This window comes from Marmota monax, unplaced genomic scaffold, assembly GCF_021218885.2.
Source record: "Marmota monax isolate L192 unplaced genomic scaffold, Marmota_monax_Labrador192_F-V1.1 WCK01_AAM20220418_F8-fsc00020, whole genome shotgun sequence".
In the NCBI taxonomy this organism is placed as follows: Eukaryota; Metazoa; Chordata; class Mammalia; order Rodentia; family Sciuridae; genus Marmota; species Marmota monax.
In genome coordinates, this window is record NW_026692912.1 from 6103966 (window position 1) to 6248144 (window position 144179).

Genomic DNA, 144179 nt, shown 5'->3' on the forward strand with positions numbered 1-144179 from the left:
AAATTCACCCCGCATGTTAATGCCTGAAGCAAGAAAGGCATTAAAAATTATTGAAACATATATGGAAAATATGCATTTGGATAGAATTGATATAAGTTTGCCTTTATTATTTATTGTACTACCAACAAAAAATATTCCTACAGGAGTATTTTGGCAAGAAGGTCCATTATTGTGGATACATTTATCTTATTCTCCTAACACTATTCTTACTAGGTATCCTGAGGCTGTAGGACAATTAATACTCAAAGGAATAAAAGCAGCAAAGGGAGTGTTTGGAATTTCTCCCAATAAAATTATTACTCCATATACTATGGATCAAATTGATAAGTTAGCTAATGAGTTAAATACTTGGGCAATAATCATGTGTAAATCTAATGTTTCATTTGATAATCACTTACTATCTAATCCTTTGTTGTCTTTTTGGTCTTCGCATCCTGTAGTTTTTCCAAAAATGACAAGAAAAACCCCTATCATGAATGCTCCAAATGTATTCACTGATGGGTCAAATAATGGTACAGCAGCAGTAGTTACCCCTGATCAAACTTTTACATTTTTAGTACCCAAACAATCAGCTCAAAAGGTAGAGCTTAATGCAGTTTTACAAGCTTTTGTGATGTTTAAAGATTCTGTATTTAATTTATTCTCTGATAGTCAGTATGTAGTTAATGCTATAGTATCCCTTGAAGATGCTGGTAGGATTTCCCCTTCCTCTACTGTTTTCTCTTTGTTTTCCACTATACAAAGTCTAATCTGGGACAGAAAAGATCCATTCTTTATAGGACATATCAGAGCACATACAGGATTGCCTGGAGCCCTTAGTTTGGGCAACGATTTAGCAGATAAAACTACACATGACATACATATTTTCTCTACACTAGAAGAAGCTACACATTTTCATAAAAGGTTCCATGTCAATGCTAATACTTTACAAAAGCGTTTTAAAATAACTAAGGAACAAGCTAGACAAATAATAAAACAATGTCAAAATTGTGTGACCTTTTTACCACAAGTTAATCTTGGAGTCAATCCTAGAGGACTGATACTATTTGGCAGATGGACGTCACACACTTGCCACAATTTGGAAAATTAAAATATTTGCATGTTACAGTTGATACTTCTTCCGGATTTTTGATGGGCTCCCTTCATTCCGGAGAAAAAACTAAAGATGTTATAGCTCATTGCTTACAAAATTTTGCCACTGTGGGCGTTCCAAAACAGTTAAAAACAGATAATGGTCCTGGTTATACTTCTACCTCTTTTAAACAATTTTGCTCATCATTTGGCATTACTCATATAACAGGAATTCCATACAATCCACAGGGACAAGGCATAGTTGAAAGAGCTCATCAAACTATTAAAATGTACTTACTAAAGCAAAAAGAGGGAATTGGAAAGGGGTATATGTCACCCAAAGATAAACTTAAAATAACGCTTTTTACTCTAAACTTTTTAAATTTGGATTCCTCAGGGCTTAGTGCTGCGGAAAGGCATATGTGTCCGAAAAATGTACATAAGCCTAAGGTACTTTGGAAGGATATTCTAACAGGACAATGGAAAGGTCCTGACCCAGTGATTGTCTGGAGTCGGGGTTCTGTTTGTGTTTTTCCACAGGGAGAACAGCAGCCGATTTGGATTCCAGAGAGATTAACTAAAACAATTTCTACAGGCCAAAAGGAAGATGATTTGACTCAAATCCATAACAGCTGATATCCAGAACTCCAGTTTGGCTATTCTTACATCTGCGACAATGATTAACCAGGATGCTTTTTTCAATATTTATTTTATTATTTGCCTTTTCCCACATCATAAAGTTCTATTTTATTTTTGAGCTCATACAGACCTAGGTTAATGTTTTTCTGATCAGTTTTATTTTTTGACTGTGGAGTTTTTAAGCATTGCAATGGAGATTTCACCTAGGTAAAGCTACAAGGCCTTTACTATTGTCTTATGTGTTGTATGTTATGTGTGCACACTTCTGTTTTGTGTTGTATGTCTGTATGTGCGTATGTCCATATATCATATATGAGGAGCGCTCATGAATAAATGGATCCGAATTTTTTTATTCATGTGATTTTAATGGTTTAATTTAGATTGGGTAAACAGCTGTTGAAAATTGTTTTAATATGTGAACAAATAAGGAGGTTAACAGATCTGTTTGTTTACTTTCACCTTTCCTTCTCATTATATTTAATAATTCTGTTCAGGATAATGTAAATTGTTCAAAAAATTGTTTTCTTAGTGCCTGTTGGAATGTTACATAATTTTTTTTTCTTAGCATCATTGCCAGAATTCCTATCTTCATCCCAGTGCCGGTGAAGACAAAGATAAAACCAAACTACAGCTTCTTCGATAGTTATCACAACAAACTGTAAAAACTGATGCATCAATGAATAATAACTCAACAAGTAATGCTCAATTAAGGAGTCGATTTACTTTGGGAGGAAATGGACATATTGACAGATTCCTCTGCTTTGAATTGCTTGCAGACCTTGCCTGGACTATGTATCACTTGCATGCATTGTGAACTATCTGTTGGTACAGCGAATTGTGGTAGTGCCGGAGTATTTTTGCTGATGGTGTCACCGGTGGTACAATTTTTCAAAGGAGCCCTCAATTGGCTTAGTGTCATGGCATTTTGCATCCTCCTCCCTTCTACTAGTGATGGTCTAAAATTTGGGGGCCAACAGAGGTGAGGCAAAGAACCTCACCCCCCCCACTGGTGCAAAGGCCTATCCACAAGTATGGCTGTATGCTGGACCGGTAGTCAGTGACGGGTATGATCCAATTGCAGTGGTACCAACCTAAGACAGGAGGCTGACGCCTAGAGGTCAGTTCATCCGATGAAGGGTAAGGACCATATGTTGAATTGGACTGCCTAACAGGCACGGTCCCTAAGCCACATTGCTTGTTGTTTAATTAAACAAAAAGGGGGAGATGCTGAGATCCACCGCGGAGTCTGTATGGCCCCTGGCATTTTGCCAACAGTATTGATTGATAGGCGAGGCATTACTATCCGCCTCTGCCTCAACTTTTGAGTTCTGGCACTATTTTGGAGTTCTCCGGGATTTCCGGGGATTCCCGGAGAGTTCCCATTGGTTGGGGAAGTGCAGGAGGAGGGATTTCCGGGAGAGATATTTCCAGCTGGGGGTTCCTGGACAAGCCTCCTGGCGCCTTAGGGAGGATTCCCCAGGAGCTGTATGAAGTGTTTTCCTGCAGTTTAAAAATAAAGTTTGTTCCTGCTTCAGTGGCTCGTGATTTGTGCCCAGCCAGACTGTGGCACAAAGCTGATTTTGAGATAGCTTTTTAAAAATATATGTTTTTAAATATATGTGCATTGAAACACTTCTCCACTTTGAAGGGAAAGTTTTTAATTGTAAAACTTCTTCCAGTGTATGTGAATTAATTGTGCCTGTACTTGCAAATTTGCAAATGTGACTATTAATAGAATTCTATTTTGGAATAAGTATTTGTGCTTGACCCATCTCAAATTAACATCAAATGAAATACTTAAGGTTAAGTTTATGTTTATGGAAATCTTGAGTCCACGTTGATACTAGAAAGTTTTATGTATTCCATATGAGTTTCTAACACTGTTTATCACAATTTACTAATGCCTGCACTGACCAATCCCAATTACTAGAATCCTAATATAGCTGTGATCAAGTTGCTAATCACAAGTTATTATTGTTATATAGTCCCATGCAATATTTGGGACATGTTTATACTAAAAATTATTTGCTGTTAATCTGAAATTAAAATTTAATGGAGCGTTCTGTGTTTTTTCTTGTAACCCTTCCCCCAGGATACGTTTGGCAAGATCTAGAGACATTTTAATTGTCATGACTGGGGTGGTGGTACTACTTACTGACATCTAGTGTCGAGAGGCCAGGGATGATGCTGAACATCTTACACTAACTAGGACAGCCCTCCCAAGGCGAAGAATTATTTGATCCAAAATGTCAATAATGGGAAGAGAACTAGAAGGTAATGGGGTTCCTGTTAGGCAGCGCCCAGGATTTTCTAAGTTCATCTTTTATTTTGGAAAGGGGTTAGAGAAAAAAAGGTGTCCGGAACTGGAGACCTGGCTTTAAAACGCAATGCACATTTCTTCTTCGTCCTCGTTCTCTTCCTCCTTTTCTTTCCTCCATGTACATTTCTTCTCTCTTCTTCTTTTTTTTAAAATTTTTTTCCCAATTTTTTAAAATTGGTGCACTATTTTGGGATTTGTTGTACATACTCGTACATGCACACATTATAGCAATATAAGTTGGCCAGTATCGCTCACGTATCTTCTTGACGCTAAGGCGATGCAAAGAACCCTAGCACCTACTGCAGCTTGTGAATCACGATGTGGAAAAGGTTGCACGTGAGGGCTGCTGAGCATCGTGAACTGCAGAGCGCTCCGCACCCACTAGCTAAGTGCGCCTGGGACACAGAGACGTCATCCAGGTTCGGCCGAGATCAGGCCCTCAGCCTGCAGAGGCTAGGAAGGGCGCTGGGTAACAGGCCCGAAGCGGCCTGGCGGCTGAGGCGTCCTCTCCCCTAGCAACCGGTCGTGAAGGAAGTGGAGGCAGCAGCCGCAGCGTGTGCGCCTGCGCAGAGGCACCGCCTGCAGACACGTCAGGGCCGGGGCGTCGGAGCGGCGCGTCTCAGAGTGCGGGAGCAGCTGGCGTGGCGGAGCCGCGAGCGAGTCCGGGATGGCAGCGCCGCAAGCTCGGCGCTGGGGAGCCGGGGCTGCCGGCCGGCGCCGGTTGGTGCTGCTGTCGCCCCTGCTGCTGGTGCCGCTTCTGGCGCGGCCCGCGGAGGCCCTGGTGGAGGGGCTCTACTGCGGCACGCGGGACTGCTACGCCGTGCTGGGCGTGAGCCGCTCTGCCAGCAAGGCGGAGATCGCGCGGGCCTACCGCCAGCTGGCCCGGCGCTACCACCCGGACCGCTACCGGCCAGAGCCCGGCGACGAGGACCAGAGCCCGCGGAGCGCCGAGGAGGCTTTCCTGCTGGTGGCGACCGCCTACGAGACTCTCAAGGTGAGACCTGTGAGGACCGGCCGCGGGGAGCCGGTGATCTGGCCCTTCCGCCCTCGTGGCGGTGTCCTGTGTGACCCCGGCATCGGGAGCGACCGCCACCTCGACCTTTAGGAGGCTCACATTTGCCACGTGGCCCTGTGAAAGTCAGCTTGGCCCACTGACCAGGGTGGGAAATGGGAAACTCCTCCGGCCCTGGGGAGGATAACCGGCCCCCTCCTCTTTTTAAACAGTCCTTGTTATGGAAAGCGCTGCTGGGCATTTTATCATTTCATGAAAACATGCTGATAATATGCTGCTCAGAAACCATATTGACACCGATCATGCCAACTTGATATGACAAAGCGACACTGCTCATGCCAATTTGATATGACAGAAGGTTGGTTTCTAGGGATGGTATTAATGATGACACTTAGGGGTTTAAGGAACTAAAAGAAGAACAATGAACAATCTGTCAGAGGCCAGATATTTGACTCCTGGCTCTGATACCCCTTCGTGACCTTGGATAGCTATTTCTTCATACCACAATAAAGGCCAGGCATGATAACTCCTCACAGAATTATTACGGGGATTTATTGACAAGCGCCAGAAATCCCCCAGGTAGGACCCCTAAATAGATGCTTAATGACTTGGGCTACAAGACTGAGAATTTCTAGCAAGAAATATTTTTCGTATATGTGTTTTTATTTGACAAAGGTTTTCTTGTGTACTATGGGAATGAGGGTGGGGGAGATTTACCCTGACACCATTTTTTTTTTTTTCTGTTACTGCAAAGATCAGACCATATGAGAAATCACCAAGTATAAGTCACATTTGATGGAGCTATTACTGCTTCAAGGGCCCATCGTGCTAATTCAACAGCAATTATAGTTGTGAGGTATTATTTTAAGACCGTCTTCAGTGTCCCTCCTTTAGTCTGCTTTTTTGGTGAGCAAGTACTGGGGATTGAACAAAGAGTCTCTCCTGTACTAGCCAAGCACTATGTCAATGAGCTACATCTTCACCCCTTTTTAAAAAATTTTATTTTGAGGCAGGGTCTGGCTGAATTGCCTAGTCTGTCCTCAAACTTGCTATCCTCCTTCCTTAGCCTCCCATGTAGCTGGTATTACTGGTGTGCTCGGCCATGCCTAGCTTACAGTCTGCATTTAATGACTATTTTGACTGGATATACTATAATGTAACCATGGATCATTTCTCCAGATTAGGTTTATGGAGTTGAAAATACTGAGAGTTAGAAACTCTGTACAGTACAGTTTGGGTAATTAGGAATTAAAAAAAAAAAAAGTGTGCTTGGTTCACTAAATTCTCGATAGCCTTGGTTTGTAATTTTTATTGGCAATTAACAGGAGTAGGTGAAGAGTTAGGAAAGTGCTTAGGTCAGAGGGCTTAGTTGCCCATTATTTAGGGTAAAAAGTGATTGATGACAGACTTCAGAAAAGAAAGGAAGTCTTTCCACTGGGGTAACCCAACATGTTGAAGCGTCATCCTGTTTTTATAGAGGAAAGACGTTAGTGCAGACAGACAGCCAGCCACTGGTGAAGCTCCAAAGCTCTGGTAGTGCATGGGGAGCTCTGGACAGATGGAGAATTTCCAAAAGAGAGGGCAACTGTTGCTGGGTTTTGAGGGGTTGGAGATGGGTAAGTTTGGCTTGAGAATGGTGAGCATATTGGTAAGACCATTGAAAACAAGTGCCATGGTTAGGGAGAAGTTTGTACCAGGAGGTCCCCCAGGACTCTTTTAATATTCTTGCCATTTTCTTAAAAAGCCAGTTTCAGAGGACTGATCTGGCGAATCTATGTGGTTGCTTTTATAGGGGAAGAAGCCTCTAAAGTGTTAGCTAATAAAATAATTTGTCCACTCAATAACAAGAAATGTTTAGGCAGTTAAAACTAGTATTTCTGGAGGAAAACACTTCTGGACTCTGACAGGATGTTTGTGGTAGTTACAAACCCTTCCAACAAAAATGAAGTTGTACTGCTGGAGGAGAGAAGCCTGGAGGTGTTCTGTAGCTCCCCAACTGTGGCACCACCCCCTCCACACACACAGTCTTATTGCAAGAAGATAGAAATTATTTGTGAAAGAAAGGGAGTATCTTGAGTAGTTTGGACCTTTGAAAGTCAGACCCAGCATAACTGTTAAAACTCCTGTTTAGAATTTGTAAAGATGAACATAGATTCAGCTTCCAAGTGGAGTCCCTCCCAAGATCTGTTTTCCTCATTGCAGATGAGGAGATAAGGAAAAGGACTTTGCTGTGTATGGGAGAAGCTATTGAAAACAAACAGGGTGGCCTGATTTAATTTCTGTCATAATGGAGACTTGTGAAAAAGTTGCCAGAGAATATAATTTCTGGGTCATGCAAAGATTTAATAAATTCGGGTCATCCAATTTGGAGGACCTCAGGTTTTAAGTTATCCCGTTGACGCTCAGGTGATGCAATCACTGTTTTGCTTGAAATGGTCTCCTCAAGCTGGCAAAAGGGTTTGTGAGGGATAGGAGTTCCTGATGACTTTTGCTAGGTGCAGGTTAGGGAGAATAGTGGGAGAAATTGAGCTCTACTGGCTCCAGAATAAAAATGGCATTTATAAGCCTGTCTCTGTTGATAATAAATGCTATCACTAAAATGGCAACTGTTTATATAAGGCTTGGTGGATTTATGACTCTGAACTTGTTTTGGTCAAATAAAAGCTCTTTTGAGAAAGAGACTTTTTCTCCCAGTACTAGAGATTGAACCCAGGGATGTTGTACCACTGAGACATAACCCCTTTTATTTTTTTTATTTTGAGACTGAGTCTTCTTAAGTTGCTGGGGCTGGTTCAAAATTGAGGTCCTCCTGCTTCAGTACCTGAGTTGCTGGCATTATAGGCATGCACCACTGTGCCTGGCTCTAGAGATTTTTTTAGATGGTGGTTATTGAATAATAAATATACTAACATGATTTAAGTGTAGTTACTAAGACAAGAAAATATGACACTCAGTTATTACTATATCAGCAATCAGGGAATTCATGGACAATTCAGGGAATTCATGGACTTTGGAAGTTAAGTAAACTCTCACTATGTCAACATTGAATCTTACCAGGTGGAACACTCTAGTCCCGCTTACTGCTTTCTTGTTCTTTTGCCACTATAGCACTTATCACACTGCACCGTGAATATTGAGTAGCCCTTCTCCTCTCCGCTAAACCTGGCCTCCTTGTTTTTTGTGTGTATATCCATAGAGTCTAGCACAGTGTCTGGCACATCAGATAATGAATATTATTCATTTAAACATATCTGGAAGCAGATTCAAATAGAATGGAAATTGAAAGTGAATTTTGGGCATTTGATATTGTTATGTGCAATCTATTTTGCAGTTCCACCCACATTAATTGTAATGTTAAAGAGCGGCATAGATGTTATGAATGAAAAATTTCCTGTATGAGAGAAAAATTGCATTTATTATTTTAATGCTCTGGGTGGTTTTTCAGTGAGAACTATAATCATTTTATAAAAATCTTTTTTTTGGAGGGGGGTTACTGGGGATTGAACTTAGGGGTACTTGACCACTAAGCCATATTCCTAGCCCTTTTTTGTGTTTTATTTAGAGACAGGGTTGCTTAGCACCTCACTAAATTGCTGTGGCTGACTTTGAACTAGTTATCCTCCTGCCTCAGCCTCCCCAGCCGCTGGGATTACAGACAGGTGAGTGTCCCCACTCCCGGCCTTAAAAATCATTTTTGAATGTAGTTAAAAATTGGATGAAATGGATGAAACATGAAAAATTGCATAAAAATTAGCAGATGCAGGAATAGCTAGAAAGGATACCTAGAAAAAACTGATAGGAAATGGGAAAGTAGTAGAATTGGACAGTAGTTTGCAAGATCACAAGAGGAGAATACAGAATAATTCTTGGGAGTATTGCTGGCATGAAGGTTATCTGTAAGTTGAAAGGATATGCAAAGCACCTTCTACTCCAGCCTTGACTTTGAAAGGAGGGAGATTTCACAAGGGCACTTCAGTTTCTTTTTATCAATCTGATGTGGCAGTGCTTTAACCCCTAAGAAGAATTTAGCAAAAAGGGGATTCTGAACTCCCTCCCCTGCTGTGTTATTGTTATACCTTAGTACATTCTTTTACTCAACCCTTTTCTCTAACCAGCACTGACATGGGTGCTGAGGAGGAGACCATAACAATGGATAAAAAAAGTGCAGTTCCTGACTTTAAGCTTTTAACCCACTTTGTCCCATTGCTCCAGATGTGGAACACCTAAAAAGACCTATATTGAGCAATAAATATACCACTTATGGTAACTTTTGAAATACTATTAAAGTATTTGTTATGTTCGCAGAATTGAAAACTTGGGACTTAATGGGTTAACCCCCTTAACAGAGGCAGATATACTTATTGTTTGGTTAATAAAAGTATGTGCAGATTATATTGTGCCATGGAGAGGAAGCAATTATTTATTCTTAGGGGATTAGAGAAGAATGTACTCTTAGAGCTGGATGAATCTAGAAAAAAGTTACCAAGATTGAAGGTTACCAAGATTTAAGGGACTTGAGCATGTGAGAATTTTGATATCCATGGTGGTCTTAGGACCAGTCCCCTGCAAATAACAAGAATGGCTATATTCATGAAAATATTATAATATGTAAATTCTAGTATAGTTTTGATGCTGGTAAACAACTAGATTGAGAATGTTTACAGATTATAGACTGCAGATAGTTTTTATTTTACATGTTTACTCTGATTGGGCATGACTATCTGGAACACTTGAGACCTTTCTGGGTTTAGCAGGAAGGAGTAATACATTTGATAGTGATTTCTCCCATGGCCCAGAATGCTGTGGTAGCATGTGTAACATTTACATTCAGCTGTGAAACCATAAGTGTTGTTTATTTTTTTTAATGACTCCTTAATTTCAGCTGTTATGTCCTACTTATGGCTGAGGTTGATTATGTATCAGATGTGTTGAATTCTGGTGTTGACTACCTGACATCTGATGTCATCTGCAACTAATCGACCAATCAGATCAACTTGAAAACTACTGAGTTTGTATGATTCTAGCCAAGAACTGAGTAGTTGGCATTTTAATTTAGCTTATATAGATTTACCATGGATAAATGGAACATTTCGAGATATACACAAGTGCATAACTTTATAGACTTCTTTTCATGCGTCTGCTGTTTCTAAGTTGGAAGCCTGTGAACTGTGTGGGAGACAGTTTTAGGAGATTGGAGCGTAGTTTGAGATCAGATATGATTGACCCATAATTTCTTTTCAGGAATTTGAATTATACGTTTTGAGTAGTTACCAGAGGTTTTAAAGTGACGAAATGACACAATCTTAAATTTGTTACAGAAAGAAAACTCTGAGAGCAATGTAGAGAATGGGCTGGGGAGAGCAAGAAGGTATTCTTGACTGAACTCATTTTATTTCTGTATTCTTCCTTTGGAATCTCATCTTTCCTCTTTTATAACTTGAGAATCTCTTAGTTGATTCATTTCTTACTCCATTCACTTAATTTTGTTTCTTGTAAAGCTACACGTGCATTTTTCTTCTTTCTTTACTATTCATTGTATTTACTTCATCTCTCTTTTATTTAAGCTATCAGACTAACATGTGTACCAGCACACATACTGGAACCATTCTTTTAACAAGTGGAAAATGGCACTCTGATTATCAGATCTGATGGCTGCTCTTCATTTCTTCTTCTTGCTGGAACTCTTTGTGGCATTTAGTGTTGTTGACAATTAAGTTCAAGGTGTCCTGTCTTGACTTTCTTGATGTAATTTACTATTATTTTTATTTTGTGATGCTGCAGATTGAATCCAGGGCTTTGCCCATGCTAGGCAAACACTCTACCTGAGAATTACATTCTCAGCTCTCTTTTCAGTCTTTAAAGTCTTTTTTTCTGCCTGATCCATAAACATTGCTTTTTCTTGGAGTTCTGTCCTCTGTGTATTTTCTATTTTCTAAGCTTTTCTTGACAAAACTCTACATCTTTGACTTTAGTCACTGCTCTTAAGCTGACCACTTTAAAACCTGCATGCTCTCCAGACTCATGTTTCCAGCTGCCTCTTATCTGTAGCACAGTTATCATATGTCTGAAATCAATCAATCATCAATCAATAAATGTAAACTTTAAAAAAAAATTTTTTAGTTGTAGATGTGCACAATATCTTTGCTTTATTTTTATTTATTTTTATGTGGTGCTGACGATCGAACCCAGTGCCTTACACATGCCAGGCAGGCACTTTAGCACTGAACTACAATGCCAGCCCCATGTTAAATGTAAACTTTAAAAGAGGTTATAGTCATGACTCTCATACAAAAACAAAATGAATAAATAGCAGAGATTTTTTTAACTCATTAATTAATGAGGAAACCAGTAAGGTATTAAAACTAGTTCAAAAGAAAAAGTGTTCCACATTTGTAGTCATAGGGAATTTTGGAATACCTGTAAAACTGACTAATAACTACAAGGCAGTAATCAGCTGCATTCTACTGGACAGAGTTTGCCTTCCTGAAAACAGGAGTTATTTGCATTATTTCCAGTTTTCTATAAGTTACTTCTTAACAGAATTAAAGTAGGTTAATCATAGACAGACAAAGATAATCTTTGGAGGCTCCAGAGATTGAAAGGGTATCTAGTCAGTTTTCACTCTCCCATTTCAAAATTTCCCCTCACATCTTCTCTACACTTGCTGTCCTCTTCCTTCATTGTTTATCTTAGCCAGTAACATGATCCATATGGTAATTGTAATTGGAAACTTCAGTATCATGCTCAACATCTCCTTTGAGTCTTGTGTGCCCCTTTAATCATCAAGTCTTATTTATTCTACTTCTTAACTATTAAAAACCATTTCTCCAACCAGAGATATGAAAAATTGTGCTCTATATGTGTAATATGAATTGTAATGCATTCTGTTGTCATATATAACAAAAAAATATTTCTCTCTTATTCCACTTTTTTTTTTTTTAGAGAGAGAATTTTTTTGAGGATTTGTGAAATATTTTTATTAAGTTTGATCTATTTTTACTTCTTTTTTTAAAATTTTTTTATTAGTTGCTCAAAACATTACAATGATCTTTTACATTTGATTCAATTGGGGTACGTAATCTTATTTTTCCACGTGTACAGATTGCAGGATCACATTGGTTATACAGCCGAGTGCAGCCGCGTTTATACATAGGCCCATACTAGTGTCTATTGTATTCTGCTACCCTTCCTATCCCCCCCTCCCCTCCCCTCCCCTCCCCTCCCCTCTTTCTACCCAATCTACTGTGACACATTTATTTTAATTTTTTTTAATATTTATTTTTTAGTTTTCGGTGGACACAACATCTCTATTTTTATTTTTATGTGGTTCTGAGGATCGAACCCGTGCCCTGGGCATGCCAGGCGAGCGCGCTACTGCTTGAGCCACATCCCCAGCCCTCCCTTATTCCACTTTTAATAATGATACTGGAATTGTCTTTCAAGAGTACATCCTTCTAGTCAATCCATTTGTTCTCATACTTTCAAACATTTCATTTTTGAATATCACAAATGACAACACCCTAACTCTGGCATACATATAAAATCCTCTATGGTAAGAACCATACTTACCTTTCTAGATAAGTGTACTAGTCTTTTCTGGATTTCCTTAGTGCTCAAGCTTCACTGAATACTTATGTTCCTTGATGCTCCAACACTTGCTGTTCCCTTTGCTTGTAACAAGTTTCATATCTTACTTGATTTAGGATCCAGCTCTCCTCTCATCTCTTCTGTCAATCCCATTGCCTGTGGTCCCAGGCAGTTGGTTGGTCCTTTATTCCATAGCAAATCAAATTATTGCTTGCTAGATTCTTCTTTTAGATGGGAAGGTTCTTAAGGCCAAGACCTTGTCTTTGTGTTTTTGTCTTTGTTTGTTTTTAACACAAGGCTGATAACTTGTGTCATTATTTGCTGAATTGAAATGACAAAGGTTTTTGAAAGTTCAGGTGACCAAGTAGTTGATGATATTATCGGAAACAGGGAAACAAATTTGATTTTTGAGCATGTTAAATTGTAGGTATTTATATTATATTTAGAAAATATTCAGGACATAGTTGAAAGGAGGCAGGACAATCAGATGCTCACTAGAATATTGGTAATGATCCAAATCATGGAAGTCATTGAGAATGAGAAGATAGTTGCGCTAGTGACTGTTGGCTAGGGAACAAGAAAGTAAATGAAACTGATAGTTAATTTTCTTCCTCTTCAGTAGGATGTAATGGCTTAAAAAAAAATTCAACATAGATTATATTTCCTAAATATCATGTGTGTGTTTGTGAAAGAGAGTGAGATTCTTTTAAGATTAATATATATTTTTAAGAGCTTGTAAAATGATTGTTTTTATATATTATCGATTCCTAGCATTTACCATCCCCACATGATTTCAACACTCTGTATAATAGAAAATTTTAATGTAAAACTGGCTGCAATAATTATATTATTGCAACTTATATTTATTGAAATCAAGCTACTCATTTCTTGGAAGGGCAGGAACATCTTGTTTTGCCTCTGGGGAAGGGATGATTGTTTTCATAAGAAAAGGAAGGATTCAGTGCTTTCTTTGCTTGTGGGTTTCCTCTTGTTCACTTTTGATCTAGATATTGGTGGTTATGTTCCAGTCCTCCTGCATATGCCCAAGAGGATTGGGAGTGGATGGACACCAGCAGAAGCACCATTTATTCCTGTAGAGATTAGAAACAAGGAGTTTATTACCCTGCTTATCAAGGCTCAGGACAGAGAGGAGGAAGATACAAGTATAAAGTTTTTGGTTTTGGAAAGAAGTTGGAATCTCCTGACTCTGGGACCTTAAGATCCACAAAATTGCTGAAAGAAAAAGTACTACCTTATTGAAAGGTAAGATATTAAACTGTTTTAAGGTTTAAGCTATTTTAGGCACATTAGCAAATTTTTGTAAGCAGTGAATTCAAGCAGTCATTTCTGCCAAGCTAAAGTTTTTGTGATATAATTACCCATCCAGCCTTGCTGGTGAGATGGAGAAAGACCTGTGTGGCTGGAGAGATGTATATAATGAAGGGGAACCTTTATAACATTTCACTCATTTTTGAAATGACAGTTACTGAATGCCAGGCACTGTGATAGGTCTTAGATATACAGAGATTAATGAATTACCCTATCTACTTCCTAGAAATTTTTATTCAAAGAACAGAAAAAACTGATGCTTACAATGTGATAAGTGCTATAATAAATAGATACTAAGTATAATGAGAGTGGTCCATGGGCTAGGGGGTAGCTTAGTGGTAGAGTGCTTGCCTAGCATGTGTAAGGCCCTGGGTTTGACTTCCAGCACTGCAAAAAGGGAAAAAAAAGAGGGGATATGTGGAAGGGGGAGGCCCTACTCTGTCTGAGGCATGTCCTAAATGATTAACAGGAACTCATGAAGTTGAAAGAAAGGATGGGCTTCAAGTTAGAGAGATTTATATGTTCCAAGACATAGGTCTGAGAAAGGAAGCGGTACTGGAAGAACATGCAAAATGACAGAAATTGCAATCTGAATGTTTGCTGTGGGTAAAAGAAGGGGAGAGTGATAAGAGATGTTTTCTAGGAGGTAAATTTGGGCCAATTGTGGAGTACTTCTTACATACCAAGGAAGTTTTAAACTATAACTGGTGGGAAGCATTGGAGATAAATAACAAAAAATGTGGGACTACCTTAGCTCTAAGATGGGTCGGAGAAAAAACTGTGGTGTTATAGTAAGACTGTACCTTAGCTCTCTAATTGGGTCCCAAAAAGAAAGATGTTCTTATTGTCTTTTTTTCTTTCTTCTATTCCTGGTATTCTTGTGTTCTAAATTTTGTAGGTTACTAAAGAATAGAATTTTGACTTAGGCTGTTGAGATCTACTAACTTTTACCAATTTGTGTCAACTTGGAATACCTTCTAAATTGTATGCATACCTCAGATTAAAGATCGTTTTCTTCATTTTGGAGAGAAAACTTTAAGTGAAAATTAAATAACTTTGAATAAATGCTATGACAAAGAGGTGGCCAACTTTCTAGTTTCTTAATCATGACCAAATAGGCTCATAAATTTATTTTCCTCCTACCTGAAGTAAAAAACTATTCTAAGAGAAGTCAGACTTGATCCTGAAAACCTTTATAGCAATTAGGTAGCTTGAGAACTGTGGGGCCTTGAATAGACCCCACAGACTCTGCTTGCAGTAGAAAGCTAGTCACAAGGTATAGATTTTGGAGTTGCTGGTCTGGAGCATTAGTTAACCTTCCTGTAGGAGGAGCTCGGGGCTTGGTGAAGTCACAAATCTGAAAACAGTGAGAAGATGGTGACCATGGGGGACAATCTGGGTGAAATGCTTGAAGAGGGATGGCATCTGCATACTATGGAATGTGACCTTCATGAAGAGAACAAAGAAGGGAGGACAGCCACAGGACACATGCCTTCCACTACTGGGTTTCAGTGACACTTGAAGTCCTTGCTGTGTGTATAATGGAGTAAGCCACCCAAGCTGGGCAAATGGCTTTGTGTAGACAGGGCTGCTGGAAACTCAGGAATTCTATCTCAAGTCTGGTGTTAAGTTTCAAGTACATGTGATCTAGTTGAAACAAGAAGAATCGTGCTTGAAGTAAAACATTTCAAAAGGCATCTGCTGGGATTGAAAGGCTGAATTGAAAATCAAGAATTTCAAGCAGGGCATTTCTATAAAGTTAGCCTAAAAAAGCAAAAACTGAAGGGAGAATGGAAAAATTCTGAAAGGACACTTTAAAGTACTCAAAAATGAGACACAACAAGACATGTGGGCTTTAGTTTTTAGGACTGTGTGACCTCTATGGATTGGCTCTTTGACCTTGGCGGCACATGCCTGTAATCCCAGTTATTCAGGAGGCTGAGGCAGGAGGATTGCAAGTTCAAAGCCAGTCTCAACAACTTAGTGAGACCTTAAGCAACTCAGCAAGACCCTGTCTCAAATAAAAAATACAAAGGGCTGGGAATGTGGCTCAGTGGTAAAGTGCCCCTGGGTTCCATTCCTTTTACTTAAATTATTTTTTTCATAGCTGGTTGATACAAATTCAAATCTCAAGTATAAAATGAAATTTAAAAATTTTAACTAGCATTCCTTTTTGTCTGCGTAGTATTTTAGGTGTATTTTAAAGTTGTCAACAGGAATTTACCTCCAGAGAATCTGTCTGCAGTGACAAGGCACTAGATTAATTGTTGAAATGCCTTTAGCTCAGAATGTGCAGCTTTATTAATGATGAATAGTTTAATCAATAAGGAAATCTAACTAAAAAAAGATTTTTGCTTTTGTAATGGTTTCTATTCTACTCATGTGTAGAGCTTAAAGAACTCATTTTGGTCTTAGTCCTTTGGCATTTTTCTTTTAAATGGGACAAGTTGAAAAACAGGTTTCTTGTGGGATACAAAGCAAATTGCAACCTACTTTAGTAGCTCCTTAACTTGGGTAGCTCAGTAAACACTGGCATTTATCTCTGTTAGAAATAGGTTAGAATTAGATATTTTAGGAAATGTTTTATTCGTGAATATTCAGGACAGCTTTTCAGAATGCCATAGTTCAGTGAGTTTGTTTGTGAACTGGGCTGTGACAATGTATTATAATAGTAAATCACTACATATTTGTAACATGTTTATGTACCATGTATGTCATTTGATATTTAAAACAATCATGTAAAAATATTAGGGCAGGCAGTATTATCTCCTTTTACAAATGAAGAATGAGGCTCACAGAGGCTTAATATTTTACCCAGGTTCACAAAGCTGAACTTTGACCCTTATACTACATTGATGTCTCACTGTTTTTTGAGATAAGCATAGTTTTGTAGACCCAGATTGGCTTCATCCATTTTTTGATCTTAATCCTTGCTTTCAACATAAGACTTTCTATACAAGGCTGGAATGTGAATATGAATATATGTAAGAGATAAACATTTTTTCTATGAACGGTAGTTGAATAGGTGTCAATCTTTTTTTTTTTTTTTTAAAGAGAGAGTGAGAGAGATAGAGGTAGAGAGAGAGAATTTTTTAATATTTATTTTTTAGTATTTGGCGGACACAACATCTTTGTTTGTATGTGGTGCTGAGGATCGAACCCGGGCCGCACGCATGCCAGGCGAGCGCGCCACCACTTGAGCCACATCCCCAGCCCTCAATATTCTCTTACATTATAGGAACATGGTGCTTATTAGCACCACAGCATTAGCTAAAAAGTCATGGTTAATTGTTGTTAAAGTGTGTGTATGTTTTCTAGGAATAAAAATTTGGAATATTTTTATATTACAGTTATTTTATAACTAATATTAAAGTTCTGGAAACAAATTTATTTATGCATTGGGAAGTTTTTTTTATTTTGACAATTTTAACTTTTGTTTGGAATAATCTTTCATAATTATAAACTTCTAGGTTTGACTTAAATTATAAACTTAGACCATTTAATGAAATGTCCTATGCAATTGGAAATCTTGTCATTTTTGCAGGATGAAGAAACACGAAAAGATTATGACTATATGCTGGATCATCCAGAAGAATACTACAGCCATTACTACCATTACTACAGCAGACGCTTAACCCCCAAAGTGGATGTTAGGATAGTGATTTTGGTCAGTGTGTGTGCTATTTCAGTGTTTCAGGTGTGTATCTGTGGATGTCTTTCAATGTGGGTGCACATTGCCTACTCTTTTACAGTTCAAGTACCTTTTTGTAATATTTGACTTCTAGTTGAGATTAAAATTTTTGAGATTAAGTTTTGAGTCTAGAAAACTACCATCCATTTGTTCTAGCAACCAACAGTGTTAGAATCTTTGTCAGTGGGAAATCTAAGTAACTGATGATAAATGTAGTTATGTAACTATAAAACCCCCACAGAATACAAATCTTTTCTCATGTATTTGCCACATAACAGCTACATTATATCATTTGCCTCTCTAGAACTATTCAGTGATTTCCCATGAACTTGGGAGAAATAAGAGCTTCTAATTATGGCATAGCAAGTCCTGGCTCCCATCCATCAATGCCAGTAGAACTCACCATTGTAATAGTTAGAAATGTCCTGCATCATTCCACATGCCCCCCTACAGGTGCTTCTGTTCAGGTTGAAAACCACTGACAGATTAAAATAGGTATAGTAACTTTTTATGTTGCTTTAAAATATCACAAAAATTTAACTGAGCCTATAGCAAGTTTTCCCTGTTGTTATTGTTACACTAACCACACCTGCCATGTGCTACTTTAATGGAAAAGAACAGTGAGACGACTAGAATAGAGCATTTTACTAGTTTGAAAATGACTTCTTCAGTTTGAAAATGACTTCTTCAGATTAATTCCCAGAAATGATTCTCAACTGCAATTCATGTAGTAAGAGAATTCCCTGTTACTCTTTGGTCAAGGGAAGAGGGGGCAGGAATATCCAGGAAAAGTGATAATTTTATTAAAATTGTGAAAGAAAAAACCAAAACAAAAATTAGAATTCCCTGTTGAAGATATATTTTAAATATATCATCTCCCCCCCCCCCTTTCGAGGGGGAAAGCAAGGATAATTTTACTTTTTTGTTTTAGACATTGTAATACCCTACTGATTTTTCTTTGCTATTTCTAATAGATTATTTGTATACTCTTTCAGAATATTAATAGTATCACTGCTATATGCATTTAGTAAAATGGAAACTTTGAAATGTATAGAGGTACTGAGGAACAAGCCTTTTTCTGACAATAAAACTCTTTGTGGTAGAATTTATTCACGAAATTAAATGTTTTCCTGTCCAAATACATGGAGTTAATATGTATTTGAATCTTTCAGTTCAGAATTGAATAAGTTTCACTCTGATATATGTAGATGGTGTAGGAAAGGGATAAAATGAACCTAGTTGCCTGTGTCTGCTATACTCCAGGAATTTTAGAAACTAATTTCTTACCATCTAGTTTTGGCCATTTAACTTTTCCTCTAGTAGGTGGATGCAGTTAAAGAAAAAGAGGGGGCAGGGAATGTAATTGAGGAGTAGACAGCTTGCCTAGCGTGCACAAGGCCCTAGGTTTAAACTTCAGTACTGCAAAAATACAAGAAAGAGAGAGCACATGCATGTCCACTTATGACATAAGATCTTTGAGATCCCTGATTTTAATCAGAATGGAATTTTTGGATGATGGTATTCACCAAGACTCTCTACTATTGCTTTAGTATACATGAATTTTATTAATAAAAGTGACTTATTTTTCTTTGTTAAATATTTTAGTTTTTCAGCTGGTGGAATAGCTACAATAAGGCAATTAGCTACCTCGCCACAGTGCCCAAGTACCGTATCCAAGCAACTGAGATTGCAAAGCAGCAGGGACTGCTCAAGAAAGCCAAAGAAAAAGGCAGAAATAAAAAGTCCAAAGAGGAAATTCGTGACGAGGAGGAGAACATCATAAAGAACATTATAAAAAGTAAAATAGATATAAAGGGAGGGTACCAGAAACCCCAAATACGTGATCTTCTCCTGTTTCAAATTATCTTAGCTCCTTTTCACTTGTGCTCATATATAGCCTGGTATTGCCGGTGGATTTATAATTTTAACATCAAAGGCAAAGAATATGGGGAGGAAGAGAGACTGTATATCATACGTAAATCTATGAAGATGTCAAAGTCTCAGTTTGATAGTCTAGAAGATCATCAGAAAGAAACCTTTCTTAAACGGGAGCTCTGGATAAAGGAGAACTATGAGGTGAGTAGTGACACTACTGTGGGTTTATTGTCGCCCCCTCACCAAATCTGGGTTATGGATACGGTGGGATACAGAAGTGTATGAAATCCAAGAGTTGAATAATGAAAAAGTTATTTTATTAGTAAAAGTGTGACTGTAATTGGCCAGTGGGTTTTTAGCCTGTAATTTGCCTTTTTATAAGGTAAATTTCAAATTCGGCTAACTCCGAGAAAAGGTCAGATTTGTTGTGTTAATCTGTAGAGTAATGATGTGTGTGTTCACAGGGGTGTTAAACAACTTTCTGTTAATTGCACTAAAATTTGGTCCTTCCCAAGTTTTCTTTGACAGAGATTTTAAAAAAAAGCAAAACAGAGAATAAGATGGAAATTTTGTTGAAATACTCTTTGAAAATTATTGACCCCAGAACCTTCTGCATAGTAACTAATCTATGTATGAAAAATTTTATTTTACTTTATTTTTGGTTCCAGGAATTGAGCCCAGGGGCCCTTAACCTCTGAGCCACGTCCCCAGCCCTTTTTTATATCTTATTCAGAGACAGGGTCTCGCTGAGTTTTTTAGGGCCTTGCTGAGTTGCTGAGGCTGGCTCTGAACTCGCAATCCTCCTGCCTCAGCCTCCCGAGCCACTGGGATTACAGATGTGCTTGTTTTATTTTACTTTTAAGTTGACTTACTGTAATGTCATTAAACTTCATTCATTTTATTAAATGTTTTTTATTCTATACTTCTCAGTTACAAAAGTTATTTTGAAGTCATCACCTTCATAGGGCAAAGGGACAAGCAGTTCTTGTTACTATAATTGTCCTCAAATTTTAAGTTCTGAATACAGTTAATTCATTAATATGTTAAATGTCAAATAGAACACACTGAAACTATCAAGAAATTTGAGAGAGATTAGTTTTTTGGTTTTTTTTTTTAGTTTTGAAACTATGTGAGGTTCTAAGTAGATTTTATTGAAAGTAAAGTTTTGGTCTAAATTATATGTGACCATTAACTTACTGGAAGTTTCCAGATAGACATCTGGAAACAAGTAAATATATTCAGCCTGTTTACAAATAAATGGAAGGTTAAGATACTATTTAGGGGGCTGGGGTTGTGGCTCAGTGGTAGAGCGCTTGTCTAGCATGTGTGAGGTACTGGGTTCGATTCTCAGCACTGTATATAAATAAGTAAATAAAGGTCCATGAATAACTAATAAAAATATTTTTTTAAAAAAGATACTATTTAGCTCTCAAACTATTTGAAAAGTTTTCTCTTTTAGACATAATACTGCCTTTCTTAGATTGCTGTACAGAGCTGAATTATCTTGTTATTATGTCAGGTTATTTTAGTCATTGCTTCCTAAAATATGGAAATAGTATTTATTTCTAAAATTTGATGTAGCTATGAAACTGGATATGGCAACTTGTCTATTTAGTTTCAATTAGCATCCATTTGTTCTTAACCTATATGGCTTATCTAGTTTTTAGAGACTTCAATAATTTTTTTTTAAAACCAGTGATTATCTTTGAAGATAAAAGTAGGTATAAGTTTAGTTTTGAGCAGATATATATTTAAAGTCAATTTGTTCCTTGGTTAAGGTCAACAAATCTGAAAGTCATCAGTTAAATTTACAACATACCATGTAAAAAAATATTGATGCTTTAATATTGGAACATTAGTTGTAGAGAGTAAATGTTAAGCCATTTAAACTCAGCTCATGTATGATTTAAATATGGAAAATAATGCATTTCTAAGTTGTAGAATTCAGTGACAAAAAAGGAAGTAGTTGTTCTTATACAGTTCTTTTTTTTATTTAACACTGATTGTTGTAATACTTAATTGCTTAGCATTTGTAGATGAATGGTCTTCAGAAATCAAATCAGTCAATATATTCTTTGGAATCGTTTACCTAAGTTATATTTGAAAAGTATAAAAATGCAATAAAGCTAATGGGAAATGTTTCTCTTTGCATTGTAAAGTCAGTTAGTGTTATTTATACTTATAGATTTACAAACAAGAACAAGAGGAAGAATTGAAGAAAAAATTGGCAAATGACCCAAGATGGAAGAGATACAGGAGATGGATGAAGAACGAAGGGCCTGGGCGGTTAACTTTTGTAGATGACTGAAGATTGATGGAATGCTACTGTGCCAAACCTTAATTGTGATATTATTTTCGTAACTATTTCAGAAATGTATCAACTGCTCCTCAACAGTGACTCAAATTCCTTCAGCATTTGATTAAACAGAATAATGTAGAAATTTCAACTTTTCCGTAAAACTTTATACATAAGACATGATTGTTCAATTTTTATAATCTATTTGTGGATTTTGTTAAAAGATTTGACATGGAAATTTATTAGTTGCCATTTAAAATTTTTATATGTTTAGTTAAAAGATTTGACATGAAAATTTATTAGATACCTGTGAAATATTTTTGTGTTAAGTGTTTATTCTTTAAGAGTGCTTCCTTATTCTTTGTCATAGTGCCACATTTTTCTGCTTTCATGGCCTCTGTATTTTCACTGAACATAAAAAAATTAATTGTAATATAATTATATCATTTAATTATATTACTGTGTCTTTATGGACACAAATTTCTTCAGCAGAATGACTCAACTGTCATGTTGTCTTCATTATAGTCATTATAGGATTGAGATATGTTCAGAATAATCTCTCTAGGAGAGTCTTCCAGCATGTCTTAATGATCTCCACTCCACCCCAGTCATAATAGTACTCTTAATAAGATCGGAAACTCTCCAGGAGAGTGGGTCTGCCTCATGTCCTTGTAGGATGATCTTTATTATAGTCTCATTGTAGGACTACAGTTACTCAAACATTTCTTCAGAAGGGGATCTTGTACAAAGATCTTTTGTACCACAGCATTGTTTGCTCGCTCACTTTCTTTTCAATTAAAACAAAATGGCTGGACAAATAGCGCTAAAAAGTTGTTCATAGTTTATGAAGTCCTTGAGCAGTGAGAAATCCATTGTACATGAGTGTTTACATGCATTTAAACTAGAAAGAAGATAAGCATGGCTGTATACTGTTTTCTCAACTACTGAAATATAAATGTTTTTATAATGTGAAAGCTAAAGTAAATGACACATAATTTTACTGAATCAAGCATGATACTATATCAGAGTATCAATACATATTTACAATAGTGAACCAATATTCCTGTTGAAGGATTTATGCCATTGCTTCATATTAATAAAATGGTTGCAATATATCATGTTTGTTCATATGACATTTAAAAGATTAATTCACTGGTTTTGTATTATGTAATTTTTAAAATATTAATGTAGCATAGGAGACTTAAAATTCCATAATTAGAACCTGCCTAATTCTCATAGGACTAAAGTAGATAGATTATCTGTGATCAAGAAATGTTATGAGTATTTAAGTAAAAAAGGCTACATAATTAGTTGAACACAATACCTTTATTTTGTTTGTTTATTTTTATGTGGTGTTGAGGATTGAACCCAGGGCCTCGCGCGTGCCAGGCGAGCGCTCTACCGCTGAGCTACAACCCCAGCCCAAAGATGTCTTAATTTTTAAAGGATTTGGGATATCTTCAGAAATTGTGTATGGAATGGATCATATGGTCTCAGATCACTGTCATACAGATTTCTAATTAGAGGTTCCTCTTTTAATAAGAGCAAGGTAGAGTAAAGTAACTCTGACTTTGTAATCAAATACACTAAGGTTGTCTATGGGGCCATTTTTCTGACCTCTGAATCTCCTTTTCTTTAGTATGAGGATCCTCACTATTTCACACAATTCTTGTGAGAATACTCTGGCATATATTAAGTGCTCAGTAAATGTTTGTTCCCTTGCCTTCATAGTGAGCAGGAAAGAGGAAGTCTCATTTGTTAAAATTCATGGTAAGCAGAGTGTTCTAATACAAACTTGTTTCTTTTTTCTTTTAATAAGTATTAGAATTTCTTACCTTGTGCAGGTTACAGAGCTAGAGTGAAAAAGTGAAGTCCTTAGCGTGGGAATTGGCTATTTTAAAAGCAGCTGCCTGCCCTTGTTGACTCTGGGGTACAACATGAAGCAGCTGACAACAGAGGAGAGGAAGGAGAACTTTCAGAGATGATGACAGTGAATCGCCCTGCCATAGTCTAAGTTCTGTATTTAGTGAAGGGACACTGGAGAAAATGAGCAGCAGGACAGTTGCTCAAGAAGATGTGGTAGCTGTAAGTTCCACCACCTCCCAAAGACCAAAATGCCTGTGGACATCTGCAGATTCTTTCAGCTCCTGATTCATTCATTCATTCTAAGGTTCTAAAAGTACAATAGGTAAAGGAAGTGAACTTTTTAAATTGTTTTGTTTTGAGGGAACAGGGCCTCAGTATGCCACCCAGGCTGGCCCTGGACTCGTGGGCTGAAGCGACCCTCTTGCCTCAGCCTCCTGAGTAGCTGGCACTACAGATGTGTGCCACTGGGCCCAGCTGAATATAGTCCACTATTATTACTTTAGGAAGCTACAGAAGGTATACATTATTGCAATTTTGGGATAACATTGGTAGAAGGAAGTACCTTCCCCCTGTATCATTTTTATGGAGAAGAATGATTCATAGACCTTTTCTGGAAAAATAAGTCACTATGAAGAGTGGAGAACTGCAGATCAGAGCAGAAACAAATGAAGCACTTGTCTTTATAAGGGCATTGACATTTCTGAAAAATACTGACATTCTTGGAAACGGGGGGTTTTAAAGTTTTTAGCTTAACCAAGGGGGAAAGAAAAAGTAACAACATTTAAAAAAATACTGGTGATCTGTGCATTTTAACTGCAGAGAGAAGGAACGTCCCCATGCCTCACCTCTGTTCAGAGTTCTGGAAGTCATTGTACATGTGGGAAGGGCCCCTCATCCTCCAGGTGGGTGGTGACTTCTCTTGAAAGTTAAGATGGAAATTCTTGTCCCCACTCCCATTTTCTGTGATAATGGATCGGTGACTTCACGTTCCTTGGAGGGTGTTACTTTCTTCCTCTGTAAAGTCGGAGATGTGCTGCACTATCTGACTGTTCCTCTCAGCTCAGAAGTTCCATGATGGAAAAGTCATGGATGGGAAGCAATTTTGGTAAAGTAAAAAACATCACACAGATGGCCAGTCCTCCTCAAGTATAAGTGGCACTTGGCCTGCTGGTCCATGGATCAGTCTAGGGGCTGTGTGCCCAAACCAGGCAATTTCACATCCAAGCATTCCTCTTGAAGAGTAGCACAAAGGAACACTGAGGTGGGCAAGGGCAGTAGGTGGGTGTGGGTATGAAGCAGAGAGATGGGCCACACCCCCCAGATTTTTTGCTACCTCACGGCTGACACAAGTATACTGTGTGTCCCTCTGGGCAGATCCAAAACCTTCATGTGTAATTATTTGAAGATAATCTTATAAGTCAGCTGTCATTACTGTGCAGACATCTCTCATTAACATCTTGACTACTGAGCATTTTTAAGAGCCTAGAGGACATGTTTAACTAAAGGGGCTTAGTTTCTCCTAAACCAAACTGCACATTATTGGCATCAGTTCTGGCCTACTCCACTTCAGAACCTTGTCCCCTTTTCCTTTGCATTTCATAACCACCTGGATGGAGTCTTTTGATGTGTCTCTCCACCTTCCTACCCTCGCAGTCCTAGCCAGGGCTGTTCTTCCCACCGAAAAGACAAAACTTGTCTTTTTGATTGTTTTTAAGTTTCCCATGACTCTCATTCTTAGCAGCTTTGTGAAGAGCCTTTCATTCCTCCAGTCTATATCTTTGTGCTGAGTTCTTTGCCAATGCCATGTTTTTAAAATACATTCTATTCTGTCCTATTCATCAGTCTAGTAATGCTTCCATCTCTACTGGAATGTTTTTTTGAGGCAAAGAAACGTGCCAAGAGAGAAGGCTTTCAAATGTGCAAATATGCTCCTGTTACTAGGTAGGATTTTATCACTCCAAAGATCATGGATAAAATTGGAAAATAAAACAAGAACAACAATAGACCATGAATACATAGCTCACAAAATGTATATAAGAAGTGTTCAGTCTTAATAGTGAAGGTATTTAAAAAGTTCTGATATATTTTTTTCACCTATTAGATTGGTTAAGAATTACAGTGTGGAGTTATTCAATATGATGGCACAGAAATAGGCAGTCTCATCATCTTCTAGTGGGAAAATTAGTTGTTATCACCTTCAAGAAGATAAAGTAGCAAAGTTTTAAGTATTTTCTTTGACCCATTGGTTCTTCCAGGAGTGCATCCTAAGGAAATATCTGAACAGAGATATATGTTTATGGTAATGGTATTAAATAATAGGGCAGTAATAAACTGTTGCAGTCTTTAAAAGTAGCTGTAGTTTTTTCTTCTCTCTATCCTTTCCCCTCTTCTGACATCAACAACCTGATTTTCCTTTGGGAAACTGCTCTTCCCCCATCTTGGTCCATGTGTTTGAGTTCCTAAGAGAAACACCCTGTGATGAAAATTTCCACATTGAAAGTTTATTGGGTGTGGGCTGGGGATGTGGCTTAAGGGGTAGCGCGCTTGCCTGGCATGCGTGCGGCCCAGGTTCTATCCTCAGCACCACATACAAACAAAGTTTATTGGAGAGTGCCTTAAAACCAACACTTGGCAGAGGGTTCAGAAAGTGAGGATTGGGCAGAAGGAGGAGTTGGCCCGTGCTTCATGAAGACTTGAAATGATCCCTTTAGGTGCTCCAGAGCTGGGATGATCTATCAGTGTAACTTGAGGCCAATGGTTGTGCTAGATATCCTATAGCAGATGGCAAATTATGAGATTCTTGCCTGAGCCCCTGTGCACACCTGCAAAGGCTTCCACAGGATTCTCACCTAGGAGTGGATCTTGGAGTTGCAGGGAAATCACATCTTCTACTCTAGACTACAGTGCCCTGGTTGGTTTCAAAAGAGCTTACTGATGACATATATTTATACACATATATATGTATGCATTACACATAAGTATACGTGTATACATATATATTTATAGTTATGTTTTTCTTTCCTATATAAAAATGCATATATATATATATATGTATATGTATATATGTGTTTGTGAGTGTATGTATATATAGATATCTTTCTTCCATCAACCAATGGAAGAGGGTTAACACTGGAAGGGTTGTGACCTTGGCCTAGGTGTTCTCTGGCCTACATGTTTTCTGCAGTTCACAGATCAGAATCAGATGAGAATCATCTACTGCCACCACTTCCAGCCACTGGAGGAATGAGTGCCTCAGTCCTGAAACAGGAACTGGGGTGGTGTACCTTGGCCCACTACATGTAAGGCTAACTCAGATCTTCATCCTGCTCTTGGCCCAGGCAGCAAATCTGACCATTCCAACAAATCCCTCCCTTCAAGTAGTAACTGGTTCAGGGTTTGAGCCCATCACTCACTACCAGCCAGTGAGATCCACTGTGAGAACTTTTGCTGAAACCAGTAGGAAGAGATATACTTGCTACTGCGCTCCTTAGGCTTGGCTAATGAAAGCATGAAGCTTGCCTTCACAGCCTATCTACCACTGAAGAAAATAAAGCCAAGGCTCAGAGAAGGCAAAGCCAAGAGATGGAGAAGAGTCTGAAGCTATTGTTTAGGTAATTAAATCCACCAGTTTAAAGTCCATGGACTTTTCAATTATAGAAGCCAAAATATTACATTTTGCATTACTCAATTTGTGGGTTCTGACAAGTGTAATTAATGTATACAAGAATAATGATATTCATAATACATTAAGTGAAAAAAAACCTCCAAATTTACATATAATAATGATCCCAGTCTTAGAACGTGCACATTAAAGAAAATGCAGGAAAACAGAAACTGGTCAGAAGCTAATCTAATTTTATTCAATATATTTCACAAAGACAGCGGGGGCTGAGATAGTTTTACCCTACTTCCTTGACCCTTAGACTGACTGGTAGGTTTTCATGAGGCAGGAACAGGTTTATAGGTTAGCCTGTTACTATTTCATGAAATCCTACAAATTGTCGTCCACTTCCCTCGGGATAGTCTTCTCATGGCCCCTTATTTCTCCAATTCATTTCACACCTTGGCTCCAGCCACGGGGAATCAGCTCACCAGGAACATTTGCCCGTTGAGGAGTGCACACCCCACGCGACTCTCGCTCCCTCCAGGAGCCCTAGCTTCGCTGCGGAGATGGGCGCTGCTCTGCGCGCCCCGCCACGGGCCTCTGGTCCCAGCCCAGGTCCCAGGCACAGACGAGACGCAGGTGCCATGTAGGTTTTCATTGCAGGAGGGGTTCAGAGCACCGCCAGCCCGCCGGCACCGCTAACTGCTCCTCGCCTGCGGCTGCGGGACCCCGGGCTGTCGAAGCCGGGCGGCGGGGCGGGCGCAGCTGCTTCCCCGCCCCGGGGCGGCGCCTGACTGGGGCCGGCGGCTCAGCCCAGCCTGGCTCAGCCGCCCTCGGAGTCAGCGCCGCCGCCGCCATGTCTTCCGGGGCCAGCGTGAGCGCCCTGCAGCGCCTGGTGGAGCAGCTCAAGCTGGAGGCCAGCGTGGAGAGGATCAAGGTGCGGCCCGCCCAGAGGCGCGCTCCCCTCCGCGCCCGGAGACCCGGGCTCCAGTCTCCACCGAGGGGCGTGAGAGGGGGCGGCCTGAGGCCGCGGCGGAAATGGCTGCTGACCCGGGCCCAGGGCGGGCGCTGGGGGCGGCGGAGGGCTCGGGAGACGCGGGGCTGCGGGCCGGGAGTGCGCGCAGGGCCCTGCGGGACCCAGCGACCTGGGGAGGAGGCCGGGTCCGTGGCGGCCCCGCGACACGGGCTTGGCCCCGCGGGCGTGGCACGGCTCTGGGGTTCCCCGTGGGCGCTTCCAATCTGGAAGGCTAGCCCTGGTCCGTGCAGCGTGGATAGCGACTTGGCGGGGACCCACGTTGCGGGCGACACGTTGGCGGCCTGGACTCGGCTGGTGAAGGAAGATGGAGTCTGGCGATGGGGAGGCGCGGAATGAATAGGACCTAGTGATGCTTGGATAGGATGAGAGCGAGAGGGAGGGGAAAGGGTGCTCAGGTTTCTGATGCGGTGACGGGATGGATGGATGGAGCTGCCGTGGCTGAGGTAGAGAGGAGGGGGAAGGAGTTTGGAAGAAACGAGTTCCGTTTTGGATAAGCGGACTTTGCGGGGATATCCAAGAGGTGTTCAGCTGTGGACTGAAGCTCAGAGCGCAAGGCTGAAAGAGGTCATTAAAATGTGTAGGAGTGAGAGGAAAAAAAATGCATTGCATGAAGAGCAGTGACCAGGGCGTGCGACCAAGGTCCAAACAGACAATTGAGGAAGAAGCAAGAGAAAGCAAGAAAGGGATTTTCAAACATGTGGCACTAGTTACTTGTGCAATGTTTCATTGGCTAAGAAGCGTTGTGTGTTTGGCAACCTTCTTCGTTAGACCTATGGATATGTTTGAACCAGCACTATTTTGATAGACTCAGTTCCCTGCACCTGGACATGGGCTATTCCAGGGAATAGAGTGATTTTAGTGGGGATGATAATAAACATTAGTATATAAAATGATTTCAGATAATAACGCTACTTGAAAATAAATCTGAGCTTGGTTCAGCCATATGGTTCTACTTATCTTGGCTGGACTCTCTCATGTATCTGCAATCAGATGGAGACTTGGCCGCTGTCTGCATGAACTTGGGTGGCCTTATTCACTTGTCCTGAGGTGGGCCGGTGGGGCAACCTGGTGGTTCTCTTCCCCAAGACTTCTAACAGGGCTAGGTTGGGCTCATTCAGGATGATGGTGGTCTCAGGGGCTTCAACTGTGGCAAAAGTGGTAGCTGCAAATATTCTTAAGGAGTTGATTTGGAACTTGCCAATTATTTCTGTTACATGCTGTTGGTCAAAGCAAGTCATAAGCCCAGCCCAGATTTAAGGGTAAGTAGATTCTTCCTGATTGTGGAAGGAGCTGTAAATTATTGTGAGCATGTTTGCTGTTTGCTACAAATGTATTACTAATTGTTTGCACTACTCTAAGTGCTTTACTTAACCATCACATCAACCTAAGGGAAGTGGGTTACTGTTGCTAAATATATTTCACAAATGAGAAAATTGGTACTGAGAAATTAAGTAACTTACCCAAGATCACATGTGTAGTGATAGAGCTGAATTTGAGTCCAGACATCTGGTTCTAGAGATTGAATTCTTAACCAATAACGTATATTTCCCCTAAAAGTCTGGTGGACAATTGAGGAGGAAGCAAGAGAAAGCAAGAAAGGGATTTTCAAACATGTGGCATTAGTACTTGTGCAATGTTTTGTTGGTTAAGAACATTTGTTGTGTGTTTGGCAACCTTCTTCATTAGACCTATGGATATGTTTGAACCAGCACTATTTTGATAGCCTCAGTAGAGACTCACTTTTCTGGAGTAGACTGGGTAAGAGTCCAGCTTTGCAAACATTGAAATAATTTGCTCTCATGGCAAACTTGAATATATCATATATATGCTTTACATAATGAAACTTCATACAAGGAACACTAGAGAGCTATTTCTTTGCCAATTCAGTCTCTGTTAAGAATAGAATTAGAGGCTGGGGTTGTGGCTCAGTGGTAGAGTGCTTGCCTAGCATGCACGAGGCACTGGGTTCGATCCTCAGCACCACATAAATGTAAAATAAAGATATTGTGTCCACCTAAAACAAAAATAAATAAATATTAAAAAAAAAAAGAATAGAATTAGATTTCTAAATGAACCTTCAGCTACAGCTTTTTCTTACCTTTGCTGGATAAGCAACTAAGTAAAAAATATCCTAAATTAAAGTTTATAGAAATTACGACCTTTCCTCTTTGGAATTGGGTTATTGGAATCAGCGAAAAAGACACCTGGAGATTGCAAAAAGCTTGACCTTTATCAGCTTTGGTGATCATATTCAGGATATCAGATGACATTGGACCGCGTCTGGCTGTGAGCAGTGCATCATGTTGCTGTGCCTTGGTTTCAGGTCTCTCAGGCTGCGGCAGAGCTTCAGCAGTACTGCATGCAGAATGCCTGTAAGGATGCTCTGCTGGTTGGAGTTCCAGCCGGAAGCAACCCCTTCCGAGAGCCCAGATCCTGCATTTTACTTTGAAGACTTGTAAGTAATGATACACCATGCCATCTTGGGGCTATGACATTATCACAAGGCTTCCCAAAGGATTTGGGCAACTGGGGTTTGAATATCTACTATTCTTGGGGGAATTAACATAAAAGACCAGGAGAATGTACAACTTTCCCTGAAGAGTGACTCTAGTTTGTAGACTAGACTGACTCTGCCTGTAGACTCTATCTAATTAAGACAAACTCAATTCTCTCTTTGGCACTAACTCATGAGATGCCAGTATCCTTATATAATTAAGTTCTTTAAATGAGTTGACTAGTAGTGATTTCTTGACCTTAATCCCCACCCTCTGTCCTTATATCATCCCCAGAGTTGTGATTGCTACTTTATAGACTTACAATTCTTGGAACTAAGGACTCCTCAGATGGAGAGACTTGTTCCTACCATGAGCTATGATCTCTTTCCTGAAAGCTCTCATATCTTTGTGTTTTAATGGAAGAAGAAATATAGTTACTGGGGGGAAGTGTGAATAGGGTTAAGAGAGCTTTAAAAATCGAGAGTGAAATGAAAACATCTCTCTGGTAGCACATTAGAGATTTCATGAGTTTAAATTCTTTGTATTGAGGTCTTATTCACATTTTCATTATTATTATTTTCTTTTAAATATTTTTTAGATGTTAATGGATTTTTTACTTTATTTATTTATTTATTTATATGTGGTGCTAAGGATTGAACCCAGGGCCTCACACATGCCAGGCAAGCACTCTACCACTGACCCGCAACTCCAGCTCCTTCATTATTATTTTTTAAGATGAAAAGGACCTAGATTTAGACTTTTTGGGCTAACATATTTCAAATGATATGTTCTACATGATATTTATACTGTAAGTAATGATATTAAGTTCTTTTTTGTAAATTTGTAAAAGGAATTGGTCACATGTAAAAGAAGGAAGTAGGGGCTGGGGTGGTAGAGCACTTGCCTAGCATATGTGAGGCACTGGGTTTGATCCTCAGCAGCACATATAAATAAAATAAATAAATAAAGTTATTGTGTCCATCTATGACTGAAAAAATATACATATATGTGTATATACATATATATAAAAGAAGGAAGTAATTCTATTATCAGGTACACTTGTACCTCTTAATGGAAAATATACATATTCAGGATATTAACATAGTTGTCTTGTGTTAGCATAGTAGTTTTCTTTTGACAAAGTACTTGTATAGCTATTATTCATCCAGTGATGTGGTTAGGATGTTGATTGTGTTTACCTGTTACTTTCTACTTTGTGAATACTAAATTGCCCTATGAAATAATGAATAGTTATGAATAAACCTTACTAAAGTGAAAACCAATCAAACTCTCTTTCTAATAGGGAAGAAGTTTGTTGAGAAATGCCTTCGAGCACAAAGTAATGAATGACTGACTCCAAGTCTCAAGAAAACACTTTTCTTTAGCCAAATGACTGAGATATTTCAGACCTTTCCAGTGTCCTGATCTTACAGCCAAAATTCTACAGAAATTAATGATTTTCTACTCAAATAAGGAAACTGAGTGAAGTAATAGAATTGTTTTAAGTAATAATGGCTTGGTTCTCCTGAAGAAGTGCTTTGTATTAAGATAAAAACCTTACCACCAATATACTAAAATACACCTCTTTAATAAGTGAGTTACTGGTGTTGCTATACCTAGAATATCATGTATGTTTTATTAACTGGATGTTTACATTTTAGGAAGGAAAACACTTTTGTTTATTAAAAAAAATGGAGTATTTGTAATTTGTTGTTCCTAAGATTTTTATACTATAATAAAATTTGTTCTATCATAAATTTATAATTACTAAATGAAGATAAGAAAGTATAAAATTGTGGGGGAAGAATAGACTTTACTAATCAAATGATGCCTTGATTTTTTCTAAATAAGAAGATTGTTTTATTTAACACAAGAGGTGTTGTTTAGAAAGATTCATGTTATGATATATATTAGGTTGTCTCATTTTATGTAAGAAGCAGATTTGAACTCTTTTTAAGTTCCTTTACTTTGTGGTTGCACTTTTAAAAAGATACTACATTATTTCATGCCTTTAAAAAAATGTTTAAAGTAGGACCTACATACAGAGCATTGCAAATGATTAAAAACAAAGTAATGTGAAAATATTATGACCTAAAAGAATTCTTCATGTCACAAGTGTTTGACTTTGATGATGTGCCTTTGATTTAATTTGGGATACTTTTAGAAGGATACTTCGTGTTTGGAATAATCTTTGAAGATCTTGGAAATAAATTCTGTTTAATTCATCATTTTCTATGACAGCAACATGTGTGTCTGATATTTTTCTTTTAGTCATGGATTTCTATTTGCTTGTGAGACTAGTGCTTTAAGTGGGAGGTAAAAATTTTATAAGTCCTTGTAGAATTTTATAAACATTCTGAAAAGTGTATATGTATAATATAAAAAAAAATCTTTTTTTTTTAACCAGCATTACTCTTTTTTAAAATTTTTTATTTGTTTTAATTAGTTATACGTGACAGTAGAATGCACTTATATACTTTGATATATCACACATAGATGGGGTATTATTTCTCATTTTTCTGAATATACATATTGTAGAATCATATTGGTCATACAGTCACATACATACATAAAGTAATAATGTCTGCTTCATTCTACTATCATTCTTATCCCCACATCCCCTGCCTTCCCCTCCTTTCACTTCCCTCTACCTAATCTAAGGTAATGCTATTCTTTTTTTTTTTTTTTTGCATTACAATACTTAATATACATATATACCACAATTTTTGTATCTCTCTTTGTATATAAAGTATGTTGACACCCAATTCGTGGCTTCATACATGTACTTTGGATAATGATGTCTATCATATTCCACCATCCTTGCTAATCCCCATATCTCAATAATAACCCTAAATGTTAATGGCTTAAACTCACCAATTAAGAGACACAGGTTAGTAGAATGGATCACAAAACAAGACCCAACAATATGCTGCCTACAGGAGACGCATTTGATAGGAAAAGACATACATAGGCTGAAGGTGAAAGGTTGGGAAAAATCATATCACTCATATGGACTTCGGAAACAAGCAGAAGTGTCCATACTCATATCAAATAAAATAGATTTCAAGCCAAAGTTAATCAAAAGGGATAAAGAGGGACACTACATACTGCTTAAGGGAACCATACACCAACAAGACATAACAATCATAAATATATATGCCCCAAACAATGGTGCAGCTATGTTCACCAAACAAACTCTTCTCAAGTTCAAGAGTCTAATAGACCACCATACAATAATCATGGGAGACTTCAACACACCTCTCTCGCCACTGGACAGATCTTCCAAACAAAAGTTGAATAAGGAAACTATAGAACTCAATAACACAATTAATAACCTAGACTTAATTGACATATATAGAATATACCACCCAACATCAAGCAGTTACACTTTTTTCTCAGCAGCACATGGATCCTTCTCAAAAATAGATCATATATTATGTCACAGGGCAACTCTTAGACAATATAAAGAAGTAGAGATAATACCATGCATCTTATCTGATCATAATGGAATGAAACTGAAAATCAACGATAAAAGAAGGAAGGAAAAAGCATACATCACTTGGAGAATGAACAATAGGTTACTGAATGATCAATGGGTTATAGAAGACATCAAGGAGGAAATTAAAAAATTCTTAGAGATAAATGAAAACACAGACACAACATATCGGAATCTATGGGACACATTGAAAGCAGTTCTAAGAGGAAAATTCATTGCTTGGAGTTCATTCCTTAAAAAAAGAAAAAACCAACAAATAAATGATCTCATACTTCATCTCAAAATCCTAGAAAAAGAAGAGCAAAACAACAGCAAAAGAAGTAGAAGGCAAGAAATATTAAAATCAGAGCTGAAATTAATGAAATCGAAACAAAAGAAACAATTGAAAAAATTGACAAAACTAAAAGTTGGTTCTTTGAAAAAATAAACAAAATCGACAGACCCTTAGCCATGCTAGCGAAGAGAAGAAGAGAGAGAACTCAAATTACTAGCATATGGGATGAAAAAGGCAATATCACAACAGACACTTCAGAAATACAGAAGATAATCAAAAATTATTTTGAATCCTTATACTCCAATAAATTAGAAGATAGTGAAGGCATCGATAAATTTCTTAAGTCATATGATCTGCCCAGATTGAGTCAGGAGGATATAGACAACCTAAACAGACCAATATCAATTGAGGAAATAGAAGAAACCATCAAAAGACTACCAACTAAGAAAAGCCCAGGACCGGATGGGTATACAGCAGAGTTTTACAAAACCTTTAAAGAGGAACTAATACCAATACTTTTCAAGCTACTTCAGGAAATAGAAAAAGAGGGAGAACTTCCAAATTCATTCTATGAGGCCAACATCACCCTGATACCTAAACCAGACAAAGACACTTCAAAGAAAGAAAACTACAGACCAATATCTCTAATGAACCTAGATGCAAAAATCCTCAATAAAATTCTGGCCACTTGGATACAAAAACATATCAAAAAAATTGTGCACCATGATCAAGTAGGATTCATCCCTGGGATGCAAGGCTGGTTCAATATATGGAAATCAATAAATGTTATTCACCACATCAATAGACTTAAAAATAAGAACCATATGATCATCTCGATAGATGCGGAAAAAGCATTCGACAAAGTACAGCATCCCTTTATGTTCAAAACTCTAGAAAAACTAGGGATAACAGGAACATACCTCAATATTGTAAAAGCAATCTATGCTAAGCCTCAGGCTAGCATCATTCTGAATGGAGAAAAACTGAAGGCATTCCCTCTAAAATCTGGAACAAGACAGGGATGCCCTCTCTCTCCACTTCTGTTCAACATAGTTCTCGAAACACTGGCCAGAGCAATTAGACAGACGAAAGAAATTAAAGGCATAAAAATAGGAAAAGAAGAACTTAAATTATCACTATTGCAGATGACATGATTCTATACCTAGCAGACCCAAAAGGGTCTACAAAGAAACTATTAGAGCTAATAAATGAATTCAGCAAAGTGGCAGGATATAAAATCAACACGCATAAATCAAAGGCATTCCTGTGTATCAGCAACAAATCCTCTGAAATGGAAATGAGGACAACCACTCCATTCACAATATCTTCAAAAAAAAAATAAAATACTTGGGAATCAACCTAACAAAAGAGGTGAAAGACTTATACAATGAAAATTACAGAACCCTAAAGAGAGAAATAGAAGAAGATCTTAGAAGATGGAAAAATATACCCTGTTCATGGATAGGCAGAACTAACATCATCAAAATGGCGATATTACCAAAAGTTCTCTATAGGTTTAATGCAATGCCAATCAAAATCCCAACGGCATTTCTTGTAGAAATAGAGAAAGCAATCATGAAATTCATATGGAAAAATAAAAGACCCAGAATAGCAAAAACAATGCTAAGCAGGAAGTGTGAATCAGGCGGTATAGCGATACCAGACTTCAAACTATACTACAGAGCAATAGTAACAAAAACAGCATGGTACTGGTACCAAAACAGGTGGGTGGACCAATGGTACAGAATAGAGGACACAGAAACCAATCCACAAAACTACAACTACCTTATATTTGATAAAGGGGCTAAAAGCATGCAATGGAGGAAGGATAGCATCTTCAACAAATGGTGCTGGGAAAACTGGAAATCCATATGCAACAAAATGAAACTGAATCCCTTTCTCTCGCCATGCACAAAAGTTAATTCAAAATGGATCAAGGAGCTTGATATCAAATCAGAGACACGCCGTCTGATAGAAGAAAAAGTTGGCTACAATCTACAGTCGGTGGGGTCGGGCTCCAAATTCCTCAATAGGACACCCATAGCACAAAAGTTAATAACTAGAATCAACAAATGGGACTTACTCAAACTAAGAAGTTTTTTCTCAGCAAAAGAAACAATAAGAGAGGTAAATAGGGAGCCTACATCCTGGGAACAAATCTTTACTCCTCACACTTCAGATAGAGCCCTAATATCCAGAGTATACAAAGAACTCAAAAAATTAGACAAGAAGATAACAAACAACCCAATCAACAAATGGGCCAAGGACCTGAACAGACACTTCTCAGAGGAGGACATATAGTCAATCAACAAGTACATGAAAAAATGCTCACCATCTCTAGCAGTCAGAGAAATGCAAATCAAAACCACCCTAAGATACCATCTCACTCCAGTAAGATTGGCAGCCATTATGAAGTCAAACAACAACAAGTGCTGGCGAGGATGTGGGGAAAAGGGTACACTTGTACATTGCTGGTGGGACTGCAAATTGGTGCAGCCAATTTGGAAAGCTGTATGGAGATTTCTTGGAAAGCTGGGAATGGAGCCACCATTTGACCCAGCTATTCCCCTTCTCGGTCTATTCCCTAAAGACCTAAAAAGAGCATGCTACAGGGACACTGCTACATCGATGTTCATAGCAGCACAATTCACAATAGCAAGACTGTGGAACCAACCTAGATGCCCTTCAATAGACAAATGGATAAAAAAAATGTGGCATTTATACACAATGGAGTATTACTCTGCATTAAAAAATGACAAAATCATAGAATTTGCAGGGAAATGGATGGCATTAGAGCAGATTATGCTAAGTGAAGCTAGCCAATCCCTAAAAAACAAATGCCAAATGTCTTCTTTGATATAAGGAGAGCAACTAAGAACAGAGTAGGGACGAAGAGCAGGAGAAGAAGATTAACATTAAACAGGGATGAGATGTGGGAGGGAAAGGGAGAGAGAAGGGAAATTGCATGGAAATGGAAGGAGACCCTCAGGGTTATACAAAAGTACATACAAGAGGAAGTGAGGGGAAAGGGAAAAATAATACAAGGGGGATAAATGAATGTCAGTAGAGGGGGCAGAGAGAGAAGAGGGGAGGGGAGGGGAGGGGAGGGGGGATAGTAGAGGACAGGAAAGGCAGCAGAACACAACAGACACTAGTATGGCAATATGTAAATCAATGGATGTGTAACTGATGTGATTCTGCAATCTGTATATGGGGTAAAAGTGGGAGTTCATAACCCACTTGAATCAAAGTGTGAAATATGATATATCAAGAAACATGTAATGTTTTGAGCAACCAACAATAAAAAATTAAAAATAAAATATATATAAAAAAAACCAAACCAAAAAATGTAATACAGAAAACAGAAAAACTGATAGGAAAAAAAAAATTAGAAGCAATCAGAAGAGAATGTCCATATTCCCTCACCACATCTGCCCGTTTCCCTCTCTCTCTCCTCCTCCATTAACTTCTGAATCCCACTGCTAGATTTTTTTCCATCAGCATACAAACATGGTGAGGTACCTCGATCTTAAGAATACACTCTTGACTTCTTTCTCTAACTAAATACCTAGGCAGCAAAAACTCCAGAAAGAGTTGTATAAACTCCTCACCTCTTTTTTCCTATCCTTTATTTACTTGAATCCCCTTTTCTTGAATTCTAATCAGGCTTTTGCTTCACCCTTCCTTCATACACTGCTCTTATTAAAATCATCAATGATCTTAATTTATCTTTGGTAAATCCAGTGGTTAATTCTCTTTCCTCCTCTCATTTGATCTGTCAGTAGCAATTGACACAATCCATGGTTCTATCTGGAAACATCTTCATTTGGCTTCCATGACATCACAATCTCCTGAATTTTCCTCCTACTTCACTGGTTGCTCCTTCTCAATCTTCCTTCATTTTCCCTCCATTTTTCTCAAATATCATCACAGGTCTTTGTCCTTGAACTTTTTCTATTTTTAAAAATTTAAAAATAGAATTTGCTGCCTTGGTAATGTGATTCAGTTTTGTAGTTTTTAATACTACCTATACCTGATATCTCTCAAATTTGTACTTCCCACATTTACATATCCTATTGAACTTGAGACTTTTGTAATTCAAATGCCTTCCACTTGGAAGTCTAGTAAGTATTTCAAATTTAATTTGCCCCCAAATCAGATCCTGATCTTCTCTCTAAATTATACTCTCATAGTGTCCCCAATATCTATAAATGACAGTATCATTCTAGCTTCTCAGGCCAAAAACCTTGGTGTTATCCCTGAGTCCTCTCTCTTATGTCATATATCTAAATTAGCAGCTGTACCTTCAGAATATACCCACCTGTATACAGAATGACAGACTTTGTATTTATTCTCATCCTAACGCCCACTGTTTGATGTATCTCTTCATATATTTTTTGGTGCCCAAACTGAAGTCAACATAAAAGGCCATTTGTGAGAGAATGCTTAAATATATTGTGGCATGATATATAAAGCAGTTGCTAAGAAGGATATACATATAGTCAGAGCTGCCAGAATATGAAATATACATTCCAAAAATTCAGCAAGTTATGTGAAATCACAAAAACCACAGGGCTTATGGGAAAATGGAGCACTCACAAATTTCATCAGTGACAAAAAAGATAGGAATCCAGTCAAAATAATAGCTCGGTTTTATGTGTTAATGGTTAAGGAAAACATAATTGTAATAAATATGGCTCTTTGTCTTGGGGAAAAAACTGATGTTGGTTTGTGGACCTGTGGGCCCCACTCTCCTCCTGGCTAGCATGCCTAACTCCTATGCCTACAACCCTTTCTGCTTAAGGAAAAGAACATAATGTGTGTGTGTGTGTGTGTGTATGTGTGTGTGTAGAGAAACAGGAAGAGAGAAATAGTAACGAACTGAGAGGAAAGGAGAGAGAGGTGAAGAAAGGGAGGGTGTGGGGCTGCCCAGTCAAGTTATGAATCTGTATTATTGTGAGGTGGTAGAAAGAGGGTTATCTAGTCAAAGTTGAAGCACCAGATGTGGCACTGAGCTACTTTTGGTGTGGCTCAATGACCTTATAGAGTATGTGATGTGAGCATTTTTATATTCCTACCTAGCTCAGCTGGGTACAATATTTGAGTTCCCTAGTGAACTCAAATATTTGGTGAACAAAATCATGCATCAGAAAATTAGTTATTTGTGTATACTCAAATTGTTCCCTAATGTGTCTATCATTTTGGAACAAATTTGAATTTCTAAAGGTATCTTAAAAAAAAAATGGAGTTGTGCAACGTTCTGCCTGATGATCTGCCTCACCTCCAGCCCTGAGGAATGCAGCTGGTTGTCTATGGACTAAGACCTCTGGGTCCCTAGATAAACTTTTCTTCCTCTAAAATTGTTCTTGTCAGGTGATTTAGTCACACCAGCAAAAAGCTTACTAAAATGTGAACTTCTCTTCTTGATCCAAAGGGTAAGACTGTGATAGGAACTTATTAAAAGGCTCATGATGGTTAAGTGAATCTGGAAGACATTTTGGCTCTATGGTAATTGTTATGCTAATTGATACATCAGAATATTTTACTTACAAAGATGCAAACTATGAGAAAGAATATATGTTATGAAAATTTAATACACAAACACTGAGAACATCTAAAAATAAGTAAATTTTCTTTAATGTATAAGCAAATCTAACTAGTTTTGTTACAGAATTGTCAGAATTGTCACAGAATATGGGATATAACACTGTTCTTTCCCTCTTTCAAAAAAACTTTAGCCGGGTTTGCCCATCGATTCTTCCAGGGACTTTTTCATACATTAGACGTCGTTTTTTGAGTGGTGATGGCTGTGAGCACATTAAACCTGTTAAAAGAGGAAAATGAAAAACATTTTATTGCATATAATAGTAAAGTGTAGCTATTTTTTTTCCAGCAGCACAAGTGGATCCTGTCTGTCATCTATCTACACTGTTAACAATTTCCAAATGGGGATAAATAATAACAATTAAAAATTACATTTTAGGAGCTGGGGTTGTAGCTCAGTGGCAGAGCACTTGGTCTAGTTCATGTGAAGCACTAGGTTGGATCCTCAGCACCACATAAAAATAAATAAATAAAATAAAGGTATTATGTCCATCTATAACTACATTTTTTTAAATTACATTTTAATATACATACACCTACCTAATGGCTCAGTATCAAAAATTAGTATGCATATTCCTTGTGCAGATAGAACTCCCTGAATTTCAATGTCTTCTTCTCTGAAATTATACTATGATCTCTAAGGTCTCTGCTGGTTCCTAATTTATTTATTTATTTGCAGTGCTGGGGATTGAACTCAGGGTCTTGTGCAGTGCGAGGCAAGCACTCTACTATTAAGCCACATCCCCAGCCCTGGTTCTAATATTTTTAAGTAAAATCTAATCCAAAATGATTTTGGAAGGAGCTCAGGAAAGTTACTCTAATTCCTGAAGGTTTCCAGTATGTTCCCATGAATTAGAAAACTACTTATAAGTTTACCCTGATGGACTCTGAACCTTAAATAAAGATGTACAGATGTCTTTGTGTACCTTGAGGGAATCTATCTGTATTATAATTAATGTGTAGTTCTTTTAAAACAAGAATTTGACATACCTTCTTTGTATTTCTTTATTTTTTTTAAAAAAATGTATTTTTTTAGTTGTAGTTGGACACAATACCTTTATTTTATTATTTTATTTTTTTATGTGGTGCTGAGGATTGAACCCAGGGTCTCGCACACGCTAGGTGAGCGTTCTGCTGAGCCACAATCCCAGCTATGTATTTATTTTCTATGATCCAAAAGTTTTAATTTTTCTCTTTGACTCAAAAGTTACTGGAGAATTTCAATGTAGTAATTAAAATAAGAAAATTATTAAAATATGGTTTTATCTTTTTAATTAAATAAAAGTGGTTTTATCAACTATTGGATAGTGTTACCTGCTAAAGTATCCTTGACTTCCACATAAGATGAAGATTCAAGTTGCCTTTTCTGTCCTAAAGATTTTCCAGCTCTTTGGTAGAAATAAAGGCTATTAAATTCTTTATTCATATTAGAATCAGAAGCACAGAATAAATCAAAACTGGAAACAGGAGGCGATTCTCTCCATGAAGTCTTTTTAGTCACAGCATTTGAACTTTCACATGTGAAGCCTTCTAATTCATCTGATAGCCATTTTTGCTGATTAGTGAATAAATTATCTTTGTGAGTATACCATTTGTCATGGGTAGTCTGCTCTGCTCCATATTTTAAGTTGAAGGAGTGATTCTGTTTTTCGTATACATTTCTCTGTAAGTTCCAAAGAGGAGACAGTTGAGAGCCCTCCAGTGAAAGGACTGGAGCAGATACTTCTTTATATGTGGTTCCTTTGACTTCACGTGCTCCCTTTTTCTGATAATTTATAAAATTAGGGGCAACTCGTCTCTGAGTATCAATTGGTGATATTGTAGTTTCACAATTTATTTGTGTTAGGCCCAAAGAAAAGACACCTGACTTGGAATCTTTCTGGTTTGGAAAGGAGTAAAGAGCTGTTTTCTTTGATTCTATATTATCTGGACAAGGATTATTCTGCACTATGTTGGGGCTACAACTGGAGCCTTTCCAATAGTTAGTCTGATTGTAAGAAGTCACAGATGGCAAAATATCTGGCATTTCTCTTAGTTCCATAAGAGAAGAGTTATAATTTGAAGTGGTATTTGTGTCTTCTTGCACTCTCTCTCTTAAGTCTGCATATGGGTAATATTCATTATATTCTTGAATTACAGAGTCTGAAGAGACCAAAGATGAACTCTGAGGAATAAAGGTACTAGTCTGATTACTCTCTTCCAGAGGTGATGAAATTTGAGGTGATTTTGTTGTGGAGGAAGAACTAATCTTGAATAAGGAAGTAATGCTACAAAAATGCTAAAAAATTTTAAAAAATAATCAATACAACGTAATATAAACATCAGCCTATAAACATAAGTAACAATTCTAATCTCTATGTAGAGAAGGAAAAATATAATTATTATATTCATAGATACTTCGTTGATCCTTGCTATCAGGAACATACATTAATCAGGCTTCATTAAAAGAAAACAAAATTTGCATTCATTTTCTAATCACTTAAAATTTTTTAATAGACTATTTTCTAGAGAAGTTTTAGGTTCACAGCAACAATAGAATTTTTAGTTACACAAGTTATACATGAATACTATTTTCTTGGTAAGACTTTTAAAATATTACCAATAAGGCTCAAGTTCTGTTTACTACTATAATGAAGGATGTCATGATTTTTGGAAGAGGTAATACAAATATATAACTAATTGAATATTTGTGGACCTAATGCTATTTCAAAATGAGATAATGTGATAAACTATTGAAGTATTATAAAAGTCTTATGATGTGATTGATAGCTAATGAAAATCTATATGAACGTTAAATAAATTATTCCTTTGCTATGTGAAGTTCAAAACAAAGTCAGATACCTTAATTTAAAAAACTCCTGTGGTTAAAAATAGATACTTATGTGGAAAGGAAATAAACTCATATAAGAATATGCATCTCAAATAACTAACCTTTAACACTTTTTCTGGAACTTCGGGTAGGAGGTCCTGAAGTTGACATGCAGTTGCTAATAATAACCAATTCAGTGAAGGCCCTTTATTTAACATAAGTTGAGCCACCAATGGGTTAATACATGGAAAATCAAGTAAGTACATTTCTTCCTAAGAAAGAATTTAAGGCACGATTAGCCAGCAATCTTTTGAAAGTGACCCATTTTATTCTACTCACTCCAGCAGATTAAAATTTTGTCATTGAATGTACTATTGAATTTGAGACACCTGGGAAAAAAAGGTATCAAGAAGGAAATTCAGGTAACATGTATTTATATTTTGCTTTGCAAATGTGTAAGCCATAAAAATAAACCTTAGATGGTGAAACTTCAAGCCAGGATTTATCCAACCATTCACAAGGATCTTTCTTTGAGGTCATCAAATTGTGGTCAGCAATTTGTCGAATTATTAATGCAGTCTCTTCTACTCCTGGGGCAATTATAAGCTAGAAATATATTTTTAATGTGTTAGATTATAGGAGATACTAGGAATCAAAATGCACCATCCACAAATAATTTGTAATTAAAAGAGAATTTTTCAAACAGTAGATTCTTAATTTTAATACCATTTTAGATATACTTTTTTAATATATCTGTGCAGTCCAGGTCATTTAATTTGTGAGGGGGGCCAATTTTCTTTCCTTCCTTAAATGTCATTTTCTGGTATTTTCTAATTTTTTGAATAAAATTGCTTTTCACTTCCATTTGGCATTTATTAATAAAGTCTTTAAAAACATGTTTAGTGTTATGTTTCATCTTTATTGCAAAAAGAGAAATTTGAATATCACTAGAAATATTAAATATTTTGCTTTTTTTAAAGTAAACCTAATAATTCTCAACTAAAAACAAGAATTTTAAACATAAAGGAGGAGGAAAGGAAAAGGGAAAATAAAAGGGAATGATATTGACCAAATTACATTGTTATTTCATGTGCATGTGCAAATTTGTAATAACAAATTTAATATATATATATAATTATATATATATATATAATTATAATGCACCAATAAAATATGGAAAAAGAATGTATATAAGAAAGAATTTTTAAAATATAGTGCGATATTTGTTAAAAACCAAAGTTAAAAGTAAAGATACTTATAAATGGGGGCTGGGTTGTAGCTCAGTGCTGGAGCGTTTGTCTTGCAATTGTGAGGCTCTGGGTTCCATCCTCAGCACCACATAAAGATAAATAAAGGTATTGTGTCCATCAATGTATTATCCTATTCATACGTTATAAAGATATCCATTACACAACATATGGACATTTTTGATCAAGCAACATTGTTCTTCATATCATGCCAAGTTTTAAGATAAATTTAAATAGCAATTAAGAAATGAAATATGATTTGATTTCAAGTTCACTAAACTAACTGTTTTTAAAACAGAAGTTTAGATGATAAACCTATTAATTGGAAGCTTTTTTTTTTTTTACTTTTAAGCAGCTTTTAATTTGCTTATTTATAGTCACTTGAGTTCAAGTTGAGTTCAAATTTTGTTTATAAAAAATGCTTATGAACAAAAATATAGGAATATAATACCTTTACATCCAGTTCTTCAGATTTAAGCCCAGAGGAAACCAAAGCTGCATAAATCAGTGCTAGGTGATGAAGTGTCTTTTCTGTAAGATGGTACCTAAAAATAATTATATTACTATACTTCTACTCATTTGACATCTGATTGTGTTTTTCAAAAATTCTTTGTTTTCCACATTACATAGTTTTAATAGAATAACCTGGCTAGGCCATTACTAGTGTTACAGACTTGTGGGGATGCTGAGGATGTGTATTGGGAGGAGAAGTCTGGGGTGAAGGAAGAAATTTAACTCATCCATTTATTGGCTTAAGGATTTAAAAAATGGGCAAATGACTTGAATGGGCACTTCTCAAATGAAGAACTATAAATGGTCAACAAATATATGAAAAAATGCCCAACAAGTTTAGCCCTTAGGGAAATGCAAGTCAAAACCACATTGAGATTCCATCTCCCCCCACACCCCCAATTAGAATGGCTATTATTAAAAAAATAATTAAAAAATTTAAAAAATAATAACAAAGCAAGGATGTGAAAAAAAAGGATACACTGTAAATTAGTACAGTCACTATGGAGAACAATACGGAGGTTCCTCAAAAAACTAAAAGTAGAACTACCATATGATCCAGCTATACCACTCTTGGGTATATTTCTGAAGGAAATGAAGTCCACATACAAAAGAGATACCTGCATCCTGTGTTTATCATAATTTTATTCACAATAGCTAAGTTATGGAACCAGGAGCCTGTCAAGAGATGAATGAATAAAGAAAATATGATTTTATTCAGTCATAAAGAATTGAAATTCTCTCATCTGCAGGAAAATGGATGGAACTGGAGGACATCATGTTGAGCAAAAGGGAAGTTGGGGGAGGGGTCTATAAAAGAGGAAGACAAAAGGTAAAAGTGAGTGTGGCAGTGATCAATGCACAATATAAGCATGTCTTGGAAACATCATAGAAAGACTGGCTCACTGTACCTAAACTTTGTACAAACAGTTTGGTTTCTCTTTCCTTTTTAGAATCTGGAACTTTGACATATCAAAACCCTGGGCACTGTGTCTCTAATAAGCTTTCCTGCTAGACAAAAGGTTATGGTTGTCATAACTTTTTGTTGAGGAAATCAAGCACATAGGAGCAAACTAGGAGAAGATTTCTCTAGATTGTGCCCTCTGAACTTCTCTTGCTTATTTTGCATTATGAGGCTTTGTAAGCTTGTACTACAATAAATTATAACATCATATAATCATACTCATAGCAAACCATCAAAACTTGGGTGTTCTCAAGTATACCCCTGACTCTTCCTCAAACAGGAACTGATAGCATGAACTACTAAAATAATCCAAACTATTTCTACTGTATTTTCATTTTCCCTCATTTGGTCAGTTGATTAAGACATTTCCTAAATGTTCCAATCATCTAAAAATATAGAACTGAGATATCTAGAAGCTTGAGAAATAATTACATTTTATAATGATACATCATTGTGAATAAATTATAACTCTTTATATTGTGAATATAAAGCTATCTTAGAAGATCACATAATTGCAGGATTTATTAGTGACATGTGGGAAGGAGAGGATAATTTACACAGTATATCTAGCATGTATCATCTCCAAAATTCAAATTTGTTTTCCTCTGATTCTCCATCTTGAGAATTCCTGACTTAAAGCAAACTAGATGTATTAGATATGGAAATGACAAATCCTAAAAGTAGTGAAACCTGGGAAAAGGTGAGTGAAAAGGAAAGCCATACACTTAGATCATTGATCCTTTCCCAATAGATTCTTTTCCAGTGATAAAACAAACCCTGGGGAAGAGGTGTCCATCAAACCTGGAAAGGCAGTCTCTGGGAAGAGGCCAAAGCATTAATCCTTCTGTAAACAAATCCTTTCCAAATACCAACCACTAACCCCAGGTCCTCCATCAGATCCAGTAAGATAAATCCCAGAAACTGACCACTGACTCTAGAATCCCTCCCATTTCACACTAAAACTGATCCCTTCACTGATTGATAGAACAAACTCCAAATTCCTGGGTGCCCAAAGAAAATTGATATGCTCACTAGACCACCTCTCAGAATAACCTATGGAAGCCCAGGCCCTTTCTTTGTTAAGGGGCTCATTTTCCACCAGGAAAGTGGGTCCCACCACGGTGTCATTTCAGTTCCTGCATCCCATGCTGCTGTGTGAAACTTTGTTCCTGAATAAAGCGCTGAGCTGATTTGTTTAGTTTGTGTTCCTCCTGGTCTTTTTTTGCACTAACAAGGTGAGCAAGATTTGCATAGCTATCTCTATTAAAAGAAAATGACTGCCTGTAATCCCAATGGCTCAGGAGGCTAAGGCAGGAGGATTATGAGTTCAAAGCTAGCCTCAGCAATTCAGTGAGGGCCTAAGAAACTCATTGAGACCCTGTCTCTAAATTAAATACAAAAAAGGGCTGGGTAAAAAAAGGCGGGGGTGGTGTGGGGGTGGGGAGACCGCTGGGGATGCACCTCAGAGGTTAAGTGTCCTTGAGTTCAATTCTAAGATTACAAAAAAAAAAAAAAAAAAAAAGACTGAGTAATAAGAAATATAAACGTAATTTTTGGATGAAATGTTTACCTACTCTGAATTTAATATTTCTTTGGTATATAATATGATCCAACAATAACTGTACTGGAACGATAATGCCATCAATCTCATAATGATATTGTCTGATGCCTTCTCATAACTCAATTCTTCTAGGTCCTATCAGAAAATAAAGATTCATTAAGTTGAATAGTTGTTACAAAATTAGTGTTGTCATATTTCAAGAACATATGATATAGTTGGGCATGGTAGCGCACACATGTAATCCCAGCAGCTCCAGAGGCTGAGGCAGGAGGATTGCCAGTTAAAGCTAGCATCAGCAAAAGCAAGGCGCTAAGCAACTCGGTGAAAACCTGTCTCTAAATAAAATACAAAATAGGGCTGAGAATGTGGCTCAGAGGCGGAGTGCCCCTGAGTTCAATCCCTGGTAGAACATATGATATATAAATATAACTCAAGAAGAGGCACAGCTATGGGCTCCCACTTCATGGAAAAATTAAAATCACACTGAAAGTAGTAGGGGTAGTTGTAGTTGACATAAAATAACTAATGAGAGTTTCAGCAAGAAAGGTTCATGAATCTGCCAAGGTCATAGTTATGAAGAAAGAAGCATATAGAGGGCCATTGTATTAGAAATATCTTTTGTGGACTGAGATCTGGGCACTCTAAAGACAATGGACAATATGTTTAAAAACCTATGAGATAACTGCATTGCATACTTACTCAAGGGAAATGAGAAGGCAGCAGTTAATAGACTTCCTAGGAATTCTTACCTAAGGGTCTGGAATTCCCTTTTCCTTTAACATGAGTAATTTTTGAGAGGGTGAGTAATTCAGAAATTGTCCTTCAGACAATATTCAACTGTGAATTCAAATAGTTTTGCCCGATGGAAAAGTAATTGTTTAAGAATTTAAATATACATGACACAATATCTTTTAAAAATCTAACAGAATTGTTTTTCTATCATATAATTCTTATATTGTAAACTTTCTTCATCAAGACTGTACCTTAATGTATTTGCCAATAATTTATACTGTCCATCAAACCTGACTTCTGTTCCACACCCCTACCCTATTAAATCAATTTCTTTCCAATTGGTATTCCAGTCAAGCACACATAAAGTGAGAGTGAGTCAATGATTTATACATCTTAAGTTCTAAACTATATGTATGTTTGAAGAAAATTTCTCTTTAAAAACCAACTTGCTTAGAGGCAATCCCTATTTGCCTTAGAGGAAATGCCATGTTACCAATAATCAATTAATATACTACCCTCTTATAAGAATCACAGTGGCTAGGATTTCTTTTTTAAAGCTTCCTATACTATAATTATCTTAAATGTATTTAAAAACAGGCCAATATATGATATTAAAGATTTTATATTTACTTTTTTTCTTAAATTTATATTAAAAATTATAAAGTATTGAAGAAGTTTGGTAATAGTAAATTTCTATAGTAATAATTTAGCACTTGTGGCCCATTTGCAAAATGTAGAAGAAATCACTAATAGATTAAGAGTTTTTTCCTATAAAATATAATAATAAACCCCACAGTTATATGTATCTTAGTGTATTTTTTTGACATAGCTTATGTTATTTACTGCATAGTTTTACCTGTAAAATTATGGCAGTCTGTTCATCAATTGTCACCACTACATAACTTTCTTTGGTTCCAAAGAGTTTCAATGACTCACTGCAGGGTCTCTCCATGAGTGTGATATTGTAGCTATAAAATACAGTATTCTTTAGTGAACAAATGAAATGGCTAAGAAAAATTCTTCAAGAGAAGTTTTATTGTCCTCTTGCATATTACATTATTTAAATTACTGTGCTTTTTATTTCACACATCAATTTATTTTACTTGATAAATTTTAGGAAGGAAATTATGATTTATTCAGCATATAAAACAAATTAGTTGAGATACATTCTGCCTTAGATATTTATGGCACACAATACCATTACAAATGTCTTGAACAAGTTATTCTAGCTCTTTAGGTAATAATTCATGAAATGAAACTATTATGTTGTGAGACTAAAACATTTTCCATTTATCAGAATGTTCTTTTATTTTTCCTTTAAACTGGCCTACATTTTTAGGGTAGGTGGCTGCTATTATTGAACCCAGGGCCTCATAAATGTTAAGCATGGCTCTACTTCTGAGTTATACCTCCAGCTATTACCTACACTTTAACTACCTTTTATAAGTTTATGGTGTTCTATGAATGCCCCACAGCCTAAGATATCAAAACAAAAGCATGGAACATTGATCTACATTTTAAATAACTCAATTATCTTTCCTTGATATGCATCCCAAGGTCCAACATTCCTATGACAACTTCTGTGCTATGATAGAATTGAAGATCTAAAAAAAATTTATTTAGAACTTCATAGCCTGTTTCCTAGGTAGTACTTAAATTCCCCAGACAAGAATATTTTCTTAATGTTGTCAATGACCCAAAGATCTGAACATCCCATTCACAGAATAATAACATGTTTATATTTGCTGGTAATAAAAGAAATAAGAGTAAAATGTAAATTTAAGTAACAATTAAATTTTACTTTTTGTCAACAAAATTGGTAAATATTACCAAAAAAGACAATATTCAATAATTAGAGGGTATAGTCTTAGAGCAGATATATAAACAAACCCTGAAAAACTATTCTTATATGATATAATTCCAGGTTTAGATCAGATATAGAGCTACATATAGAGCATAATAATTGGCCTATCAATATAAACACATACACGTTTGCTTAAGTTATGAACTTACTTAGATTCTAGCAGCTGAAGTAGTTCTGGAGTATTAAGAATTCCTTCAGATGCAAAAAACACATATGGAATCTGGATTTCAAGAAGAAAACCACCAAATCTATCTGGCAAGATGCTTCCTAAATAAGAGAAAATGCATATGTATTTCTTTTTTTGCCTTCTCATACCCCAGCTCTTTCTATTTTTTCTGAGTATTAAAATAATGAATTTTATGTATAAAGAATACTATGAAAATAATATTCATCATAAACTATAAGAAATCTGAATAAAGATCTGAAGAAGAAAATAAAAGACAATGTTATCCTTCTACCTAGGAGTAAGAGTTAGTAGAGCTAGTTTACTAAAACTATTATATACTAAAAATAATTTAGTATATATTTCTAGATGTTTCTCTATGTATTTATTTGCCTATACTCATACATTTATACTCGCTTAAAAAAAACAAGGAAAAATTGGCTGATTGTCTATCTGAAATGCCAAAACCTTCATTATTCACGTGAGTATATGTTGGACATTTACTATATAAGTATATGGTGGTTTATATCAAATTTTTAGATTATGTACAATAACCATAGGAAAAACATTTTACAAAGCAATAGATATACCCTAAAGATAAATGGGCAAAGGACTTAAATGGGAAATTAATAAAAGAATGTCTAGATAAGATCAATTCACATACAAAAAGAAAAGTAATCAAAGACATTTAAATTTACATAATATAAAATATTTTCTGCCAGCTTATTTTCTTTCCGTAGGTTATAAACAGAAAACAGAAAGTTTCCATTCTAATGGAGCAAAAAAGGATATTGATTTAAAATATCCTTACTCTTTAAAACTGTGTCTGGAAGAATCACTTTAAAGGCCATATAAGGAATATTCAATATTTTGCAGTGTTTAGACCAACAAGAGTGTTCTACATAATTGTATTCCATCACAACTGAGAAATTGCTCCAGGGAAAATCTGCTCCAATATTTTTATTATGTACAATCACACAGGAACTTGCACTGAAGACAAAAGAAAGCCAAGAAAATGAGATTATACTGTATCATTATTTAAGAGGAATGCTAAAAATGATTATTTTCTGGCTATCTTCTAATCTATACCTACTCAAGATAGGCATTTTCTGTTCATTTCTTCTTTGGTTATTTTAATCTCTTATTTTTCTTTTGATGATCATACTTCTTATGCCAGAATACATAAAACTATAGACTATTTCCCACCTAAAACATGATCCTGATTTTATTCCTTGGTACTATCAACATGAAAATCAATCTCAGAAATCAATATGAGAAATTGATCTCATTTTCAATCAAAAGTAAGTTTTTTAAACATATTTTTAGTTGTAAATTAACATAATGCCTTTATTTATTTATTTTTATGTGGTGCTGAGGATCGAACCCAGTGCCTCACACATACTAGGCAAGTGCTCTACCACTGAGCTACAACCCCAGCCCCAAAAGTAAGGTTTTAATCTTTGAAAATCTACATAATATTTTTAACAACTCTGAAATGGGGCATTTTTTCTCAATTAGCTTCATAAATGTTTTAACAACAAAAATATAGACACTTAAATATCACAAGTTTAGCTTTTGCATCTTCAAAGTTCATATATCATAGCATCTACTTAATTAAAATTGTCTACTATTGCTTTCTGTCTAGAGCAACCTAGAAGTTAAAAAAATTTATGTCCAGTTTTTATGAGTTTCTATTTGATTTGTATCTCTTTTAATTATTTGGTTCCAAATATTAGAAATAAAGAATTTCTATGTTAAATAAGGCAAAATAAAAAGTCAGATTTATTATTAGCAGGCCTTCACTTAAGAATCTGAGAAAGAAGAACCCAAAAGAAAGAAAGGAGATGTCAAAAAAACCAACACTGAACAAAGAAACTGGTAAAAAGAAGGGTAAGTTTAAATAGGTAACCTCTGGCTCCTCAAAAGACTAAGCATGGAATCACCACATGACCCAGCTATAGCACTTCTTGGCATTTATCCTGAAGAATTAAAGTCTCCATACTACAGTGATACATGCATACCCATGTTTATAGTAGCACAATTCACAATAGCCTAACTATGGTACCAGCCTAGGTATCCATCAACGGATGAATGGATAAAGAAAATGTGGTATATATGCACAATGGAGTTTTATTCAGCCATAAATAAAAACAAAATTTTGGCATTTTCAATTGGTTAAGGGTTGTATGTTTTCTCTCATATGTGGAATTTAGAGAGGAAAAAGGAAAACAAAGGTGGGGTGGGTTTCATAAGAATCAAACAGAGATTAGTGCAGGAAAGGGACCACAGAGTGGGAGGCAGCGAAGGAGCGGGTAAGTGCTAGGGAGTGATATTGGCCAAACTGTATTGTTTATTGTGTGCACATACTAATACATAACAACAAATCTCATCAATATGTACAACTATAATGCACCAATAAAAATGTGGAAAAATAAATAGTTAATTCTGTATTAAGAGCAATAATAATGGCATCTGGGGATGCTAAAATATTTTGAATGCTAATTACATATAACACATAATACTATGATCTGAGTTTTTCAGGAAAAGGGCAGAGACATTGACCGATTTCAGATGTCATTATACTCTTAAGTTAAATTCTAGGTGATTTTTTTTCTCTTACTGCTGGAGGTTGAACCCAAGGCCTTCTGCATGCTAGGCAAGTGAGCTACTACTGAGTTACATCCCCAGCCCAAATTCTAGGAGAAATTTTGCTTTTCCCATGGAAATAAATTATTTCTATGTTTTCTCCCCATAGGCAAAGAAATACATTTTTACCCATTTAAAACATCTTTAGATTCCAGAAAATCTCTTCTTTTATTTGAATGAGAGATAGTCAATATTAAACCTGTTGAGGAAAAAAAGAGTTTTTTTAACAGAGTTGTTTTTTTTTTTTAACCAGAGTTTTGTTCATAAACATTTTTAAGGGTGTCAGATATTTCACCATCATAAAAATAAACATTTATAAACAAGGAAATTGCTTAAAATATACTTTACTGCATTATTTTTGAAGTCTAACATAAGAAAGTTCAAACCTTAAGTAATTATTTCGTGTGTGTGTGTTTATGGAGTGAGTGAGTGAGTGCATGGAAAGTCTAGATTTCTTATATGAAATAATAAAGTTGATCATAATTTAAAAGTAACCAAATTAAAACTCATTAATTATACAGTTAATCTTATTAGCTAAAAACCATAAATTTTTCTCTAGCCAAGAATTTTAAAAGAATTTTTAAAATATGTATTTTTTAGTCATAGATGAACATAATACTTTTATTTTGTTTCTTTATTTTTACGTGATGCTGAAGATCAAACCCAGTGACTCACATGTGCTAGGCAAACACTCTACCACTGAGCCACACCTCAAGCCCCTAGATTTTTTTTTTCTCTAGCCAAGAATTTAAGTATGACTAAATAGCAAGGGACTATATTTCAATGTGATATAAATGCTCCCCCACTTTCTACTAGCTGCATAAGAAGCAGAAGACTTATTGGAAACTACCTGTTTGTTAGATTCACCCTTGCTTCTTAATTATAATTTAACTAGTTTATTTTACTAGGGTTAAAAATATGTAAACATAAAAATATTCTGTAACCACACATTCAATTTATTTTTGGTAGACAACTAATTTCAGAATAGCTAAATCTAGTTCAAATTAATTTTACTCCCTTTAGTGTACTTTTGTTAAACTTAAGGTTCACAAAGGTGTCATGTAATGACAGAGTAATGGCTAATAATTTTATGTAACTTTACTTGACATGACAATAATTTTGGTAGTGGTAGGAATGAGTATTCTCTTTTACAATTCATAAGATGATTCATATTATTTAAAACCTAATCTGCTTAAATGATTTATATTAGCTATTATCCTTAGATTACTCAGTAACTGTATTATTAGATTTTGCAAACACGTGGAAAATGAAATCACATTTTTTTCCCTAAAACTAGATAGGGGAAAAAAAAAAAAAAGCCCAGGACCTGGGCTGGGGTAGTGGCTCAGCATAGAGCACTCTCCTAGCATGCGTGAGTCCCGGGGTTCAATCTTCAGCACCACATAAAAATAAATAAAAAAATAAAGGTATTGTGTCCAACTACAACTAAAAATAAATAAATAAATAAATAAATAAATAAATAAATAAAAAAAGCTTAGGTCCTAGAAACCTGGATGTGTGTTAGTTTGAAGGCAGTAAAATCATTTTTCAGTTTATAGATTCAAGATTTTTGTGTCAATAGACATTGTTGAAATGAAGATAGCAAAAATGGTTGTGGTGTAATTCCCAACTACCAAATGAAGGTGTTCATCATAAAGCCTAGATAAAAAAAGATATACAGTAATAATCTGTCAACAGTGACTCCAAAGGAGAGAAGCTGATCCACAGTAGTTTTAAGTATATTTCTCAGTGGAGCAGGAAGTTGTACTCAGCTTCTTCACAAAAAACATTCCTTTATTTACTCAAATCCCAGGTTTTATAAGGCTAACGCTGATCAAAAATTTTTCTGATTTTTAAAAGTGTTTCCAATTACCCTGATTCTAGACAAGGGTTAACTCTTGCTCTAACATGTTGTTATTAAAAAGAATCTTATGAATTTGGTGAATATGAACCCATATTCCCAGCATTGAAGATGAATATAATTTTTGTTGTGGAGTAATGAATCTATAAGGCCTGGGTTTTGAATGAATTATTCACATTAAAGACATTTAAAACACCTAGGATAATGGCAGTATTAGAAGTGTAGAGAATTCTATGAGCCGGGTATATGATCAGGTAGATGATGATAATTAGCAGTGGTAGGGAATGATATAGCAATGTGGCTCAGCCTCAGACAATGGAGGAAATGATAATAGAAATCAAGAAACAACCTTCTCATTCCCATGAAGTATAGATTAAAAAAAATCACTTCAATCAGAGGGACATAAGGGAAACAGTATCATGTGGGAAAGATTGGGTTTCAGTTAAGGGAGATAAAGACGAGTTTGCATGTAAGCAATGGGTTTCACTAAACAAAGTAGGAAGGGTTGACAGAATTGTTAGTGAAGGGTAAAGAGTTGAAGAATGACACTGAAACAAGAGAAAACTAGGTTAAAATCCTAATCTCTCACTATTACTTGTGAGATTTGGCATGCTATATCACCTTTATGAGCCTGTTTTTTTTATTTATAAAACTGAGTTAATAAAACCTACTCATATACCAAAGGGAATTTCACTTTTATATATGTGTAGGAGAAAGGAAGTTCAATAGAATAGAGGAGGGAGGAGGGGAGGAAAAGTGAGTGATGGAAATGGGTCTCAAATTCAAATTCCTTGAATGTACAATTTTGTCAATATGAACTCAATTACCATGTATAAATGATGCTCTAATTAAAAAAAAACTATTCAGAGAGCTCTTGTAAGCAGTCAGTATTATTTAGCAATTAGTAGGTAATGAGTAAAAGGTATCAATTATGAATAATAACAAATGATATAAGCATACTGTAGTATTTTTGTATTGCAGACTTATAGTCTTGATTAATTTAAAAACTGGATAGGCTCCCACTGAGTTGTGTACTTTTAAGGGATGAATTTTATAATGTGTTAGTTATATTTTATTTTTTAAATATTTATTTATTTATTTATTTTAGTTTTAGGTGGACACAATATCTTTATTTTATTTTTATGTGGTGCTAAGGATAGAATCCAGTGCCTCATTCATGCTAGGCAAGCACTCTACCACTGAGCCACAACCCCAACCCAGTTATATTTTAATTTAAAAAGCTGGTTTGATCAACAATCTTTCTATGTTCAAGCATTTGTTATTAAACAGAGCATAATTTAAAAGTTCTTACCTTCTATTTTATTAAGCATTTTAATGAGTGAATGTTTTTCACCATCTGAATCCATTCTTAGTATAATCAGCACCTAGTCAAAAATAAGAAGTTCACTGTGTGTCTTTGAATTATTTAACTACAGTGACAAAATAACAAACATAACTGGTTTCATGAAACTAATGACGATGAGACTACAAAGTAAATATTTGTGTTGTAGAAGATGTCAATGCTTAAATGCAAAGGAATAAATTCTAATAAATTTATTATAAAATAATAAATTCTACATCAAACATCAATAAGGAAAATATTTTAGGGTAGGTAGTAGTATTATTATTTAGGTACTGGGGATTGAACCATTGAGCCACATCCCCAGCCCTATTTTGTATTTTATTTAGAGACAGGGTCTCACTGAGTTGCTTGGCTCCTCGCCATTGCTGAGCCTGGCTCTGAACTCTCAATTTTCCTGTCTCAGCCTCCCAAGCCGCTGGGATTACAGCCATGCACTACTGGCCCCTGCTATTATTAGCATTCCTCAAGTATTCCCACATATATGACTATCTATTCATAGGTTGTCTTTGCCTATTTTATTAGTGTTAAAATTCAATCCAGACATGTTAGACTTTATTGGAGAAAATCAACAATTGGTTGGTTTATTTTCCTATTTACCATTATAGTTTCTTTTTTGGAGGGAGAACAGCAAATTAGTTCAATTTTAAATTTCTAACTTTTTATTTAGTTTAATAACTTAAGAAAGTTATTCAAGAGGGACTGGGGTTATGGCTCAGCGGTAGAGTGCTTGCCTTGCATGTGCAAGGCCCTGGGTTCGATCCTCAGCACCACATAAAAATAAATAAAAGTTATTGTGTACAGCTACAAAAAATAAATATTTTTTTTTAAAAAGAAAGTTATTCAAGAAACAATAAAGTTGAGGATGAAGATAAAGGGGGAAGGTTGAGGATATAGCTCAGTAATAGAGTTCCTGTCTAGTAATGCATGAGGTCCTGGGTTCAAGCTCTAGCACATTAAAAAAAAATGTAAATATATACATACACACAAAGAGGAGGAAGAAGATGAAACCCATATAAATTTGGGTAAGATTTAGTGTAAAGCATTTGAAATCTCTTTCTTCTTGGTAAAATTTAAAAGATCATCTTGTCTTAAGTCTTTGTTAATGTGGCCTTCACATGCTTAATGTAGGGTAAGCAAATAATTTTCAATATAAGAAAATGCACTAAGTGTTTTATTTGGGTACAACTATATCAAATGAAATTATGGCTCAATGTCTTAAAAATAAAGTATTTAGTTCTAATACACACACATACATATTCATGGACTTTTGGCAACTGGAAAAACAATCCATGGAAAAGTGCTTATAATTAATATTAAAGTATTTTAAAATTCAAGACGTATAAATAATGATTCAAATCATCCTTTCTCTGGGGGCTGATTTTCTTCTGTTACTATAAGAATAAAACTGTCAAAGGGCCAAATAGTATAATCTATTTCATAATTTCAAATTTAATGCAAAAAATTGTTAACATCCAATTCTTATTTAAACTTATTCCTTTTATTTGCTTCATTCCAGTACTTAACCTTAATTTGCTGATTTTGCATCCAACTTTGTATCTGGCATTGCAGTTCTTGTATTTTATAATTTGCTTCAGGCTTTTTCGCCCTAATAATCTGTACAATCTTCAGCTGTCTCCAAATGTCATCCAAATAGGAACCTAAAATGCTTTTGTAGGCATCTTTTGCATTTGACAAGTATCCTGTTAAAGCAAATTTTAAAAAATTGCATAATTCTGTTTTTCTTGGAGAAACTTCCTAGTTAAAAAAAATACTAGGAGGAAATGAGTGTACCACTAAAAGTTTCATTTAATTTTATTCTGATTTTGACTAAACAAAGATATTGATGAATAAAACATTTTAAAATTTAATTTTAAACTTATACATAAAAACAAGAAAATTGCACATATTTATGGGTTACCAATGTGATATTTCAATACATGTAAAATTCATCGCATCACCTTGCTATGTTGGAAGAGGTAGAAAACTGAAAGTTGGGAGAAAATACAGAATTTTGGGAGTGAACAGGGCAGGCAACCAGATCCCTATTCATTTTTCTTCCCACGCACTGCTATGGCTTGGATGAGTGTCCTTAAAGGTCCATATGTAAAGGCTTGGTCCCCAGGGTGGTGCTGTTGGAGGTGCTTTAGAGTCTTTGGGAAGTTGGTCTAGTGAGAGGTCTTTGGGTCATTGGGGGCATATCTTTGGAGGGTAGTTCCAAGATGGTTGTTATAAAAAACCTGAGTTTGGACCTTCCTAGTTCTCTTTCCAGTCCCATATGTGATCATTTCACTCCTGCATGCATGCTTGTGGTGATGTGCTTCCCTCATAAGAATTAAGGTAATGTAGGCACCATGCCTCAATCTCTGAAACTGAACTAAATAACCCTTTTCTTTTTACAAAATACGTTGCCTTAGATATTTCATTGTAGTAACATGAAGCTGATTAATACAGCCACTAGAGAGAGAGAGAGAAAAAAAGAGAGACAACCCACACTCAATCTTTGCTTTAGAGGAGTGAGAAAATCTTCCATTAAAAATGTCCAATGCAGCTAGAATATTCATTATGGCTTTGTACCTAGAACTTAAATTAATTTTCCAACAAGAATCTTGCTTTATAGTATTCCTTAAGGTAGCCAAATAGTAATGTCAAAGCATGATTTAGTAAATGTATTTCTTTGAGGAGCAAAAATAATACAGCTCCAAATACAGAGAGCTCTCAATGGTCTCATTTAATCCCAGGGTAAATTGTAGTGCACTTAAAGATGAATATCCTCCAAGCAATCTTTCATAAATATTATTTCTCTAATCCAACATTTTGGTAAGTACTAAGCATTCTGTATTTGGCCAGATTATATGCCTGGTTAAGCATTATAACTAAGTTATATATATTTTAGAAAGATCAACATGGTGGTTTTTCCTTCTTCTTCAATTAAACTATTTTAGCATTGATATTGAATTAAGGTTGTTTTATCTCCATTCCTAGACAAGTAAGGATTGGGGACGATAGCCCTAGTTTAAAGTATCTGGAACAAGTTTAAGGGTGGGGTGTCATATCCCCTACTGTTTTGTCATATTTCTTCATTATATTTCTCAGTTTCCATAAAAGAATGTCAGTTCTACAGTTAGACTGACTATTAATGCACCATATTAAAGCAAAATATCTAGAACTTAGAATATCTGAGTTCCTAGTGCTACAGAGAAGTACAGTTGTGATTTATCTCAGCTCAATACTTATCAAAAGTTTGGAATAGAGAAATAATATTTTTATCTGGGTCACAGATATGAGAAAATGTCTGGGTCTTAAATCAGAGAAATATTAATTTTACTGTATATTTGAAATGGGTTCTAGAAGGTTTAAGTTATAAAACATAATCCCATAGGCAAACCATTACTACATGAGCCTAAATAATCCTGCAATAAGGAGCCTAAAGCAGTAATACAATAAAACATTTTAATGATTTTTGGGAAAAAATCTTTAAAATTTTCAATATATTCAATAGATTGATTTTTATTATCTAAGAAATTCATATCCTAATTTACACACACAAGTACATAAGAAATTACCAAAAATCTTATTGTTGATAGTTTAATTATATTTAATCTATCAAAGATCAAAGCCACAAACATGCAATGTATGTGGCAAAATATCAAGCTTCACATTAAAAAGTAATACATGATAATGATTATGCAATCAAATCTGTATAAGGCTATTAGAATTTTGTAATTCAGACCAAGATTAGAAGATCCTAAACTTATTTTTCTAGTTGACAATACTTGTTAAAAACAATTTCTTTTAATGAACATAATTAGAATTTATATATATATATAAATAAAATAATTAACATAAATAACATAATTAGTGTGTATATATATATATATATATATGAAACTGGGGGTGTGGCTCAGGGGTAGAGTGCTTGCTTTGCATCCAAGAGGCCGTAGGTTTGATACCCAGCACTGTGCCCCCAATATATACATTTAATTATGTCACAATATAAATATGCTTATTGTAATAGAGGTGAAAGAATACTGCATAATTTCTTAAGAGGTCTATCTTTTTGAGAAAAGTAAGTTATATCAGATGAAATATATATATATATTATATATATATATATATATTATATATATATAATATATATATATTTTGGTTTAAATGAAATATTTTAATAGGATAAAATGGTAAATAAATTTTTTTCTACCAACCCAATGCTGTGTCCAAGCTGCATGTTAAAAGGACATCTCTAATTGTTACCAGAAGGTGTAAGAGAGCAGCATGCTTGTATGTCATTTCTCTTTCATCATTTGTACCTAAATAAGCAAAAACACATTTAAAAACATGAACAATATGATACAATTTCAGAATATGCTCTATAATAATAGCTAAAATTTATCATGGTGTGCTTACTATATGTCAGGCTCTATATAAACTGGTTGTTTTATAAAAATTCTATAGGAAAATTTCTTATGACTTTCACTTTATGGATGAGGAACTAATCTTAGTGAGGTTAAGTAACTGTCCAAAGACATTTAGTGAATAAGTGGTGGAGCTGGCATTTAAACTCATAGCTAACTTTAGAGCTCATGCTTTTTTTTACTTCCAAATAATATTCAATTATTTCTACTTTTGTTAGAAAAAAGGGTAAATGATTTCCAGTTATAAAACAAGAAACTTAAATTCATAATTTGCTGATTGGTTAACTTTAATTTAACTAGAGCAGCTCTACTTTTTTCTGTTTTATGTTGGGATTTCATAAAATATTAATTTGAACAAAGAGTTCTTCTAAAAAGTTTACAAATTGTTTATTCTAATCAATAAAGATAGAAGCAAATATGTAGTAGTCTTTGGAAATCAAGAGGCAACAGGAGCACCGTTTATAGGTCATGTATCCAGCCCCTGGAAGCACCTGTGGGAACAATCAGTCATGACCTAGAACAAGTAAGAAGAGGTCAAAAAAACATAAACAGGGAACTGGAAATGTAAACATGCTTGGAAAATGAAATAGAGACTAGAAAACCACAAGTAGGAAGTGGTCTGCCTTCTAATCTAGGTTTATCTATTACCTGTAGATTTAGCTTTACCTCAATTCTCAGGCCAATGATAGCATTTTAAGTGCAGCAATTATGTTACTTCCTCAGGATTTCAGCCCTATTGTTCCAATTGGAAACCCAAACTCATGTTTACTCTCCATTATACTCCATAAATTTTATAATAATCACCATTCTGCTTGATGATGTTCAAAGCCTTTAGAAGCTCAATTTATATTCAACAGATTTAAAACCTGAGAATCACAGAACTCAAAAGTATATTCAGAAGTCACGGTTTTTAAAAAATTTTGTGTAAGTCTTGTTGTCTTCCATAGAGATCAGCTTGCTGACAATTACTGTATTCTTTTCTATTTAGTATAATCATGACCACACTGCCAACTCTCCAAAGTGTGAATCCAATTCTTTGATTTTCACAGCTATGCTCTTCCTGTGGCTCACAGTTTTTTCATGTAGTAAGGTATGGGTTAACACTATCAGATGATGTGTTCTATCTAAATTATACTACTGTGAACTCAAGGTATTGGTGACTAAACTGTTGGTCCCCCAAAGACTGGGTTGTGTATACATGAAAAAACCCACATGGTTTTTTATAGTCTTTTATGCTAATTATTTTCTATTTTAAAAAAGAGGTGGTCTTTTAAAAAATATGTAGGACATCCAAAATTAATGAATTTAGCAAATTGATTTTGAAAAAAAAATCAAGTAAGTTTCAAGTAAGATGTGATAGGCACAATACACCTTGTTTCTTCTATTCAATACAACTATACACACAAGATGGAATAGACTGTGGACTCCAAAAAGTATGTGGTAGCAGGGGGACCAGGGAAGGAGGTCATATTTCAAAATGCCATCAAACAAGTGTTGATATTCCTACTTTTTCTTTTCCTTTTTTTTTTTTTTTTGTATTTTCTGGCCTGGACTACAGGCAGTCCAAAACTCTGAAGTGCATACCACTATAGGGATAAAAAGACCTCTAGGAGAAGTCTTCAATCCATGATCAGAGAAGTGAAGATGGGGATTCCTAAGGATAAGAGAAAATACAATAAAGTCCTTATTGCTTTTCTTTTTCTTTAAAAAAAAAAGTTTTACAGGGACTGAGGTTGTAGCTCAGTGATAGAGCACTTGCCTAGCATGTGTGAGGCACTGGGTTCAATTCTCAGCACCACATATAAATTTAAAAAAATAAAGGTCCATTGATAACTATATATATATATGTATGTATGTATGTGTATATGTGTGTGTGTGTGTGTGTATATATATATATATATATATATATATATATATATATATATATATATATATATAAAACTAAATAAATATTTTCTATTCTCTCCTGACCCAGGGCCCCACAATGTTTGGGTCAGCAGTGGCAATGGTATAATTAATAGCTGTTATGTAGGTGCCCCAAACACTTTTTGAACATACAGAAGACAGTTATAGTAACTTTCAGTGTCCTTCTCTGATAATTCCAATATCCTTGTCAGTTCTGGATTTGTTGATTGATTGATCTCATTATGAGTTGTATTCCTGCCTCTTTGTATGCACAGTAATCTGAATGGATACCAGACATTGTAATTTTACCTTGTTGAGTACTGGATATTTATTTATTCATATAAATAAATCTTCTTAAGCTTTATTATGCAATTAAGTTCCTTGGAAATAGTTTGATCCTTTGGGTCTTGTTTTTGTGATTTGGTAAGTAGGAGCAGGGCAGTGCTAAGTCTAGGATAATTATTCCCCACTACTGAGAGAAGACTGTTCTGAGTACTCTACTTACTCCCCGTGAATTACGAGTTTTTATAGTCCAGCTGATGGGAACAAACATTATTCCTTGCTCTATGTGAATGCAGCATACTATTCCCTCTAATCCTCCCAGATGGTTTGTTTTCTTAACCTCAGGTTGTTTCCTCAGATATATTCTACTGTTTACTTGAGGGAGTTTCTTAGCAGGTCTACAGCTCTCTGTGTGAAGCTCTCTGCTCTTTAATATTCTATTCTTGAACTCTAGCTGCCTTGGTATCCCTGGGATCTCAGCTGTTTCTTAAACTCAAGACTCTCCACCAGGCTCTATCTCAGGTACCCCTTCCCATTGTCATTGCCCAATAACACGTTAAAGAGAATAAGCTAGTATAGTGGAAGTGCTCACCTCGTTTTTTTCCCCTTCTTTCAGGAATCAGTGTCCTTTATTGCTTTATATTCAGCAACTTAAAAACTGGTTTCATGTATTTTGTCTTTGTTTTCTGTTGTTATTTCTAGGAGGAGGATAAAATCTAATTCCTCTTACTCCATCTTGGCCAGAAGAAAAAGTCCAGGATTGAATTTAATCTATTTTTAACCTTTTTGGAGAAGACTCATTGGTTTAGGTGGTAACAATAATAGTTTAACTTAGTTTTGGCAATAGAAAACTAAGTTATACAACTATATCAATCTAACCTATCAAATAATACATGTCAATCAGGAGCTTCACTGAGTAGTGCCAGATGGTATTTCTTACCATTTCCTCCTTACTTAGCAGATCCTCCAGTCTTGGTTTCGGGGTGGATACTATAGACTGAACTACATTTAAACCTTCATCCATGTCTACTTTTTGCATCCTCTAAAATAAATTTTTTACTAATTTGATGTAATAATATTCATTGTGGTATATTCACATATATACGTAGGAAAGTTATGTTAGATTCATTCCAGTTTTCCTTTTACCATCCCTTCCTTCCCTTCCTTTCATTCTCCTTTGTCTATTCCACTGAACTTCTATTTTTTTTTTAAATCCTCCCTTATTGTGGATTAGTTTCTACAAATTAGAGAAAACATTTGACCTTTGGTTTTGGGGGATTGGCTTACTTCACTTAGCATGATAGTTTCCAGATCCATCAATTGGCAAACAAATGTTATAAAGTCATTCTTCTTTGTTGCTGAGTAATTCTCTATAGTGTATATATACCACATTTAAAAAAAATCCACTCATCTATTGAAGGACACCTAGGTTGGCTCCACAGATTAGCTATTGTGCTGCTCTAAACATTGATGTGGTTGCATCACTGTAGTATGCTGATTTAAAATCCTTTATATATATGTCAAGGAGTAAGATCAAATGGATCAAATGGTGGTTCCATTCCTAGTTTTTTGAGGAATCTCCATACTGCTTTTCAGAGTGGCTGCACCAATTTGCAGTCCCACCAACAATGTATGAGTGTAACCTTTTCCCCACATCCTTGCCAACATTTGTTTTGTTTCCTTAGCCAATCCCTTTTATTCTTATAGGAAAAGTCAGGAAAACTTTTTCACATAGGTCTTTTAAGTTGTTTGTATTTTAGTAGAAGAGTTAGGTGTAGCTATGGCTTAGAATACAATTGTAGTAGAACAGAAAAGGCTAAATATAATGATAGTCTTACTGTATTGTTACTTGTGTTTTTGTAATTGCTATTCTGACTGGAGTGACATGAAATCTTAGTGTAGTTTTAATTTGAATTTCTCTAATTTCTAGTAATGTTGAACATTTTTTCATATATTTGTTGACCATTTGTATTTATTCTTCTGTTCAGTTCCTTTTTCCATTTATTGATTGGGTTATTTTTTTTTTCGTGTTAAGTTTTTTGAGTTCTTTATATATCCTCGAGATTAATGCTCTATCTGAAGTGCAGGTAGCAAAGATTTTCTCCCGTTTTGTAGGCTCTCTCTTCATGCTCTTGATTGGTTCCTTTGCAGTGAAGAAACTTTAATTTTATGACATCCCATTTATTGATTTTTAAATTTTACCTCCTGTTCTTTAGGAGTCTTGTTAAGGAAGTCAGTTCCTGAGCCAATTTATTGAAGTGGTGGGCCTACATTTTCTTCTAACAGGTACAGGATCTCTGGCCTAATTCCTAGGTCTTTGATCCATTTTGAGTTGAGTTTTGTGAAGGGTGGGGGATAAGGGTTAAGTGTCATTCTTCTACATATAGATTTCCAGTTTTCTCCCGTTCTAAATCATGCAGATTTGATTTGTACTAACCTTGGTGAATGGCATCACTTAGTATTTTTTCTTGTTCCTTTAAAAAGAACCTTGTTTGGTCAAAAATAACAGTGGCAAATTTCCAATTAGCTGAGAGGGCACAGAGGCATACAAGTTTTTTTAAGATAGGAGCAGCGGCTGCTTCTAGGAAATAGTATGCCTGGCATTGGCTATCTGCAAAAATAAAAGCATTAAAAGCAATATTTTTATAAGAATGATATGCTCTTTTTGATAAAACAACTAAACATGTTACTTCATAGAAACCTGAACTTATATCCAAATTATTTTATGAGTTAAAAATCATGAGACAGTATAGAGATTTATTTTAAGATATTTATTCTATAGAATAGTAAATACACACAAAAAATCCTCATAGAATTATATAATTTTATGGCTATAGTACTTATTAGAAAGGATTTATTTAGTAACTAATTTAACATAGCAAGTATAAAGAGCCTTAAAAAGAGACCCACATTGTGGAGAGCCATTCTCACACGTGACTGGACAACTCCCGGTTTGGGTCTGAGGCGCTCTGGCTAATCTGTGTCGGAGCTTTCCCGGCCCTCTCCTGATGAGAGAGCCTGTCCGTGTGGGGGTGTGACTGACCACTGACCCCGGGGGCCAATCACTGACCCTGACTTTGGAGTGCGGCCCCCCTCAACCTTCATTGGATGGAATTCTCCCCTGAATTTCTTGTTCCCCAATAAAAGGCTACTCCCTGGCGTGCTCCCTCTCTCTCTCTCCTGCTAGCCCTCAGTAATCCTTGCTGCCCTACCGGGTGGTTCGAGGTGAGAACCAGAGAGGGGAGCCCTCTCGGACCTGGTCATAGAAAAAGGTAACTGAGTCTGTGTGTTTTATTTCGATCTCGCTAGCTAACTTTTATGCCAAGAACCTCATTAATGAAACCAGTGCGCTGGTCGCATGGTGGACCACATAATATTTTTTTTTCCCTCTTCCATTATAAGATTACAAACTCAAGCCAGGTTTGTAGCAATGACAAGTTATTTCTAGTTTTCACTAGAATACCACTAAAGATGGGCATAATCTTCTGGAGGCCATAAATAAAATTGAACCAAAAGAAAGAAAGGTATTTGGGAACTAGTGTCATGTTTCCTTGCTGATTTTAATAACGAGCTTGGTATTCTTAAACAGGTTATGCTTCTGGAGTCCAATAACATTGTACTTTACAGCAAAACAAATTTAATCAACACAGGAATCAACAGTAACTAATTTACATAACTTTGATAGTGACTAAAAAAACAGAGAGCAACCATTTGCAGTTCATTTTCCAGACTGGGCAGTAGAGCCTGACAGTTGGAATTTTTTTTACTTTGATGGATGTAGGAAGGCAGTAGCAGTTTTAATGAAAGAAGAATTAACAATTATTGGACTGGAGTAGGGTAATGAGGAGGGGCTGAGGCAGTAAACAGGGCATGCCAGGACTGGAAATAACTTGAAATGAGAAGTGGAATGAAGAACTTTCTGAAATAAGTAAAGAAAATTACATGGAAAATAAAATTTGTCCTAGACATACAGGGAACGGCTCTCAAATAATTTTGAACGTATTTTAAAGGTAGCATACCTGATGCTTGAACTTCAAGGACATCATCCACTTCCCTTTTCTCATTTATTTTCTCTGGAGTTTTATTAATGGAAACAACAGGACTTTGTTCTTGAAGAGCTGTAGAATATTCTTCTTTATCTTGAAATTCTAACAAAAAATTAATTTGCATTGTTCAGGAGAAACTTCATGCTTTAATTAAGCTTTAATACTTTTTTCTAAAATATGATCATAGTTGCTAAACTTCTTCACTGCAATACATCAGTATTAAATTGAACAAACTCTTCATATCAATAGAGCTATTACAACACTATGCTGGAGAGAAAGATAAATGATAAAATTGTGAAATATGGACAAAAATATGTAAAATATGGACAAAAATACCTATTTTAAGGATTGTTATAAAGATTAAACACCAAGTACCTGTGAGCGTCTCAAGATCAGCAATCACATCATGTTTCTCTCTAATATATAATTTGGTGCCTGGCACAGAGAGTTCAATAAATGTTAGTTTTATTTCCTCTTTCCTAGGTATTGTATATATCTGAGTCCTCATATATATATGTATGTGTTCATATATATATATATATATGTGTGTGTGTGTGTGTGTGTGTGTGTGTAGTTACATTAACTAGAAAGTAATGTCATCCATCTATAATATGATTATAAGATAATTTTAGAAATATATTGCCATCTTGAGAAATTTTAATATACAAGATTTAAATACATGGTTAAAAATATAATAATGGAGTATATCCTAAACTAGATTGTTATTAATTTCAAGTAATACTTTCAATTATCTATAATTTAAAAAGATGTAATCAAGTAATATTAATTGTTGTAATATTTCTTGTCCTTGAAGCAACTACAAAATAAAACAAGTAAAATATTATTTATTACTATAAAGGCTAAAAAGTTGGAGAATAGTGCTTAATTTGAGAGTCAAATGGGCTTACAAACTAAACAACAGAATGAAGTAGAGTTACACCTAGTCCTAGAGTATACTGGACTGGGAAAGAATTGTTCATAGGGAAAAGAGTCATGATGTAAGAGAAGCTGAGGAAAACACCTTATCCTATTGGCAAGTTCATTCCTACAAGCTTACATCCAATTTATTTTTTTTTCAAATTTATCATTTAGATTATTCCTTCTACCTACTCTGGGAAAAAATGTATAAAAAAGCAAAGCAAGTGGAACATAATACTAATTGAGAAAACATCAGAGTACAGAAGCATTTCCAACTAATTTTCCTTTAATTGTTTAGGAAATTAATGGCTAACTTTTTTTAAGAAAATATTTTTTATCTTTTTCTCTTTTCTTGCTGATTTTTGTCATTTATGTTGCTACTATATCCTATTACAAGCTATTAAATATGACAACCAGACAGGGATGTCAGTGTTAATTTTGGAGTGGATTCCTTTTTTAACTAATATAAGTAGACTCTGAAAACATTAACAATTATGAAAATAAATCTTTTAAATGATTCCCATTTTTAATCATATATATAACATGATTCTTTATATTTTGATCATTCTTCTATGTAGATGGTATGCTTGAATTATAGTGAAAACATTGGTAAGAATAATCTCAGTTATGTGTAGAATTGTCACCGAGCAGGGTAAGTTATAACTTGGTCAAACTATTACATAAAAGACAACTTTAAGGTGAATATATATAAACATAAAAGATTACAAAATTCTGAAATATTTAAATTCTATTCTGTATTTTTATGAGATTTTTCTCTATAAAAAATGTTCTGACTGACAAAGTAATATAACTCTAAGCAGATCTACAAAAGGCCAACACATCTTTTGGAAAAGTATATGTAACCACCATGACATTAAGAACTAAAAATCCTGTGTCTATTAATAGTATATAGGACAGACAGTAAGACCTAACTATTCTCTAAGTCACATAAGTATTTATTTTATCAAGACAATATATGTCAAAATTATTCTAGAAAGCCTATTTTTTTAAATAGCCAAAGTGAAAAGATTTGACACATTTCACTACCTTTGATGTGGCTAGAAGCAGGAAACAAGACAATTACAACTGAATCAGAAATTCTTTGGTAACATTATAAAATATAATGAGCAATTAAATGGGAAAAGTCCTTAAATATACATTAAAATATAAGTTAAAATATTGAGATAGGGCTGTCAGATAACAGAAAAAAATAATGGCAGAATGATCAATAAAAGTTGGAAATATTATGAACTTGTATGGCCCAGTTGTAGAAAACAAGTTTTATAGATAGTGACTTTTGTTACAAATTCAAATGCAACTTTTAATTTTTTTTGAAATATATATGTAACCAACTTGAATCTAATGTATGAAATATGATATGTCAAGAGCTTTATAATGTTTTGAACAACCAATAAAAAAAAAAGAAAAAAAAATATTGTGTCCACCTAAAACTAAAAAAATAAATATTAAAAAATTGAAATATATATGTACATCTATATTTAAATCTGTATTTATATATCCATATCTATCTCTACATATGAGTATCATCAATCAATGCAATTTTCTTTGTGAAAAATATAATTTTATCTAAAAGAATGTTATTTCTTTGCCTTTATAAAAATTATGTACTTTTGCTTTATACCTATCATATCTAGGCCAGAATATTACTAAATTACCCACCATCTTTTTTATCATGGTCTATGACTTCAGGCTTTGAGGTGCAAGTCTTGTATTTATTTCGCAGCACAATAAAGTTGCTCAAAAGGTCCAAATCATTCTCCTGTTTTTTACCAGGCTCAAAAGATGCTATCTTAATTCTTGAAGAGGAAGATGATTCATTGGATGGCACCATGCAGTCACGTTCAACATGATCTTTATTGTCTTTCTTTTGTATTGTTCTATCAACTAGCTCCTGATCATTCTTTAGTTTTTCTTCCTTTTTTGGTCTTTCAACAGAGACATATTCATCAGACCAACACAGATCTGGTACTTCTTTTGTCAGGGATGGGCTCTTTTGTGGAAGCAACATATTATCATTTATAGATTTCTCATTAGTAAGTACAGTTGGTGAGGAACAGTTTTTATGGTCTAGCCATGCTGAAAACAGAACATAAAAAACCCAAATAACTTTCATGCCTAAATGAGTATTCTGTTAGGGTATTGGATACCATTTAGTTTTAGTTTCTTTAAACACAATTTGATCTTTGGGAGTATTTGTTTACTTTTTAAAAATCAATTGTTGGTCTAAATAAAATTTTTAAAAGTTAGAAATTTAATATCTCTTTTTTCTTTCTATAGGAGCTAGGTTGCCAGGAAGAGAAAGATTTCCAGAAAAGCCCTACTGCTAATAGGCTTATAATGAGTTATACCTTTGGAGCTAACAATTGCCAAAAACTTAGTTACCAGGCAAGCCACAGACTAAGAAAATACTTGCAATATATACATAACTGACAAAGGACTGTATCCAAAATGAACAAATAACTCCTATAATTCAATATTGAAAAAGCAGTGCAACTTAAAAATTGGCAAAAGATTTTAACAATTCTTCATATAAGGTATGTATATTCTGCAACACGGATGAATCTTAAAAACATACTAAGTGAAAGAGGATTATCATAAAGGCCACAATTAAATTATTTTTTTATTTATATGAAATGTCCAGAAGAAGCAAATCTACAATGACAGAGAATATATAGTGGTTATACTAGGAAGAATTGGGAGTGAATGTTAATAGAGATGGGATTTCTTTTTGGGGCAATAAAAGTTCTAAAACGGTGATGATTGTACATCTCTGTGATTATACTAAAAACCATTGAATGGTATACATTAAATGGATCAATTTTATATGGCATGTGAATTATGTCACAGTAAAGTTGTTCTATTTTTTAAAAAAAGATATATAAAAGACCAATGAGCATATAAAAATATTCTCCCCATCATTAGTCATTAGGAAAATACAGATTAAAATAACAAATGAAATATAGATTAGCTTGTGGTATAGCTCTGCATCAAACTGTATAGTTAAATAGGTGCAGTTTATTATATAAGTTATATCCTATAAGGTAGATTTGAAAAAATTGAAATGCCTCTAGGGCCAACTAAATGATATAAATAACTATAAAGTATATGGCAAGTGCTTAAATCATAATCCTTAGGAAGATAAATTTTATATTTTTCTCCAAAATGTGGCCTACGATTTTAAAATTATAGATATTGATATAAGAAACATTTAATTTTCCTCTTTGTATTAGATATAAGACAAAGGTCCAAGAATAATGTAAATTGCCAAATAACACCTGGCTCAAATTTGTGAGTGCTGACAACTACAGCGAGCTGGGAAGTGCATGGTCTGTTTAGAGTAGTGAGTTACTAAGGGCTCCAGCTAACTGTTGCCACATAAGAATCTGAATCCAGTTTTTAAAGACAAACTTGACAGACCAATCAATATATTAAATCCTCCAAGTTATAAATGCTGTCAAGTAATTGAAACATTCTATGAGTCAATAATGTGTGCTGAATAGGGTCTGAGAGCTACCAATTTTTAACCTCTGAGATAGTCTCTAGAGATAATCTGGTTAGCAGGTAAGTAGGAACTGTTCATTCCTGATTATTTTCCCACACTATTGTATCTTTAAGTATCCATACTCTGACAACTTGACTATGGGAATACAGAAATAGTTACTGCTTCTTAAACTTCAGAATAATACTATCATCATAATTCTGTCAGATATCAAAGTTAATATGTTCTATTTTAACCTCAAATTAGTTATATATCAAAATACTTTAAGTTTCATAGGTTTGATACACTGTTTAGATATTTGCAGGCCCCTGACCTAATCTCTATAAATTCTTATTCCACCATGAGTAACCATCTAGGCCTGAGATGGACTGGTGTACATTTGAGTGGTAAAATCTGGGTATCTGTTTTTCTTCCTACCACATTCAAAGCATTCTGTGGCTTCTATCTTTGAAACACAACTTACAGACAATAATTCTCATCCAAATTCCTTATTTCCTTAAACCAGGACACATAATAACTTCCAAAATTCACTTTTACATATATTTATTTTTTATTATAAACTTCTTTAACATTAAAGTTTACTAGTTACTCTGTGTACAAACTAATCTTAAAATAATATATATATATTTCAAAGAGGTATAATGCATGTTAAATATAATGGCATTTATAGCAACTAAACTAGCAAAAGAGAACACAAAATATATTTGCCTTCTTCAGTTATAAAAGTAAAAAATACTAAATTAATAAATGCTAAGGAAGATTTTTTTTTCCTCAGTATGGGCATTGAACCCAGGACCTTATATATACCAAACTAGTGCACTACCACTAAGTTTTAGCCCCAGACACATGAAGTTTTTTGTTGTTGTTGAAAAGAGATTACTAGATATTATTGAAAACCAAAGTTTAGTTATCAGGTCAAAAATACTTAATGCAAAATGCTGATATAAATATAAACTATACTAACAATCATTTATAAAAGGAAATAATATCAATAGAAAATGACTAGAAATTTAAAAACAGAGATTAGAATTTTAGGACAGAATAGGATTTCAAGATCAGCTAGCTATTTCTCTCTCTCTCTCTCTCCCCCTCCTTCCATCCCTCCTTCCTTCCCTCTCTCCCTCCCTCCCTCTTTTATAAAGTGAAGTCCAGGGAAGTCAGAATTAATAAATCCTGCCACAGCTAGAGCCAATAATGAATACTTGAATTTGGTTTTATTTTCTTAATCACTGAGAAGAAACACAGTTATATAACCTTTCTCATTATGAAAATGTTCACATAAGTTATATTTTATTATAATGTACTTACATTCCAATTGAAGCACTTTTTTAGGCAAAAATATCTCCATTTTAGTATCATTAGAAGATTGATCATCATGACACACATATGTATTTAGATGTTCCAAAGTTTCTCCTATTGCTAGATTTAGTCTTGCTGGTTTCCACCATTCTGCCTTTACAGGATTAATCTCAAGGCTTTCTTCTTTGATGGAAAATATCTTTTTAAAATCTGTAATTGAATATTGACTGTTTGGCTCTTGAATTCTTAGTGCTTGGAAAAAAACCAAGAAAACAGTTTAGGAGGGGGGAAAATAAAGAAAAACATAATAAATAGAACCACACTGAGATTTCTTGATGAAATATACTTTCATTAGAACAAAGTGAAACCTGAAATTATCTGGTATTTTATCCTCAAGATGTTACTATTTGTAAAAGTCTACGTTATAATAACAACAGAATTCACATAAAGGACTTATTTTAATTTTTGGGTATGTCAGGAAGTTAAAATTATTCTGTATTTAGTAAAAGAAGGAACCATATTTTGACCATTTTCAATTACTAAATTAATATATTTGATAATATTTTGAAGAATGTAAGATTTTTTAAGTCAGAAATTCTACTTCATTGTAATGAGCCTACATAAGGCACATTTTTCAGATTTTATGATATATATCATCTTAGATGTTGTGGTACAGAGGTTACTACTTCATTACTTTTTAGCCTAAATAGAAGAAATCATACATGGAGGAAACCAAGTATCACAACTACTTAATATCACTGTCTGCTATCTCAGACTTTGTCAAAGGTACATCCATTCAAAATTAGGATTATGAATTCTGAAATACTAAGTTTGGAATGGTGTTTTTATAATGATATTATTATTTTTGTAATAATAATAATAATACAAGTAGTAATATTAAAAATAGTAATTACTTGTTACTAAACAAATCTGACATTGTGCTAAGTGCTTTATATGCATAATTCTTACATAGTTTCTAAAATAATCCTATGAGATAAGTAATATTTTAGGACCTTTATTGAGATGTTATTGATAAGTATCAAACTGCATTTAGTAGAATAAAAAGTTTGATAACTTTTGAATATGTATGCACTCATGAATTCATTATCATAATCAAGATAATGAACATATCTCTAACCCTCCAATATGCTCTTTATAACACCACCCTGTAATCCACTCAGTGGCAGGGTGCCCCATGTTCTGCTTCTTGCTGCTACAGATTAAACTGCATTTTCCAGAATTTCATATAATGTATTTTTTCTTTTTCTTTTTTAGGAATTACCCAGAAAATCAGCAAGATCAAGATCTTGTCATTTAGCATAATAAACTTTTTAGCACAAATCTAAGTATTTTAGTTTTGTGCCAAGTTATGTATTCTGTGTTAAGCAATGCTCAAAGAAAAATGATATCTACATTTCCATTCATTGTACATTTTCATCTATATTTTCTACTTATCATTGGAGAGCAATTACTCTTTACCTGTATGCAAAAATGAGTTCAAAGAGCTTTTACAGCTTTCTAATTGCCATACCATACAGTATTTATTAGCTGATTCTTCAGTAATAAGCAAACTACTGAAAAAGAAATAAAGTTTAATGAATTAATAACATTGAATCTTTTTTGACAATAAGTTTTTTTAAAAAATATTTATTTATTTTTTAGTTTTCAGTGGACACAACATCTTCATACATCTTTCATTTTATTTTTATGTGGTGTTGAGGATCGAACCCAGTGCCCCGCGCATGCCAGGCAAGCGTGCTACCGCTTGAGCCACATCCCTAGCCCAAAATTTTGTTTTTAATAAAAGTATTTTTCTTTTTTTTTATTGGTTGCTCAAAACATTACAATGATCTTGACATATCATATATCATACATTTGATTCAAATGGGGTATGAATTCTTATTTTTCCCACGTGTATAGATTGCAGGATTACATTGGTTATACAACCACGTTTATACATACTGCCATACTAGTGTCTGTTGTATTCTGCTGCCTTTCCTATCCCCTTCCTATCCCCCCTCCCCTCCTCTCCCATCATCTCTCTCTACCCCATCTATTGTAACTCATTTCTCTCTCTCTCTTTTTTTTCCCTTCCCCCTCACATCCTCTTATATGTAATTTTGTATAACAATGAGGGTCTCCTTCCATCTTCCGTGCAATTATAAAAGTATTTTTCTAAGAAATTTTTACACTCAAAAGCAAGTGAAAAGTTAAATCTTATAAATGTGTAAACTGAAGTAGCGTTCCATGGACAAGATTTCAAATACTTACTTAATTCCTTCTCTGGGCAGGTCTAATCATTTGTAAACTCCTTCGTTATTTCTGCTTGCCTGTAAATCTTTACTCTACCTTCTTCAATGTAATCTGGAGCTAGAAGGGACTGACTTAGGAGAGTTCAGCTCTCCCCTCTATAAACTGACAACACCAATCCTCTAAGCCATCAAAAATAAAAATATAATCTAAGCAAACTTTCTATGTTTATCATGCAAATAGCAGCTTTTACAAAAATTTTTACAAAATGGCTCTACCTAAGACCATTCTATATAGAAATTCTAGACCACTTAGTGTCTGAGGATTAGAACTATGAAAAAGTCCGGACTGACTGTTTTACCTTCTCTATTAATTCACAAATCCTTATGCCCCAAATCTTCCATTCCCTGTGACTGAGAATTGATTGTAGTCTGTTGTTTTGTTTATATGGACTATATGTGAGCATGTGAGTTAAATCCCAATCTAGGGCTGAGGTTGTGGCTCAGTGGTAGAGTGCTTGCCTAGCATGTGTGAGGCACTGGGTTCAATTTTCACCACCACATATAAATAAATAAAATAAAGGTCCATTGACAACTAAAAAGATATTTAAAAAATCTCAATCTAGGCTAATAGAAATCTAGGTTTCATGTTTGCACTATCCAGTTTGCCCACATAATCCAAAAATCTGGTCATGTGGTAGAAAATTTAAGAATCTGGATAATTCTTGAATCTTACTAAGGTTTCTTTAACAATTAGATCCTTCAGATAATAGATAAGTGTTTTTAGCCAAAAAGAAAAAGAAATATTTAGCCAACCTCACAAAATATAGACAAATATTATTGTTCTTAATGAGATTTCTGAAGACATCTTTCCCATCGAATTCCACATCTGCAAATAAGCATCTTTCAACTTAGCCAAGAGACTAAAAATATTTAAACAAGTTATAGTATTTCCATAATTGTCCTATGCTATTTTTAGGGCTCATATCTGATATGGACAGTCCTAATTCATGGTCGAGTTCTGTATAGCACAAATTTACCCTACAAATGCAAATAATTCTTAAACAGAAGATGAAGAAACACTTTTATACCTCAGTGCTAGCTCTTCCATTTTATGGCTTGACATCTTCCTGAGGCTACTATAGAAACTTAAGCAGCCTAAATAGTGATAAGTTCAGAGGCTCAACTCCAGTAACTAAGAACTCAAAACTCAGAATACAGTTCCCAGTTTCCAATATTGGAGTATTCATTACAGACTTGTAGACTTTCCTGTAATTGTCCTGAAAGTGTGTTATTTTAGGATACATTAAGTTGCAGGTTTACAGTATGGAAGAAGGGGACTGTACCCTGCCTAGTTGTGTTAACTGGAGTAAGAAGCAGAGGAATAGGAGAGCTTTTTTTTTTAATAGTTATTTTTTAGTTATAGTTGGGCACAATATCTTTATTTTATATTTATGTGGTGCTGAGGATCGAACCCAGGGCCTCACGCATGCTAGGCAAGGGCTCTACCTCTGAGCCACAACCCCAGCCTGCAATGGGGGAATTTTATTCCAAAATACCAGATTAATCTATCTTATAAAACATTAAATTATATATATGCCAAATGTTATAAGGTAGCAACCAAAGCTATCTCAGACTTTGTCAAAGGTATAATATGCTGGGCTAGTAAGCTATGCAATTTTGGCTCAAATTAGAATACAACAATCCAGCCCTGAAATGTTAGTTCTAAGACTACAGACCATTTTGTGCAGTAACAATGGGGGTATCAAACAGATTTATGGTTCTACATGTCCAGTTTTTCCAACACTGAGATCACACTAATGGAGGTGAATGAGGTCAGTAGATGTCCTCTGTTATAAATGAAATATGCCCCCTTGGTACTGTAAGGGCAGTAAATTGATAGTCAGATCTACTGATCAAAATCCATGCTATTCTATCACTATTCTGTGATCCTAAGCTATTTCTGGTCAGAGATATATGACAAATCTTTTAGACCTCATAACAACCCTGTGAAGTAGACATTATTATTACCCACTATAACAGATAAAGAAATTGAGGCACAGAGCAATTAAGGTCAGAGTTACTAAGTGATAGAATCTGGAAACCTGTCTCTACTTAAGAGCTTTAAACTATTTATTAGCTGAAGTGTGCTCCCACCTTGCTCCATTCATTGTTGAAACCCTAATCCTTAGTACCACCTCAGAATGCGAGCATATTTGAAGACAAGGTCTTTCAAGAGGTAAATAGGTTAAATAGTCATTAGAGTATACCCTAATTCTATAGGACTGGTATTCCTATATGAAAAGGTAAATAGGACAAAGACAAGGAAAAGGAAAGACCCTATGAATACAAAAGGAGCTATTGGTCCTCTATAAGCAGAGGACAGAGGCCTTAGAAAGAAACTAACCTTGCTGACACTTTGGTCGTGAATTTCCAGCCTCTAGAACTGTGAAGAAATAAATTTCTGTTGTTTTGTACCACATAGTTTGTGGTATTTGTTATGGAAGCCATAGCAAACAAATACCTACAACTGCCTTTTATGGCAGTGAGTGCCAATAGAGGAACTATCTAAAGCAATGTCCTAAGTACAATGTTCTGATATCAGGATCTTAACATTTTCAAAGTACCTATTTTTAGTAGTAATATATTCATATTGAAAACTCTAAATGTAGAAAAGTCTGTATTGAGAGAAAACTCCCACTTATAATGCCAGGTTATCCAGTTCCCTTTTGGGTACAACCAATGTTAACTTCTTTCATGTTTTTTTTCTAAAGATATTCTATGTATAAAATAAAATGTGTATATATATGTGTGTGTGTGTGTGTGTGTGTGTGTGTATATATATATATATATATATATATATATATATATATATTCATATATTCCCTTCAGTTTTTCACAATAGGCACTATATTATCTCTTACATGTTTTCATGGAAGTCTTGAAAATTGCCTTCATATAGAGAGATAATTTTTAAAATTGGTTGTTCTGAATCATAGCTTGAGTTCTAGATATAATCTTTGCTTACATTTTACAAACAGAAGAAAATGGAAATGTTTCAAGTCCTGTACACAATGAATTTACTGAAGAAAGTTGACTTGTTAGGTGTACACGAGTTAGTGGTATTTCTAATTCTCCTGGAATATATGAAAATTAAAAAGTTACATAAAATAAAGTAAAATTCAGAACATCTTATAATCAATTATTATGTTTGAATCATTCTATTACAACAAAAATATTTCAATAAAGACAAATTTGGGTTACTTGAGACACAGGCTTAAATTTATCTATATATATAGACACACACACATATTATCTGATATCTCAACTACAATAGTGGTGATCTTTTAGAAATCCACTAACAGCTAAACTTTACTGAGTTTATTTTTGTAAGATAAGTTCTAAGAGTTTTATATATAATAATGGTTTTAATTATGTAGTTTATTTTGTTAGTACTTAGGAGGTAGTACTATCTCACCTTACTGATTATTGATGATGTTAAACAAATAGTATTATGAAAACTAAATCTTCATCTTAATGAGTCTGGACACTAGATAGACTTGCACAGAGTTATACATTTATAGAGTGGGGTTTGAAAATGTATCTTCATTTATTGATAGTATTGAACAGTTTTATCGTGTTCATAAATAAAGCAGCAAACTTCCAAATAGATGATTAATGTGATCCAATTATAAATTTAAGTAGCAGTATCATCAATATGTTTGACATCACATTAGAACAAAATATGATCCTGAGGTTCCAAATTAGGTAAGATAATAATATAATAATGACAGAGCAGAGAATGATGGGATTGTTGTGAGGGGATTAAAAAGCTAGTTTTTAAGAGTATAAAAGAGATCAGCAAGATTGCTAATACTGAGAAAAATATAAAATTTTATTTATTAAGTTATATTTTAAGATTTCTTTTTCTAATATTAATGCTATTTTCTCCATTTTTTGTAACTCTCCTCTATATATAATTCACTCTTGATGTTGATAAGAGTCTGGTAGTAATAAATATAAAGGGATAGAGAAGATGAAAAACATGACAAAGTAGGATTATAATAACCAAATTTTAAAACTGAAACCGACTCAGAATAGATGATATATGTGAATGCATTGTACTTTTGTATTATATATAGGTATCCCTTGATAAGATCAATTATTGAAATTTTCTACCTGATTTATTGCACTCTGGTTCACTCTGGCTTTGAATGCCTGAAATCTCTGTGGAGCTACGTTTTATATCATCAATATCAAGTCCATGTTTGGTAGTAAGATCTGAAAGGAAAAGGAAGAAAATCTACATCAACAAAAGTACTATTAAATTAGTTTTTTTGTAACATTGTTCAGTGGCCTTTTCCTTTTTAAAGTACCTGCTTCACTGTAGGTCAATTTTCCTTTTAGAAAGAAATGGAGATTTAGACTTCAGAAGAAAATGCTGACTTAATGGTGAAAGTTACTTACCTATATATGCCATTCTCTGTCAGTCAAAATTATGTACACATACCCCTCTACTGTCAATTAAAAGTAACAAAGAAATATAAAATTGGGAAAATCTACATAATCCTTGGAAGATAAGATAGGGTGTCAAGTCCATAAGTTATAAAATTTCAAAGAATAAGATAACTTTGAAAGATCTAATCTTCATCAGTATACAATGACTTTCTATGCTCCACTTAGCTGGAATTTTACTTGTGGTCTGGGAATTCAACACAGGGGACTCGTGTATGCTAGGCAATGCTCTATCATCAGTTGCACCCCCAGCCCCTGTCTATATTAATACTGTTTTTTTTTTTTCTAGATGTATGACACATTGTGCCAATCCTTTTATTTTTCACCTTTGTCTTTCTTTTAAGGCACAACTCTTGCAAATAGCATACGTGGTAATTCCTTGATTGTAAGACATAGTTTTTCACGTTTTATGAAATTGTGATTCATCTTATAATGACTTATACTTTGAATGTTTCCCCTTAAACATTTTATTAAACTAATAATGTGTCTTATGGTAGCAGTTGATAATGTGTCTTAGAATTGCAGAAATATGGCAATTAGGTTTACTTTTAAAATTTAATCTAAGAATTGATCTCTCATTTAATGGAGATGCTTAATCAATTTATTGTTATTCAAACAAAGGTGGTACTTTTGCAATCTTATTTTATGCTTCTAATTTCTTTGGTTGCTTTGTTTTATTTTCCAAAGGATTAATTCTACTGCTAAGAGACTTTTTTTCTATGTGTTTAGAAACTATACATCTTATTTTAAATGCATGCATTATCATTAATTTTAAAAACATAATTTATCTTGACTTTTTTTTCTATTAATTGAAAAAAAAAGCAGAATCTCAATTCCCTTATTAACATTAGGAACTCAGCATATTTTTCTACTAAAAGTTTCTCCCAGGCTGTGGCTCAGAGGCAGAGTGCTCACCTAGCATGCATGAGACACTGTATTCGATCCTCAGCACCACATAAAAATAAAATAAAGATACTGTGTCCATCTATATTTAAAAAATAAATATTTTTTTAAAATTTATTTTTCAGTTCTCAGTGGACACAACATCTTTGTTTGTATGTGGTGCTGAGGATCGAACCTGGGCCGCACACATGACAGGAGAGCGCGCTACCGCTTGAGCCACATCCCCAGTCCTAAAAAATAAATATTAAAAAAAGTTTCTCCCTTTCTCCAGGATCTCAGAGGTTATAATTAATTTCTTTCAAAATTATATTTCTGGCTTCTGCTTCAGTATAGCATAAAATATACCAGTAGTTTTTCCTTCCAAATCCTACTAGAATCACAGTAAACATACACAAAAGTGAAGTATAGGAGAAAGGAAGGGAAAATTCATTTGTGGACCAGAGTTAATAGAATTGTAGGAGAGAAAAAGTAGATGAAAAAGAATCTGTAGGCTGGGCATAATAGTGCACTCTTGTAATCCCAGTGGCTTGGGAGGCTTAGACAGGAGGATAAAGAGTTCAAAGCTAGCCTCAGCAATGGCGAGGTGGTAAGCAACTCAGTGAGACCCTGTCTCTAAATAAAATACAAAACGAGGCTGGGGATATAGCTCAGTTGTTGAGTGCCCCTGAGTTCAATCTCTGGTACCCACCCCCCCAAAAAAGAATTAATATATAAAAGAGAATGAAGAGTTTTGCTTCTGACAATTGTTCCTTTTCTTTTGTAAATAACATCTATAATTCCAAATAAAATGTATAAAATGACTACCAGAAGGTTCTATAGTCTAAAGCAGGCAGAAACTGAAGGGAATTGCAGCTGAATGAATTTCCCATTTCTTCAGGTTTTCACTTGAAGGGAGGATGTAGTTGGTGTTGTGTGGGGCAACTAGAACTTGAATAATAACTTGTAATCTTATTGTCTTAAAGAATTATGGACAGTTCTTCCTGAACTAGAGTTCACAGTTACCACAGCAGCTGAAATGACAGGGAAAAATTCAGAAAAGGAGAGAGCCAACAGAGGAAAAGCCCAAAACATGTATAAACTCTCCCTAAATTTCTGAAATATACACTTATGGGGCAGACTCCAAGCACAGTAATTAAGGCTAAATGTATTTAGTAGAGATTTCAGCTTTTTCCCACCATAAGGGAGATTAAGTTTAATGCTTGAGTTCATCCAAGTTAACAGCCTACTAAAAAATAAAATCAACTTGATTCAAGGAACATAGTAAAATACAGTTTCTGTAGTAAATCAGGTATGATAGCATTATGGACACAAACCAAACATGTTTAGCAAAATGAAGAAAACAGGAAAATGTGACTCATACTCAACAAAAATATGTCAATGGACATTAACCCATGAGATGACTCAGATTTAAAAATTAATATACAAAAATTTTAAAATAGTAATAACATAGCATAGTAATAACCACCATATTCTGATTAATACAGCATTCAAGTCAAGTGAAGTGTGGGAGTTTAACAGTGTAATCACAGTAAACTCACTTGTTCTTTCTATCAGCATTTATAGAGTTGAGATTTGCATCCTGCTAAGAAGTTCACGGTCCACCTTGTGGCTTTGAACTCTGTTATACTTTCAAGGTCTAGTATAGATTTGATCCACTTGCTCAGTTGGCTTTTTAATCCCTTGCTTTGACTTGTAGGCTTATCAGTAATTCCCTTGATTTAGTATTATGTGTAAGAATTCCTTCAAGTCTATGATCTGTGGGTGGTAAGTATCGCTCTTCTCAATGGATGTTAAAGATCCCCCTTTCATCCTTCCATAATGCTATATATCTTTGACCATTTCAAATAGAATTTATGAGAGAGTAGTTACATATATGACTCAAATTGTCCTTAAAAATAACTCAATAATATTTACTAAGACTAACTGGGGAGAAATCATCTAAATTCTAGGTTATGCTTCTAGTCATCTGATTCCATGAATACTTATTGTGAGTGCCTTAACTATGAGCTGCTCCTGTAGCTCACTAAAAATAGTATAGAAGCAATAGATAGTGCTTTCACTGTGTGTAAGTAGACAAATCTTTATAAACCCATATAGGTTTTTTAGCTTTATTTGTATAATTATTTTGAAATAATTAGATTAATTTCAGAGAAATTTCAGGCATAGAAAATACAAAGAGAATGATGGGCTGGAGATGTACTCAGTGGCAAGCACTTGCATGCTCAAGACCCTAAGTTCAATCTCCAGCACTGACCCTCCCCCACCAAAAAAAAAGAAAGAAAGAAAGAAAAAGATTGACAGTGAGAAAAGAGTCTTATTAATAATAATTTTGAGATTTCAACATGTAACTTGTACAACATTTTTTTTTTTTGTACCAGGGATTGAACTCAGGGGCACTCAACCACTGAGCCATATCCCCAGCCCTATTTTATATTTTATTTAGAGACAGGGTCTCATTGAGTTGCTTAGCACCTTGCTTTTGGTGAATCTGGCTTTTAACTAAGATCCTCCTGCCTCAGTCTTCCAAGCCACTGGGATTACAGGAGTGTACCACCACACCTGGCCTTGTACAATATTTTTTACAAAATCTGGAGGTTCAGAACATATTTTAATAAGGAACCAAGGTAATATTATTTTATAAGAAATATATTTTAAAATTAATTCTTACCTCTTTTGAATTGTTGTTCATTTTCATCTATACAATTTTTTATTTCTGGTACTATGGTTAGTGACTCCTTCAGTTCTGAGGTTGGTTGAATATCAATTTCTTGTTTGAAGCTTGAAGATATTAAGGATTCAAACTCAGAAGGAAAAGTTGGTGGCTGAAATAATATACAGTTAAAAGAGGCTTTTAGGAGGTTTCCCAAGTAAATATTTTTTAATTTATAAATGTGTAGTTTGCTTAAATGGCATACTGAATTTTAAACTAAAGTCATACTTGATTTTTAAATATACATACTTTGAAAAAATAGAAGTTTAGCAGCCAAAAGTATATTCTATTACAAGAATATTCAAATATTATTCTCTGAGTAATATCTTTTATAATCACTCATTATATTAGTGATGTACATTATTCCTAGATGCAGAAGCATATTCTTTATGCAAAATTAGCAAATTTAGCAAAATTTCAAAATTCTAAATTAAAAACAAGCACTGCAGCAAATGAAAAGTAGTAAATGGGGAGAAGTGAAAAGATTTGATGGAGTGGAATGAATCTTTACTGCACTCCATAGAAAATGTTCTCTTTCATTCCTACTGAACTGGCTTTTTCAACAAGTGAAACTGACTATGTGCACAACTCTCAAATGAAAGAGGAGATGGGGCACTGGAGGGAAGTAGCCAATAGACAATGATTATTTTTACCATCATGTTACATTTTTAACTGTAAGGAAGCCATTTAAATGTCATTATACATACAAACATTATATGTATGTCTTTTGAATATATTAAGAAAACCCCAAAATATAAAATATTTTCAGTTGTTTAAAAAAATTTTTTAAAGTAACTTAGTGAATGTATCTAATCTATATGGATCTAACATTTTGGCTTGTCAAATTGTAAAAAGTTATTTACAGTTTCAACTAGGATTCTTTACATACTATATTATAATAACAATTCAGTGAGCTATTGGAATTGTATGCTTAAAAAGAAGGCTATCTTTGAGAAGTTTTACCTTTAATATGCAAAGGTGATATATATATATATATATATATATATATATATACATTGTTGATGGGTCTTTATTTACTTTATTTTTATATGTGGTGCTGAGAATTGAACCCAGTGCCTCACACATGCTAGGCAAGTGCTCTACCACTGAGTCACAACTTCAGCCCCCCGAAGATGCTATTTTCCTTATTATATATTGGTAGCATTTCAAATTCAGTCTTGGACAATCTGTATTCTTACTCCCTTAATGAGATCACCTCCCATATAGCTTGGGTACTATCTGCTTTGTGCATAACTTATAAATCAATATTTATAGCCCCAGCCTCCAATTTTTAAATTAGACATTACTTCTCAATTTTCTCTATCAGGTATATTAATTAGAATTATCAAAAGACATTTTAAAATTCTCTATACCTGGGATAAATAGCAGATCAATTAAATCAGAATATATCTGGGTAGGACCCAGGCTTTAACTATTTTTAAAAATTAACTCCTCAAGTAATTCCACGGTACAGCCAAGACTGAGAAACTGTATTTAAAAGTAAATTTGACTCCTTAATTTATACACATTCAACTCATTATCAAATCTTTTAGATATGATAAATGCAAATAGTTAATGTTTATTACTAAAAATTTATAAGTGTGCTTTCTTATTTTTATAAAAATATTATTGATAGCCAAGTGTTACAACCTCATTTAAACCTACTTCATCATCTAGTTTCTCCTGACAAAAGTTTTCTTTATCCATATAAAAATCTTCTTTCACACAAACTTCCAAATCTTCTTGAAAAGAGAAATATTTCCTTAAAATAAGAACAATAAAACATTAATCAGGGACTGGGGTTGTAGCTCAGAGGTAGAGCGCTCATCTAGCACATGTGGGGCCCTGGGTTCGATCCTCAGCACCACATAAAAATAAGTAAAGGTACTGCATCTAACTACAACTAAACAACAACAAAACACATTAGTCAGTGTTTACTAAAAGCAAATTATATAAGAAATGTAGTTAACCAAAGTATTCAATGACTACAATTAAAGTTGAAATAAAGCAAGGGTAAAATATCATTGATATCATCTCAACTTGTGACTGTACAAAGAAATATAGGAGAATATTTTCTCCTATAAAAATATTTATAGCACTGACAAATACCTGAAAAGATTAGCTTCTTTGAAAATCTGCTCTTTGAAATCTAAAAGGGGGTCCTTTATCAAAAAGAGTTTTAGTCTACTCAAGAGAGTCTTTAAAGTTGGTAGTTGACTTTTAAGGGTCGCCAAATCATTTATAAAAATTAATTCTTCATCATCAATAAATAAATCTGAAAAGAAATAAGAAATATAAAGGAATAATAAAAATAATAAAAAGTTGTGAAAGTTATACAAAGGGATCTGAAAGCTACTGTAATTAAGCATTAGATATAATTGGGCTTTTCAAACACATTTAAAATTCTTTAGTTCTTCAATGGATTACAAATATAAAACATTGGGCTGGAGATGTGGTTCAAGCGGTAGCGCGCTGGCCTGGCATGCGTGCAGCCCGGGTTCGATTCTCAGCACCACATACAAAGATGTTGTGTACGCCGAAAACTAAAAAATAAATATTAAAAAAAATTCTCCCTCTCTCTCTCTCTCTCACTCACTCTCTCTTAAAAAAAAAAAGACAAATATAAAACATGTAGCATAGTACTAGAACATTAGGTAAAACTCAATACATTTTAATATTATTTAGTAAACCAAGGAGTAGCCAAATGTTCCAAAAGAGCTATACTATAATACTGGATAAAAAGATCTTGTGCTTCCAAATAGCCAGCAAAAATTTAAAGAAATAAAAGTATTTAACTTTGGCTGACTCTGAACTTCTCATCTCTGTATGATTTTAACTTGTAAGGTCTTTAATTCATCCCCCAGAGACTCTGACATGTGGGAAAGATAGTCTACAAAGCCTACAAATGAAACCAATTCTGATTTTACCATTTTAAAATTATTCATGCCTGGTTACTATAAAGTTAATTACAATGAAAATTATACATAAAAGTATCTACTTGAGAATGTGATATGTCTTACATATTAACAAACACTACTGTTAATGGTTAATTGCTGGAATAAATCTTTCCTCTCTATCTGCACCCTGTTGAGTTTTGGTTACTTTAGAATCTTGGCTAACTGAGAGCTCTAACAGTTTCTGAGCCTTGGGAGTTTTAGAGCCAATTTCTGAACATAAAACTTTCCAATAAGCTCCTGCATGGAAAGATAAAAAGGAAAACATATGTACAGATGAGAAACTACTTGGAAAGCCAAACTCCCCAATGTTAAAAACATCTGGAGGGAGAGCAGTGGTCTTCTGTTCGGTGCAGTGGCCTCTCAGTTGAGTGATGGCAGAATGTCATGAGAGAGGAATAATAGTATGGAGTTTTCAGGCAGGGAAATCTCTCCTGGCCAACTACACAAGTGGTACCATATATGCCTAATAAATACACAAATATGTGATGTAAGTCAAGCCATCAGGGAACATCTCTAGTACTAAATGGCTTTGTGAAAAGCCATTATCATCATCATCATCATCATCATCATCATCATCATCATCATCAACATCATACTAGGGAGTGAATCCAGGGTCACCTAACCACTGAGTCACATCCCCAGCCCTTTTCTGTAGAGACAGGCTCTTGCTGAGTTACTTAGGGCCTTGCTAAGTTGATGAAGCTGGCTTTGAACTATTGAGTCTCTTGTCTTAGTCTCCTGAGCCACTGGAATTACAGGCGTGTCAGGCAAGAACTTGTGATATAAACTAGCCTCCTAAAAGATTGTTTATCTGAACCTAAGCTCCTGATAATCTCATGAACAAAAATTTTCATGACACACAAAAGAGAGCTAGTAAATCAATTCCAGGCCCAAGGATGCTGTATTTGAGAAAGTTAAAATGGTTTATCAATATAGTCCATGTTGAAAATATGAATGCGGTCATATTAATAGTAAAACCAGCATTTATTTATATCACCATCTCCACTTTCCTATTCCAAACACAGACCCTCCAAATGTCTTCCCAACCTGGAGATACATTCTGATATTTCTAGGAGTAAGTACATAGGGACACCTCATGTCAGTTTATGAGGCCTTGTTTTCCAACCAGCCTTTTTTGATGCAACCACTTGATGGCAGCATCTCACCACAGCCAATGTTCTCTATAATTCTACAAAGGCTGTTTTACCAAGGGTGCTGCTTTTAAACTCTCATAGCTATGTAGCATTCCCCAGAGTTCTTACTTTATAACAACTACGATGTGTGCTTCACAGATAGAAACTGTTTCCATCTATCATAGGGGAGTGTTAAATTGTCACCAGGAAACAAAATTTTGTCTAGTTAATTGTGAAAAGAAGCAGAAAAAAGAGGTCTATTCATAGGAAAGAGGAAGGGTTTGTTCTTTGCAGAAGATACTTCTGTTTACCTAAAACACTCCAGATAACTAAGTAAAAAAAAAAAAAAAAAAAAAGTTAACTTAGGTGTCTGATCAAAATTATTAAATGATTGATTTGCTAACAAATAAAAAAAACTTTACTGAGAATTAAAAAAAACTTGAAGAAAAGACAAGACAAACCATATTCCTGAATAATAATAATAATTAAAAAACTGGTAAATTTTAAAGGATCTCAACACCATTTCAATTTCCCACAAGGTCTGTTTTGGAACTTGGAGAAGTGATTACAAAGGAAATTTAGAGGAATAAAGATTTATGAGTAGGGAAAAATAACAAAAAGAAGAGACCATTAATACATGCTATAATTGTATATTAAATAGTTAAAACCATATAATACTGACACGATACTAGGCAAAACAATAGAACACAATAGAAAGTCCAGAAACAAAGTCTAATGAGGGCAGGAATTTGGTATATGATGCAAGTGGCATTTCTCATCAGTGGAAAATTATATTGGGATAGCTGCCAGACATTTAGGAAAAAAAATTCCATACTTTTAAACATATAACAAAATCCAGAATAAAACTATCCAAAATCTTAAAGAAAATACAAGTAAATAGTTATCTAATTGTGGAAGAATTTTCTAAGTACAAAAGCAATGAAAGAAACTATAATGGAAAACATTAACAGAACTGGTTAGGTTCAAAGTAAATATATTTGGAGTTACTGATACCTTATATATAAAGATAATATACATGAACAAGAAAGAAACAAAAGTGAGAATCACTTTACAAAAGAAAATTATTTGCATGGCAAATAAACACCAATGATTTAAAAAATGAATAAAATATACTTTTTTTACTTATCACAAGGTTTAAATCAGTAATAATATACTCAAAGAAAAAGCTGGCATTAACAGAGTATTCTTATGCTATGCTAGTGGAAATGAGGGAATAAACCCAGCTATCGTAAGGTTGAAGAAACAGAGAACCCAATACAAGACATGAGTGAACAGAATGCCCAAGGATGATGGTGCTAATGACTGCTTCTAGAACTAAAGTCCCCATAGATAAAACTATTACTAAACTTTATGTTTGAATGTATTAAGAAACTATTTAGACAACTATACAAGGGTTTCAGGATCAGAACAAAATTCATAGAAAACTAAGAAAACAAGTATTAATTTCATAGAGTACAAGAAATCATTGACTACCACAATACTATTTTATACATTGTTATTTTCCCATTTTTATTGGTGTATTATAATTATTCATAATGATGAGATTCATTGTTACATATTTGTACCTATACATGATATAACAACAGAATTTGGCCAATATCATTCTTCAATACTTCCTCTTTCTCTCTATACTACCTCCCCCTGGTTCTTTTCCTCTACTGGTGGTCTCCCTTTGATTTTCACGAGATTCCTCCATTCCCCCCTTTCTTTTCCCTTTTTCTCTCTAGCTTCCACATACAAGAAAAACACATGATTCTTGACTTTGTAAATTTGGCTTATTTTGCTTAATACAATGTTCTCAAGTTCTATCCATTTTCCTGCAAATGACATACTTTCATTCTTCTTTATGACTGAATAAAACTTCACCATGTATAAATACCACTTTTTCTTTATCCATTCATCTGTTGATGGCCACATTTGATGGTTCCATAATTTGGCTATTATGAATTGTGCTACTATAAACATGGGTATGTATGAACTACTCTACTATGATGATATTAATTCTTCAGGTAAATGCCAAGGGGTAGCATATATACATTGTATTTTATACAATCAAAATTCTATAAATACTAACTATTGAACTAACTAAAGTTATAACTACAGTGGAAGAGTGAACAATAGGTAGCATGGGGGTATGTGGTGGTAAAGGAGTAGAAAAGTAGAGACAGTTCCATCTTTGTGTGGTAAAAGTTCAAAATATAAAGTTCCCCCCAAATCAAGAAATAGCAGTATAAATATTTTATATATAGACATATAAGTAGTGTAAATGGCAAAGGTATAGAGTTTCTTTTGAAACTGTATCAAAGAGTTGTAAGCAGTTGCCTCAGGGAAGTGAAAAAATGAGAGTGGTTGATGAAGCCAGGGAATTGATGCTTTTTATGACAAGCATCAATCAACTATTGACTCTCTAAACTATATGCATGCACAACTTTATTTATAAGTATAAAAAGAAAAGATATATTTGCATTTGTTTGTGTATTTCTAGGATGTCCTGAAGGATACCCAGAAAAATGATTATATGTATTGGAAAATTAACAAATATCAACAAACCAGTAAAAAGTAAAAGAAAAGCAGCCATTGTTTTTGTCTTAAAAGTGTTTTGAAATAGGGCTGGGGTTGTGCTCAGTGGTAGAGTGCTTGCCTATCATGTGTGAGGCTCTGGGTTCAATTCTCAGCACCTCAAAAAAATCAATAAAGATAATTTGTCCATCTACAATTAAAAATTTTTAAAAATTTTTGAAATAATCTTATAACTAAGGATTTTCTATCTTTATTATAAGATCCAGCTAATATATAGTATTAATTGAAATTCAAAGTATAATAAGTTCCTTTTGATTTAGATAGTAAGACCAACTTATCTATAAATCTGGAAGCAATCAATATGAATACAAAGAAAATAAATGAAATTGAAAATCTAAATTTATAAAATGATGTTGAATGACACAGGACCTCTTAGGAAATATAGGATATGAATAATATATAATTATTTGGGAAATTAAAGCATTTTTGATTCAGTAAATAGTTGATTCTAACGAATAGTGACTTCTAATTTGTCACCTTAATAATAATCCTATGTTTATGTAACCTACTATTTTTCACAAACCATGTATATATGTATTCCTTTATACATATATACACATTATACATTATTTTTTATTATATTATCCTCACAAAGTTTTATAATTAGAAGAATAAATTAAGAGAAAGGAATTATAGATGAATATTAAAAACCATAACATTTTCCCCCAAATCTCAAAGGACACTTTGTTTTTTATTAGTGAATTTTAATTATACAGAACAGCAGGTTTCACTGTGACATCTTCATACATGTACATAACATACTTTGATTACATCTACCCCCTTACCCTTCCTTAATGTGCACCCCCACCTCCTTATCCTTTCTCTTCTCTAATAATCTCCCTTCTATTTTCATCTTTCATTCTTCCTAGATTTCACAAGTCATGTGATACTTGTATTTCTGAATCTGGCTTATTTTGCTTAACATGATGATTTCCAGTTGCATCCATTTTCTTGCAAATAACATGATTTCATTATACTTATGGCTGAATAATGCTCCATTGTGTATATACACCACATCTGTTGACAGGCTCCTAGGCTGATTCTATAACTTGGCTATTATGAATTGTGTCACAATAAACATGAGTAAGTAGGTATCTCTATATTATGTGGATTTTAATTACAGTATTCACCAAGCTTGGATGTCTGAGCTGCATCCTCAACAGCTTTTATTTATTGATTTATTCTTTTTTTTAAGAGAGAGAGAGGGAGAGACAGAATTTTAATGTTTATTTTTCAGTTTTCGGCAGACACAACATCTTTGTTTTTATGTGGTGCTGAGGATCGAACCCTGGCTGCAAGCATGCCAGGCGAGCGCACTACCGCTTGAGCCACATCCCCAGCCCTTGATTTATTCTTGATGATAGTTGAGCTGAGATCTCACTGTAGTTCTTTCTTTTCTTTTCTTTTTTGGAGACAGGGTCTCACTAAATTACCAAAGCTGACTTTGAACTTGTGATCCTCCTGCCTCAGCCTCCTGACTTGCTAGGATTACAGACAAGCACCAATGCACCTGGCTCAATGAAGTTTTGATTTGCATTTTTCCAAGGTCAAAGATGTTGAATTTTTTTTCATATAATTATTAGCTATTCATGCTTATTTTAAAATGTCTGTGCAGTTCATTTATCCATTAATTGATCTGGTTATTTGTGGTTTTAGTGTTAAGTTTTTTAGTTCCTTACATATTCTGGATACTAATCCTTTGCTAGAAGGTAGCTGACAAAAATTTTTCTCATTCTGTAGTCTGCCTCTTCACTCTGTTTATTGTATACTTTGCTTTGCTCAAGCATTAATCTGATGTAGTCCCATTTGCTAATTCTTGTTATTTCCTGAGCTATTAGAGTCCTATTCAGAAGTTTCAAAGTTTCAGGTGTTACATTTAGGTCTTTGATTTATTCTGAATTGACTTTTATACATAGTAAGAGATAGGGATCTAGTTTCTGTCTTTTACTTGTGGATATTCAGTTTTCCTAGCAACATTTGTTAAAGAGGCTGTATTTTTGGCTCCTTTGTCAAGAATCAGATGACTGGAGTGGCATGGGTTTGTCTCTGAATTCTCTATTCTATTCCATTGGTCTATGTGTTCGTTTTTATGCCAGTACCATTATATTTTGTTACCTATGGCTATGTAGTATATTTTGAAATTGGGTATTGTGATATTTCCAATGTTGCTCCTTTTATTCAGGATTGTTTTAGATATTCAGGTTCTTTTGTGTCTCCATATGAATTTTAGGATTTTTTATATCATTGGTATTTTGATGGAGACGATATTGAATCTATAGATTGTATTTGATAACATTACCATTTCAACAATATTTATTTTTGCTGATCCATGAACATGCAGGTCTTTATGTCTTCTTGTGACTTCTTCAATTTCTTCAATGTTCTATAATTTTCACTGTAAAAATTGTTCACCTCCCTGGTTAGGTTTATTCTAGGCATTTTAAAAAGCCATTGTAGGGCTGGGGTTGTGGCTCAGTGTACTATTGGGTAGTGGTTGTGGTAGAGCACTTGCCTAGCATGTGTGAGGCACTGGGTTCGATTCTCAGCACCACATACAAATAAGTAAAATAAATGTCCATCAACAACTAAACAATATTTTTTAAAAAGCCATTGTGAATGGAATTGTTTTCTTGATTTCTTTCTCAATGGGTTCAACATTAATGTACAGGAAATCTGTTGATTTTGCTTGTTAATTTTATATCCCAATACTTTGAAGTATTCTGGTGGAGTCTTTAGGGTCCACAAACAGGGATAATTTGACTTTTCTTCCTTGTTTGCATCCTTTTTATTTCTTTGTCTCGCCTACTTGCTCCCATTTAATACTACAGTGAATAGGAGTGGCAAGAGTGGACATGCTGATTTTAGAGGAAATGCTTTCATTTTTTCCTATATATTTGCTTGGAAATATTTTCATATTCAGTATGATACTATGAGTTTTTCAAATATAGACTTTATTATATAGTGGTAACATCCTTCTCTGTCTAGATTTTTTAGGCTTTTCTCATGAAGGGGTGTGGAATTTTGTCAAAAATTGTACCACTTCTTATCTGGATTTGGACTAGAATTTCAAATCTTCTGACTTCAAATTCTGACTCTTTCTACTACATTATACACTCAACTTTATCTTAATATTCAAGACTTTGAGCTTTAGTTTCACATAAATTAGAGAAGATAGAAAATCTTTAGCATGTTTTGAAAAATAACATACAAACATAACTTCATAATAGGGATTGAGTGTTACACTAGATTTTTATGTCATAAGATCTGTACACAGATGCCAATATCATTGTAGCAAATGCTGTGAGCACCTATGATAAAATCTCTAAGTTATTTTGAGGCTCAGCAAACTTACACTCCAAAAAATAAAACAAAACAACAATAGAAAACAACAAAATTCCAATTTACAGAAAGGGGATTAATATGAAAGAGGAAATATTTTCCTAATATGGCAAAGTTTAAACAATAAGTATGCACATAGTTATCTTTAATAAAAATAAAAATTTTAAAATTCAATTAAATAGAAATGCACTAAAGTGAAAATATGCATGTTAGTAAGTCATATTTTATAACAATTGAAATGACAAATGCTGTACCTTTGTTCTGTGCCTGAAGTGCTGGACATTTTTCTGAACACTTAACAGGTGTAAAGACTTCATTGTAATCCTTATGAGTGTAGAAGCTTTCTTCTTCTACTTCAGTTTGGGAGTTTGGATTTGAACTTGGAACAATTTCTTCAAATTCACCATTTACTTGGTATACCATTCCTGTAACTGTCTTTCTATAATATTATAAAATTATTATTTTTGTCTATGTCCTATTTAAAAAGTTTTATTAATAAATAGTATATGTTCATTGTGGAAAAAATATCAAATTCCAACATATACAAAGAAAAATCATCCATAGCCCTACCACTCAAGATGAATACAAAAATTATGAAAATTTTTTTATTTAAAAAAATATTTTTTTTAATAGATTCATGTGTATAAGTTTTCTGTAATCTGTTCTTTTTTAGTTTAACAATAAAGCATGAGCATATTTACATTCATTTCATTTTTGAATGAAAAGGATCTCACTGAATCAGTGCTATAGTTTGTTTATTTATTTATTTTTTAAATATTTATTTATTTATTTTTCGGTGGACACAACATCTTTGTTTGTATGTGGTGCTGAGGATCGAACCCGGGCTGCACGCATGCCAGGCGAGCGCGCTACCACTTGAGCCACATCCCCAGCCCCTTATAGTTTAGATCTTACATGTTCCCCAAAGGAAAGGCTTGGTCCCCAGAGTATACTATTGGGTAGTGGTGGTGGATTCAAGAGGTGGGGTCTAGTGGGAAGTCTATAGGTCATGGGAGTTATGCCTTTGAAGGGGACAGTGGGATCTCAGCACCTTCCTCTTTCTTTTTTTTACTTCTGGTCCATGAGGTAAGCAGTTTATTTCTGCCATGTGCTCCCTCCATGAGGTGCTGCCTCATCACAGGCCCAATGATCCCTAGGAATCAATCAAGGAATCATGGACTGGAACCTCCCGAGCCAATAAATCTTTTCTAAGTTTATTACTTTATATATTTTGTTAAAATGTCAGAAAGCTGACTTACATAATCAGAAAATCAAAATTTATTCAACCAGTTCCCTATTATTAGAAATTGAAGTTTCTTTTAATTGTTTTCTATTGTAAGGCACATCTTTGTGTACTTATCTAATAATTTTCCAATATACATTTCCTAAAAGTGGGACTGTTGAGGTTAAAGGTATACAGATTTTTAAAGTTTTGTCATGCATTGCCAAACTGCCCTTGTGCTGAACATTCAATGCCTACTCATCAATGTCATTATCTAAACTTTTATATTCTGTTCTGCAACCTGGGAAGCTGATCTCTATGGACAAACCAAGCTTTTGTACCCTCTAACTTCTAATTGGGTTCAGGAAGCACTGGCAGGAGAACAAAGGTGAGAGAAACAGGTTGGAATATTATTCCTCCCGGTTCTTCTCTGCTGGGCTGTAATTTGGAAGTGACTGTACTCTTCCACCAAAGGTTACATCTCTTACTGGATAGCCCATCTCCTGTAGGTGTAGTTCTTACTATGTTGGTAACTATTCATTTCCTATGTTATTTCTTACTTAGGTGGAATAAAAACTTCTGATGTTCCCAGTTCTGGGGAATGGTTTTTGGATCCCTTAACCTTGCCAATATCTCTTTCCCAAATGATACAGGTGTATGTGCCATTGTCTATACCATTAAGATATTGGCGTTATAAGAGATCTTCCACCAGATAAACACATCGTGAATGGTTTTGCCATACATGCTAATATACCTTTTTTTTCTGACATCCTAAATATTTTAGCCCATATAATTCTCTTGTACTGACTGAAAGAACCAAATCAATATAACTTCCTAATGTAAAAATAAATAATAAAAATAATGAATATGCTGTATCTTAAAATTATAGGTAGGAAAAAAAATCTCTTGAATTTCTCCTTTACTCTTGAAGAAAACATAGTTATAGGAAGAAATATTTCCATTCGGTCATATTCATATGACGGATTAAGAACACATGATTCATATGTGGATCTTTATATAGACTTTTGACTTTAGTACTTTAGTACTTACATAGCTGGTGGTTTTTTGTTTTTTTTTTTTTACCAAATAAATGTTGCTGACAGAGTTGTCATTTGTAATAATACTTGGTACTATGATTTTGAGAACACATGGCCAATTCTTTTCCCCGATACAAAGATCTATGAAGACCATTCCGTGTTTCCTGGCCTTCACCTTATTTCCTGTCATTGGGTTTCAGTTATTCGTTCTTTTTTCACTGGTGCCTCTCCTTTTTCTAACCTGAAAATACTGCTGCTTTTGAGATTTCCAACCTAGATCAGCTTTTTTTTTTTTTGCTATCATTCTTTTTTGTGTAATTCTATCAACTGTCATTCACTAATTCTTTAAGAAAATATTTATTGAGTGCCTATAACATGCTAATACCATTCTAGGTGCTGGGAAAAGACAGGTAAACAAAGCAATGTTCTTGCCCTCACGAAGATGATCTCTAAAGGAAAGACAGATAAATAAATAAATAATTATGGTAAAAAACTGTTATTAATGGAATAAAACAAGATAAATGAACATCAAATAACAGCCAGTGGGTTGGTAAGACAAATATTTTAGAGAATATAGTTAGTGAAGGGCCTGCTGAGGAGCTGGCATAATGGTAGGGAGAGAGCCATACAAAGGCCTAAAGAAGGAAACAAGATTGGCATATTCTAAGAAAAACAGAAAGGTTAGGATGATAAATGTTAAATGGGGGAAATAAATAATTTCCAGTTAGCCTCTGTGTGGTTCAAATTAGGGCTCTTTCTTTTCTTTTCTCTCTCTTTTTTATATAAAAGAAGAAAATATGTGGGGAGGTGAAAAATTTTTTTCTTTTCAAGTGTCCGGAGAACTTAATGCTTATCATTTCCTAGATGTAAAAGGAAATTTGAGGTTAATAACACATACTTCTCAAGGAAATCTTCCACAAAGAAACCTGCTTTCCATTGATCCAAGATTGAGCTGTCTGTCATTCCCCAAACTGAAACTGCTGAGACTAGGAAAGAGAATAGTAAACATTAGCTTCTAAAACTTTCTTTTATATTTAATACAAGGAAACCAAAATTTTTACATGGTGAATCTTTCATTTGTTTACAAATAAAGCATTATCTTTATTTTTCACAAATGTATTTTTTCCCAAAGTGATATCTAATTCCAAACATTTAGGTAATCATTCTCATTGTTACAACCTGTCTCCACCAAAATTCAACCACAGAGTATCATCAAACATCCTCCTATTTCACAGCTTTTCTTTAACAGCTCATGCTATAATTAATAAGGCCTTCACTAACCATTCCATCTCACTCTCATGTACTCCCCTTGAAAGTCCTTATATTGTCAGAAACAATATGGTACTTAATCATATGCAGTTGCATATTTAAAATTTTATGTATTTAAGCTTGACACCCAAATTGTCTCCTTGGTTCCTAAAGGAGATGGACCATGTCATATGCTAGTGTCGGAATATACAAATGAAATATTCTACCACCAGTAAAATCAGAGTCCATCAGTATTATTTCCGACTAGTTTTGATACCCGAAACAAATCACTTTACATATAAGTCTATACCTTATTGAAAAAATATGAAAGTTCAATGAGTAAATGTACAGGTTCTGAAATCACTCTGCCTAGATTGTAATCCTTATGCTACTACTAAGAGAATGAGGCAGGAAAGGAGAATTCCCATAAGCAGGTAGGACACAGGCCTTGGAGGAAAAGAGGGAATGAGATTTTGCCTTCCTAGAAGAAGAGACATCAGGACTAGGGGACATCCTGTCATTGCTCCTGACAACTTCAACCACAACACCTCCTTCTTAGCTAGAACATTCTGTCACTGCTGCTGACAGTTTCAACCACAATGCCTCCTCCTTAGCTGCTCCTACTCCTATCCCTAACAATGGCTGATCACAAAGTAGATCCCTTCCTCTCCCCAACAGATGTGTTAAACCACAATTTCTGACTTGTCCTCTTAATTATGTAAATAAGGTATTGAAATTATACATGTTGATTGGCTTGTTAACATCCCTCACCCCACCAATATGCCTTTCAAAACTCCTACACAACAGACACCTGTTGGCATCTCTCTCTTGGACACCTCCTTCTTTGGGAGCTCTGCTTTCTTTCTGTTATTCTAATAAATCCTGTTATCTTGATCTCACCCTTGTATCCATAGATTTCATTCTTTGAATTCACAAAACCAAGAACCCACCCATCTACCCTCCACGTTACACTACTTATGTACCTCAGTTTCCTTATGAACAAATTAGGAATAGTAGTAGCTGTTTCATAGTGTTGTTGTAACTTACATTGTAAGTTCCAAGGTCACTGCTTTACAAAGACTCTGGATTCCCTTGCTCCTCCTTTCCTTGTATTAATGGAGGAAAATACCTTCTCAACTTTCTGGGTATGTACTATAGAACAACTGAAAAGTATGGGGGGAAAATCATCCAGCTATGCTGAATGATCTCTTTATGATCATAAATTTTAAGTGGCCATCCAACATTGACAGATGATAATAGTATATTCCCTAATACAATGACTTTCTTGCTCTTTAAGACAGTCATTTCACATATTTTCTCCTCAAATTTTCAATGCTCATCCCCCTGATCCTGATCCCTATCTATGACTCTGCATTCACATACAAAATTGATATAAACAAAGAGGAACTACCTCATCTTTAACCACCAATTCTAACAATCTCCTGGCATAGGCACCCACAAACTCTATATTGCTAATATATACAATGGAATAATTATTCTGGTACCTACTGGGTACCAACTTCCATGATTCTGCTCCTTATCCTATCCCACTTTACTCCCAAGTTTCCTTTTTCTTTCCTGCATCATCATATTCTCTTTTTACCAAGATTATTTCCATTGGCAAATAAGCATTTTAGAGTTTCTCCTTATTATACATATTTTTAAAAATTACACATCCAAAACAAAACAAAAACAAAGAATAATTCTCTTTACCTCATTCTCCCTTCAGCTAGTGCTTCATTTAAAAATTTTCCTTCATATAAAGTCCTCAAAAGAGTTGTCCAAACTTGCTACCTTATTTCCCCACTCCTCATTCTCTTCTCAGTATACTTCAATAACATTCCAACCATATTCTAATCAAATTTGTAACCATATTCCAAGGAAGCCACTTATAGCAAGGTTATCAATGACTTCCTTCTTTAAGTACTTTTTTTCTTTAGAATTCTACAATACCATACTCATGGTTTTTCTATCTCAATTCTTAGCTGGTTTCTCCTTCTACATGGATTTTTTTTTTAACATTTATTTTATTTTATGTGCTGCTGAGGATCTAACCCAGGGCCTTGCATGTGCTAGGCGAGCGCTCTACCATTGAGCCACAACCCCAGCCCCATACATAGATTTTTAAAAAAATATTTATTTTTTAGTTGTAAGTGGACACAATATATTTATTTCAGTTTTATGTGGTGCTGAGGATTGAACCCAGGGCTCACGTGTGCTAGGAAAGCACTTTACCACTGAGCCACAATCCCAGCACCCCCCCCCCCCACTACATAGATTTTTAATTACTGATGTTACCTGGAGTGTTCCAGGGTCTGCCCTAAGCTCTCTGGTCTATCTATACTCATGCTGTTGGTGTTTCCTCCCATTTTCATTAGTTTATGTGCAATATACACTTTGATAACTCTAATTTGAAACTCCAGGTTATGAAGCAGGTTCACTATGCACTGGTTACCAACTTTTCTGAGTGCAGTGAGACATATAAAAAGAAACATGAAATAAATTTATTACTTACAGATAGGCAGTATGGGACAACAGAAGCCTAGGATTCATTGTGAGCTGGTTTCCCAAGACTCAGGAAAGTTACCCAGGGTGGACGGAATCTTGTTTTCATGGTCCCCACTTGTGTAGCAACTGAGGGATCCCAGAAAACACCCCACACTGGGTTAAAGCATTAAAGAAATCCTGTTTCTGAACAGAGACTGAGTTGTTTCAGCCAATTTCCCTCTATTTCAGGATTTTATATTTCCAAAACATTTTATAATTCTTCTTTTTTTTTTTTTTTTTTTTTTTGATACTGAGGGGTTGAAACCAGAGCTACATCCCCAGTCTTTTTTATTATTTATGTTGAGACCAGGTCTTACTACATTGCTTAGGGGCCTCACTAATTTGCTAAGGTTGGCCTCGAACTTGTGATTCTTGTGTCTCAGCCTCCTGAGTTGCTGAGATTATAGGCATACACCACTGAACTCAGCTATTTTATAGTTATTCTTAAGAACAACCAGTGAGAAAGGGGACAAACTGGATTCCAAGGAAGTTACCTATTTCTTAGCCTCTGACTTGATAGATACAATATTTCATACAAATACATTTTAGAGTAATTCTATATTCAGTGTATAATTACAATTTATAGTCATTCTTGGGACAGAAAAATCTTATAATAAAACAAATATTTATAATCTTAGAATATTTGAAGACTTCATCATCTATTTATCTTTTTGTTTTATTATAGTTAGTATAAACTTTCTAATTCTATACTTAGTCACCCAAATTCTGTAATAAAAAAATCAACTTATAAACTACTGGGAATTTTGATGTAAGTGAAATGAGTTTTGGGGTGCATTATAATTAACACATAATAGAGGAATTCACTGTAATATATCTGTACATGCATGTAATAATTTGGCCAATTTCATTCCCCAAGATCTCCCACAACAAGTTTTTACTGAATAAAGCACAGCATGTTCTTGGTGTGTGTGTGTGTGGGGGGGGGTGTTAGGGATTGAATCTAGGGTTTTTCACATGCTTCATGCTAGGTCAACACTCTACCACTGAGCTATATCCCCCAGCCCTTTTTATTTTATTTTGAGACAGCATCTCCCTAGGTCACCCAGGCTGGACTAGAATTGTGATTCTTGAATAATTGTGATTATAGGTGAGTACCACTATGCCTGGTCACAGCATTTTCTTAATAATCTACTGCACTAAACTGAATAATTTTTAAAACATACCTCTTGTCCATGGCCGCCTATATTTATCATCAGTAAGTCGTGCATAATTTTCACCTTGAGAGAAACATGAAGGGATTCGAAGCAATAAAGCATCTCTGGAAAACTTCTTTCGAACTACACTCTGTATAAGAAGGTAAGATTATAAAATCTTTTAACACACACTATCAATATTCAGAATAGTAAAATCTCTATTGTTTTAAACATAATTTTTCTTTAAAAGTAATACATACTTGTTGTAAAATATATAAAAAAGAACCACATTAACTGAGAAAGTTAAGGTCCCTAGTAACGTCATTTATAGTTTGTGTATTGTCATAGTTTTTTCCCTAAGTTAGGCTAAAATACGTGTGGGGTGTGTGTGTGTATGTGTGTGTGTGTGTGTATGTGTGACAAAAAATGGGATCATATAATTTATATATCACTAACCAGTATAATGCGGCTGTCCTTTTTTTCACTTGTTATAACCAGCAAATATGTTTCTAATTTAAAAAATAAGTTTCTAATTTAAAAAATATATCTAATGAAGAAAATTAAAACTGTTCTTTGAAAGGGATATTCAAACAATTGAATAAACTGGTAAATCAATCAGATTTCTAATTTAGATTTACCTTTACTTTTCAACATTAATTCCCATTACTCTACTTGTTTTCCCTAATAGACCAGTTCCTTCTCTACCTATCCTTGCCATTCAGTAGTTACTCCCTCATCAACACAACAGTCTACAGTGTGCTTCCAAGAGTGCCCTACTATCGCTATCAAAAATCCTACTCATCTTTCAAGGACCATCTTAAATAATATCTCCTTTATGAAGCCTTCCCTTAGTAACTCTAACTTGTGGGAAGCCATCCATGAAATGCATGAGGACCTATTCTTGGCATCGAAGTCAGGAAGGGCATAGGTCTGGCATTGGGAACTTCCCATGGTTCTCCCTCAGAGACAGACGGCCCAATGTACATGACCTTTCCCTCCACTCTGTTAGAAAGGTCCCTCGCAGTAGTATCAGAGAGGGGCATAACCTGTTAGGAACTGAGTAGCCAACTGCCCCCACCTTTATCCTATTTTGGGTGGAGAACTATGGAAAGTCTTTGATGTTCTCCGATATAAATAAAACAGATGCAGGCTCCTTTGTGTGTTAGAAGCTGGACCCATCTGGTCAGCTTGCCCATCCTGCCCTCACTTTTGAAACTACTTTCTGGGGGCTGGGATTGTCAGCGGTACTAACTTCACACAGAATTCATTTTTCTACATATTTGGACAAATGATACTTTCTTACATTATTTCCAAAAGATTTTTATGTGTGCCAAAGGTGTTATGTTAAATGGGAAGTTATCATTATGTAAGAATAAATGGTATAGAGAAGATACAGCTTAATTTCTATAAAATGAAGACCAAAGATTCATAGTAAGTAGGAAAAATGCTTAACACTTTATCTAAAAAAGAAATTATAAAAGGTAACTTTAACAAAATTTTGTTTATAACTAGCCTATAATTGCTTTCTATCATACTATTCTCACAATATTATGATGTGCATGATGTTAACCATTGCTTTACCTTTGATCATAGAGAAGATATTTTTAGAAAATATTTGAGCAGGTGGGCACAGTGGCACAGGCTTGTAATCTCAATGACTTAGGAGACTGAAGCAGAAGGATTACAAGTTCAAAGCCAGCCTCAGTAATTTATCAAGGCCCTAAGCAACTTAGTGAGACCTTGTCTCTAAGTAAAATAAAATAAGAAGGGCTATGGATGTGGCTCAGTAGTTAAGCTTCCCAGGGTTAAATCCCCAGCTCCAAAAGAAAAAATTGAGGGGGGAAGGCATCTCTGATTCCTTGGATAGTTCAAATCATTCTCTTCTTCTTGTCTGTGTACTGATCTAGTATGCAAGATCTTCATTTGATAATAGTCTTATTTGTTATTTAATTGGTTCTTAAATATTGTCTTAATAAACTTTTCAAGGTCTTGCATCTTTTACAACCTCCGCCATTGATTAGTATCATATTTGCATTATATCATGGGAGTGGAGTATACCAGCAAGAAACTAAGATTCCATGGGAAAGGATAAAAGTTTGAGGATGTTTGAGTACACACTACTTTTGCAAGTGATCTATATTCATAAAGTTGTTAAGATATCTGACTCCCTATCATGTATATCTCATAACACTACATATTTGCTTCCCTCAGTTATGAGGAAACAATAAAGCCTGAAGATGGCTATATGTCTTATTTCATGTAAAATATAGCACAATTTTAGTTTAACTAGAATAATTTTATTTCTGCCCTGCTAGATAGGCTCAATGAAATGAAAATTTAACTTGTCAATTAAGATCATTAGAACAATGAACTGTTATATGACAACTTCTCCAATACATTCTTAATAAAGTGCCTGAGGCTGAGGGCAGTGGAGCATGCTGTAATCTCAGCGGCTAAGAAGGCTGAGGCAGGAAGGAGGATTGAGAGTTCAAAGCCAGCTTCAGCAACTTAGCAAAGCCCCAAATAATTTAGCGAGACCCTGTCTCTAAATAAAATATAAAAAGGGCTAGAGATGTGGTTAAGTGCCCCTGAGTTCAATCCCTGGTACCAAACAAAAAACAAACAAACAAACAGAAAAAACAAAATAAAACCAAAACAACAATAAAAAACAATGTGCCTGGGACTGAATCTCACCTTCAACATTTGTACAAACTATTTAATTTCTCTGGAAAGCATTTTCCCTAACCTGTAAAATTGTAAAACCTGTTGGAGTAATTATAATGATCAAAGAATATAATTCACAGAAGAGCAAAATATCTGGCCCATCATAAGTGGTTAATACATGCTGTTACTATTATCTTATAATAAAGATAACTAGGATTGATTTTTCAACTGTAGAGTGTTAACAGACCCTCCCAACTTGCCAAGTTTTGTTTTTTCTTCCAGTAATTTCAAATTCATTTTAATTGTTTAATTATTTTAATGTAGCAATTTCCTTCCAAGATGGAATTTTAAGCACAAATTAAAAGTGGAAAGTAATTTTAAATGAAAGTAAAAATAATTAGAGTGAAGATTAATGTAAGGATTACTGTAACCCATCATATACTGAATCCAGATAATATTTTTAGAACATAATTCCTAGTAAATAGATAGTAAGCCAGTAACATTACCTCATATAAATAGTCTATTGCACAATATTTCAAAGCTGGAAACATATCTTGTTTCTATAAAGCAATACAAATTTAACATCTGGAAATACAAAATTAAATGTTAGTAAGTAGCAAAGCCAAGAGGAGAAAATCTCTCTTAATCACAAGACTTTGTTTCACTCATTTAAAGAAATGGTTCTGATGATAAAAGTTAATTATAAAATAACATTTATTATTGATTTAAATCTAATATGAAAATATTGTGTATATCCACAAACTTATTTATACATTTTTCTACATTGCTTAACCATATAGCTGTTTATGGGTTTAAATACAGTTAATGTGATCATTTTGTTGCAGAAGAGACTGGAGTTTCAAAGACTGGCAGAGCAGATTTTCTCAAGATAACCATGTTTTTCAAGAGGTCTTGAAATTGCATAACCAGCAGCAGAACTCTGTGCTGAAGGACTAAAGTAGTATTTGGGAAATTATTTCCATGCTCTTACTTAGAAAATGAAAAGCCTAAAGCTAGCATTCCTTAATAGACAGCTTATTTGTAATAAAGCAACTATAATACAGCAAGGCAACTAGGTCAATAGGTCATTAGTGGTATATCAGCAAGTACATTTAATGAAGCAATAAGTAAAATTTAGAATGCAGAGTTAGTCCACGCTGGTTCTCATTTATGTGAGTACTCACAGAATTACACTTACAACTTAATCTATGAAAGAGGCCATTTTATCAAATAGTTCTTAGTATTTGGTTAATTTAAAATGTCTGGGGGAAGTCAAATGTAAGGAAAAAGTTTCTACATGGTAGTTTGTCAGAAGATTTTATTTAATGAAATAGTCATTTTAATTCAAATGGTCTTGCTTTACTTTCACTATTATTTTTAAATGTGTTTGGTATTATCCATTTCCTTACCTATGGCAAATGTACTGAACCAAAAGATCTGAAGGCACCATTCATATTAAAGGAATCTACACCTGTTTTCAGTTATTACCAAGTGAATATTTTAAATTATGCAATTTAGATTTATAAAACTAAGAATAAGCTAATATAATCTAGAACACAATTATTTGATTAGTGACTCAAAATAATTTTTTGATATTACAAAGCTTTCCAATTAAACTGAGCCCAGTAAGTTATCTAGGTTACTTATTATTGCTATATTACAATATTACTTAAATACTGTTAGATTCTGTGGTATGAGCTAGTGTGGGACAATAAGTGTTACCATTACTTAACCAATGCCAATATGACATCTTATTACTGATTACCTCTGAGAATATATCCCATCATCACATTTCTATGCCTTTTTCTATACAGTGTATCACTGATCAGCAAAATATATATTGATTCTAGAATTTCCAGTTCTTGATATTACACTGTCTCAAAAATGTATCTGATTGTTTCATTCTAGAAGTCATTTCAAAAAGTAAAAATAAGTATTAGTTTACCCTTTCAGTTTATGATAGCATTTATCTTACATCTGTCTTGTGAAGCCTATGATCTCTATCAGCTTCATACTCAACACTCTCATCAACTGCCTTAAAAAACAGTTTTGTATTGAAGTCATTCACATTCATGCTAAATATATAGTTCTTAAGGTATCACACCTTACATACATTCTTAGAATTTCATTAAATTATAGATATTTGAGCCCATCTTATAGTAGTGGGTGAATAGGAAGAACATAAATTGTTCTTATTTTCTAAAACCAAAGAAGTAAACAAGCAAAATCATGGTTAGAGAGAAGGTACATTTAAATGATCAATTTCTGAATTGCAGCAATCCCTCCCACCCTTTTTTTTTTTTTTTTTTTTGGCTTATCTATTCCTAAAGATTTGCTTTCTCTTGTGCTACCTCCTGACTGGTTTCTACTGGGCCCAAAGGGAAACGCATACAACAATTAGGTTGGGTTCTTAGGCTCAAGGCCGGGGAGGTAAGTTTTCCCAATATTAATTACAATCACATAGAGGCGAGTGAATCTTCAAGCTGGCTTTTCTCCTACTCCCACTGTTCTAAGGCATCTCCAACTTTCTCCCCTTCCTCCCTCACATAAAAACCACATTTTAACAATGTAAGATCACGGAGGCGAGGTTCATTTCCTTACTCATATTGTTTAACCCAAGCAACCTCTAGCCGGTGGGTTGAAATTCCACTGGCCTTTTCTGGCAGTGCCCTTTGTACCCCGCACCCCCCTTTTTTGCCTAATTAGTTTAAGTGGACGCTGGTTCTGGTCTCTTGTCCCCACACGGCCACATCAGCCAGGCCTCACAAATTTGTTTTCCAGAAATTTCTGGGCTGCCCTCTTTTAGCTCCGTCCTGATCTCCTCTTACTCTGGGATAGGGAGTATCTTCCCCGCTAGCCCCGTTCCCTAAATCAGTCACTCAGGGCTTTTACCTGAAGTAAAAGCTCTTCCTAGGGTTTTCGCCCCTGGGGAAAGTTCCCGCCCACTCAGAACGTGACTTCTGGCGCTGAACTCAGCGCTTCCATTGGCCAAGACATGCCCCGCCCCTGATGCAGCCCACCCCTCGACTTCCGGCGGAGGCCCACAGGCTAGGGCTCACAGTATATTGGAACCCAGCATGTACGGTCCGGTTGTCACCAACATCCTAGTGAGTGAGAAAACCTTGATGGCACGAGGCCGAGTGTGACGCTGGAAAAGTCTGGGGACCCTAGTGTGAAGGGTCGAGAAGACCCAAGAGTCCCTGGCAACAGGGCCAGAGGGAGGGCAAGGGCAGAAGCTTTCCAAGGGCATCATTGAGAGGATTTAGCAATAAAATGGATTCAGGGAAAAGGAGAGCAAAAGGGAGGAGGCCAGCTTGCTTAAGGTATCTAGCTAGGGGATTGTGCCTTAATGGCGGAAGAACATTTAAGGAAGGACAGAAAGACAGTAAGTTTGAATTGGGACAGATGGATTTTACACCTTGATTGACAGGCAGCCACCCCTCCACCCTCACCATACATTCTCATTTAAAGTCACTAGACCTAGCTGAGGAAAAACTGCCCTTTTCTCTGTAATTTTTAATTCCTGACTTCTTTTCCATGACATGGCTTGGCATTGAGTTCTTTCCCAGGAAGTAGCATGTATTTATTTTACTAGCAAATAGTTGCCTTTCTAGTTGATCACTGAAATACTGTAAAACCTTACTATTTACAGTTATCACGTTATTCACAGAAATCACATTATTTTCTTAAGTCGCCTACTTCATTCTATTTTGTACAGGTTTGCGCAGTTTGTGTCAATCATATTGATTTGGCAGTAATCAGTTTTACAGATGTTCACCTGCCATTGGCACACATTAATTATTTTGTATTCTTAAATATACATGTACATATATATTTTATTAATTATAAGCAATTTTGTAAAAGATATAAAAGTAACATACTCACTGTAACCAATAAAACAATCCAAAGGTTTATGCAGAAAAGGTAATCTCTGTTTCCATCCTGAGTCCCAGGTAACCAATATTAATAATTTGACTTGTATTTTTTCATGCCTTCTTATATGTTCATACCTTTTCACATTTTCTCCCGTGTATAAATAGGCATACACAGAGTTGGCCAGTGATATTCAAATGAATAACTTACTTTCCCCACTAAACAACTATCTGATTATATAGATCTAACCCAATTTTTAAACATAACACAATACTTCACACATAGTATGTGCCATAATTTATCTAAATATTCCACTATGAATAATTAACAGATTATTTCCAGGTTTTTACCTTGACAGATATCACAATACAATTCTTGGATATTTGTTTTCAAATAATCTTTATGGCATAGATTTGGTTTTGGTTTGCTGGCTCAAGTTATAAGAGCATCTCAAATTTAATAGATATTGCCAATTTACTTTCCAGAAATGTATAGCAGTTTACATTAATAATGCTGAGCAGGATCATTTTCATGAATATACAACAGTACTGAATATATTGCTTCTCAGAAATTTTTGCTGATCCAATACATTGATTAAACTATTTCATTCTAACATGTATTCCTCTGATTATTGCTTAAATATGTTTTAGATGTTTATGAGTCCTTTAGATTTCTTCTTCTATGAATTGCCTATTTACATATGTGTGTTTGAATGTGGAGAATATATATGTATTTATGTATATTTATGTCTATAAGATCAGGCAACTTTTCTATTAGGTGAGGTGTCTTTTTGAAAATTTTGTACATAGGCATATCCATTAAAGTCAGATTTGACTGTATAAGTAACAGAACACTCCAAAATAATGTAAAATTTATTTTTTTTCAAGTAAATAAAGTCCAGAGGTAAGAAGTTCAGGACTGATATGGTAGCTTGGCCCCACAGAACTCTCAGGGACTTACCTTCCTTCCAAATCATTAGTCTGACATTTCTTCTGTTATTATAGTCTTAGGTGGATGTTTCAAGCATCAAGATGGAGGAAAAGATGAAAAAGAGGAGAGACTAAAGGTACCATGTCTCTTTGTGTATCTGCAATTTAAATTATGAAAATAATGTTCATATAGAAAAGTACATAAGGTCAATGTGTAGTTCTAAAAATTATTTTAAAGAAATCCTTATGGAACCTCCATTACAGTGAAAAAGCAGAACATTGCAAAATTGCAGAAGCCCTGTGATTCCTTTTCTAATCACAACTCTCCCTAGAGGAAATCTCCCTCTAGACCTAGAGATTACTATAATCCTGACTTTATAGTAATCATTGCCTTGCTTTTATGTAAAGTGTTCCACCCAAGTATGCATTTCTAAATGACACAGTTTGCCTATTTTTGAATCTTTGTGTTTGTGTTGTTTGGGTTCTTGCTTGTTGTATTCAGTGGATATGTGTGTGTATATATATACACACACACACATATATATATATATGTGTATATCATGTGTGTATACATACATATCAACATCCTCTCAATAGAAGAAGCAAGATATATATGCACACACATATATACATATATATATATATATATATATATACAAAAAAAACCACATACATATGTATATATTTCAATTTAATTGCTGAATGTATTCTATTATATAAATATACCTCAATATATTTATACATTCTACTGTTGATGGATGCTATAGTTTGAATCTGAAGTATCCCCAAAGGCCCACAGTTAAAGTATTGGTTCCCCCAACCTATGGCATTCTTGGGAGATGGGGGAATGTTCAACAGGTGGGGCCTAATGTGAGAAAGTTAGGTCATTGGGGGTCTGCCCTTGAAGGAAATATTGGGATTGTAACCCCTTCCTTTTCTCTTTTGTTCCCAGCTATAATGTGAAGAGCTTTGCTCTACCACATGCTCCCCACAATGATGTTTTAGATGTTTATGAACTTCACTATATGTCCCAAAGCAACTGGGCTAACCAATGGATTGAAACCTCCAAAACTGTGGGCCAAAATAAACCTTTCCTCTTTATAAGTTTATTGTCTTGGGTATTTGTTTTCAAATAATCTCTATGGCATAGATTTGTTTTTGGTTTGATGGCTCAAGTCATAAGAAAACTGACTGACACTATGGATCTTAAGATTATTACAATTTGGGGCTATTATACCCATATATATCTCTCTAGAACATAAATTTCAGAAAATTTTTGGATTATTGAATATGCAAATACTTGCATTTGTTCAATAAATGCCAAACTGCTTTCCAAAGTGATTATACCAATTTATACTCCCACCACCAATGTTTAAGAGTTCCTATTGCTATTTCTCCTCACTAATCCTTAGTAATTTAATACTTTTAAATTTTGAGAATCTAGTAGGTGTCCAGTTGTCTCTTAGGGAAAGTTTGAATTAGCTCCCATACAATACTTCTGCTTACATCTCATTGGACATTCCTTGGTAACATGGCCATGCATGGCTGCAATAAAGGCTAGAAGATGCAGTGTTTATTCTGAACAATTATCTTACAACTTGAAGATTCTACTAATATAAGAAAAAAAGAACAGATGTTGTAAAATATATTGCAATCTCTCACATTAAAGATAATACTTAAAAAAATTCGTCTTTTCTGTTTGTATTTTTTATTTTCATGGTGCTAAGGATTGAACTCAGGACCTTGACATGCTAGGCAAGCACTCTACCATTAAGCAACATCTCCAACTCAAGGATAATACTTTGTTAAAAGCTAAATTTTATTTAACATTTACCATGTGCCAAACTCTATTCTAAACACTTTGCAACAACTTATAAACTAGATCAGTTTACAGATATTACAAGCCCAGTTTATGATGAGAAAACTGGGACATTGAGAACTTAAGCATCTTGCCCAAGATTTTGTAGAAAGTATGAGACAGAGTTGCAAACACAGGCAGTTTGACTTAGAGCCCAAACTCTGAACCAGGCCATACACTCTTTGAAAGGAATATTGCTTTTGATCTGCCATATACTTTGCAAATATTTTTCTCCCTATTTGTCTTTGTAAGTTTCTAAAGGTAGTTTTCTTTGTATATCTAAAGGGAATTTTACCATACCCAAATCATTTTCTTCTGCATCATTATTTATAAAATTTTACATATGAAGAGAATCTTAGAATAGTTCATTTTCCCTGTAAGTTTTAACACACGTTATTTATACCATTGTTACTTTGAATCTAAATCGAAATTAAACAAGTTTAGATTACTTGAGTATAAACAAAGCTGAGGAAACATAATTAAAGGGAGAGAGTCCCTCTACTGTCCAGACCTATTCCTTGCATTTGTGGAAATCTCTTAAAATGATACTAGGCTTCATTGTTATATTCACATGCTGTGCTATTGAGGCCACAAAGATAATGTTTAATGTTACTGAGAACATACTTTGTGACAGATACAATACTAGGCACAGAGGATGCAAAAAAATAAGGAAAATAAATCTTCACTTTTAAGAGGCACATACCTTCTTGTCTGAAGTTGCTTTCCTTTTTCATCCCTTTAGACAATTCTAAACATTATTGCTACAATGATATTTTTAAAACAAGTAATTGGAAATATAATTTCTTGGCTCAGACTCTTTCAGCTCTTTGCCACCTAAAGCATAAAATCAGAAATCCTTAGCATGGAATATCCCTAGAGCATGAAACCCTGTACCATTGGCCTTTCTTTGAATATTTCTGATTCTCCCATTCCCAAGTCTTTTTTTTGTTGTTGTTTGTTTGTTTTAGTTGTAGTTGGACACAATACCTTTATTTATTTATCTTTATGTGGTGCTGAGGATCAAACCCAGGGCCTCCCACGTGCTAGGCAAGCCCTGTACCGCTGAGCCACAACCCCAGCCCCCATTCCCAAGTCTTTGTTCCTGCTATTTTATACTCTGATCATATGTTGAAACTTTATTGTATAAAATTCAATTTAAATATTTTCTCCTATTGATACTTTTGATAAGAAGTAATTGTTCTTGGTTGTCATTCCCACTGTGGGCAGTTTTCTTACTTTGCACAATAATTGTTTTATTCTCATCTGCCTTACCTACCTACCAAACTGTAATCTTCTTGAAGTCATGGGCTTTGGACCATGTCTTAATTATCTTTATGTACTTTAGTAACTAGCACAATGCCTTATCATTGTGCTTCGGAGTAAGCACTGAAATGAATATTTATTTTAATTATATTCTTAAAATCTGGCACTAGGTCATTTTGAAGTACTACTTTTTTTGCATTTTTCTTTTTTAAAGACAGAGAGAGAGAGAGAGAGAGAATTTTTTAATATTTATATTTAGTTTTCAGCGGACACAACATCTTTGTTTGTATGTGGTGCTGAGGATCGAACCCGGGCCGCACACATACCAGGCGAGCACGCTACCGCTTGAGCCACATCCCCAGCCCCTGCATTTTTCTATTGTAGGTTTTCATTGTTTTTTTTTTTGCAGGGACATCAATGCTTATAAAATACTATACAAACATGCACATGTGCATGCCAAAGTTATCATGGCATAAGTATAGTAGATAATCAACTTGAGAATTGCAGGTTAGCTCAAGCCAGATCATGCAGAAAATCTAGATATATGGAATGAAAACAGTATTGCACAAATGTGTTGCATAAGTAATTTGTTGTCTTGTGGGTACTAATTTGTAGGTGTAGCTTCATATACTATCTTCTGATCATCGTGAAGGGATTGTTTTATTTTGCATCAGTGTGCTGAGAACAAACATTTCAGCACAACATATTCAATCTAATTAAACTTGGTAATTGCCCCTGGCAAAGAGCTGTGGTAGCATCAGCATGTAAAGCAATTTTGCAAGTGTAGAAGAAAACTCTAACATTTCCTATTATGTAATTTACCTTTTTTTTTAATGCAAGAAACTAAATGTCATTATATCCTATTTTAACGCATTTGCTTCTGCAAACACTCATTTTCTTTTACATGTTCAGCTCCCCAACATTTTTCTGATTAGAAGCCATCTTACAGTATTGGGTCTTTTACAACATAGAGAAATCCACACAAACTAAGATGCTGACCAGGATAAAAACTTTATCTATGTTTGCACTTAAGAGCCCATTGGTTGGAATAAGTAATGATAATTGGATCACCATTTTCTTAGGAAAATGAAAAGGCTAACTGTACATTTTAGCATTTCCCTGGATAAAACTTACCCTAAAACCTCTCATATTTTATAGTCCAGTGAAGTTAAGTAATTTGCTCAAAATTACCTAGGCAGATCTAGAACTCAGGTCTTTTGACTAATACCCAGTATAGTCATTCATAAACTGATTTTTTGTAATGGTGGTATGGGGATTGAACCCAGGGATGCTCTACCACTGAACTAAATCCACAGCCCTTTATTTTAAATTTTGAGACAGAGTCGCTGTAAGTCGCCCAGGCTGGCCTTAAGCTTATGATCCTCCTGCTTCGGCCTCCTGAGTTACTGGGATTACAGGCATGTTCCACTGTGACCAGCCTATTCATCAGTTAAAAAAAATTTTTTTTAGTTGTATATGGACACAATACCTTTATTTTATTTATTTTTATGTGGTGCTGAAGATTCACTCCAGTGCCTCACACATGCTAGGCAAGTGCTCCACCACTGAGCCTCAACCACAGCCCCTTATTCATCAGTTTTTAAAAGCACAATATCACGTGCAAGGATCAAACCAGTTGGGAAGAGCAAATGGATTCTACTCTGTCAATGTGTTAGGGAAAATAAGACTTTTATAGCTATTGCTTCCTGAGGAAGTTAATGTCATGGAAATATAAAGAGGGGAAATAATGCTTTGTTACTTTAACAGATAAGTTGTAGAGATACCAAAGAATAGTTGATTAGATAATTCATACTTTGCCAGATTAATAACACTTATGGGGAAATATAGGTGTTTGGGCCATAAAACCCAAAATATAGCACCACTATGTACCTAAATATATGTAAGGAAGCAGGCGAAGAGTACATCTCCCTTGAGTTCAATGTCTCATCCCCACTTACCTCTTCCACAATTTAGTCATCAGTTATTCTTATGTACATCTTCAGATTCTCTCCCATATGCAGTAACAGCTTTTCTCTGTGCTTAAAGTGTTTTATTGTATTCTATTCCAAAGTAGTCTCTAAAACTCTCATTTTGATACTTTTGCTCCTTGCCTATACTACTGTAATTTCTCTGAGCTGTTCTTCTAGCCTCTGATCTAGTCTTCATAGTGCTGTAGAATTTAGATAATGTCCACTACTATTCTCAGATTACTTTAGTAGTTAACCTATATATGCATAATAGCTATGATACATTAAGCATCTTTAATTTACAAATTACTAAATTTGGTACTTCAGTTATTACTAGTACTTCCAGTTCTAGTACTAAACTGAGAACTGTATAGCTAGGAAGTGAGGATTCAGAATTCAAACATGAATCAGTCATATGCCAAAATCATACATGTTACAAAACTCTTCATTCCTTAAGGAACCAACTCACACTCCTGAGCTTGCCCTCCACAATGCATTTTGATCTGGCTCCAAATTTTTCAGCTACTTCTGACTTCATCCAACTCACATTCTTATAAGATTATCGTTGTTTTCACTGTACATTATTTGCTTTCTTTTCTTCCATTTGATTCCCCTCATGTATTACTATATCTATATGATTGATCCTTTTCACACATTTCTACATAAGTTCAAAACCTATCTTCCAAAACTCAGCTCAATTTTATTAACTGAATTCCCTGATTTTCTCTGATCCTTTCACATTTTTTTTTCCTGGCAGACTTTTCTCACTTTCACATGTATGTATGCTTTTATGCTCTTCCTCCATTCTTACCTCCTTTAAAATAGTAAAATTGCTATGCAACAACAGTAACATTTTTATAGCACTTTGTACTCTTTCATATATGTTTAGAACCTGGCAAAAAGTATTTGTTTGCTTGCTTGGTTCTAATCTTCATAACAACTCTCTAAGATATTCTTATACTTTACTAACAGATAATGAAACTGAGGCTCAAAGAAGTTAAGTGACCTGCCCAGGGGCACAACTGTTCCAGGATGACCCAAGCTCCAACCTGAAAGTTCTATCTTCAGTTGAGAATCTTTCTGTTATATTACCTATGGTTTCAGAGCTTTGTCCCTCCACCCCCCCAACATATCCTAGCTCTTTATTTTGATCTTAGTAGTTATTGAATAAGTATTGAACTGGTGACTAAATGTATGTTAAGAATATATTCTTTCAGGTTGAGATCATGAGAAATTTATTGGTCACCAAAAATAAGAGTACTCTAGGATATGACTCATCCTTACACATAATAGTTATTGTTCGTTTAGAGAGAAGGAAAACAAACCCTCCCATTATGATAAAATATCTTAAACAACATTATATTGAAGTCTATATTATTCATTTAAGAACACACCTTTAACAAACAATTTAAATCAGTAGGTAGTAAGAAAGTTGAAAGACTACTTTTTTATTTTTCATTTCTCATTTTTATGTAGTAAAATTAATCTTTGTTGGGACTGGGGTTGTGGCTCAGCGATAGAATGCATGCCTAGTGTGTATGAGGTGCTGGGTTCGATCCTCAGCACCCTTATGCATAATAAAAAATAAAGGTATTGTGTCCACCTACAACTAAAAAAATGTTGTTTTTTTTTTTAAATTAGCATGTTGACATCCAATTCGAGTCTTCATATATGTAATTTGGATAATGATGTACATCACATTCCACCATTCTTATATACTTTACATGCAAACAGATATATGAAAAATTATGGTATATATATGTAATAAATCATGTCCCCTGAGACATGCTAGTTACATACCGTGAAGTTTTCTTTTCCCCATATATAAATACCACCAATAAACTTGTTTTCTAAGGCCTTGAACTAATACTTAAGTGTCATATATTCTATATCAGTCTATAGTTTCAAATAAGTGAACTATAAAAGAACAGTTGAACTACATATGTAATATGAATGTGAAGAACACATACTTGGTCTAATGTTCATGCCATTTATGTAATATCTTTGTTTTATTTATTGTCTTATGTTCTAGAGAGTAGGATTTTCATTCTTGTGTGTATCTAATATGTATACAATAAAAGTACCTGTATAATAAAAAAAAGAATTGTAATGCAAAAAAAAAACCCAAAGTACATGTATAAAGGCATGAATTGGCGTGAACATACTCTACATACAAAAATATGAAAAATTGAACTCTATAGTGTAATAAGAATAGTAATGCATTCCACTGTCGTGTATAGAAAAAAATAAAATCAATAAAACTAAAAAAAAAATATTAGTCATTGTCTTCCTTACTGTTTCTGCTTTTAGGGCCATGTTCAGGAAAAACATGTCCATCCCAAAGACTATATAAATATTCAAATATATTTTCTTCTGTTTCAATCATGTTATCTTTTACATCTAGAACCATGAGGATAGTGTGTGTGTGTGTGTGTGTGTGTGTGAGTGTGCGCGTGCACACACGCATGCACAAAGTATGGAATATATTTATAATTTAATTTTTTTATATTAGTTTAATGAATTATCCTAACACTATTAATTTCTCCTCCTGATTTTAAATTACATCTTTGTCATATACTCCCATATGCTAAATTCACAAATATATGTACATGTATATTTCCAGATTTTTAATTTGCTCTGTTGATGGTTTATTCCTGAGCTAATACTACTATATATTATTAAAACTTTAATTTCTGGTATAGCAATCTCATTCACTTCTTTTAAAAAAATTTCTGGCTACTACTAAGATTTATTCTTAAAAATATACATAAATACTTTGTCAGCATCCCACATTTGTTTTGCTGCTATTCTGATTGAGATGGAATAAAAGTTATAGATTTATTTGGAGAATTGACATATTTTAATATAGAGTTTTCAAAATCAAAAGACCTGATATGATGCCTATTTATTCAGGTCTTTTCTCATTTCTCCCAGTAGTTTTGCAGTTTTCTGTGTATGTATGTTTGTGTTTGTGTGTGTAAGTATGCACACTTTAGCAGAGTGTTATAGAACGTATATACTAAAGTCAAACTACCTGGGTTCTAAATCCAGCCTTGCCATTTACTTGCTCTGTGATCTTGTTCTTTCACCTTTGTGTGCTTCAATTTTTCCTCCTGTAATGTGAGAGATGAAAATAGTAGTGCCTCCTAGAGTTACTGTGAAGACTAAATGAGTTAATTTATGTGAAGTTTATAAAACAGACTGTAGCACATAGGAAGTGCCATACATATACTACCTGTTGTTATATGTGTGTATGTCATATGTATGTTCCACATTTCACAAGAATTTATTATTTCTAAATGGCTTATTTGCTGTTTTAACAAATGAAATTTTTCCTATTATTGTTTGTTATTATATTGACTCTTGTTATGGAGTATAATCTCAGTAAAACTAAACTGATATTTTAGCCTCCAGAGGGCTCCCCATTCCCATGAAATACTGTCATTTCCACTGTTTTTTTTTTCTTCTTCTAAGAATTTTATCATTTAGAAACTATCTCCCAAATTAACAAGTGAATTATAACTCCAACAGAGAATATGTGGAATGTAGCCTTTGAATCACATCCTTTTTTTTTTTTTTGAGAGAGAGAGAATTTTTAAATATTTATTTTTTAGTTTTCGGCGGACACAACATCTTTGTATGTGGTGCTGAGGATCGAACCCGGGCCACATGCATGCCAGGCAAGCGCGCTACCACTTGAGCCACATCCCCAGCCCCAAGAATCACATCTTTAAAAGCCCCCTGTTCCTGCTGATGGGCAGAATCATAGCCTCTGGAACAAGAGTCCCCTGTGTTTCTCCTTTGTAATACTTCTTTTTCCTTTTTTTAAAAGAAGAAGGAAGAGGAATAGGAGGAAGAAGAGGAAGAAGAAGAAGAAGAAGACCTTTATTATTTAGAGCCAAATGATGAAAAAGAAAATGAGTATCTGATGCTGTTGAAAGGTCAAACATGATAAGTAAAATCAAAACCTGGTCCGACAACCAATTCTCTTGCAAAACTGATGAAAAACAAGTGAAAACTGCAAAATAAAAAAAAGAAAAGAAATTTAAATCAATAGAAGAATGTAGCATCTAAGGAGAAAATATTAAGTTTATAAGAATATTCAAAATAAAAAAGTAATATTCAAAGTTTAAAATACTAACAAAATATATGAAATTTTGATGGAAATATGATATCTAAAATGTGAATATTGATAGGAACTGCAAAAAAACTTGAAGAAGAAATGGGAAATGCTATTGAAGTTCTACCTCTGAAAAAAAGTACCAGGTCTAGATGCTTTGAAATATTGATTTTTATGAAAAATTTTAAGGATAATTTTATTCACAGAACATTAAAAAAGGTGGAAAACTTTATAACACATTCTATAACACAGACATGAGCATGAAAACAAATTAGAAATACAAGAAGAAAACAACTTTAGACCAATTTTAGTAATGAAAATAAATGCAAAGATTCAAAAACATTAGCAAATTGAATACAATTACAGTTTAATAATTTAATGCATCATGAACAAATAGATTTTATTCCAGAAGTACAAAGATAATCCAGTGTTTTAAGAGTTGCTTGTGATTTGTAGCTAAGTGATATCTAAACATTTTATATCATTTTTTCTCCTACTATTAGCTTATATTGCTTCTTTAATCATCTCTTTTTATCATCTCTTTAATCATCATCTTTAATCAACACCTTTTTACTTTTCTCATGCATCCAACAAACTCCTTAAATGACTCAAAAAACATGTAACCTCTGATAATCAAGTGTCAGCTCTAGGTCTTATCTGACCCCTCTCCAGTTGGGGCTGAGAATTTTTTTTGCTACTCTTCTCAGAGCCCATAGTACCTTTTGCTTACCTTTATTATAACACTTATCATATTGTTTTGTAATTGCTAGTTAACTTGTTTGGTTCTCCCACCAGACTTTGAGCTCTTTGAGATAAGATTCAATTTATTTGTTTTCTCGATGCCTTGCACACACAATGGTGTGCTTTAATAAATGGTTGGATGACCAACTCTATTAATATGGCCTTTGTTCTTAACAGTAACTGTGCTTTTACTCTAAGCTGTCTTTAATCTTTCAAAGTAGCTTTTAAACAAATAATTCACCTTTTATAGATTAAATGTGAATAATTTTATAGAGGCTGGGAAGATTAAATAGCAAGATTATATGGCACTTATGAAATATTCTTAATAGATCAGGTCAAAATATATCTTCATCATGACAATGAAAACATAGGTGGAATTATGAACTTTATTTAACTGACAAACAATAACATAAGAGATGGCTGAACTTAATTATTAATGCATACATCTGTGTTCTATTTTGGACCAGTGATATTTGGATGAACAATAAAATAAAGACTTGTATAATAGTAAATTATTATATAATATTTACACATCTTGTTTTCTTTGAGCAACATTGATAATTATACTATTAAAATCAACATTGCCATCTATATTATCTTCTATTAATCTAAATCAAGAGTTGGCAATCTATGTCCCATGGGCCAAATCTAGGTATATTTTTTTGTTTGTTTTTTATAATGTTTTTATAATGAAAATTTTCCTAAAACACAATCATGTGCATACAAACTGGTGCAACCACTAGTATGGAGAGTCCTCAGAAAACTGGGAATGGAACCATCATTTGATCCAGCTATCCAATTCCTTGGTTTATACACAAAGGACTTAAAATCAGCAAACTACAGTTATGCAGCCACATTAATGTTTATAACAGCTCAATTCACGATAGCTAAACTATGGAACCAACCTAGGTACCCTTCAACAGATGAATGGATTTTTAAAATATGTTATATATACACAATGGAATATTACTCAGCCATAAAAAGGAATGAAATTATGGCATTTGCAGGTAAATGGATGGAGCTGGAGAATATCATGCTAATCAAAATAAGCCAAACCCAAACATTTAAATAATGAATGTCTTCTCTGATAAGCAGATGCTGATCCATAATGGAGAAAGGGGTAGGGAAGAATGGAGGAATTTTGGATTAGGCAGGGGGGAGTGAGGAGAGGGGAGAGGATGTGGGGGTGGGAAAGATGGTGGAATGAGATGGACATTATTACCTCATATACATGTATGATTATACCACTGGTGTGACTCTGTACCATGTACAACCAGAGGAATGAGAAGTTGTGCTCCATTTGTATACAATGTGTCAAAATGCATTCTATTGTCATTTATAACTAATTAGAACAAATTTTTTAAAAAGAAAAAAAAAATTTTCCTGATGTGAACTCAAAAAGGCTTCATGGGTTAGCTACTCTAGTTGAACAATTGTCCCAAACTACTGTTCAAATATTTAAAGAAAAAATCACAGGGAACAAAATGACCAAAAAGTATGGATTCTCAAATTCAGATCGCTCAACTCTTGAGGTTTCAGATGAAACAATCATCTCCTAAACCAAAGTCTCCAAATGGTGTTTGTTATCCTAACAACAACAACAACAACAACAACAAAACTCTGCATTTAAAGAGGGACTGTAAAAAGTTATAGTGTATATCCAATGCCAACAGAAGAGCTTTAATAAACAGCTTTTGCCGCTGTCTGGCTGGGCACAAATAATGGAGCCGCCATGAGGCACTTGTAGGTTCAAATAGGAACCACTTTATTGCCCGAACTCTCACCAGCACTCCACGCGCGCTCCCCGGGAACTCTCTCAGCCCTCAACCGGGCTGCGGGAGAACTCAACGGGAACTCAGCGAGAACTCAAAAGTAGCAGGCCGGAGGCAGCAGGAGCCACCCTATTGCTGGACAGCAGGGGTCTATATACAACTGAATACACAGCCTATTTCAATCCAGCATCATCCAGTCACAGCAAATTATACACAGCTTAACTTAATTATCATCATCTTAATGGCTCGCTGGCATCACCTCTTAACCACTCCTTCTGGCAAAATGCCAGGCGCCATCCCGACTTGGCTGTGGCTCTCAACAAGCTTTGCCTTATGTGTTTCAATTTTGACCTTCAATGAGGTTGCTCCAAGTAATGACTGGATTTTCCCAACACAAAACCATTTTGGGGGAACAGAGGTTTAATAATTGGGAATAGGTTGCTAGAGCCCCAATTGATACAAGAGCAACCTTATCTGTCTTTAACTGTACCAGAACAAAAAGGACTGAAAGACAACCTAAGGTGATCTTATCCTCCAATTAAAAGCTGGATTTATGTAATTTATATCTGGCTATGGACACGTGAGTTCTAAGGCTCCCTTCTGTTGGTAGTAATGTAATTATACTAAAATGAATTAACCAGGTAGCACTTGCCATCTGAGTCCTGTGCCTCTACATTAACTTTTAAAACCTTTGATTATTCTATTAATTGGGAACAAAATTACCTTACGTTTACTGGGTAGCCGCTAATAGAACTGAATGACTCTGAGTCCTGGCTCACCCGAGGTTAGGTAAGATGTTTCATTTGGGTTTTCTCTAGGAACGGGGACATGTTTGATCCCCTCTAGATATGGCCCTACCTCTAGTTTTCCATTTTTAAAGGATAGATGGGTTAGATTAGTGATTCAATGGTATGATAATTTACTTTATGTGTCCACCCCTTATTTATGGTCAAAAATGTAATAACCAATGTAGAAGCATCAACTAAATTTATCCAACAAGAATTAGCTGACAGCTGGCAAGCATTAAGTTTGGTAAATACTGAAATGTCCTTAGTGGAAAAAGTAGTCTTACAAAACTACATGGCACTTAATGTCACCACCTCCCAAGTGGCATTTGTGCTATTACTCTTATGAAATATTGTGCACCTAACGAATCATCAAATATCATCCACCTAGCAAATCATATGAAGAAATACATTAATTCTTTAAGTGATCCTACTCTGGATTTAGGAGACTAATTAAACAGGTGGTTTTTGGTTAAAATTCTTACTAATGATGGTATTATGAATACTTGCTAATCTTTTTTAACTTTTAAAAATATCTTTGTTTTATTTATTTATTTTTGTATGTAGTGCTGAGGATCGAACCTAGTTGTCTATATTTTCTACAAGATCCTGGCATGTTGTGTAACTCACTGTTTAACTGGTTAAGTAATGATTACACAATGACTTGAGGCAATTGATCATTCATTCTTACAGGGCACCCTCCAATGGAAAAAAAAATAAGATATTGCCTAAGCTCTGTTCCCTGACCATCTCTTTCTTGCTCGTATGTGGGCTTTAAGCTTTCTACCTGTAGTCACAGGTAGAAATTATGCACCATGCCTCTTTTTGTCTTCTGTGGGACACTACTTCCTGGTAATGAATCTTCCCAGATCCAAAGAACAAGATCTATAAAAATCAACACACATCCCAGAGATTGATCATCAACATTTCTTATCAAAAAGAGGCAAATGTGAAAATAAAATGATAACTAAGCAAAAACATCATATCATATCATCTCAGCTACTTTGGAGGCTGAGTCAGGAGGAGCACAAATTTGAGACCAGCCTTGGCAACCTAGTGATATTCTGTCTCCAAACAAAATTCCAAAAAAAAAAAAAAAAAAAAAAGTTGAGGATAGTTAAGTGGTAGAGAACTGGCCTACCATGCATGAGGCCTGGGTGCAATCCCCAGTACCTAATGAGAGAGAGAGGGAGGGAGGGGGAGAGAGAGAGAGAGAGAGAGAGAGAGAGAGAGAGAGAGAGAGAGAGAAAGAGAAAGCTATGATGAAAATACATTGAAAGAGCATATACAAAATGCACTTAGGAGTCAGGCATGGTGGTGCCTGCCTGTTATCTCAGCTATCCAGGAGGAAAGAGGACTTATGCACTATTCCAGCTGCTGCCAAGGAATGTGAACCTTGGTCACCTCCATCTTTAGATTGTAGACGCCTGAAATGACTGGAACAACTGAACAATTACATTATGCCCAGAAGTTCAAGGGGCATATCAAGAAGTTAACAGACTATTGCTTTCTAGACATTTCTAATTTTTTATACATTCATTTATCAGTTATGTAGCCCCTATTCCTTCTCAACACTCAATAGCCCATATATTCTCCTACTTTTCTTGCCTTTCTCAGAATATTGTTTCAGAAATATCTGAACCCATCTCCTGTGAATTGCAATTCCTAAGACCTTAAATAAATCTGGTTTGGATTGATAGACATTACTAATAAGTACTATAAGATAATCAAAGGATGAGCACATCATAGTACATGATCTTGTTGAGTCCCTTCAGAGGAATAAGTGAGGTGAGTTGCTATACAGGGATCCTAGGAACACTGTAAGATGCAAAATGGTTTACATCCATACTTTGCATGTGGCCCTATTCCCACTCTTTCCATTTAGCCAGTTCACAGAGATCACATCAAAACTAGCTACCAGTACCTGCTTTCATTATTGGTATTTGCCTAGGTTCTTAGCATTTGCTAACAATCCCCTCACACATTACATAAGAATCCTGTTATTTTTGAGTTCTCAGCTGTCTGAACTCTGATATCCTCAGATTTATACTGTGGTTTTGAGAAACTATCTCAAACTCTGACTGACTTTTCTCTTACTCTCAGTAATACTAAGTAACAGACTTTCTACCCATGATCTCTGTTATGGCTAAGCTACTGCTATATAATGTTTTGAGATATGAAGACTGTTTTCCTTTTGACTGTTGTGCTTTCTTGAACAAGTTACCATCTTCAGATAAACTGAGTGACAACAGTAGCTTCTAAAGTTACTGCCTAGCTAGCTAAAAACAAAAGTAAAATTCTTGGTTTTGAATTCTAAAGTAGCTTCTTGAAATTCATAGGAAAGACAATTGACTTGAAAGCAGAGACTTTTAAATAGCAATAATTGAGCTGTGTGGTGGCACATGCCTGTAATCCCAGGGGTTTGGGAAACTGAGGCAGGAGGGTCCCAAGTTCAAAGCCAAGTCTCAGCAACTAAGCAAGGCCCAAAGCAACTTAGAAAGACACTGTCTCAAAATAAAATATAAAAAGGTCTGGGGATTTAGCTTAGTGATTAAGCACCCTGTATTATATCCCCAACTTGTCTTCCCCAAGACAAGTCATACAATCCACCCACACTCACCCCTCCCACAAAAAAAGAAAGAAGAAATATTTTTAAGTTCATAAGTTTGGCTTTGAAAACCAAGAGCCAAAATCCAGATATAAAGTTCAGATCATAATTATCAAACTCTGGAAGAATATATGATGGTATAAGAAGCAGTTTACTGAATAAAAAGAATAAAATTTTTACCACTTGGCAGGAAAGGACATGAAGGAATGGTCTCATGGTATAATTTCTATCTTTGTACACTTCAAGCTAAGTCCTAAGAGGGATATGGAAAAAAAATGCATCATCCCTTCTGCTGAGGTTTAGAGGTCTATCAAAGCAGGAGAACCTCATCAAGCTATCTCAGAGTGTGGCCTGATCAGATGTCACACTTTGTGGTGAGGCCTTGTATCTAGCAGGGTCAAAGGGCAGTTTCTCAGGGTCTGGCACACCCTTGCATGATGTGGGATTACCTTCAAAAGTTCCCATGCTACAGTATGGTTATTTCTTTAAAAAATAAAAATGAAACTATTATATGATTCATTAATTCCACTTCTAGGTATTGTTGGGAATCAGAAAACCATACCCCTAAGTGAAGCTCTCAGAAGCAAAGTTTCTCTCTGACCAGTCTCCTCATCCTCTTTCTCCTCTTTCAAAGCAAGGTATATAGACTTGCATTTCTCTTCCCCAAGACAAGTCATACAAATTCTCTGAAACAAGCCATAAGGCTAAAAATATTATGTTAATCTTCACTACCTTTCTGTCTTGGAGCTGACTATAAAGAAATTCTCTGACCTACCTTGTCTAATAGTAGATCATTAGACCCGTACCTGAATGGAAGGAATGCCACACAGAGAGGCAAAGAATAATCTGGACAGACAGGCCTTGCTTGGTTTCTCCACTTAATTTATTAGCATTTGATCATACCCTTTTTGTCCAGTCACCTTTCCATCTGATTGTGACTGCTTCATTGGATAAAAATTCATGGTCTGCTGGGTCTTTGGGTCTTCATTCTAAAGTTTCCCAGGTCATGTACAACTATGATCAGATGATTCTCTTATGCTTTTCTCTTATTGGACTGTTTTCTAGAAAAGGGGTGTCAGATTCTACCTTTTGTAATGGGCAGGAATAGAAGCACTCTTTTTTTCTGCCCCTACAGCTTATACCCTAAAGAATTGTGTACAAATAAAGATATTTGTACACCCATATTCATGACAGAATTACTCATAATAGATAAAAGCGGGAAACAACCCCAAATGTCCATTGACAGATGAATGAATAAACAAAAAGTAGTATATCCATATAATGGCATATAATTTCAGCTATAAAAAGAGTGAAATTCTGGGGCTGGGATTGTGGCTCAGCGGTAGAGGGCTTGCCTAACACGTGCGAGGCCCTGGGTTCGATCCTAAGCACCACATAAAAATAAATAAATAAAGGTATTGTGTCCAACTACAATTAAAAAATAAATATTTTTTTAAAAAAGAGTAAAATTCTGATTCATGGTACCCCATGAATGAACCTATAAAACATTAGGCTAAGTGAAATAAGCCAGATGCAAAAGAACAGATTCTGTTTGAGTCTACTCAGATGAGATATTTAGAATTGTCAAATAAATTCATAGGGACAGAAAGTAGAACAGCGGTTTCTGGGGGCTGCAGGAAAGGAATGGGGAGTTATTTTATACTGGGCTTTAGTTTGGGATGATGAAAAAACTATGGAAATGGATAGTGGTGATGTTTGCACAATAATATGAATATGAGCAATAATGCCACAGAATTGTATACTTAACAAGATTAAAATGGAAAAGCTATCTTGTGTATATTTTACCACAATTTTTAAAAGTCAAATTAAAAATTCCTGTGACTCCAAAAAGGATGAAATGACTAAAAGTGAGGCCAGTGGACCTGGAGTGGTTAGTACAAAGTGGTCATAGACTGGCTTGAGACATCCTAGTGACTGGTAAGCCAAGGTGATGTTATGCCAGATTCGTGGGACCCCAATAGACCTCCAGGAGCCAAATCCGATGCAATTACACAAGAGTCTTTATTGCAAGCTCGAGCCTGGACTCCCGACGCAGCGGTCCCAGGGAGTGAGTCCCGGTCCTTTGTTCAGTGAGATTTTATAGGTTTTGGGGGGATACTCTATGCATCACAACATCACACAGCAAATCATTCCATACTGCGGGAAAATCAAAAAACAACTCTTAACATTGATTAGCACATTCAATGGTGGGAACAAGTTGGGTAGGGGTGATTGGTTACTGCAAGAGGGGGATTTGTTTTAACTGATTGGTTTAGGCCACGAGGAGTGTACATGCTAAACTACATGGTTTCCCAACATGTTATCAACCACCATAAACTACTTGGGGGTCATCTGGCATTCCAGGTATTTTCCCTGTTTCATGCTGATTGGAGGTTGCTAGAGGGGTTGCTATGGGTCCTCACCTAGCCTGAGTCAGGGACACCTGGCGCCTCAGACCTCTCCGGTTATTTACAGACAAACAACTCAGCAGGGTGGGTATGTGCTTAGGAGTGCTCTGTGGGTTTTTCCAAGGACAAGGGTCATGCCCCCTTCCTTAGGACAGGCCTTGAGTTAGAAGCTGCTGTTATTTATTTATTTTTAAAAATGGAGTCACATTAGTTTCTCAGTGACACAGCATGGTTATAGTGGGGACAGGCAACCAATACAAGGAAAATGAATTACTTTTCTTAACAGATGCCAGCTAGGTGGTTTACCGATGACAGTGAGCCTTATTTCTTTTTACCAAAGTCAGGATGATAGGTCACCAAGGTCTTGCATCATTCAGGACGTAGATTCCTCCTAAAAATGGATAGGAAAAGGTAAAAGAAAAAATTCTAACTTGACTATCCAAAAAAGTTTAAACTAAGATAACTAAGGTTACTTTGGATTACAGAGTTAAGTTTTCTATTATAAGTGAAATAAGAATTCCTGAGCTAAAGTGAGTTATAAGGAAATTATTTTAATTTTGCACACAGAATGTGTGTGGCTGTGAAACATTTTTCCATTACATTGCTATATGCTAATATCCTAAAACTAAGGTGCTCTTCAAATATACAGCAATAATAGGCTCTTTTGTCAGAGAGAGGGAGTTTTGCTTGGTTCAGGATTACTGTATTTTTTTTTATGCTTACATCTTTTGAAATACCTTTATTTTATTTATTTTTATGTGGTGCTGAGGATCAAACCTAGAGCCTCACACATGCTAGGCGAGTGCTCTACCACTGAGCCACAACCCCAACTCCAGGATTACTGTATCTTTGAGTTCACCATCTGAGATGGCCACATAGTCTCATTGATAGCCAACCTCTGGCCCAACCTCAGAAGGTGGATGTTTGTTAAGTTGGATCTTTGGGGTACCAACTACAATTGAAACAAATATGACTTACCATGTCTTATGTTGCTTTTGAGAAGATCTTTATACTATTTCAATTATTGGCAGACCCTCCAACCATCCTCTTCCAGTAGTTAATCATAATGATTTAGAAGGGTCTCCAGAACTAGTAGCTAGTAACACTTGCTTACTCTTAGTTAGCACTGTGTAGCATACCTCACATGATGATCTTGAATAGTCCTCACAACAAATCTCTGAAGGAACTACTCCTATTAGTTGGATTTGGCAGAAAAAGAAACTAAAGGTTAGTGAAAGTAAATAATCTGTTCAAGGTCACTCAGCTTGTAAGTGGCACAGCTAGGACTTACAAACCAAACTTCAGAGCTCAATTTCTAATGATGACACTACATTACTTCTTATTTGAGGACATCTTCCTAAACTACTCTAAAATCTGGTTTTACACATATCACTGACATGAATATTCCTGAATGCAGAACTGGCTTCCCAACTAGATCTTTCTTTGAAGACTCACAGATTGATTACTGGTCCACGTATACAAACAGCTTCTGCTTGATACCCACTAGGGCATTCTTTTTTCAAACATATTTTATTAGTTGTTGATGGACCTTTATTTATTTATATGTGGTGCTGAGAATCGAACCCAGTGCCTCACACATCCTAGGCAAGCGCTCTACCACTGAGCCACAACCCCAGCCCCTAGGACATTCTTAAAATTGTGAAACATGACTTTCTTAAAATTATGAAAAACATTCAGTATATATTGAGATTCACTAGCTTTATAGACAGTTAGTTCCCCAATTCTATTCAGACCACCTCACAAAAGAGAATACTTTGCAATGACATGCTACATCTTCAAAATATAAAAACCTCCCACCATCTCAAATGTTTCCCAACTCCATACCATTGGAAGCTTTACTTCTATCTATGTGGTATGTGGGGGGGTTATCTTGTTCCTCCAGGAATCTAACAACTGTGACTTCCACAATTACTTCATGTGGGAGTGAGAGTTAATGGTTTTAAAAACTTCATTCTAAAGTTTCCTGGGTCATGTACAACTATGATCAGATGAATCTGTTATGATTTTTTCTTATTGACCTGTTTTTTGGTAAAGGGGTGTCAGATTCTACCTTTTGTAATGGGCAGGAAGAGAATCACTCTTTTTTCTGCCCCTACAGCTTATACTCTAAAGAATTAACAGTAAAAATATTTGTACACCCATGTTCATGACAGAATTACTCACAATAGCTAAAAGCTGGATGATCTAAAGTCAACTACGATAAACATAGAAATATACCTCATTTTGTATAAGATGGCCTGCTTTTGTCTCTCCTATGGGCACTAGACTGACAGGAAGATAATGCCTAATTTCACAAACAATGGAAATAAAAGGGAAATAAAAATGCAAATACTTCTCTATTCCTCATTCGTTTTGCCCTAAAGATATCTCAGCAATCCAGTCCCTAGGTAGAGCAAACTGATACTATCTGGTTCAGGAAACATGCAAATGCTGTACACCTGAGCTTGTCATCCCATCCTGGCAGCATATGCAGAATTCAAAGAGAAACTATTCTAACTAGGAACAGCCTATATATCCAGGCCAAAGAAACCGTAACCAGGTGTTTTGCCTTTGTCTGAAAACAAACCCAGCCAACCTCTGAAGACCACCCAAAACACTGGCTGCTTCCCATAGAGAGGCATGTGTTAGATTTACATGTCACCTTCTACTGTACACACATTAATGACATTTGAAGCAGAAGTAAAGATAGACCCCCAAAGCCTGAAGAAACTGTTCATCTATTTGTGTTCCTGAATAATCCTGTGACATCTTTCACAATGTATCTCTCCACATAAAATATAGGTAGTCGGAAAATTTTAGGAAAAGGCAAATACAAATGAATTAGAGAGAAAGGCTCTTATAAATTTCAGGAAAAGTACTAAGAAATACAGAAGAAAGTCACAACCCAAATCAAAGCAAACAGAACTTCTGATGAAAATGTTTCAGTGCATTTATACCACAAAAATGCACTATAGTACCTGTACCTAGGGATCATAAAAATAAAATATGGAGAAAGAAAATCAAAAGATATAACCAGGCTCACATATTAGATAAAAAATATAAAATCAAAAAAGGAATAGAAACTCAAAACAACAACAACAACAACAACAACAACAAAAAAAAAAAAAAAACAGTGAAAAGGACCAAAGGTGGGGCAGCTAGAAGTTTGGTTTTGTAGGGTGCAGAGATTGAATATTATTTAAGGCATAGGTTCCAGCTGGAGCCAGGCACAGGCACACAGCTCAAAGGCCTGGACAGTGTTGGGGACCCTCAACAACTGTGAAGTAAGAATGAAAATGAGGTGCTCCTAACTGCTGTCTGGGAATCATAACTTCTAGTGAGCTGCAGGCTTAAGGAGGCAAGGTCAAGATCATGGCATTGTAACCAGGAGATGAACCAAGACACCAATGGGGTTGTAACCAGATCTGCCCTATCCTTAATATCACCTCTGATCCACTACTATGAGACATAGTTCTGAATTATAGACCCAGAGTGATAAGTGAAGTTAATTAAAAACTCAAAGACAAGGAAGAGTGAGGAGACAGGAGAGGGGTAAAGAAAAAACAGAGACAAACAATAAATTCTCAGTTAAATCTGTAAAACAAAATTCCACAATACACACTTAACTGCTGATGAAGATAGACAAAAAATAAACAATTAGAAGAGGAATTCAATCCAGGTAAATTCTTAATGGAAAGGTCTGACAAAGCCTTAATCATAAAAATATTGAAGATTTTTTAAAAATATAAGTTAGAATGTAATTTCCTATTAAAAGATCACAAGATTATGAAACAAAATAGGTAGAAATGAAATTAAAGCCAGTGGTTATCTAAAAGAAACAATTTTAAAATCTGGAAATTAAAAAATACAATAATCATTTTAGAAAGGAATAAACTGGTAAATATATAAAATGGATGAACCTCAGAAACATTAGGCTAAATGAAAAGAACCAGATGGAGAGACCAATACATTGTTTGATTTCATTTATATGAAATGTCCCCAAAAGGCAAATCTATAGAGATACAAATTAAATTGATGATTGCCTGGGGTTGGGGGATGGAACAAGAATTGACTACAACTGAGCACAGGGGGATCTATTAGGGATAATGGAAATGTTTCAAAACTGGATAGTGGAGAAGGAACTACAACTCTATATATTTGCTAAAAATATTCAAATTTACACTTATAACTAGGTGAATTTTATGGTATATAAGTGTTATGTAAATTAAACCACAATGAAGTTGTTAAAGATTATATCATCATTGGAATAAAAAATAGTATATTTAAGGATAATTCTAAACGGGACACAATTGAAAATAAGGAACTGAAGTTGTTACAGGAGGAATTCACAGCATGCTGTGCAGAGGCAAAGCGGTGTTTGGTTAAACATGAGAAAGCATTAAAAGACATGGAGAACAACAGAGTTTTGGGGCTCTAATAATTGTCTAATAAAAGTCTTAGAAGAAGAGAGTGGATGTTGGTTAGAAAAGCAATATTTGAATTGAGGATTGCCAAGAATTTTTAAAGCCTGAAGAAGCTTGTTTTACTTCAGAAATATTCATCAGGTACTTTATGCAAAGCACTAAGAATTTGATAGTGAACAAAATAAAACCTCTGCCTTCACTCAGATAGATGTGCATTTTTAGTGCCAAGCAGAATAAATAAAAATACCAAGCTATACCATAATAAAATTGCAGGATATTAGGGATAAAAATATGATCTTAAAATCTTCCAAAGACAAATGGATAATTACCTGTAAAGTAATGACAGATCAGTAGCAGACTGAATAGCAATGAGAGTGGAAGTCAGAAAACAGTAATGATGGTGCTGATGATAAATGATCACCTGCAAAGAACTTTTCACCCAGATAGATTATGATTCATTGGAAAAAAGATATGTTTGGGATATGCAAAAAAAAAAAAAAAACAAGAACAAAAAAAAACACAAAGAATGTATCATCCATAGAACTTCATTAAAAGAAGTATTTAAAATACTTTAGGAAGAAAAAAACAGAAGACTTGGATATAACAAAAAAATGAAGCCAGGTGTGGTGCAGCACACCTGTAATCCCAGTGGCTCCAGAGGCTGAGGCAGGAGGATCACAAGTTCAAAGCCAGCCTCAGCAAAAACAAGGCACTAAGCAACTCAGTGAGACCCTGTCTCTAAATAAAATACAAAATAAGGCTGGGGATGTGGCTCAGTGGTCAAGTGCCCCTGAGTTCAATCCCTGGTACCACCCACACACAAAAATGAACATAAAATAGCACTCTGTACTCCTTTAATATGTACAATTATTATATATCATTTAAAATAAAAATATCTGCTACAACTGAATAAAATATATCAATGTTTAACTATTTCCTGTTTTAAAAAACCATAATTTCTGTGTATTTTTAAATAAAGTTAAAACTACAACTCTAAACAATAATAAGAAGGGGGTTGCTGGTTTCAATGGGTCATTAAAGCAACTTAAGAACTGTGTTTGGGTCAGAAGTATAATAGAAATGTTGAATTACTATAGACTTCCTTAGAAAAATTTATAATTCAAGATGTATAGGAAAGTTTTAAGAATAGAAACATCCATAATAATTATTTAATTAATTAATAGAGGGGAGGCAATCATCAGAAATCCCATCAAATATCAAATAGGAAAAAACAAGAAAAATAATAGTAAATAGCAGACACAAATTAAGATGGTAGAATTAAGTTAAAAATGTCAATCAAAATGTATAAATGAATCAAACTCACCATATAAAGACAAAAAGTATACAAGTATGTCTTTAAAAAAATGTAGCTTGAGGGGCTGGGGTTGTAGCTCTGAGGTAGAGTTCTTGCCTAGCATGTGTGAGGCACTGGGTTTGATCCTCAGCACCATATAAAAATAAAATAAAGATATTGTGTCCACTTATAACTAAAAAATAAATATAAAAAAACAGCTTGATTAATTGGGGAAACACATCTAAAACAAAATTACCCAGAAAGGTTGGAAATAAGAAGATGGAAATAGGTTATTTAAATATTAGCCCTATAAAAACTAGGGTACCAATACTAACATAAGACAAATAAGATTTAAGTCAAGCCAAAATGTGACATGATTTTAACTGAAGGTACTGCAGGAAAAGAGACATCATTTGACTATGACAATTCCTTGTATATAGGTACATTAGAGGAGAAATACAATCCTATTATGCTACGTGGCCCAGCACTGGACAGTATTTATACAATCATAACAACTGTCAGTTGGTTTGCAACTTTTAGCATCATCTCAGGGGGGAAAAAGAAAACCAAGGAAGCCTTGTTTGTAGTTGCAGGCAGAATGCATATGTTAACAATTTGACAAAGTAAAAATAAAAGTGTGAAGACAGATGGTGGAAGGGGGAAGAAACAATACAGGAATTAATATAGGAATTGACTTAAATGTAAAATGGAATCAAGAGATAAAGCCTAAAATTGATGAATCAAGAAAAGGAGGTGTAAGAATGTACACAAACATAATGAAGTTATGTTAGTAAAAGTTCTAAACTCTTAGAATAGGCTGCCTCTGGAGAATAGAACTGGAGTTGAAGTAGAGGATTAGTGACTTCTTCATAAGCAGAACTATTTGATGAGCATATCAGTAAGTTATTTCAATAAAGTAAAAATTAAAAAGAATTTAAATATATAGCAGCTGTACCACAGAATAATTCTTTCTCTTTGGGCCTGGGCTGCTCTTCATTTTCCTATCCAGAAGAACTCATGCAGCCTGAATGAATTGTTGGGGATGAAATGGAACCATTGGGTATATATGACTCGAGAAAAGTTACATCTCTATGGGATTTCTGTGTGTGGGGGGGTCCCCATTTTTTAGTTTTAATACTGGCATTTTGGCTCTACCATTATCAATAACAACCACAAATTCTCAGATCAACCAACACAGAGGCTATTGGTATTGGGATACTTCCTATCATGAATGACACACTTGAATTTTTGCTTCCCTGCTAGGGGGCAGCAGTCAACAATCATTAGGATTTATTCTTTTATTTGGGGGGACGGGGTGGGTGCTAGGGATTGAATTCAGGGGCACTCGACTACTGAGCCACATCCCCATCTCTATTTTGTAGTTTATTTAGAGACAGGGTCTCACTGAGTTACTAAGTGCCTCATTTTTGCTGAGGCTGGCTTTGAACTTGTGATCCTCTTGCCTGCCTTAGCCTCTGGAGCTGCTGGGATTACAGGCGTGTGCCACCAGGCCCAGCTAGGATTTATTCTTGATTATGAAGAAGCCTAGCCAGAAAATGTGGGTGACCTGGTGAAGATTTTTTTTTCCCAAAAATATTTTTTTTATTTATTTGTTTTAATTAGTTACACATGACAGTACAATGATCTTGACATATCATACATTTGATATGATAGAAGATTTTTTTAATATATAGTTTTTAGTCATAGATGGATAAAATACTTTTTTTTAATGTGGTGCTGAGGATTAAACCCAGTGTCTCGCATGTGCTATGCAAGCACTCTATAGCTGAGTCACAACCCCAGCCCCTACATATTATTCTTTTTTTTTAATATTTAGTTTTTAGTTTTAGGTGGACACAATATCTTTATTTTATATTTGTGTGGTGCTGAGGATCGAACCCAGAACCTCACGCAGGACAGCTGAGCACTCTACCACTTAGTCACAACCCCAGCCCTATCTTATTCATTTTTAAGACTCTCTCTGTAAGGTTTTTAGGATGAGCAGGCCTTTCAGAGCCTAGGTCCAAAGACCTTGATGACAATTTTATAGTTGAAGGAGCCCAATAAATATTTGTGGACGTTGGTGTTGTTGTTGATGATAATGGTTATGATAGTGTCAATGATCAGATGAGCAAGAGTCTGTTTTGTCACTCCAGAAGTCAGTGCACTGGAGCTTTGTGAAGAGTCAACACCCTGATTTTTCCAGAATGGCATGTCAACAATTTCATTGCCAACTTCCTTGAAGGATGGGCACTAGGCTTAACACTAGCTATAGAGCCTCTTTCTGCACTCTCATCATATCATTCCATCTCCCAAAGTGAGTTTTCCCAATATCTCATCAGATTTGAGAGTCCTAACTTAAATTCTCTCCACTCAGTAATGGGTGCTGTGGTTGAGAGTGACCCATGTATTTGGGAGGAACCTACATTTCAGGGAGCTATTAATACTCACTAGTCAAGCAAAGCATCAGGTGCAGAAAGCATGCTATTAAATCACGTGTTCTTATCTCTTCAATGACAAATACATCCACTGAAACATTGTCTGGTAATTGCAGACCTGCACTCAGGGGTTGTGGGGAGATACATATGGAAATCATTGCCACCTAGACACGCCATTTGACCAATTAATCATGCATCAGCTGTCTGAATACAGCCTGGCCTAAGGCTGATTGTAGAATTCCATTATAATTTATCACAAAGACATGGTATTTGTCGCAGAGAATCCTCCATCTCTTCTCCTCCCTCCTCCTCCTTCTTCCTCCCTTCTTCTTTTAAACTGTGTGTGCCAGACAGTACTCCAGTAAGATGTCAAAAATCTTATGCCAATTTTAAATTTAGGATCATATGAAAGACCCCAATACCAGGAGATGAGGTGAGTTTTTGTCAGACTCTACTAGAAGAACAAAACAATAAATGTCAATTAAAACTGAGTAATTCCCATCAAGGTTGCATCTAATGGCATAACTCCCTCTCCTACATCTGATTTGGGTGATAGGATTTTGTGGGTAATCATAAGTTTGGAGATGGAAATGTTTCCCTGCTTCATCTGCACTCTTTGAGGGAAGAATAGTAAGGGCCACTGCCCAAGATGGTTGTACAAATTGGGCCATGCAAAGGAGAGTCAGGGAAGAAATCTAGCACATACTGTGTTCACAGAATCATGAGGTTAGGGGCCCAGAGGACAGGGCACATTTTTCTCATTTCTCATTATTGTATGTTCTAAGAAGTAGATTCATGTTCTCTGATAGTAATTCTCTGGTGGGAAAGTCAGGATTACAAACCATAGTGCAGATACATGGCACAGAGGAGCAGGCTTTTCAAGGCAAGATAGAAAGTGCAAATCCGTGTCCAGCCCCCTGCTTTGAAACAGATGGTGCCAGGGTTTTTATGAATATACCTCATAAGATCCTGAAACATTTCTACCTCGTGATTCCATCTTCATAATGGGTCTTCTGTTTTCTTCTCAGTCACTCCTCGTTAATTAGTCCTATTGATTTTTTATCTCCCAAATAAAATATATCTCATAGAAATAAATATATATTCTTCCTCATCACTAAATTTTCTTTTGGGAAAGTTCTAAAGAATTCCAAAGGGCTGGGGTTATAGCTCGTGGTAGTATGCTTGCCTAGCACATGTGAGACACTGGGTTTGATCCTCAGCACCACATAAAAATAAATAAGTAAAACAAAGCTATCGTGCCCATCTACGACTAAGAAAAATTTTAAAAAATATTCCAGAAAATTGCTGGGTGTGATAGTACACATCTGTAATCCCAGAGGTTTTAGGAGATTGAGGCAAGAGGACTGCAAGTTCAAATCCAGCTTTGGCAACTTAATGAGGCCCTGAGCAACTTAGTGAGACCCTGTCTCAAAATAAAAAATAAGAAGGGCTGGGGATGTGGCTCAATGGTTAAGTACCCCTGGGTTTTAATCTTCAGTACAAAAAAAAAAAAGAAAGAAAGAAAGAAAAAAGAATTCCAGAAAGTTGCAACTAGATTACACTAAGAATTTAAGGAGGTGAAGTATAGAATGCTGATTTTCCAGGGTCAACCTTATCTCCTAAAAAACCCTCCTAGAAAAAAGATCTAGGTTCCAGTCATGGCATGAATAAAGCCTGCTCTTATATAAATCCTTTTGTGTCTCTGTCCTTCATTTTCTTGATCTGTATGATGAAAGGATTGGGCTTGCCTGTAATACTGTGATTATACCCATTTGGTTTCCAGAGGTTGGAAGTATTTAAAAAAAAAAAAAAAAGCCCTGTTTTGTAGCCTGGGATAGCCTACGTGTAGGAGGAAGAGGTTGCAGGAGATCATGACTGAGCACCAGGGCAAAAAGCCCTATGTCCCCTCCCTGTTTAGTTTAGTTCATGACAAGTTTATCAAGGATATAATTGGCTTTGGCATACCAAACATTACTGTACTTACTTCACCTATAGCTTCTTCTTTTGTTCATTAAGCCCTTGTGGAAGTTACCATCCCTCCCACCTGGTCATGAGTATGCAGAATGCTACAGTAAAAACCAGAAGCTTTGAAGTCCTAGTTCCACCCTTTATTAGTTATGTGATTGATTCGAGGTTTCCTAATCTATAAAGTGGAGATAATAATGCATATGTCATAGAGTTGCTGTAAGGATTAAATGTGTAAAAAACATCTAGTGCAGGACCCAACAGATACATCTTAATTTCCTTTTCTCTCCTCTTGCTCCCTCCCTTCTCTATTTCTACCCCCGCCCCCGCCCCCGCCAGTGTACCAGTGCATGCACATGTCTTTAAGAACTATTACAATTTTGCACCCTAGCAGAGTAGATTGGCTAATGACGAGCCCAGACATGACGCAGACATGACTGTCTGCAGCTTGAAAAATCTCACTTGTAACATTGTAAGTTTTATCTGAAGAGATGTTTCATTAGTATGACAAAAAAATTGTATTTTCTCTCTTAAATAGTGGGTACCTCCAATTATATTGGATATGATAATTCCACATGTGTGTACATGGAAAAGACAATAAATAGGTCCACTCAAATGACATTGAAAAGTACCCATAAGTTTCAACCTCAGAGCCCTCTGATAAGTTGATTGTCTCCCAGCATCTGTGGAGAATTTTATTTTAGTGAAATGTACAACCAGCAGAAACCATAAGTTTCTATTTTATATAAAATAAGGAAGTTAGTATAACGTACTGGTTAAGAACAAGGCCTCCAAATTCAGACTGGCTGTGCTACTTGCTAGCTTTGCAACATTCAGTAAACTCGTTAATTTCTCAGTTTTTCCTCAACTGGAAAATGGCACCAACCTGGCAAGTATGTTGTGAAGGCCAAATGAGTCAATATATAAAGCATCTGAGTACATAGTAATTTCTCATAAGTGTCTATTATAATTAATAATGATAATGATCTCTTCACATGATAAATCATCATGTTCTAGAACAAAGCTGAGAATGGCCTGGTTTACTAAAGCAGAACAGGTTGGGTGGAAAGGAGCCAGTAGCTAGAACCTAAACAACCCATTTCAGAGATACATCCAGCTACTGGTCCCAGAAACTGGAGCTTCCATTGTCACTAGGAAAAAACCATTGGTAGCAGGTGGAAGACATGACTATTCAATGTGAAAGGTAGCTTCCTGTCTGTTAATCTCTTGCTTTATTATATAAGAGAGCCCAGATTCCTCTTCCTGCCAGGTAGGACACCCAAGCACAGAAAGGCTGTGAATTCTTGATCATCAGCTATCTTTGCATTGTTAGTTTGATGGCCACGACCCAACCATCCCCTACACCTTCTAGTTCACAGTCTTTACCTCAGTCTGCTGCTGTGCATGGTACATGCAATTTCTTTCAGTAATCCCCAATCCACAATAGAGAGGATTTTTTGGAGGAAAAGGCAAAGGTCAGGTTCTGGCTGTAACCTCACACACAAATTCTAGGCATAAAATTCAGAGTACAAATGACTTTAACTTTAGATAGCTTTAAAGCTGAGAAAAGAGATCTGTTCAAACAGATCAAGGTTATTTTGTATACTGGAAATGAGGGACAGAGGCTTAACTTAATTACTCCCTAATACTTTTTTTTTCCTGTAAGGTATTAAGTAAAGCCATTTTTTGTAAGAAGAAGAAGGGTATAACATAAAGGGTATAGAATATTTTAAGAGAAAAGTTTGAAATGACTGCTATGGGGAAATAGGAGAGAGAAATGACCAGTGACATGCTTTATGAAAGGCCCAAATGTTTTTAACCAGTCCTAAAAGCACACTTGCTTTTGGCTGAAGGCCTCAAAAAGAACAAAGCAGAGAAACTGTTGGCAAGGATATCTCTAGCTTTTGGTTTATTCTGCCATGCCAAATGGAAAAGAGAAGAAATAAAAAATAAAAGAAAGGAAGGAAAGAAGGGAGGAAGGAAAAAAGAATAGAAGTGGGGGAAAAACAGGAATCAGGATGAGTTAGACTGACTGAGGTTTCTTGGCGGTCAGAGGGTGCAATCACTGCCCATCCTGATCCTTTTCAACTTGCTAGAACAGTGAGGAAAGCTGGGTTTTCACAGTTTGCAGTCAGGGAGTTGTGTAACTCAGAATCTAGGAGGCAGCATTCTACAGTGACTCAGGCTATCTCAGTACTGAGGCATGCCCTTTTTAGTTTCTGAACTTGAAGATACTAATTTTCAGAAGTGCAGAGAATGAAGGGTAAATAAAGACTGGATGGGTTGGGAAAGGTTCCCTGCAGGAAATGGTCATTACTCTACTTCTACAGCTTTTTCTTCTTTTCTTCTCCTTTGTGATACTGGGGATTGAACCCAGGGCCTTGTGCTTGCCTGGCAAGCACCCTACCAATGAGCCACATCCTTAGCCTTCTATTTCTACTTTTAAGGCCAGCTTCTCACTTTCCCCTAGGTCCCACGCCTGAACCATCCATGCCACGATACATTAAAGCCCTCTATACCTTCAACATTTTCCTGATAGAACTGAAAGGTTCTCATCAAAGGACACTACTTCTCCTACTGCTTTTTCCACATTCCATCTATTGAAAAACCCAGAAGAAAGGCGGGCATTCTTTTTTACATCCCAACACCTTCTTACAAACGACCACTGTTATGCCCTCAAGTAAAAACATCTCCCCTGTTGAATTTCAGGTCACTAGATTATATCTTAGCTCCTTGATTCTGACTACTCTCTTACCAGCCCCTCCCTCACCCTTACCTGCAGCCCCTGATTCACCTGCAGCTCCACAATCATCATGAGTGATCACGATGTCCAGGCCGATGGCCTGTCCAACAGCTCCTTGACCTACTCAGTGGTGTGACCTCCGTGCAGTTTCAGTCATTGCTGTCTGTAGACAGATCTTCGATCTTGTCATTACCTCAAAGCACTCTAAACTGTGGTATCCTGCCCTCTGGGTTAGTGTTCCATTTCTCTCTCCTTGCTTCTTCTAAACCTTATCTTCAATCTTAACAAACTCTTCCAGCCTTTGATTTTAATTTTTTATACTTTTTAAATTAAAGCTTTATGGTTGGGGCTGGGGGTGTGGCTCAAGCGGTAGCGCGCTCGCTTGACATGCGCGAAGCGCTGGGTTCGATCCTCAGCACCACATACAAATAAAATAAAGATGTTGTGTCCACCGAAAACTAAAAAATAAATAAATATTTAAAAAAAAAAGCTTTATGGTTATACATAGTAGTTGGGTCCACCCCAAAAAAACTCATATATGCATGTCATTCAATTTCAGTTCATGAGTCCTTTTTTCCTTGTTCTTTTCCTCTTTTTGGGGGGTCCTCCTTCTACTCCCCTCCCCCATTCTCCTTCCTCTACTAGACTTCCTTTCAATCTTCTATTTATCTGTATCTGATTGGTTCTTTTTACTTATGCATAAAAGTGAAATTCTGTATGGTATATTTGAATATGCACATAAGATGATTTTTAAAGAATTCATTCTGCATTCCATCTCCTTACCTACCTCCCTTCTCTGCCTCTTGATCTCCTTCTTCTACATTACTTGTTTGCCTTTATCTTTATGGTATCTTATCCTTCTCTCTCCCTTTCCTTTATTTTACTGTAGCTTCCACATATGAGAGAAAACATCCAATCTTTGAGTTTCTAAGTTTGGTTTATTTTACTTAGTATAATAGTCTCAATTTCCATCCATTTACCAACAAATATCATAATTTCATTCCTTTTTTATGGCTGAATAGAACTTCAGTGTGTGTGAATTTCTTAATGCATGCATCTATTGATGGCACTTGGGTTGATTCCATAATTTAACTCTTGTGAATTGTCCAATCTTTGATTTTTCCATTGTCTTCTAGTGTTTTTTTTTAATCTCTCCTCTATCCAATCTGAATTCCTGGTTCTTCAGCTCAATTACTGTAATGGAAAAACCATCTTTTCTTTGTCCCCTTAACCTTTTGTCTAACCCACTTGGAAAAACATCTTGGCTTTCCAAAATGTATAGCCCTGGTCATTCTTATTTCTATTGCCCTATCCCAGTTATTTCAAACTTTTCAATCTCCCTCCCTTTGTGTCCCACCCTACCTCTTCTGATAAGATGGCCTCATTTAATACCTCACAGAGAAAATGAAGTATTAAAATGTAATTACCTTAAGTCTATCCCTCAATTCCAGTGCTCAATTCCTTGATCCATTCAAGTCCTTTCCTCCTTCCTCTAATCTACAGCTAAATTCACTTTTTTCCAGAATTTTATCCCTGTCTCCTCTCTCATAGACCCAATTGCATTACTAACTCTCTGGTATCATTAATAGCTCCCTCTTGACTTGCCTCTCAGAAGCATCTGGCCCAGGTAAATTGCTGTTCACTGGGACTTTCCCATGCCTGGGAAATATCCTCTTGAAGTATTTCTTCAGAAGAAACACTGACAGAAGAAAGGAGAAAGGGAAATGATTCTTAAGAATGAAAATTAGAAACTGGGACTTTACTTTTTTAAATGCAAGTTTTGATGAGCCATTCCTGTGGACATGTCAAATAGGAGGATTGAAGACACACAGGTGTTTCTAGGAGAAAGATAAATCCTGGGCATTCAATTTTCTTCAGAATTCCAACTTTTTTATTTGGCACATCAAAGGTATGTAACTAAGGGGCTGGGGATGTGGCTCAAGCGGTAGCGTGCTCGCTTGGCGTGCGTGCGGCCCAGGTTCGATCCTCAGCACCACATACAAACAAAGATGTTGTGTCTTCCGAAAACTAAAAAATAAATATTTAAAAAAAAAGGTATGTAACTAAGATGGAGTATACCTGGGTGTTTTTCTCTCTCTTTTCCATGAGTTTTTCTCCAAAGGATCTTTAAGTTTGGGGCATATAAACACAATTATTTTAATGGGATTTCTGTGATGTTGAAGACACAGATGTTACAACTCCAAATTTCATCCCCATCTCCAAGTGTCAAATCCAGAAGAAATTCTCCAGTCTTATGACTGAAGAAGAAAGGATAGAGGGTGTTACTCTGGGTCATTATTAGAAATTCTTATATTTTTACATCCCTGGGAAACCACTTAGGGACAAAAGAAAGTCATATTTATTAAAAGAAAGGCTCCCCCAACTCTTTAGAGAATGACTTTACTATCTCCCAGAGTCAAAGTGAGCTCCTAACAGAGTACTTGCTACTTCTACATCAGGGAAAGGCAGAGGGTGAGAAGAGCGGATGAATTCTTGGGTAGCATGCCTTTGTTTTTTGGTTGAAACTATTTCAGGAAAGTTTATGATATTTCAAATTCCCTCTGATAAAGTTGAACTTGATTTCTCTGATGGATAATTCCTTTGTCAATCTCAATGGCTTCATTACATATTTTAAAATTTTGTTGATTCAAATACCATAATCAACACACTCTTTTTTTATAACACACTTTGGTTATAAATACTATCACAAAGTGCACTTTAACATTCATCGGAAACTTGAAGATTTCCTTGAACTAACAGAATGACGTGCCTGAGTGTACTTGAATATCTGCAGTGCAGTTCTGCCAGATGGTCATCTGTCTTCTCTTTGAATCACAGGTCATAAAAAGCTAAGATAGATGATAACCAATAAATAAAAAGATAGACTAAAATTATAAGACCAAAAGAGGATGTTATAATCTATTTCTATTCCCTTGCCTTTCTTTTTTCCTCTGCTCTGTTCTTCCTTTTCCTCTTCTTTAAACAAATCTTTACTGAGTACCCACAATATTCAAGGTCCTATGTTAAGTATTAAGGATATAATAATGAACTGGAATCAAATCTGCTTTTAAGCCTTAGTACAGGAAAGAGGAGATGTTTCTTCATCCAAGGAACCAGATGGGAGGATATTCCTTAACTCAACTGGGTGGTGAGGAAATATTCTATGAAGATGATGCTTAAATTCATTTCTTAAAGGATGAGTAGAGTTAGCCACGTAGGCAACAGAAGAGACACCACAAGCAACCCCATGGGAGACTGATAGTATATAGGAAATTGTAAATGGTGGTATGGCAGGAGCATACGTGGATGTAGATATAGGAGAATCCCGGTCACTTATTCTGATGATGACATTTGAGTAAAATGAAATTAGCCCTTACTTTTAATCCTCTTCAGTAGTAGAATCCTTAAAAAGCTGAAAAGAATAAATCTGATTCTTTGTCATTTAATCAGCAGAGTATAAGTACCAAATTCAGGGAGAGAAAACTCAAAGGAAATTTTTTGTCTGTTTAACTTTCATTTGGCAGTTACTCTTGCTATTTCCTGAGGGCAATAGTTATTAATAGGAATAGTCAAGGGAATAATTTCTCAATTATTCTCAGCTGATTTTCCTGGCAGTATTTCATGCAAATCAGAAGAAAATTAATTCTATTTTTCATAAGATAGGGGAGCATGACCAGTTGAGTCAAGTGGACTCCAAACCTCAAACAGCTCCACACCATCTTGGATCAGCCTCAGGGAATCCTGATTTTTATCTGATGTGGCCCATAAGTCAAATTTATTATATTCATAAGAAAGGCTCTTTAAGAACTTGCTGTTAGTCATATTTAGCATTCAGAGGCAGGAAGTGACAAATCCTAACAAGGCCACATAACTTTTTAAACTGAGGATACTGAGAGCCTCTCTCCATCTATCTCTCTTGATCTCTCTCTATCCTTCCTTTTGATCTTCTTCCTTCCTCTTTGCCCATTCTCTTTTTCTTTGGTCCATTTTTTTTAAATTTCTTAATGTATGTCTTATAACTTCTAGTTTCTCCTTGGGCATTTTAAAATTTTTTGATACTTGGTTTTCTAAAACATTTGATAAAAACAATTTCAAATAATTCTCCAGATTATTCATTTTAGGAGGAAGGTCATAGTTTCTTTTTATGATTTCTCACATATTCCTGTGGTTGACAGAGCCACACCTGGAATGATGGGATTATTTCTTCTGTGTCATTCAGGTGCAAGTCTCTTGTGGAGGATCCAGTCTATCCCTAGCCCCGTTCTGTTTGGCATTTTAAACAGGAATGTGTATGAAGACATAGTAGCAGAATTGCCAAATCTATAGGTGATGAAAGCCAGGAAGGATAGTTGAGATGACAGAATCAGTTTTCAAAATGATTTCAACTGGATAGAATTCTTGTATGAAATCAACAATATGAAATTTAAATCAGGCAGATATATATTCTAGTGTGCCGAATTTAAAAAAAATCTTTAAAAATTCAAATCCTATATAACTCTGATAGGTTTTACTAGACTGTTAGCCTAGTATAAGCCCAAAACATAAAAAAGCTGCTGAAAAGATTAACATATTATCAGACTGTGAATTAAAAGTAGAATCCAGATCAAATGAAGGAATGGCCACACTGTACTGTGCATTCTTGTATCATATCTGAAACATGGCTATCTGTGGTGAGGCAGAACAGGGAAGGTAGGTAGATGGAAAGGCCAGTGAGAAGTAATGAAACTAGAAGAAGGTCTGTAAGACATTTCAGATGAAAGGAAAAACACAAGTAGAAGGAGACCTGCTAGATGTCTTCACTATTCCAAGATCAGTGTGAGCCAGAGAACAGATCAAGAACATAGCAATAGCTTCTGCTAACCTTCCTCTCTCTCCTACCTGTGTTTCCTCTCTCTGCCTAGCTCTATTCCTGAGAGTTTTGAAATGAGTCTAAATTTCTCCCATCATCATCTCTGTTTCTGAGTATACAAATTTATCTCTCTAACTTGACCAAGGTATGGACAGGATCAGCTTCATAGGTGCTGGTCTGTGCTTTGCACAGAAACTTGTGCTTAGAAGGACCCCATGCTCAGTTTAATCTCTTCTTGAAATTTCTTCCCTTAAAAACTTATTTTCTTTAATGGAAAAATTAAAATTGTATATATTTATGGCAGATAGTGTGGTGTTTTTATATATTTACATTATTAAATGGCTACATCAAGTTAACATATCTATTGCCACACATACTTATCCTTTTTTTTTTGCTAAAATCAACTCAGCCATCTGCAAGTTTTATAGTACATTGTTATTAACTATAGTCACAATGTTGTAGAGTTCTTGAAACTTTCTGAAATTCTTGATAAGTTTTGAACAACGAATCTGACATCTTCATTTTGCATGAGTCCCACGTATTATATTGTCAGTACTGGGTGTTAAAAATATATCTTTCTTAATTTAATTTTCCAAAAAGGGTTTATTATTAAAATCAAGTGGCAAGCAAACAATTGGGGCTACAGTTATAACTTGCAAGAATAAAATTTCAGATTAATCACAAAGTAAACTGGAACCTGGTCAAAAATGCAATTGGTTGGCATAGTTAAAAGGGTCCAGATAATACAGTCATGGCTACCTCCATCACATCTTGTCAATTCCCTGTTTCCTTCTACTTCTTTCTACCCACTAGAGATCTCTGGGCTCTGACTTATTCAGTGTAATTTCATTTACTTTGTATATTTTTTCTAGGCAATTGAAAAGTCCAGTTACACAAATTGGAGAATGCTGTCTTCCTTACCTCTTGTTGGTATCATGTGAATTTGTCATGTTCAGCTAATTAAAAACAGGATACAGAAGAATGCTAAGTACATTTTTAGCATATGTTTCAAATACTCTATGACATATTTAAACTAAGAAGTTATTTATCTACCTGAAATTCAAACATAGTAAATGTTTTGCATTTTTAACTTGGAAACCTAGCATCACAAAGACCCCAAACATCCAGGAGATGCCTACTACGTGCTCTTCTCAGCATCCACTGCCACCTCTTCAGTTTCCTTTACTTTTTTTAAACTTTTTTTTTTAGTTGTAGATGGACACAATACCTTTGTTTTATTTATTTATTTTTATGTGGTGCTAAGAATAGACCTAGTGCCTCACACGTGCCAGGAGAGAGTCTACTTACTGAGCCACAATCCCAGCCCCTCTCTTCAGTTTTCTTTAAGACCAAAAAAAAAAAAAAAAAAAAAAAAAAAACTTGGCCTCATATAATGGCAAATCCTGTGCTCCTACAGTTTCTGCTTCCTCTCTAGTTTCTATTACAATAAGAGAGCAGAAATGACTAGCAGCATGAATTTATTGAACAATCATGTATCTTCCCCAATTCACTTTACCAATTCTTCCCATTTACTCAATTTGACTTTCATAATTCTACTTCCAAGTA

General features: G+C 35.1%; 3 protein-coding genes across 4 annotated transcripts; 2 read left to right on the plus strand and 1 right to left on the minus strand.

Annotated features, from left to right (window-relative positions):
- Positions 1-4638: 4638 nt before the first annotated feature.
- On the plus strand, positions 4639-22935 carry Dnajc25 (DnaJ heat shock protein family (Hsp40) member C25). 2 transcript variants are annotated; one of them, XM_046451687.2, is made up of 5 exons: positions 4639-5024; positions 17503-17655; positions 19255-19447; positions 19547-19725; positions 21710-22935. In XM_046451687.2, exons 1-5 carry the CDS (start codon positions 4698-4700, stop codon positions 21830-21832), a joined length of 975 nt encoding a protein of 324 aa, XP_046307643.1. In that variant the 5' UTR covers positions 4639-4697; the 3' UTR covers positions 21833-22935. The 2 variants fall into 2 exon arrangements, with proteins under 2 accessions (XP_046307643.1, XP_046307642.1); XM_046451686.2 differs by having other exon boundaries at positions 4640-5024; positions 19255-19725.
- A 5127-nt stretch (positions 22936-28062) lies between these two features.
- Positions 28063-32921, plus strand: Gng10 (G protein subunit gamma 10). Its single transcript, XM_046451688.2, has 3 exons — positions 28063-28227; positions 30650-30781; positions 32125-32921. Exons 1-2 carry the CDS (start codon positions 28147-28149, stop codon positions 30773-30775), a joined length of 207 nt encoding a protein of 68 aa, XP_046307644.1. The 5' UTR covers positions 28063-28146; the 3' UTR covers positions 30776-30781; positions 32125-32921.
- A 7309-nt stretch (positions 32922-40230) lies between these two features.
- On the minus strand, positions 40231-103127 carry Shoc1 (shortage in chiasmata 1). The gene is made up of 27 exons (XM_046451876.1): positions 103083-103127; positions 99943-100063; positions 95862-95949; positions 92959-93143; positions 84784-84949; positions 84325-84436; positions 82633-82786; positions 78726-78827; positions 77575-77683; positions 73777-73871; positions 72307-72549; positions 69159-69575; positions 66534-66653; positions 64952-65125; positions 60118-60222; positions 57440-57615; positions 55865-55937; positions 52821-52890; positions 50857-51035; positions 50032-50149; positions 48875-48986; positions 47300-47421; positions 44703-44796; positions 43479-43610; positions 43127-43276; positions 41510-42473; positions 40231-40415 (listed from the first exon to the last, which is right to left on the minus strand). Exons 1-27 carry the CDS (start codon positions 103125-103127, stop codon positions 40315-40317), a joined length of 4527 nt encoding a protein of 1508 aa, XP_046307832.1. The 3' UTR covers positions 40231-40314.
- Positions 103128-144179: the final 41052 nt, after the last annotated feature.

Excerpts from the sequence above, each read along its gene's own strand:
- Dnajc25 (XM_046451686.2), top strand. The coding sequence starts at position 4,698 with ATGGCAGCGCCGCAAGCTCGGCGCTGGGGAGCCGGGGCTGCCGGCCGG. Across the intron at positions 5,025-17,502 it reads CCGCCTACGAGACTCTCAAG|GATGAAGAAACACGAAAAGA; the intron begins GTGAGACCTGTG and ends TCATTTTTGCAG. Across the intron at positions 19,726-21,709 it reads GGATAAAGGAGAACTATGAG|ATTTACAAACAAGAACAAGA; the intron begins GTGAGTAGTGAC and ends TTATACTTATAG.
- Gng10 (XM_046451688.2), top strand. The coding sequence starts at position 28,147 with ATGTCTTCCGGGGCCAGCGTGAGCGCCCTGCAGCGCCTGGTGGAGCAG. Across the intron at positions 28,228-30,649 it reads CCAGCGTGGAGAGGATCAAG|GTCTCTCAGGCTGCGGCAGA; the intron begins GTGCGGCCCGCC and ends CCTTGGTTTCAG.
- Shoc1 (XM_046451876.1), bottom strand. The coding sequence starts at position 103,127 with ATGTTTCCAGCTTTGAAATATTGTGCAATAGACTATTTATATGAG. Across the intron at positions 100,064-103,082 it reads CAATAGACTATTTATATGAG|AGTGTAGTTCGAAAGAAGTT; the intron begins GTAATGTTACTG and ends CTTCTTATACAG. Across the intron at positions 51,036-52,820 it reads TCTAAAGATGTTTTAAATGG|TGCAAGTTCCTGTGTGATTG; the intron begins GTAAAAATGTAT and ends TTTTGTCTTCAG.